The 144,179-nt window shown below is 34.4% G+C and overlaps 1 protein-coding gene across 3 annotated transcripts; it reads right to left on the bottom strand.

The window, feature by feature from the left end:
• Positions 1 to 39,522: 39,522 nt before the first annotated feature.
• On the bottom strand, positions 39,523 to 84,360 carry BMP2 (bone morphogenetic protein 2). Of its 3 annotated transcripts, none has more exons than XM_074287896.1 (3): positions 84,299 to 84,360; positions 53,109 to 53,455; positions 39,523 to 42,238 (listed from the first exon to the last, which is right to left on the bottom strand). In XM_074287896.1, exons 2-3 carry the CDS (start codon positions 53,446 to 53,448, stop codon positions 41,394 to 41,396), a joined length of 1,185 nt encoding a protein of 394 aa, XP_074143997.1. In that variant the 5' UTR covers positions 53,449 to 53,455; positions 84,299 to 84,360; the 3' UTR covers positions 39,523 to 41,393. The 3 variants fall into 3 exon arrangements, with proteins under 3 accessions (XP_074143997.1, XP_074143996.1, XP_074143998.1); XM_074287895.1 differs by lacking the exon at positions 84,299 to 84,360 and adding an exon at positions 55,264 to 56,695; XM_074287897.1 differs by lacking the exon at positions 84,299 to 84,360 and adding an exon at positions 55,041 to 55,180.
• Between the last annotated feature and the right edge of the window lie 59,819 nt (positions 84,361 to 144,179).

Genomic DNA, 144,179 nt, shown 5'->3' on the forward strand with positions numbered 1-144,179 from the left:
TAAAAGTATATGAGCAAACTATTTTTAGGAAAATTGTAAGGCAGTTACATGGTGAGGTGGATAGAGTACCAGCCCTGGAGTTAGGAGGACCTGAATTCAAATCTGGCCTCAGACAATTAATACTTTCTATCTGTGTAACCCTGGGCAAGTCATAACTCTAGTTGCCTCCAAAAAAAGAAGAAAAATAAAATTATAAATTATTGATAATCATATGAAAGAATGCTTTAAGTCACTAATAATTGGAGCTATAATTCAGTACAACTATTTCAGAAAAAAATTTGCAATTATATGAATAAAATAGCTAAAATGCTCATACCTTTTTTCCTAGAGATTCTACAAATAGGTTTATCCCAAGGAGATCGTTAATAGGAAGAAATTTCCTTTACACCCAAAAATATTTATGATATCACTTTGTTTTTGTCTTGAGCATATTATTTATTATATGGCATAGCTTTCTAGAAGAAAAGAAAGAAATATTGGAAGAAACAGGTGCAAACCAAGGATATAAAAATAGTCATTAAAAAAAAGAATATGTTCTTTTGAGATAATGAGCTATTTTGAATTTGCATCCCAGCATTTAATATAACAAACTTAGCACCTTGTAAAAGCTTAATAAATGTTTCATTTATCATCTCTGTGTCTGTCTTTTTTCTCTCTATCTTTTTCTCCGTGTTTCTGTCTCTGCCTATATGTCCCTGTCTCCTTCAATCTTTCAATAGCTGTCTGTCTCCATCTCTGTATTTAACACACACACACACACACACACACACACACACACACACACACACACACACACAAAGTTGTTCAGTCAATTGATGGGTATTCCTTAGGTTTCCAATTCTTTGTCATTACGAGTTATAATCTTCTTGTATGATCTTTAAAGGTGTTTGGCTTAGTTAGCACTAATCTCTACTGTAATCTACTGTCCTTATCATTGTTTACCTTTCTCTGTAGAAGGAAATGTATTTTATTTTATATCCAATTACATATACATATCTTCCCTCCTTTGACCTATTCAGATGAGATTGAGGTTCAAGTGTCAGCCATCCCTCTTATTCTTTTTGTGTTTTATAGACTTCTACTCACACACTCCAAATACATGAGGCATTGTTTTTCCTGACTCCAATGCATACACACATACAAGCTAGTATTCCTCTTCTCTCTCCCTCTTTAAAGATCATCAAGACTTACAATAACCACTCCAAGGCCTTATGTCTAACTAGACTTCCTAGTTGACCCTTCATGATAATAAAGTTTAATGAAGACATATGTATGACTTCCCCATATTAGAATGTAAATAGTTTATCTTTGTTTAGTCCTCATAGTTGTTCATTCATGTTTACCTTTTAATGTTTCTTTTGATGTGTATGTTTACATGTGAAATTTATGTATAGCTCTGGTCTTTTCACCAGGAATACTTGGAAGCCCTCTATTTAATCAAAGGTGTCCCAACCCCACCCCATTCCTTGTAGGATTAGACTTAGTTTTGCTGGATACATTATTTTTGGCTGTATGCCTATATGCATTCCCTTATTAAATGAAATATCCCATGCTCTCCACTCATTTATAGTGGTATTACTAAATTAAGCATGATCCTTTCTAGGGATTTTCAGTACTTGAAATATTCTTTCTGTCTTCTTGTAGCATTTTTATTTTATCTGTAGAAGCTCTCAATTTTAATTATAATATTCCTAGACATTTTCATTGTGGTATTTCTTTCAGGAGGTGACTGGAAGATGCATTCTATTTTTAACTTTGCCTTCTGGGTCTAGGTAGTTTTCTTTTCTGATTTTTTTTGAAATGTGAAATCTATGTTTTTCGGGGATGAGGGGATGAGGAGATTATGGTTTTCAAGTAATCTGATGATCTTAAATTTTCTTTCTTAATACATTTTACAGGTCAATTGTCTTGTCTTTACCTATGAAATACTTAATATTTCAATTTTTCCCAGTTCCTTGACTTTTAGTATTTCTAGTTATTTTATGAAGTCATTAGTTCCTATTTGGTCCATTCTAATTTTCAGAGAGTTTGTGGCATGGATGAGTTTTTGTACTTCTTGTGCCAAACTCTTAACTGCTTTTCAATTCTTTTTTCCCTAGCTCTCATTTCTTTTCTAGTTTTTTTAACCCTCTAGCACTCCTTTCACTTATTAAAACCTTTTAAAACTCTTAATGTCTTTTAGGAAATCTAGTTGAATTTGTGCCCAACTGTTTTCCTTTGAGTATTTTATTTTAGACATTTTTATATTTTCCTGTAACTTGAGCACCCCTGTCACAATAATAGTTTTGTTTTGTTTGTTTTTTTTTAATAGTGAGATTCATGTTTTTGCTTATTCTTCCTGTCTACATTCTGATTTTGGACTTTATATTAAAACCAGGCTCTGCACTCTTCTGGAAGGAAGGTCTGAACTGGTTCTATTTATACTTTGTTGAAGTATTAAGTATTATTTTCTCCCCAGAATTGAAGAGAGAGATTAGACTGAAGACTAAAAGCCTTCAGGGATCTCAAAGTGGTCTGACTCAGGACAAAATCTGATCATTAGTGTTCCTTCTCCATATCCAACATCTTGGTCTAAGCTCAACAAGTTTCTGATCTGGTTCTGAGTCTAACTGACACTTTTATAATCTTGTACATGATTAAAATGTATAGTACACTGCTACTGGACTTAGGCAACTAGAAAGCTCTGCTGCTTGAGAGTGATAGAACTGTAGCATTCCTTTTTTTGTAGATTTCTATCTTAGTTTCTCTGAATGATTTAGATTGCACTAAGAATTAAAACTGACATACTGTATACCCCTGGCATGTTAGTCACACAGCTCTTCTCAAAAACTGCCTTCTTTTGAACTTGTTCTTCAGTATTCAACATAAGGTCCAGGACTACTCCTTATCCATGAATATTACCTCTGAGACCATTGGATCCCTAAATTGAAACTGATTATTTAGTAACAAAGCTGCCACTTGCTATCTATTTCCATAAGCTGAATTAAGTGCCCTAAATGGGATTAGGATCTAATTTTGTCCACTACACAGATTGCATCTCTCTTTTTAAAAATATTTTATTTTCCCAAATACATACAAAGATAGTTTTCAACATTGGAACAAATTGTTCTCCCTCTTCTGTCCTCATCTCCAAGATAGCAAGCAATCTGATACAGACTAAACATGCACAATTCTTCTTAACATATTTTCACATTTGTCATTCTGCACAAAAAAAAAAAAATCTGATCAAAAGGGGCAAGTAGGGATAAAAGAAAACAAGCAAATAACAACAAAATAGCAAAAATACTATGCCTTGATCTGCATTCACATCTTCATAGTTCTCTTTCTGGATGTGGATTGGAATTGCCTTGAATCACCTAATTGTTGAAAATATCCAAGTCTATCATAGTTGATCATCACAGAATCTTGTTACTGTGTAGAATATTCTTTTGATTCTGCTAATTTCACTTAGCATCAGTTCATATAAATCTTTTCAAGCTTTTCTGAAATCAGCTTGCTCATCGTTTCTTATAAAACAGCAATATTTCATTACATTTATATAGTGTAGCTTATTCAACTATTCCCCGTTGATGGCCATGTATTCAGTTTCCAGTTCCTTGTTACTACAAAAAAGGTTGCTACAAATATCTTTGCACATGTGAGTCCTTTTCTTTTTTTATGATCTCTTTGGGATACAGACCCCAGTAAAGATACTGCTATATCAAAGGGTATGCACAGTTTGATAGCCCTTTGAGCATAGTTTCAAATTGCTCTCCAGAAACATTGAATCATTTCACAACTCTGCCAACAACTACATCCTCTTTCAGGCCCTATGTATTGGAATGCTTTCCACATAGGGGGCTTGGCCAGACTTAATCAATTAATCAACATTATGAAATGCTTACTATGTGCCAAGTGCTATGTTAAGTGATGAAGATATAAAAAGAGACAAAAGACAATTCCTGTCTTCAAGAGATTTACAAGCTAACAGGGAAGACAAAAAATAAGCATATATATATATATATATATATATATATATATATATATATATATATATATATATATATATATATATATATATACATACAAACAACTTATATACTGAAAGAATAGGAAATATTTATTAAGGAAAATGTTCTAATTAGTAAGAATTAGGAAAGCCTCCCTATTAAAAAATGATCATTTAGCTGGGACTTTAAAAAGTCAGGGAAATTGATAGGCAAAAAAAGAGGAGAAAGCTAGCCAGAAAAAAATACCTGGAGCTGGGAAATAAAGTATCTTGTTTGTGTAAAAGCAAAGTGGCTAATATTACAAAATTGGAGAGTACATAATGGGAAATAAGGTAAAAGGAGATCAGAAGTTAGATTGTATGGGGTTAAGAAGAGACTAAGAAGAGGAAAACTGGAAGCACCTATTATAGAATACCTTTTCAAGTAGCTTAGTTACAAGAATTACAATAGAGAATGTAAAAAAGTGAGGGTTCTTTTTTTTCCAGGATGGCTGAGACATGGGCATGTTTCTAGTGGCAGGGAATGAGCCAGTAGGTAGAGATTAAAAATAACTGAGGGAGAGCTGAGATAGGATGAAATAACTTGAAAAGATAGAGTACTTGATAAAGAGTAAGAGACTTGGAAAGGACTTAGAGAACACTTCATCAGATGAAACAAGAGTAAAGGAGATAATGAGAAAAAATATATGAGTGATATGAGATGGGAAAGAGAAGAGAGAGCTCATAGAAAATTGTCTTGATTTTTTTCAGTAAAATATCATATAAAACTCTCAACTAAGATGAGGGAATGAGAGGGGAGCTATGACAGGTTTGAGAAGAGATAAAAAGATTTGGAAGAATTGCTTAGGAGAATAGATAATGCTTTGATAAGGTGAAATAGGATTATCTAATATCAATGAGGGCCCAATTGAAATTGTTTCATTAGTGAAATTTCACTAATAGAAGGACAGTAATAGATGAGGGAAAAAATGTGATCCATATACTGAATTCATTGAAAAAAGAACTCATTGAGTTCTATAGCAAAAAACTTCTAGGATTTTGATTGTGGCATAGATATGAATAGCATGAACTTCAAAGAGAGAAGTTACTGAGTTAAAGTTCCCAGAGTCCATTGACTTCTCTCCATCTCCCTAATACAATCTGTGCTAGAAAAAAAATAAAACACAGGACCTTTCTTACATTGCCCTATTAGGAGTTGGTCTGATATATTCCCCACCCCTCTTTTCCCTATTTTTTTTTTCCTGAGGCTGGGATTAAGTGACTTTCCCAGAGTCACACAGCTATGAAGTGTTAAGTGTCTGAGATCACATTTGAACTTGGGTGCTCCTGAATTCAGGGCTGATGCTCTATCCACTGTGCCACCTAGCTGCCCCTGATGCATTTTCCAAATCTATTTAGAGGGGTTTCACTGGTAGTGGTAGGGAAGTTCACTGTACATTTTTGTGCTCTTCTGCCATATTGGTTCTAGTTCTTCCTTCTTTTCTTTTCTTTTAGGCCCCTCTTTGAAATTTACTCCCCTTCAGAGTTTGTTTTGTTTAAGCATAATTCCTCCTTTGATCTATACTTTCTTTTCACCTATACTTTTTAAATTTTTCCCTTGTGCCCTCTTCCTCCTTTCCCTGAGTAGAATGTATTTCTGTATCCAAATGTGTGTATATTCTTTCCCCCTTTGAACAATTTAAAGTTGAAGTTCAAGTATCACCCACTCCCCCCCTCCAACGTTATCTTCTTCATTTATATAGACTTCTACTTTTATACCTCTATTATGTGGGATAATTTTCCTTATCCTTCTTCTCATCTGAACCCTAGGTATATTGCTCTTTCCCTTCCTTTCCGTTTTCCTTTTAGGACCATCAAGTATAAAAGAACTACTCTCAGACCCTCTATTGAATGAGACTCTCTTTATATTTCCTAGAAATGAGAGAATTCTGAGGGACATGTATATTATCTCCACATGTTAGAAATTCAAAAATTCATCCTTGAGTCTCATGATTTGTTGCTCATGCTTATTTTTTTGTTTCTCTTAACTCTTATATTTGTATTTCATATTTTGATCTCTCCTTTTATCAGACATACTCAAAATCTTTTATAACTTTATTTAATTTTTTTAGAATTTCATTAAGAAATATTGTCTAGGGCAGAGCCAAGATGGCGGAGAAGATACACGCCACTGTGTAAGCTCCTTTCTTCCCTCACAACCAACTAGATTTAATCAGCCTCAGAAATAGCGTTGGACTGATAGAATCCACAAGGACTGGAAGCACAACTTACCAGCTGAAGAGAATCTGGAGTTTCAGCAGGAAAGGTCAGCTCCCAGGGAAGGAAGAAGAGGGGCCAGTGCATATGGTGGAGTAGTGGCACACTGTGCCAGTCGTGCTGGGGAGGGCTCGGGGATCAGAGAATCCACTGACATAAAAGAATCTGGCACAGGCTGTTAGTTCTTCTCTGCTTATAAAACAGCAGATCAGAGGAGAAATATAAGCCACTTTAAAATTTAAAACTAGATTGGATCTTCCCGGATCCCAGGGGTGACTCAGCAGATCTCGACACCAGGACATAGGCAATCCAGGCTTTCGCCTCAGGGTAGTTAAGAGATTGAAGAGTGGGCGGGGAGGTTACTCATAATGCCTGGCTCGGCTGGAGGCTGTGGAATGGAAGTCCCAGAGAAGCGGAACCTTTGAACTAGGGACCGAGGTTTCTGGCAGACACTTCCCAGTTTGAGCGCAGGGGCTTTTCACATCGCCTGCTGCAGACATCCACGCCGCACCGGGACACATAGTCTAGGCTTTGAGTCGCCTTTGATGTTCAGTCTCAACCTCAGGGAAGCCACTAAAACACAGCGCCCTCGGGGCACAGCAGTGCTAGTCACCTCTGAGGCACTTCCAGGGAGGGGGTGGGGGACTCTCTCCCAGAGCTCTCTCTTAGCTCAGGCGCGGGGCCGCTGCATCCATCCTGTCTGGGAGGAAGCTGATAAAGAAATAAATAAATAATTTCCTACCCCAGTGACAGACCCCAAAAGATTTTTTAAGTATGAGAAAGAAGCCCAAAAAAACCATAGATTCCTTCTACACAGAGAAAGAGCGGGTATCCAACCCCAAGGAAGTTAACAGCAGAGAGTCAGCAGATAACAACCTAAAGGGGAAGGATTCCTGCCCCCCATCACATAACTCTCTCCATGAAGAGACTATTAAAAAGTTAAGAGAGTTTGAAGAAAAATGGGGAAAGGAAAGGGAAGCTATGATAGAGAGTAACAACATCCTGAAATTGGAGTTGGAAAAAATAAAGACTTCACAGGAGATGCAGGGAAACAAAATTAGTGAATTAGAAAAGGTAAAAAAATCACAGGAAAATAGGATTTCTGAATTGGAGAAGATAAAAAAGTCCAAAGAAAATAAGATTTCTGAATTGGAAAAAGAAAATAATTCTCAAAAAAAAATTAGGGAAATGGAAAAAAATTCAATAGAGCAAAATAATTCATTTAAAAATGAAATTGGTCATTTACAAAAAGAACTAAAAACTGTGAAAGAAGAAAATAACTCCTTAAAAGTCAGGATGGAACAAATAGAAATGAATGATTCACAGAGAATCCAAGAATCAGTCAAACAAAACAAAAAAAATGAGAAGTTGGAGAACAATGTCAAATACTTACTGGGAAAATCTATAGACCTGGAAAATAGATCTAGGAGAGATAATCTGCGGATTATTGGACTTCCCGAAAACTATGACCAAAAAAAGAGCCTAGATTCTATTTTACAGGAAATTATCAAAGAGAACTGTCCAGAGATAATAGGAACAGAGGGTAAAGTAGATGTTGAAAGAATTCATTGAACTCCTTCTGAAATAGACCCTAAAAAAAGCACACCACAGAATATCGTGGCTAAGCTGCAGAATTACCACACAAAGGAGAAAATCCTGCAAGCAGCTAGAAAAAAACAATTTAAATACCAAGGTGCCACAATAAGGGTCACCCAAGATCTGGCTGCCTCCACATTAAAAGATAGAAGGGCCTGGAACCTGATATTCCGAAAGGCAAAAGATCAAGGATTGCAACCAAGAATAAACTACCCAGCTAAGTTTAGCATCTTTTTCCATGGAAGAAGATGGTCATTCAATGAAATAGAGGAATTCCATATGTTTCTAAGAAAAAAACCAGACTTAAACAAAAAATTTGATCAACATCCACAAGACTGAAGAGAAACAGAAAAAGGTACACAGAACCCTTGAGAACTGTAACTCTGTTGTGGGTATATAGAAAGTACGCATGGATAATTTGATTTTACTGATATAAAAGAAAAAAAAAGGAGGGGGTGTAGTAAAGGGAAGGGGGTAGTATCAGAAAAAGGGGAGGGTGTGATAAAAAGAGGGAAACTACATCCCAGGAAGAGGCATAGAAAATACACCATATCTGAGGGAATTTAGAGAGGGGGAGAATCATTGTGTAAATCTTACTCTCATCAGAAGAGGCTCAAAGAGTAAATAATTGTCATATTTGTTTTTCAGAGAATTCTCTCTCATCTCATTAAAAGAGGGGAGAGGAAAAGGGAAAAGGAAAAGGAGAATTAGGGAAGGGACGTGGAGGGAGGGGGGAGGGATACTAAAAAAAAAAGGGAGGGCTGCGTGTCACAAGGGGGGGTCTATAAATTAAATATTGGGGAAGGGGTTCAGGGGGGTCAAGGGAAAAAGCATAATCTGGGGATAATATGATGGCAGGAAATACAGAATTAGTAATTTTAACTGTAATGTGAATGGGATGAACGCTCCCATCAAATGGAGACGGATAGCAGACTGGATCAAAAATCAGAACCCTACAATATGCTGTTTACAGGAAACACACTTAAAGCAGGGAGATACATATAGAGTAAAGGTAAAAGGTTGGAGCAGAATCTATTATGCTTCAGGTAAAGCCAAAAAAGCAGGGGTAGCTATCCTTATCTCAGATCAAGCAAAAGCAGAAGTGGATCTAATTAAAAGAGATAAGGAAGGAAACTATATCCTGCTGAAAGGTAGCATAAATAATGAAGCCATATCGATACTAAACATATATGCACCAAGTGGTATAGCATCTAACTTTCTAAAGGAAAAGTTAAGAGAGTTGCAAGAAGAAATAGACAGTAAAACTATAATAGTGGGAGATCTCAACCTTGCACTCTCAGATTTAGACAAATCAAACCACAAAACAAACAAGAAAGAAATTAAAAAAGTAAATAGAACATTAGAAAAACTAGGTATGATAGACCTTTGGAGAAAAGTGAATGGCAATAGAAAGGAATATACTTTCTTCTCAGCAGTTCATGGATCCTATACAAAAATTGACCATATATTAGGACATAAAGATCTCAAAATTAAATGTAGGAAGGCAGAAAAAATAAATGCCTTCTTCTCAGACCACAATGCAATAAAAGCTACATTCAGTAAAAAGTTAGGGATAAATAGACCAAAAAGTAATTGGAAACTGAATAATCTCATCTTAAAGACTATTTTGAATATTGTATTACTCTTCCATTAATCTGCCCAGTTTATAATTATAAATATTCATCCCACTTTATTTTGATTGTTTTACTAGAATATAATTAATTTAATTTTCATTGATGCTATATTCACTCTTGATACTGGCATTTGGTTTTTCTTCTTTCTTTTGTTAAATTAAAGTAGCCAATAGTTTTTCTATTTTTTTTTTTCATAAAACCAGGTCCTAATTTTATTGTTAGCATGAAGTGCTTTTTTAAAATCTTTCGATTTCATTAATCTCTCCTTTAATTTTAGGGGTTTCCATTTTGGTGTTTAATTGGGGTTTTTCATTGTTCTCTTTTTAGTGTTTTTTTTTTAAAGTTGCATGCCCAATTCATTAATCTGCATTGTCTCAGTATAACTTATATTCATAGTTAGAAATATTCATTTCCTCCAAATGTTGTTTTGGCTGCATCCCACAAATTTTGCAATGTTGTTTCATTGCTGTCACACTAATGAAATTATTGATTGCTGCTATAATTTGTTCTTTGATCCACTTAATATTTAGAATTAGATTATTTATTTTAAAAAGATTATATTGTAGTCTGAAATGGGTACATTTGATATTTCTGTTCTTCTGCATTTAATTTTTGGTTGTGGGTTTCTTATGCCTTAATATATGATCTTTTTTTTTTCTTTTTTTTTCTGAAGGTGGCATGCATAGTTGTGACAAAAGTACACTCCTTTCTATTCATGTAGTTTTCCCAGAGGACTATCACATCTAACTTTTCTAAGATTCTATTTATGTTTTTAACTTCTTTCTTACTTATTTTATAGTTAGATTTTAACTAATTCTAAATAAAGAAAATCAAGGTCTCTTGCTAGTATAGTTTATTATCTATTTTCTCCTGTAATTAATTTAAACTTTCCCTTAAGAATTTAGATGCTAGGCCATTTAAAGTATATATGCTTAGTACTGATATTATTTCATTGTCTATGGTGTCTTTTAGCAAGATGTAATTTTCCTGATTATCTATTTTAATTAGATCTATTTTTGCTTTTACTTTATCTGATCATGACTACTATCCCTGCCTTTTTTATGTCAGCTGAACCATAATAGATTTTGCTACAATCCATTATTTAACTCTGTCTCTCTATTTAAAATATGTTCTTATAAACCACATATTGTTGGAGTCTAGTTTCTAAGCCATTCTGCTATTCACTTTCATTTTATGGGTGAGTTTATCTCATTTGCATTCAGTTATGATTAACTATGTATTTCCCTCCATCCAATTTTCTTCTGTTCATCTTTCTCTCTTTTTTCCCCCATCTCTCTTCTAAAGTCTATTTTGCTTATGGTTGTAACTTTATTTTATCAACTTTCCTTTTTATTGCCCTTCCCCCTTTTCTGTTATCTCCTTTCCCTCCTAAATTCCCTATTGGGTAAAACAAAATTTTATTGTCAATTGAGTATGTGTATGTATACATATAATTACATATAGATTCATGCAAATATGCACACATATATAAAATATATATGCCTAGATAAATAAATAGATACATATATTTTTTTCCTTTTTTGAACCAATTTAGATACAAAGTTCAAGTGCTGCTTGATGCCCCATTTCCCCTCAACTTTCTTGCATACCTCTTTTATGTGAGATAATTTCCACATTCTTCCTCTCCTTTCCCCTTTATCCCAGAGCATCCTTCTTTCTTGACTTTCCCTGTTGTTTTTTTTTTACATCATCCTAACATAAGCAACTCACTTTTGCACCCTCTTTCTACATATATGGACTGCATTTTAACTGCCCTAAGAATAATAAAGTTCTTAGAAGTTACATGTATCTTTTTCCCATAAGGAAAGGTAAATAGTTTAACTTTATTGAGTCCCTTATGTTTTTTCTTTCATATTTACCTTTATATTCTTCTCTTGAGTCTTGTATTTGTAAGGCAATTTTACTATTCATTTCTTGTCTTTTTAATCAAAAAAATTCTTGAGGGGCAGATAGGTGGCACAGTGGACAGAGCACCAGCCCTGAAGTCAGGAAGATCTGAGTTCAAATCTGATCTCAGACACTTAACACTTCCTAGCTGTGTGACCTTGAACAAGTCACTTAACCTCAATTGCCTCAGCCAAAAAAAAAAAAAATTCTTGAAGCTCCTCTATTTCATTAGTCATTTTCCCCCTTGAAGGATTATACTCAGTTTTGTTGGGTATATTATAATCTTAGTTCTTTTGCCTTCTGTAATATATTAAGTCTTCCACACTTTTAACATGGTAGCTGCTAAATCTTTTTTGATTCTGATGATATATACTATGATATATAGTCTGACTAAAATATGATATTTGATGGTTTATTTCTGGCTGATTCCTTGGAACTAAAAGTGATAGTATTCCTCAGGATCTCTTATATCTTATAACTAAAAGCAATACTCCTCAGGGCTCTTCATTCCTCTTTTTTTTTTTTTTTTTTTTTTTTTTTATAATTTTTTTTTTAATTTTTTTTATTATATATATATATATATATATATTTTATAATATTATCCCTTGTATTCATTTTTCCAAATTACCCCCCCTCCCTTATTCCCTCCCCCCGACGACAGGCAATACCATACATTTTACATGTGTTACAATATAGTCTAAGTACAATACATGTGTGTGAATATCATTTTCTTGTTGCACAATAAACATTAGAATCCGAAGGTACATGCAACCTGGGCAGACAGATATTAGTGCTAACAATTTACATTCCCCTCCCAGTGTTTCTTCTCTGGGTGTAGCTACCTCTGTCCATCATTGATCAACTGGAAGTGAGTTGGATCTTCTTTATGTTGAAGATTTCCACTTCCATCAGAATACATCCTCATACAGTATCGTTGTTGAAGTATACAGTGATCTTCTGGTTCTGCTCATTTCACTCAGCATCAGTTGATTTAAGTCTCTCCAACCCTCTCTGTATTCCTCCTGCTGGTCATTTCTTACTGAGCAATAATATTCCATAACTTTCATATACCACAATTTACCCAACCATTCTCCAACTGATGGACATCCATTCATCTTCCAGTTTCTAGCTACAACAAAAAGAGCTGCCACAAACATTTTGGCACATATATGTCTCTTTCCGCTCTTTAGTATTTCTTTGGGATATAATCCCAGTAGTAGCGCTGCTGGGTCAAAGGGTATGCACTGTTTGATAACTTTTTGGGCATAATTCCAGATTGCTCTGCAGAATGGCTGGATTCTTTCACAACTCCACCAGCAATGTATTAGTGTCCCAATTTCCCCACATCCCCTCCAACATTCGTCATTATTTGTTCCTGTCATCTTAGCCAATCTGACAGGTGTGTAGTGGTATCTCAGAGTGGTCTTAATTTGCATTTCTCTGATCAGTAGTGATTTGGAACACTCTTTCATGTGAGTGGATATAGTTTCAATTTCTTCCTCTGAGAATTGTCTGTTCATATCCTTTGACCATTTATCAATTGGAGAATGGTTTGGTTTCTTATAAATTATGGTCAGTTCTCTATATATTTTGGAAATGAGACCTTTGTCAGAACCTTTGTTTTTAAAAATATTTTCCCAATTTGTTACTTCCCTTCTAATCTTGTTTGCATTAGTATTATTTGTACAGAAACTTTTTAGTTTGATGTAATCAAAATCTTCTATTTTGTGATCAATAATGATCTCTAGTTCTCCTCTGGTCATAAATTCCTTCCTCCTCCACAAATCTGAGAGGTAGATTATCCTCTGTTCCTCTAATCTATTTATTATCTCCCTCTTTATGCCTAAATCATGGACCCATTTTGATCTTATCTTGGTATATGGTGTTAAGTGTGGATCCATATCTAATTTCTGCCATACTAATTTCCAGTTTTCCCAACAGTTTTTTCCGAATAATGAATTTTTATCCCTAATGTTGGAATCTTTGGGTTTGTCAAAGATTCTCTTCCTTCCTCTTGACCAAAAGTATTCCTCTCCACCATTAAACCATGGTTCAGAAATTAATATAGTCAATAAAACTGTCGTATAACATCAGACACTGCACGCAGTGCTAATATAAAAGATTCCCATAATCTCTGGCCAGTTTCTTTTTTATTCTTATTTTATTTTATTTTTCCTTAATAATAGCATTTTATTTTCAAAATATATGCAAAGATAGTTTTCAACATTCACCCTGCAAAACCCTATGGTCCAAATTTTTCTTCCTCCCTTTCCCTGGCCCTTTGCCCCAGACAACAAAAAAATTCAATATATATTAAATATGTGCACTTCCATACATATTTCCACATGTATCATGCTGCACAAGAAAAATCAGATCAAAAAGGGGGAAAGATGAGGGGAAAAAGCAAGCAAACAAGAAAAGGTAAAAAATAAACTATTATGTTCTGCTGTATATTCAGTCCCTACAATCCTTTCTGGATGTAGATGGCTCTTTTTATCACAAGTCTATTGGAATTGGCCTGAATCATGTTATTGTTAAAAAAAAAAAAAAGAGCCACATCTGACTAGTTTCTAAGTCCTCTTATGATCTCGGGCATGAAGCTACTGTTGTTTCTGCTACTACAAACTAGTTCCACCACAGGTTTCATTGACATGGACTACATGTCAGTTTCTATCCCTGCATCACAATTCTTTCTTTCTGATCTCAGATTTGGGGTGCTGGAAGAATGTCTTACTCTAATCTTCTATTGGCTCTGCCACTCAAAAACTAGATTTGAAGAATTATTTTAAAGTTATTTGGAGGGGAATGTTGAAACAGTTCAGCTGAATGTTTTCTCTACTCTGTCATCTTGTCTCTGACTCTAGAATTTGTGTACTTTTGAAAGAAATAGATGGATTAATCTTTTGTCCTCTTGAGTCCTTCTGCTTCTTTCATGGAACATTATATACTATTCTAGTGTTTCAGGGGCAGTCCAGATTTTTCAGTGCTTTCAAAGTTATCTGATAAAGAGCAAAAACTGGGCTATGTTTTTTTTTTCCTCCCTGAGTTTTTCAATTTCTTAACCTGGGTTTGTCAACATTACTATGGCTTGTTCCAGGTTGAAAGTACCAGTAAATTTCTCCTTGACTCAGCCACTACCAGCCACTTAGAATTCTCTTCAGGTTCAGTGACAAAACTGCAATTTCCCTTTTGGTCTAAAATAAAATTCTGGTTATTCTGTTATAGAGGCTTCCAATTAGGGTGGAAGTTGTAAATTGGACCCCCTCAGTTCTTTGGATCAGTGCCACATAGCTATTGAACATAATCTAAGACTTGTTTATGAATATAATTCAAGATTAATACATATTCTAGGGCCCAGGAAGCACTCCTCATCCTGGAATAAACCGACTAAGCACTAGTCCCATCCTTAACCCACCCTGGATCTGTTCATAAATAACAGAACTACCAATAGGCATTTATTACTTCTAACCTTCAAATTTTTATTGTGCTCATATATATGAATCTAGGACCCCATCTCATTCTGATGGGCAGTCTTAGCTCTCTTTCAGTTCTTGTAATAAATTGTTTCATGTGATTCATCCCTGGTCAGATGAATTCTTAGCAATTACCCACTTTTCTGTCAGTTTGCCTATGTTCATTTGGGTATAGTAATATGATGCAATGTGATTTCTCCTTTAGTTTCCTAATCAGGACTTGGCTTGGTACATTTTCTACATCTTAATAAAACAATTGTTTTGAGTAATTTAACTGTATTCTTTCCTATTGCTCTGACATCTTTGCCAAATCTTGTTGTCCTAAAAAGAGATTTTGGTGGTTTTAGCAAACAATATTTGAATATAAGAAATCATAATCAAATCTTTATCTACATATTAGACCTATTCAATTGAAATTAAACATTATTATATGAAAGATCTCTGAACTAATCAAAAGTCAGGATGTTTAGCAATCCACTGACCAACCACTTCACCAAGAACTTTATCACTCTCAGTCCCAATTATCCTACCTATAAAATTAGAGAATTCAACTAGATGATTTTTGAATTTGCTCCCAGATCTAAAATATTGTGAATGATGGAATCATAGAATTACAAAATTATCTGGGACCTAAAAAATCATGTCCTTAAATCTTTACCCCAAACAGCAAGAGTGCTGGTGTTTGATAATTTTTTGTTTAAGATGATCGTGCACTCAATGCAGTCTTTGAAGCTGAGATACAACAAATATGGATTGATTCTCTACTGATTGTGTTAATTTTAGCTCAACAATCAACACCAAGGAAAAACGGGTATTTCATTAACTAACATCACATCATTTATATATGGAACCATCATTTACAGCAAATTAAGAAATTTTGAATATTGTGGAAAAGTTCATTTACTTTGGTTGTATGCTTTCCAAAACTATACACATTAATAATGAGGTTAACATATACTTTGCCAGTGTTTGGTAGCTTCTGAATGAAAGTGTAAAAGAAAAGAGGTATTAGACTGATGACTAAAGTGAAGGTCTACAGAGCCATTGTGGTGATATCACTGTTGTATGTCTATAAAATCTGTACAGTATACCACTGCCATGCCAGGAAACTGATTTGCCTCAAATTAAATTGTCTAAGGGAGAATCTGAGGATCCCCTGATAGGATAAGGTACCAGACATCGAGGTTCTTTCTCAAGTTAACTGCCAAGCATCCAAAGCCTACTGCAAAGTGCAACTTCAATGGGATGGCCATATTGCTTGAAGACCAAGCATCTGCTTGCCTAAAAAAAAAAAAAAAAAAAAAAAAAAAAAAAAAAAAAAAACTACTTTATAGAGAACTCATGCAAGGCAAGCAAAGTTGGTCAGAAGAAGTGATACAAGGACACTCTTAAAGTTTCTCTTAAGAACTTTGGAATTGATTGCGTGTCATGGAAGACACTAGCACAGGACTTCCTAATATAGCATGCCCTCATCGGAAAAAGTATTGTTCTCTATAAGCAAAGCAAAATTAAAGTAGCTAAAAAGAAACATTAAGATACACAAATTTATAGATATCTCCATTTCAAATATTCATATGAACTATTTGATTCTATAGCAAAGCATTCTGAGATAATATTGGTCTGATCAGCCACATATATCTATACACTGTAGCTTGAATCCAATATAATGATATAATTATGGTCCTCTGAGAATAAAGGACAACAAGCAACCAACACAAAACAAAAGTAATTTTTATGATCTCCAGTGACATGAGAGGGGATATATTATTTCATGAAGTAATTCATTACATTTTTGAAAAATTCTGTAAGATTACTGTATTGTATAGTAGTGGTGGTGCTGGTACTGGTGATGTTGATAGTGATGGTGGTTGTGGTGATAATAGCATCAGCAGCAGTAATAGTAATAGAATTAGAACATAATTGATGTTGTTATTTTGAGTAAAAATCTGTTTCCCAGTAATTTCTACCCATTTATTCTAGTCCTACTATCTTGTCTAAACAGAACAGACTACCCCTTTTTGTATTTGAAAATTAAAGAATTTGAAGATTTAAGGCTAAAGTTTTCTGAGATTAACCATACTTTTGGTCCATCATGATCCTAGAATCAGAGATTTATAAGGAAGAAACCCCAAAGGATTTCCAATTGAATTTCTTAATTTTCTGAGTGAAGAAATAGGCATAGAAATTTTAAGTGTCTCACCTAGGGCCAAACAAGGAGTGGAAGTGTAAGAAGCCTAAATAAATGAAATAAAACTTTAAAAGAAACAAAACTTATAATGTGAAATTTTTATTTTATTTTTCCTCTTTATTATTTTAAATAAAAACATATTTGGTAAGTATGATGCTCTGCTGTTAGAATCCATTATTACCCTTCCTTCAAGTTCCAAATTTCCCCATAATATTCTAGTATACAGTGATTTCTGCTATCACTTCCAACATTTAGAATCATACATTTGGCACTTTAGCAAAAGTACCTGCATTGTTCTCTTACATTTCATGTACATGTATGTCTTGTCTCCCTACTACTTAACTCTCTGAGGACAATGACTGAGTTTTTCCTTGAGCCAAGTACAAAGTAGAAATTTGTATGCATATGTTGATTAATTGATCTATGTTGTATAAGTAAGCTTAATCTGGGCAAAAGTTTATTGGTCATAATAATAAATGAAATAAATTTAAGCCACAAGGTGCTAGCACTATAGAAGTGATAACCCCTATATTATATACTTTGGCCAAACTGTAGTAGTATGTGTAGTAGTATAAGGTAAGTGGACTCCATAAGATCTGGAGTCAGAAAGATCCAAATTCAAATCTTACCTTTGATCCTTAGAGTTTATGACCTAGTGAAGTTATTTGATTGCCCTAAACTTCACTTTTACTGTTTATAAAATATAGATAAGAATATTGTAATACTTATTTCTTAGGGTTATTTTAAGGATCAGGTGAGATGATATTGAATTAATTTTACTAATTAATTCAATAGTTTTTTTACTTTCAATTTTATTAATCTCACCTTTTATTTTTTTAATTTTGAGTTTTGTGTTTGTCTGGGGGTTTTTAATTTGTTCCTTTCTAGCAATTTTAGTTGTAAGCCCAATTCGTTGGCCCTCTCTTTCTCTATTTTATGCAAGTAGGCCTGTAGAGATATAAAACTTCCCCTTATTACTGCTTTGACTGTATCCCGCACATTTTGGTATGATGTCTCATTATTGTCATTTTCTTGGGTGAAGTTATTAATTATGTCTATGATTTGCTGTTTTACCCAATCATTCTTTAGTATAAGATTATTTAGTTTCCAATTATTTTTTGGTCTATTTTCCCCTGGCTTTTTATTAAATGTAATTTTGATTGCATTATTATATAAAAGGATAGAGAACAGATTTATGATTTAATTATTATAGGGAACTTCTAAATGAAGAAATTCCCTTTATCAAAGCATCCTTTCTGCACAACTTCTTATCTTATCTAGAGAACTAAGGGGTTAAATGACTTGTTCAGACTCACAAAGTCATTATAGATCAAAGATGGGACTTGAACTCAGGTCTGCCTGATTCTGACTAGTTTTGTATTCACTATGCTATGCTGCCTCTTAAACTTTTACCTAAATATTAATTGTTATTAGTTTGGATGACTACATTTTAGGTTGAACATTGGTATGTCAGAGAACATCTAAATGAGATGAGGCAAGATGGTGAAGGACCTAAAGATTATATTTTATTATGATTACTTAAAGGAAATTAGTATGTTTAGTCTAGAAGGAAAGATCTTGTGGACTAAGGGCTGGATATAAGAGTTATGTTAAAATATCTGAAGATTTTGGCCCCAGAGGTTAGGATAGAAATAGTAAGAATTATTGTAGAAAGGCAAATTGATATTTGATGTAAAGAAAATCCTTTCTAATAATCCCCAGATAAAATTCTTATAAACTGCCTTGAAAATGAATGAGTTTCCTCTGACTAAGCCAAAAACCAGTGGACTCTCTTTGGGCATGTGATAGAGTAGATTATTGTTCAGGTGGGGTTGAACTATATTATTGGTTTCCAATTGTTTTTTGTTTGGTAAATTCCTTTGGAAACAATGACAAAAGTGGCAAAATGTATTATGAGCCCTTAATGCAATTTAATATACTATTATAATACAGTATTCTTTTAGATTTATTCAATAAGTGCTAACAGTAACCACAATGATAATTTTGCCACAAAAGCTCCAAATTAAAAATTATATAATTCTAACTATAAAATAAATATGCCATTTTAGCTATAATTATGAAAAAATTTAAATTAGAAAACCAACTATCAAATATTGATTAATATTCTATAAGTAGTTAAAGTAATATTATAAGACTGATTATATTTATAATTATCTATAAGTTTGTATTAAATTTCTTCAGTTTGTAATTTTTGAAAAAAAAAGTAATACTAAATGAAGTAGGACTTAAAAGATGTTTAACATAATATAATTTTTATGTTGGGCTCCTTTCTTTGAAGAAACATTTGCAGTATTTGACTTAGCACCAAACAGGCCTAAATCTTGTTCCACATTAAATTTATTTCTATATTTTGATTGAAAACAAATAGTGAAAAAGCTTTTTTATTCAACTACATGGTGGAATATGATAAAATAATTTTACAAGTTCTCTTACTGAGAAATAGAAATACATTGTTAAGAAAATTATTGATTTAGATATTTAGCCAATAGATGAAAATGAATAGCTAGTTATAGTATAAAATGCTTTTCTACTGAAGTAATTAAAGTGCTTTGTTAAATGAAAATAAAAACTTGAACACTGTACTTCATAGTAACACATTACAAAATTGTCTAGAAATATCTAAAACAGATGCCAAAGTATTCCTAAAGAAAATCTACAAAGCATCATCAGAAAGAAATTCCAACATTAACTCATTTATAATATACTATAGTCTCAGACAATGAGTTTGACTCAATGGAAGGGGGGTGGGGTGGGAATGAGGCTTCCCAGCCAATGTGAAAAAATGGTGAGATAAGAAGAGATAGAAATTAAACTGAAAAATATCAGAAGAGAAGAAAAGAAAGAAGGTGAAAAGTGGAGACAGGACTGCTAATGTCTAAAAATCTTTACAAAAAAATTTGTATTTGTATTGATGTGCAAAGCATCCCCCCAAATGATAAAAAAAAACACCCACCTAAATTTTCTATTTTTTGAGGATATTACCAAGTTTTATTCACCCAAGTTTAATATTTGTGATCTTGTTTGATTCTTTATTCTTACTCAGTCTACTCCCCATATCCATTTAAATAGCAAGTCTTATAGATTCTACCTCTTCAACATCTCTAGTATCTATGTCTTGCTCTCAGCTTATACCACCAGAATATTTCATTTTTGACAGTTTTAGTACTATAGGAATTCACTTGAATGACATGAAAAATAAACTATCTCATAGTCTTTCCAATATGGAAAAGCCTACCCTGGATGCCTAAATTTTGAAGATTTAAAGTATTAGAACCCACATATCCTGATAATAGTGTCATTCTCACTTATCTGTATCTCCCAGTTTCAGAGCTCTGAATTTATGAGAATTTATGAGATCATAATAAGAATAAGGGGGAGAGGACAGAAGGAAAGGAAGAGAGAGAGAGAGAGAGAGAGAGAGAGAGAGAGAAAGAGAGAGAGAGAGAGAGAAAGAGAAAGAGAGAGAGAGAAAGAGAGAGAGAGGCAGAGACAGAGAGAGAGGCAGAGACAGAGAGAGAGGGAGAGAGAGAGAGAGAGACAGAGAGACAGAGAGAGGCAGAGACAGAGAGAGAGACAGAGACAGAGAGAGACAGAGACAGAGAGAGAGAGAGAGAGAGAGAGAGAGAGAGAGAGAGAGAGAGAGAGAGAGAATAGATGAACAGATCTGAAAGGGGCTCTGCAACCCTCCCTCACACTAGAAATGCTTCTCCTCCTTGAACATCTTTTGTACCCCTTTAACTATTACTTTCCTTTTAGTGATAGTGACAGTACCATCAGAATTTGTTGCAGGATTTCTGTCTCATCCCCATTGGGGTGCAATCACTTCAGGAAAGCTTTAGAGCACTCTCATGCTGCTAATGAGACCCAATTGCTTGAGTGGCCCTAGAGACATTTCTTTTCTTTGTCTTATAACAAACTGAAAGCTTAATTTTCTCCTGTTTGGTCAGTGTGCTTGTTAAATACCTTGCCATTTTGGGTGCTTTAGAGGGAATGACTCAAATTCTTCCTCTTTCTTAAATATCCTATTATTTTCTTTCATGTTTAGTAGACATGGCATTGCAAGATATGTATTTTAAGGAAATCAACAGTTCTTTGCTTTTCTGAATGTCATATTTTCCCCTTTGATTTCTTGGAAACAAAGGAGAATTCTGTGTTATTTTGATTACTTCTGTAAAATGTGTTGTTTGAAGACTGGTTATTTCTAATAATATTCTATACATTTTTAAGCTCTATTTTGTCATATGCTTCAAATATTTTTGTACAATTATCCAGTGTGATTTCTTGAAGAAAAATGTTAAAATTTTATTTTTTTCTGGATTTACAATCCTTGGATTATAACAATGTATTTTCTTTGAATTTGATGAAAGTATCTTTCTAATCTAGCTCCTCTGCTATTTTGTATTCTAATTATTCCATTCTCAGAGGAGCTATTGGTTTTGGATTTCACCTCAGTCTTTTGTTTTTACTCTTTAACCTCTCAATGATAGACATAAACATTTCTCCATTAATAACTATTAATTAAGTCCTTATTTTTTCATATTTTCACTTAATTCTTTGATTGCTCTTCTGAATTACTATAAAGGTTCTTTTAATGCCTACATGATCATTTGAGGATATCTTGCAAAATACGTTCATCTTTATGAAGGGATTTTGATTCAGTTTTCTTTGATATGTAGCACTTATTTATTGAAATTTATTTTTATTTTTGGTCTGTTCATTTTTCTTCCTCAATCATCTTTTACTTTTTTTTTTTTTTTTTAATATCCACTGATTTCTCTGTTGTGTCCTTGTTAAAAATGTGCTTCCTGTTGTCATTTTCTACTGCTGTATTCTTTGCCCATATCTTGTGGCCTGTTCTTTGTTCTTCAGATTATTGCAATTGGAAAAGATCTGTGGCCCTCAAGAGGGAAGGGGTGATAGCCACAGAGAGACTGAGAAGTTAATGTAATTGAAAATGCTCTGCAAATTTCCAGTTAGAGCTTGTAACTTATTCAGTACCCAGATCCTTGAGGTTTGACTTCTAAAGAGTTAGGTAAACGAATGCCAGAATATTGTTGAAGGGAAAATATAAAAAACCTTTTACAATTGGATTTTTCTAAACTGTCTCATATTTGTTGCTACTTTCCTATTTCCCTCTATTTGGAATTAAATAGACTTAATTAAATAAGCAGACTCATAGGACTCTTCATTTTCCTATAATTTTCTTCTTGGTGTGCTACATTCGAGCATCTTACCTCTTTGCTGCTTCCTAAGTATTGGGGCAGTTCTGATCCATAATTCTCATCAAGATGTCCACAGAGCAGGATCTGCACATGGGAGACTCTGATGAGGTATGCTCCAAAGAACTGTGCCTAAAATTTCAGCACAGCACTTATTTTTTGTTTGTTCACTTATTTGTTTATGTATTTGTTTTGGATTTTTTATATTTAATTAATTTTTTTCTCCAATTACATGTAAAATAATTTTTACATTTATTTTTGACTTAATTCCAGATTCTCTCCCTTCCTCCCCACCCTGTCTGTCCTCTTTTAAGTTATGCAAAACCTTTTCTGTAAAAGTAATGTGAAAGAAAATATAGATCTCCCCTCTCCCCCCCCCCAAAAAAAAAACCCACAAAAAAAAATAAAGTGTAAAACAAGGTTGCCTCAAGCTATATTTTCAGACACAATCAATTATTTCTCTGTGTATGGATGGCATTTTTAATTATAAATCCTTCAGAGTTGTCTTGGATCATTGTATTGCTGAGACTAGTGAAGTTATTCACAGCTGATCATCCCACAACATTGCTATTACTTTGTACACAGTAAATTTGAGATCAGGAGGCCTTTTTTTTTCTGAAAGCAACCTTCAGCACAGCATTTAAATAGAGAAGGAGTACTAGAAATGATCATATTGGTTGCTTTTCTTTTCTATAAGAATCACCTTGAGGAAGTTTCTTTAATATTACTCTTGTCATTGTTGTATTTGCTCAATTTGAAGACATTTGTTTTTCTATTTTTTTTCTGAGGTGGTAGAGGAGGATCTGTATTCTAACTTTCTAGGATTTGAATATCTAAGAACTACTTCTTAAGCATTTAAAGTTATTTTTCATTGTTTTCTCATGATAGAATTACTCAAAGCTACCTGTCTGTATTTAATATGATGGGCAGAGAAAATTAGTAAGAGAACAGCTCATTCTTTCTTTCTCTTTTCATAGTGATTAGTGTATAGGAAGTCTTTTTCATAACATATATGGTTTTTAAATTATTTCTTCTACCTTGGATTCTACACTTCATTATAGTTACCCCCTTAGCTTTCTCTTAGACTTAGAGCTATTCGGATTCAAATTTCTCAATCTGTCCAAGGAGCAGAGTTCCTACGAGAACAAAGTGTTAACTCCTAATGCTAGTGTCTACAATTTTGGGCTTGTTAATTAATTAGTGATTAATTTTAAATGATTTCTAGGATTACTATTCATTTATAATTTTCATAATTTTATGCTTCATTACTTGCTAGTTATATGACATTGAACAATTCATTGTCTCTGGGCCTCAATTATAATTTGTTTAAATGGTGATATTAATATATGACTTCCATTATATTTTTGATGTCAAGATTGTCATATAATGCAAATAAAGATTCCTTATTCTATAAAATGTTACAAAATAGAATTTATCATTATTCCTATATATTTTGGAAAGAAGTGTTATCACTGAATGAAAAAGTGTTGACAGTAAGGATTTTAAAATATTGATGGCATCCCACCAATTTGGTTTTAAGGTTACTGGTACTAGTCACCCTAATGCAACCTGACAAGAGCCAGAAACAATAGCTACCCCCAGAAGGCTGACCTAGATGATTATTCACTGCTAGTACATACTCACAGATCTAATTCCCTATCTAATGTATCTGCTGACTACCTAAACTTCAGAAGCTTTGCCAGAGACCCACTCACTACCTGTGAAAAGGCTAATCCCCAGTGTAACTGGCCCACTATCAATTTCCCTCAGGCTCATTCCCTTATCAGGGGAAAAATGCACTTATTCCTTGCTTCCTGATTTCCATAGGTGACAATTAAGCTCAGGGAAATGATTGGAAGACATACTCTGAGCATTCTCAACTTGTCACTACCCTTCCTAAGCTTCCTTATGGATAATTTCCTACTCAACTGATAGTAAACTAGGAGAGGTTTTTTTGTTTTTTGTTTTTTGTTTTTGCAGGTCACATATTTGACCTTTTGAATTGTTATTGTATTTACTAATTATTGAAGGCCCATAGTATGGAGAGGCTTACTGTTCCAGAAAAAGTAGACAAGGGAAAGTCATTATTCTTTGCAATGCACAAATACTGAGAATGTGGACTTCAGCATAATATCTTTTTAAGTATTTTCTTCCTCAATGGGAAAAGTACAATGTGCAGAGAAGGGATTTTCATTTATGTCTATATCTATCTCTATATATGCATGTGTATATATACATATACATACATAAATATATACGTTTTTACCCCGTCCCACCACACTTACCACACTATGCCTCAACTCCTAGTAGCAGGAGCAGATTTAGGGAAAGGATGGAACAGTTTCCAGGCCTACATCAAAATTACAGCTGCATATAGCTTGGAGTCACTTGGGATTCAGGATGACTTTGTATCCTTAGGTTCTCCCTGGAAACAAAACTCGCTACAGAAATGATGACACCCACACTCCATCCTAAAATATAATTTACTTGATGGAACAGATTTCATTGTTTCCTTTGTTACAATATTGCTATTGTTACAATATTCCTTGTTGTTATAATATTGCTATTGTTGTGGTTATTGTTCATTAGACACAATATGCCATCTGACACAAATGTCCATGAAGTCTTTGAAGACCAGAGTCCTAAATTTAGAGCTATAAGGGATCTCAGAAGTGATTGGACTAGATGGCCTCTAAGATTCTTTCTAGCTCTAGATATAAAATCCCACACTCTTAATTTTATAATCTTTGCCCCTCATACTCTTATAGCTGCAGAATACTAGACTCAAACAAGTTAAATGACTTGCCTATTTAATATAGTGAACTTTATCCTTATACTCCCAGTACAAAACCTAGTATTTTGCATATTATTTCTGGTGGGTTGGGGTGAGAGTTGAGGAACCTGTGACTTTTTTTGAAAAATTCCCAGAAGGTTACTTCCTCTATGCTGACAGGCAAATCATCTTATTAATTCAATTATAGTCTTAAACAGTTGTGGCAGCTCTAAAGGAGTGATTGGTTTATGATCACAAAACCATTATGTTTTTATGTGCTGAATGCAAAATTTGAATCTAGATCTTCCTGATTCTAAGACTAATTCTTAGAGCCCCAATGTCCTTCCCTTTGTAGATGTACACAATCCCTGTTTGCATACTTAACATGGTGAAATCTAGGCCCACCCTTAAAATCCAGACCTGGGACACAGGGATTGGACAGAATGTGATTGAACCTAGAAATGTAGGAAACAGATGGCCAATTGACTAGTGTTTCACAAAGTGCTCTGCAAGGGACTCTAAAATTCTCCAAAGTTCTGTGAGTGTGCCATTAAAAATAGTTATTTCAGAGAATACCAGGATTCTGCTAAAATTGTTTGTAAACTGAAATGTTTTACTACTGGGGAAAAGTTTGAAAACCATGGACTAAATATATTCCACTTTCTCTGATACATATTCTTTAACATTGTCAAAACCAGTCCCTTTTTGGTTGGTTTTTTTTTTTTTTTTTTCTGAGGTGGACTAAGAACTACTGCTTTTTTTAATACAAGGCAAAAAGAAAACCTAGTTTCCAGTTTATCATAAAAGCCATTTATCATTCTTCAGAAAATGTTCTAATCAAAATGCTCCTGCAGATTAATTTTCTAAAGCTTATATGACCTTTGTAAATGTGGGCTCCTTCTCAGGGACTACAGAAAACCATGCAGCCTTTTTATATGATCAGAGAATTGCTTTGCAGACCAAGTTAAGAAAAAAAAGAAAAAGACTATGAAAAGTATGGAATTAGTAGGCTGAAATGAAGTTACCAGAAGACAGATACAACCCTCAAAATGATGAAACAATTTTTTTTGAACCTGAAAATGTCTACTTAAAGTCCTTTGAGATGAAGCCTTTAATCAAGAGAGTGACATCTTTACCACAGTGATTGTTAAAACATACACCCTGCCATTTTAGCTTATTCAGGACACAGTATAAAAAAATTAAGCCATTTTGATACAGGGTGATATATAAACAAGTCTCTTTGAAGATCATATAATCTCTTCAGCTGCATTCTATAAATCAACTTGTGGAAAGTACAGAATTGCAAAGTTTAGTAAAGTCCACTGAAAAATCCCAGTTTGATAGTCATAGGATGAGAGTCAGAATTGGAGGGAAACTGAGATCAGATATTCTGGCCCTGGCACTTTTTCCTTTATTGATTAGGAAGCTGAGTCTCAGGTTCTAGCTACATCTTATAGTTGGATATCTTTTTCAAATTTAATTTTTTCTTTTGGGAGAGGGGGTCAGTAAGAGAAAGAAGACTAGGAGACTAAGTTTCAGAATATAATTTTCAAACATTTTAACACAGCCCCATGTTCTAAGTGCCTCCCTCCATTTCTTGGTCTAAGAAAAGCAGTTCTCAATTTTTTTTTTTTTTTTGTCTTAGCATCTCTTTATACCATAAAAATTATTGAGAGCTTTTGCTTACATGGGCTATATCTACTAATATTTACTATACAAGGAATTAAAACTAATAAAATTAATTCATTTAAGTAAAAATAACAAACCCATTACATGTTACTGTAAATAACATATTTTTATGAAAATAATTATATTTCCTCTCACACTCCCCAAAAATGAAGAATAGCATTGTTTCAAATAATGTGTTGTGATAGTTTTGGTTGAAAAAAATTCAGATAGTTAGCAAAAGAATTTTAATAGTCAAAAACATAGTAAGTTTATGTTTTGACCTTAGGAGCTCCCTTTAAAAGCCTGAGGGAGTGGGGGCAACTAGGTGTACAGTGGATAGGGCACCAGCCCTGAAGTCAGAAGGATCTGAGTTCAAATCCTATCTCAGACACTTAACAAGTCATAGCTGTGTGATCCTGGACAAGTCATTTGACCCCAATTGCCTCAACAAAAAAGAAAAGAAAAAAAAAAAAAAAGAGTCTTTGTCTGCAGGTTTTTGAGAACTGTTTTTCTAGAAAATGATAATAACTTTTTATCTTTGATGAAGCATGAACCATATGATGGCACTTCTTAAAAACAAAGTTACTAATAGGATGATAATTTGGATTATAATTTAGATGAAAACCTTGGTTTTCTGGCATAACATAACTTTCAACCCAAACTTTCCTTAATTTATGTTTCCTTCCTTTATTATATATGTATTCATGTGTGGGTTTCAATGTCTCAGACTTGACTTGAATTTCAAACTTTGCTGATTTGTGATTCTTATTAATATTTAACTCTCACAAAGAAATATTCTTTTCAGAGTATATTTCTGGTGAATAGGAAAGGTTCTGTGTTCTAGAGGAAAAAAGCTATAATGCTATCTTTTGTTTTACATTATTTTTCTAGAAGAGAACTATAGAACTCAAATTTTTGGAAATGAGATGGAACAAGAAGTTTGTATCTGGGTGGCATAGAACAAGTAAGAATGCCAGGCTTGGAGTCAGGGAGATTCATCTTCTTGAGATCTAATATGGTTTCAAATATTTACTAGCTATTGTTTGTTTATAATTTTCAAAGACCACTAATGTCATTACTGGTGGTATCTTAACTTGAATGAAAGTGAGGCAGTTTTACAAAGTTGCCAGTCTCACTCTTCTTAAGTCCAGTGACTAGACTTAGATGGCTCTGGAAGAAAAAGGGAGTGAGAACAAAGGACAAACAACAAGCTATACATTCTACAGCTGAGAGCCACAAGTAAGAGTTCAGTGAATTAGAAGGATGCCATAGGTAGACAAGTACTTGACAAGTCTTCATATCAGAGCTGAAAGTCCTTTTGAACACTCCATTTACTAGGTATATGACCCTGAGCAAACCACTTAACCTTGTTTGCCTTGGTTTCCTAATCTGTAAAGTGATCAGGAGAAGAAATGGCAAACTCCAGTATCTTTGCCAGGAAAACTCTAAATGGGGTCACAGTCAGACTTGACTGAAAATGACTGAATTACAATAAGAAAAATAAGCAAAGATGTGAGAAAGGATTAAGTGGGGAGGAAATATTGGAAATCAATCAGGGAGAGCACATTGATTCAGGTTGTCAGTTTTACTGTAAGTAGACTCTCCATTATTTAAGGGCCAAAAGAACAATTTATGGGCCTCTTCTTCTTGATTTTCTTTCTTGCTCACTATTTTTTTGTCTTACTACCTTAAGACAGAGAAAGTACTGGAGTATGGAATTCACACCCCTTCATCACCTTGTTGTTTTTTTTTTGTTTGTTTGTTTGTTTGTTTTTGTTTTTTTGTTTGTTCTGTTTTGGTTTGGTTTGGTTTGGTTTGGTTTTAGTTAATCTAAAGTGGCTATGCAGCTCTTAGTGTATATATAAATTCTGGTATGGTTAGCCTTTACTAAATAGACTAAATAAACCTTTACTAAACAAGCAAATGAAAGGAAATTGATCTAAACTATCTCAGAGCTGAGTTTGGATTTGGACACAAATATTTAATCTCCTGAATAAGGCCTATTCTTCACTGATTCCCTATAAGCTTCTTAGATACAATAAAGCTATTAACTTAGACTCTGTTAATAGAATCTTAGTCTTTTAGAGAATCATATGCTTTAGAGAACTTTAACATACATTTAAATGATATTAAAATTTTTAAAAATTACTATCTTCAAGGGAGTATATTTAGCCACTGTCACATTTCCTGTCCTTAAGGAGTTTACAATCTATAACAGGTAAACAGAAGGAAAAAAATATATGATTATAATACAAATTAGATTATGATAACGTACAAATATACAATATGGTATGACAGATTCAATGGAAATTAGAGAAAAAAGAAAGAATTCATTTTAAAAAATGGTTTTTGAGCTGGTAACAAAGGAAGTAGGAGTAAATATAGGGGACAGGGGGAGAGAAATTTGTGCAAAAGCATAAAAATGGAAAAATATAGGGCAAGATCAGAGAACTAGTTTAGTCTAAGTGGAACATATACTGCAGGAAAGGGTGAAGTTTAGGGAAAAACAAAACAATACAATAACAACCTGGAAAGGTAAGTTCAAGCCACTTTGCAGAAGGTCTTGAATGTCAATTAAGCATATCTAGTGATCACTGAAATTGATAGTAGGCAAGAATGGAAAGATTATAGAGGGAGCAAAGAAGAGAACTGAGAAGGGAGCCTTGAGGGAATCTCATATTTAGAAGAAGAAAAGAAAAAAGAAGAACCAGGAAAAGAGATTCATAAGATTCAAACAGAGGGGTAGGAAGAAAACCAGGATAAAGTAGTGTCACCAAAGCCTAAAGAGAAGAAAGACTCTACCAAATTAGGATGATAGCAGTAGGGATTAGGGTTTACAGGATAAGAGTCTCTAAAGTAAGTCCAATTTTCTTTTAAATTCTGATAAAAGAGATATTTAGCTTACTTTGAACTGTTTTCAAGCTTATATATAAAAAGCATTCAATTACAATAACATGAATTGTTGTAGTTAATTTTTATTTAAAAAAAAAAACCTTTAATGAAAATTAATCATGCTTATGAAAGCATTTTTCAAAGTCCCTTTGATAGCCCAGTTCTAACTACTATAACTACTCAGGAATAACAAAACTGAATTTCTTTTATTAAAAAAACATCATAATTCAGTTTTATTTTATTCAAGCTATTCCTCCTCTCTCACCCTACCAGTCTGGTTTAAAAAGGTTCTTTGGATCATTGATTGAGAGAAATTATAACATACAACACACTCATTTTTAAAAGATCTAGAAACTGACAACAATAACAACAACACAAGAGAGAGAAGAGAGAGAGAGAGAGAGAGAGAGAGAGAGAGAGAGAGAGAGAGAGAGAGAGAGAGAGAGAGAGAGAGAGAGAGAGAAGAGAATTTGCCCTATACTTTCTAGTAGCTTGAGTAATTACTGGGTTTGGATTTGATCCCAGGTCCTTTGTCTACTGAATCAGCCCTACACTATACTTCATTGAATCCTGTAGCAACATCAAATATAGAGAGATTTATTTTTAAATTCTGTGGTTCAGGAAATTTGAGATAAGATTGGAAATAAACCCTGCAAACTCTTGGATCTGGCAGGCTTTTTAGGTCACTGGGGAAGCTGGGGATGGGAGAGTAGATGGATTGGGGGACATGAATAAGGAGAACTTTATTTTATTTTTGCCTTTTAAAAATAAAGCCTAGTTTATCTCTCTTTTATTAGGAATAATGTGTTTTCTTCCTGGCAAATGATTTTGCGTTCCTAAAAAGTCAATAACTGTTTCAGTCCTTTTAAGTTCCATATGGAATTATCAATGAGTCATGAGAAAAATGCTAAAGTCAAGATTATAATGAAATGAATCATTGTTTCTGGCTGAAAAACAGAAGCACTTTGCTCTGTGTTCATACTCTGCTGTAAGTAACTGGGGAATGGGTCTCCTCCCCACCACTGGAACTGTGATTCCTCCTCAATATTCCTGTGTTTATATTATTGATGGGAAGATAACTATTTCAACCCTACCACAGGCATTTTTTGTGAATGCATTCTGTGGAGAAACTCCAGCCCATCACTGTGGCAGGCTTAGATGCCACAATATGTTTTTGTTCCTTTTCCAAGCAATGATCACTGTTTCAACAGTTACTTTAGGGACACAACCTCATTCTCCAATTCAGCTGGCTTTCAACATAGTTTTAAGCTTATAATTATAAATGAGACATAAACCAAGACCCTTGAGCTCCTTCTTCCCCAACATAATCTTCCAAAAGGTTCTGAAACCAAAAAGAGAGGGAGGGAAGAGATACCCCAAACAGGAATCCTGTTAAGTTCAACTGGATTCAAAACCTGGAAATAGGCAGGGCTGAGTGTGTGTGTGTGTGTGTGTGTGTGTGTGTGTGTGTGTGTGTGTATGTAAAAGTATGTGCATACCTACATGAATGCATACTGCAGAAGGTATTAAGGTTAATTATGCCAATTAAAGATATGTTTTTCTATCTATCTCCTAAACCAAAACTTTTTAAACTGTGGGTCAAGTGACCCTATATGTGGTCACTTAACTGAATGTGAGGATTGTAAAATTATGATATAATATCAGTAAACATTTGATTTATATAACAATTTTATATATCTATAAATCCAGGGTCACATAAAATTTCTGGGGAAAGGGGTTCTGAGGGAGAAAAGTTTAAGAAGCCCTTATCAAAGATACCAGTTTATGATTTCTATTATAACTAAAACTATGTCTATGATGATATTATTTTTCTGAATCAAAATACAGAAGATTGCCTAACCAAGCTATTTCTTTTACCTTGGGAAAAGTATATCTTTTTTCATGAAGTAAGAACTGTCCCAGAAAAATAATCAGAGATGTATGGTGTAACTATGTCCTCCATAGAAGTGCTCAGATGCACTTGAAAAGGGCTTTCTAGAGTTTTGTTTTGACAATACCTGCCCCAGTGAGTGGCTCTTCAATTCACAGGATACTGGGGCTGAAACATTATCCTATATTTCAAGAAATCCATGTCAGCCTCGCCTCTGAACTAGACCAAAGACAGAGAACACAATACACAGACTTCATGGTGATCTCCCATGAAGAGTTTCTTAATTTAATCTCTAATGGGATTAACAGCTTCATTACATTCACAATCTACCATCTTCTAAACATTGTGGGAACATGAGCTTTTGGGACTTCTTTCTGCTTCTGTGAGAACTTTAGAAACTTCTGACATTACCTTCTCTGTTCACCATGCCACACCCTAAAATATACTACAATTAACTCTCAATTATCCATGCTAATGGGAGAGGTCAGTAGCATAGATAATTTAAAAAAAAATAAACAAGTTCTTCAAAGCATATTTTTGTGTTTCCTCTGTCCCTCTCCATGTAGAATAGGTGCTTCTGAGAACACAGTAAGTAGGGGGAAAACAATGGTTTGCCCATAGCAGAAGAAATCATTGTAATATGGAAGGGCATAATAGCAAGGAAAAAAATCCTTTGTATGATGATATTTCTTCCATGAATTAATGCAGAGTTAGACCAGAAGAAAGCATCTGAGCTTATAAAGTTAGAGGTGATGCTCAGAAAACAATCAGAAAACCTTTCTGAAATCCATGTGTTGTGCAAAGTTATTTGTACTCTAATCATAAAGGTGGCTTTGGAAGTGCATTGTTGTATTATAAAATGGCTCATAAATATTTTTCCCACAGGGCAAAGATTTGTTAACTTTTCTTCTGTCCTGGGTCCCTTTTAGAGGGAGGTTGGAGCATCCTATTCACTGGAGATATGTCTCTTTAAGCCTTAGTTCTAACTAGAAATTACTATTTTTTCATTTCTGAATCCTTTTTTTCCAGGTTATTATATGGTATATACAGTATCAAAGAATCAACAAAAATTTAACCCTCAAAAATATCACTAATCACATGAGAAAAAAAAATAATTTCCCCAAACCTCAGGCTACTATCAATAATAGTAATAATCTATAGCCCACTCTATAAGCTTTAATGAAATTTTTCTTCTCATTATTATTAACATTTATAACACTTTAATATTCACAAAATAGTTTTACACACATCCCACTTTATCCTTACAATAACTCTGTGAATTATACAAAACCTCTATAATTTTAAGCTCAGGAAATCTGTACTGATTTATTTTTATCAGGACCACCCTCTCCTTCTTACCCAATTTTATATCCCTCAAGCATCCTTTCTAAGAGACATCAGTGGATATAGAACTAGACTACAAGTCCAAAACAGCTAAATTCAAATCTGACCTCAGATACATTCTAGGTGTGTGGCTCTGGACAAGTTAACATTTGTCTGCCTCAGTTTCCTCACATGTAAAATGGGGATGACAATAAAAATCTCTCAGGGTTGTTGTGAAATCCAATGAGATAATATTTATGAAATGCTTAGTATTGTGTCTAGCATATAGTAGATACTATATAGCTGTTAGCTGCTGTTGTTAAGCAGCAAATTCTCTCAGAATCCTCTTAAAACCAAATTACAAGACTAGAAATAGCATTAGGATATATTCATTTAGGGAAGCAATAATAAGACAGAGGAGTGCATCCTTTCTTAATTTCTTTTTTTTTTTTTTTGGTCACTTTTTAGCTAATTTATTTCCCTAAGGATCCATGCACATAGATTGGTATTTTGACAGTTTATCTTGTAAGGTAGTTATTTTGTGAAAAGAGCAATGAATTTGAAGTCAGATGAGGCATTGAACAAGTTACCCAACTTATCTAGACCTCATCATTATTTTAACAGAAGGGAGTTGTACTAGATGAAACCTTTATGATTTTCCCGGGGGAGGTTAGTTAGTATAGAATATCTTTTAGAGGTTAAATTGCTGTCAATTTACATATGCCAATCAAGCATTTCCCAGAAGACTATTTTTAAGGCATTCTGCAGTGATGAAAAATTTAGAACATCTTTATCTTAGCACTAGCTTGTGTATCCAAAAGCTAAAGTTTTTAAAAATGTGTGATTGAATTCCAGAATTGAAAAGCCCTTAAAACCCAGAGGATAAACAATTTTAAGACAGAAAAAAAGTGGGGTGAAGAGTGTCAGCAACAAATTGTGTATATGTTCTGTGTCAACTTGTGAGTACAAGTCCAACTTGGCAGATGTAGAAAGATTATGTATTTATAATATATCCTTGAAACACCTTACTAAAATGAATAATTAGAGTTTTTTTGAAAATTTATCTTTAAGGAGCTATTTTTACATTTTATATCTACAAGATAACAAACAGAAGCAATTTCCTAGGACAGAGAGTCCCACAAAATATAAGCCCCATGTTTCCAAATATTGCCTTTTGAAAACAATCTTTTTTCTAATCCCATAATGAAAAATAATCAAAGTGACTGGTGTCTCTAGCAGAACTTGATTACTCATTTAAATTATACCCTAGGAATCCTGGTTCCAAACTTCCCATCCCCCTCAATCCAGGTGGGAAACATGGTCTAGCCAAATGGTAAAAATATTTAAGTGTTCTTCCACAGATAGTGCTTAGGAGCACAACATAAAAGTCCCTCTTAAGAAATGGTCAGAAAAGGTAAACTGGAAAGAAAACTAAGCTTTTCATATATAGACAAAGATAAAATCATTCTACTGCCAGGAAGATTCGGCATCTTTAAAAATGCCTTTTCAACCTTGAACTTTTGTCTGCTTGTTACTACAGAAACCATCTAGCAACCAAAATCAAAAAGAGACTCCACCCAAAACAAAGTGAAACAAAGCAGATACCTCACTGTGTATGTATGTATGTATGTGTTAAGAAAAGATTCTTACCATTCAAAGAAAGAAACAAATTTTTTTTTTTTGGGGGGGGGGTTTGAAACAGAAAAAGCTCCGATTACAGATGGCAAAAAGGAAAGTAGTGTGTGAGTAATGAGCAATGAGAAATGCGTAATGCGGGATGAGAGTATAGTTTCCACACGCCAGCTAAAGCAAGGTTTACACTCTTAAGCAATAAAAACAAACCATTAAGCCAGTCCAGCACTGTCAGGAAGTATAAAACAGTTCTTGAAACTTTGCAGTTACTATACAAAAGCTTTTCATAAACTTCGTTTCCTGATCTTCATTAAATGCTAACATCAAGCTACCATATGGCAATTAGCTGCCTCCTGAAATCAATAAAAAATCAACAATTTAGAAATAGTTGTACAGTAAAATAGTTCAATAATTATTTTCTCCTAGTGGTGTGGCAAAGTGGTTCCAGTGTAAATATAGTCCAGATGAAGTCCTGGTACTTAATGCCCCAAGTAAATCAGTAGCTTTCATACAGACTTCATCAAAACTAATGAAGAATAAAAGACCATCCGCAAGCAATGAATAAGTATGGAATTCAAAGGTGAGTTTGTACCAGACCTGATATTTTCAATGACATGTCATTGATGCTAATAGCTAACACAATACAAAGTACATAGATAGATGTTCCAGGAGATGTTTGTGGACCTCAATTAAATACTAAATCTGAATATTAAAAATAAAATCATTCTATCAAACACTTAAGATGTTTGATACCCACACATGATCAAATGAACACATTATTCAATTACCAGTAAAGGATGTGAGTCCTTTGGCTTTTATTTAAATAAGAGAATTCTGTGGATAAGGATTTTGTTTCCTTCCAGATGAAAAATATTTTTAAAAGATATTTCCCAAAAAACATACAATAGTTTCAAGGAAGTCATGAGGAATAAATAGGAATAGAAAATTATGTCTCTAAATCTTCATTATTAGGAAATCAGAGAATTTCTTCTTTTCCTGGAATCGACCTTAGACATCAATTAGTCCCTTCTCCTTATTCTACAGAGGAGGTAACTTAAACACAGAGGGGTTAAGTGATTTGCTCCAGAGTTATACAATTAGTGATAGAACTAAAACTCCAGTCTTTTGAATCCTGCTCCCATCCCCCTCACCCCTATTCTCATTCCACTCTAACAGAGAAATCCAATTCTACTGCTACTTCTGAAGAGAGTTAATATATTCTTAAGTACTTGCCCATGTTTTCTAAGCCAATGTGGCATCAAGCCCTGGAAAGAAAGACTTTTGAAACATCTATTACCTGTGTTAGAAGTTTCATATCAACCCTTAGGCTTTCATTGATGCTTCTCTCCAGTGAGCAGTCCCAGAATGTTGTTACTAAATTTTAGCCTCAATTTTAGGATAAACAAATGCTTCAAAGTATGACTTCTATTTGCCTCCTTCAAAAGAAAAAAAAAATCTTTTCACTCAAATGTCTGGCATCAGGATCACATAGAATCAGTTCAATGAGGCTAACTTGAGTGTTCAATTTTTTAAAATGTATACAGTAAAGACTTGCACCTGCTCCTCTCTCCACAGAGATGTACTGACATGTATTTTGCGAAACAGGCTGAAGTACAAGCCCAAGCAAGCAACAAAGCTGATTTTACAAGATAAGCAACTGAGTGTTTTCATGTCTGAGGGTGGGTGGCTAGAACACAAAATTGCCAGTCATCCTCTAGGGGGAATAATGCCTTTGAAAATATTTGAGGGCATCACTTAAATAGATGGCAAAATACATTCAGATTAGGTAAAGAAAAAGAGTTCTGGGATATCAAGTGCTCTTAAGTTCTAAACTATACAAATCCATTTCAATCAGAATTGAAAAAAAAAAGTTGTTTTTTTGTTTTGTTTTGTTTTGTTTTTTGTGCCAAAAATGTGGAACAAAGATTCCAAAATATTTTGAAATGAAGTTTAAGGATAGGAATTGGAGGAGGGGGAGAATAAGAGAAAGGAGGAAGAAGAATAAAGTAGTTCAACAATGTTATGAGAAAAGAATTCTAGTTTAGAGAGTAAGGAAGTATCTTTACTGTTAAGACTTAGTCTAAGGCCTCACCCTGACAACAAGTAACATACGTTATACATATGGGATGCAATCTCTAAGAGATCCTACCAAAGAAAAAAATTTTCAAGCCTGAGCCTGAAGATGGATTATATTTTTATCATATGAGAACCGGGATTTTTAAATACAGAGAACCACTTCATTTAGTTGGTGATTAATCTTTCCACTGTAGGAACTTTCCAAAACCATTGTAGGATTGTACTTTGCATCACTAAAGAATTACCTTTACCCAGAACGCTGAATCCTTGAAGTAAGGTTATAAGGGAAGAAGATGAGACAATTATCTAGTACAATTATTTGTGATCAATTTTCTATTTTAAAATTATAATATGAATGTGTATAAAACTGTCTACATTCAGAATATTCATGGCATTCAAAATATGTATACCAATTTATGAATACATACATTTGTGTTTGTATTTCTGTATATATATATATATATATATATGTATATATATATATGCCTATACTGCATGTGTTCAGACTAATATTTTAAAATCACTGACATTCTGCCAAACAAGAAAAGTAAATCTAATGCAAAAATTATCACAATACATCATAAAGCAATATTAAATTATCTGGGATAATCTACTACTTTGATTTATACCAATTAGTATAGCAAATAAGGTCAGGTTTCTCCAAAGGGACATTCAATTTAATATAGTGCTGGCTTGCATATAGTAAGTACTCAGTAACCTATGTTATTATTCTCCCTCTCTAATAAAGGAGTGTGGGGAAGGATGTTGTATAGGTCTAAATTATCCCAATAGAGTCTTTATATTGACTTACCCATACTGACAATTGTTTGACTTTATTTTTTCTACTGAGACACAACCTAAAGTAGAAGCTGGAGTAGATATTATGCTGAAACAGAAGCTGGGATTGGTAGTTCTTCTCAAGGGAGGCAGGGGAGGAAAGGAATAAAGATCTGGAGATGCCATAATAGTCAAGATACAGGGACTGTGGGACTCAAGGGAAAGGAGAAAAGTAATAAACCAGAAAAGGAATCCACAAAATTCAATCAGTAATGAAAGGAGATCCATGGCAGAAAAGTTGGGAAACTACTACTATTTAGGCTTCACATATTAGCAAAAGACACATATTGCAATTGCTGGCAGAATTCAGTGTTTGAAGAATTCAAAATATCTTACAGCTTTATGATTGATATGTAAAGCCACATCTATGGCCATGAGTTACATACAGCTTCTAGAATGTAGGAGGTCATTTCATTCTCTATGCCTAAGGATTCAGTATGTGAAGCAAAAGAAAAAGACTACCCCTCTGAGGTAGGGAAGGGGGGGGGAAGGACCTATAAATTTTACAAAGAAAAAAGATTCTGCCTTTCAAATTTTTATATCATCATTTCAGTAGGACTTCTTTGTTCAGGCACTTCTAAAAACACAAGAAAGTACCAAAAGTTGACAAACATTTTTACATAAATCCCTTGATTTTAAAAGTGAAAGGACTCAATGCTATTAAAGATCTCAGTCTCACCACATAATCTTATTCTTCACATTTTTAGTCCATGGTTTCCCAAAATTCACCATACAGTATCTATTCAATATGAATGTATGTATACACATATGCAAAGCTATGCTTATATAAAGAATATAAACATCTAAATATGTAGACAGACTTTTTTCTTATCATGATTTTGAGTTATATTCTAGCCAATCCTATGGTATATACATGTTGAATTCACCATAAACAAACAAACAAACAAACAAACAAATAAATAAATAAATAAATAAATAAATAAATAAATAAATAGATAGATAGATAGATAGATAGATAGATAGATAGATAGATAGATAGATAAATAGATAAATAAATAAATAAATAAAAAGATAAGATTATTTTATAAGATTCTAGAAATTTAGCAAATATTTCTTTCTCTTGAAGCCTCATGCCCTTTACCACAGACTTTGTGAACAGATGAAACAATTATGAAGAAAGATTTGAGAGTCATAAAGACTATTTACCTATCCACAATGTACAGTAGGAATTCTTGTTTGGTAATATCACAGAAAGAGAGAGAGAGGGGCAGTGGATAGAGCACCAGCTCAGGAGGACCCGAGTTCAAAGCTGGTCTCAGACACTTAACACTTCCTAGCTTTCCTAGCTGTGTGACCCTGGGCAAATAATTTAACCCCAGCCTGAGAGAGAGAGAGAGAGAGGAAGAGAGAGAGAGGGGGGGGAGAGAGACAGAGAGAGAGAGAGAGAGAGAGAAAGAGAGAGAGAGAGAGAGAGAGAGAGAGAGAGAGAGAAGAGAGAGAGAGAGAGAGAGAGAGAGAGAGAGAGAGAGAGAGAGAGAGAGAGAGAGAGAGAGAGAGAGCGCACATTTATAGAATCAAAGGCTTTCAGAGGTGAAAAAAGATCTTAGGTGCCAGTCAGGTAAGAGAAACCCTACCTGGACAAGAATTTCCCCCATCACATGTTCAACAAATAGCCATTCAAACCTTGCTAAAAGATTTCCAGTGATAAACACACTACTTTCAGAGGTAGCCTATTTTACTTATAGATGACTCTACTTGTCGGGAAACATTTCAAGTCCACATTACCTTTTGAAACCTTCACTTAGGACTGTTAGTTCTGCTCTCTGAGGGCAAGAATTAGTATAATCCTTCTTCCATGTGATAACTTGTCAAATACTTAAAGACAGTTATATTCTAAATCTTCTCTTTGCTAGACTAAATATACCCATTTCCTTCAAGTGCTTTTCATATGACATGGCCTTTTATTCTGTTTACAATTATATCTAATTCATCAAAGTCTTTTCCAAAGAATAAATTGACCAATAATGATGATAATGATGATGATGTAATGAATTGACTAGTAATAATCAAATGGCTTTATCCAAAGGGAATTAAATTGTAAGGTGGAAAATGACCAGTATTGAATTTAAAACTGCTCACTTTCATGACCTTACAGATAGGATTAGAAATGTTCTAAGTACATTAAATTTCTTTTAATTCATTTATTTAATTAATTAAATAACACTAGAGACCTTGAATCCAGATCCTTGAAAAGAATCTAAATATAACTGTCAATTGCACCACAGAACATTTTTTTTAATCAATTTCAGGGCTAGAGTAAAACAGAAAATCTAAGGATAGATTTCTCAGCTTTATCAGAATCAAATATTACCAGAGTTCAGAGAATTTTACATGCTAGAGCTCTTGAAAACTTCCATATAAATATCAGGGTAATTTCCAGGTTTTTTGCCTGGAGCAACGAAACCCACCAAATCTTTTCTTTAGTATGATATTAGTGATGTGCACATGGAGATGCTCTAGTCCAATCAGCAGGTATTACCGAAGAAGCAGTATTCAGAATTTTTCACTTTCTAAATTCCCATTAGTTCTATCAATTTTGATGAAATATAATTTTAGAATTCTCATTCCATATTGTCCAGAGTTTTAGTTTGTTTTGATAGGTCATTAAATCTTAAAACTTTTATTTTAAAAATCTGTTAATGAACAACATGTTAAATAAAAAAATAATATCTTTGGTGCAAGTATAAGTTTCATTAGCATCTTACTAGTGAATTTTAAGTCATCCCTTGTACTTTTTTTACTCCCTTTTAGATAAAGGATTTCAGAAGCAGTAATGCAAACACAAGGTAGCATTGTGAATGCTGTATAAATGCACCATTTTCTTTCACAGATTGGACTTTGTAGAATGAAATGTCAAAGTTCCAATATTTATTATCTGAAATAGGTTTAACATTTGGAAAATACGTTCAAACACAGAACCTTAGAAAGAAAAACAAGTGAAATTGACAGATAGCACTGGGGTAGACAGAAACCATGGATGATAATATTTTGTTTTACTCGGGGCAAAATTTGAAGACAAGGATCATTTTAATTTAACAAACTCCCATTTGAGGTTTTTTTGTTTTTTGGGTTTTTTTTTTAAGACTCATTCCCATCTGTTAAGGCAAGGGCCAGCAGAAATCAGTTTTAAATATACGTGACCACAATATTATTAATGAAGAATTCTTATATTTTATTTAATGCTTTGGCCAGGACAGCTATTTAAAGGGGTTACTAGTTAAGGAAAGAAGAACAAACAGCCATCATTCACTTTCCTATAAGTTCAAACATTTTACTAAAGTATTTGATTGGCCCTGCTGTAATCGCTCTGCAAATTAGTTGGGAATTTTAGTATTTCTATTAAATCAGCAATGTCTGGTTCTTATCCAAAGATTCCGTCTAACGAAGATGCCAGTTCTCATGGATTGGACAGCCCACCCTGCAGCATTCCTGAGAATTGTACAATATAATAATCTTGAAAGTCAGCAGAGTGGATTATCCACTTTTTTTTTTTTTCTGGACTTGAACTTGTGACCTTAACAGTAGCACTGCAAAAAGCAAATGTGCTATGCACTTTGCCATAGTAACCTTCCATGTATACTTTTCAACTTAAATACACACAACTGAAACAGCTACAATTTTGGAAAATTATGTACAAACCCTATATTTCTTTTGATTATATATAAATACAAATTAGCTATTTTTTCTAAAAAGTGGTTATAATAGTAAATAAATACAAAATAAGAATCTGACCATTATACTTCATGTGCTGGGGTTGAACCCATATAAAATGTACAACTAAAATACATTTAAAATCTTTAAGGAATAATTCTCTGATTAAAATATTTGTTTTCCCAACTTTTTGTAGACATAAATATATTTCAAAATAGCTGTGTTTTTTTTTTTTCATTTCATTACATAAATAAAGTCTTCATTGGGAAATATTAAAGTGTCAACTTGTGTTTTTTTTTTTTTTTTTGCTTTTGTCTAATATATATTTTTAAAAATTTTTGCTGTGCTAACGACACCCACATCCCTCCACAACCATATCTTGATAATTCTTTAACACGACTTTTTCATTTTCATCAAGGTAGAGCATGGAGATAGCACTAAGTTCTGTTGGTACACAGCATGCCTTGGGGATTTTGGAGTTAACTGAATTGACCAAAGTCTGAACAATGGCATGATTTGTTGAGTTCAGATGATCAGCCAATGGAAAGGGACATTCCCCATGGCAGTAAAAGGCATGATACCCTGGTGGGGCAACAATCCAGTCATTCCACCCCACATCACTGAAGTCTACATATAAAGGATGTCGCTTGCAACTGGACTTGAGGCGTTTCCGCTGTTTGTGTTTTGCTTGACGCTTTTCTCTCTTGTGGAGAGGATGTCCTTTGCCATCATGGCCAAAAGTTACTAGTAATGGTCTTATCTGTGACCAGCTATGATCGTCCTGATGCAAAGACCTACTAATCCTTACATGTCTCTTGGAGACTGCTCTGTCATCATCCAAGTGAACTACTTCTATCACAAACCCGTGATTTGCCTGTCCCTGTGCAATCCACCTCATCACAGCGGGTGTGACATCAAAGTTTTCCCATTTGCTTGCATTATGATTTACCAACCTTGTGTCCAACAGTCTTGTGATGGGGTATTCAGAGATGGATGTTGCTGGCTTTATGATTTCATAAATATTAATACGATGATGGTGACTGGTATTATTTTTAAAAGCTTCCTGAACCTGCTCCCGAAAAACCTTAAGTTCAGCTGAGGTGATAAATTCCTCATTGGGGATGGAAGTTAAATTAAAGAAGAAACGCCGGACTGTTTTCCCATTTGTTTCTGGCAGCTCTTCCAAAGATTCTGATTTGGTTGCAAAAAGGAAAAACAAAACCGAAAAGTCAATCAGTAATTGAAACAAACAGTGACAATTGGAATAGAAACATTTTCAATTCAAACTTAGAAATTCAGCAACTACAAGAGATAAGATTTTTTTAAGAGAAAAATTTCCCTTGTCTACATGTTTGTTTATATGAGCATATACAGTATGAACCAAAAATACAATTCACTATCATGCTTTTGATCCAATACTGGAGTACTACATTCCAGGTGGTTATAATAACGGGGAAAGAACTATGAAGCATTACTTTGGAATTCAAGGACTTTAGCAAAAATCTTTAGCACTGTAGTTAGCAGAGATTTAATGAGAATGATTAAAACTGACTGAGGATTTACGGAAATTATTGCATTTCTTTTTTTAAAAAGTACGTCTTTAATGTCAATCCCTTAAGCTCTATTCCAAAACATTACTCTACAATTTAGATGATTTACAAATCTTGATATACAGATTTCAGTGTCCTAATTAAAGACCATGAACTTAACATCTGTGATGATATTTTACAAAGCACACCCTACTATTTCATTCAATAGTCCATAGACAAGGGCATTTATATGAATCTCCTTCTGCAGGGGAAACACATGGGTGGTACTAGGATACTGTGGTAATTAGGTCCAAACAATATCCAGAGAAATAGCTTCCCATCTGTAGTCTTTCCTATGACCTCCACATGACCCCCAAAAGCCAGGTAACTTTTCAGATATTTTTAAGAATAGTTTGTATTTGTGTGAGTGTGTGTGTGTGTGTGTGTGTGTGTGTGTGTGTGTGAGAGAGAGAGAGAGAGAGAGAGAGAGAGAGAGAGAGAGAGAGAGAGAGAGAGAGAGAGAGAGAGACAGAGAGACAGAGAGAGAGAGAGAGAGAACAGGCTTGTTTGTATATACATGCTACATTTGTTTCTGGAAAGTATATTAAACTTTACAGAATCCTACTACAGATGAGATTCAAAAACATGACTTTTTCCTTTCAAATTTTCAGTAATATAATATTCATAAGAAAGGAACTCAGTGAAATTTAGATGGTCAAGAAAAGGACCATGGCTCTTTAAGAAAACATGGTAGAAAAGAATTTATTGGTTGCATTCTACAGAACACCCCAATGTCCTGATCCCTATTCTGATCAATTAGGCACACAAATTCATTTGCTTTGTTGTTTTCCCCCCATTTTTACTAAATACTGTGTAAGTCACTTTGAGAGCTTGCTGTCTCACAAAGAACAAACACACACATATATTTTCTATTTAATTAAGCTTCCTTCTTCATTTTAAAGCTAAAAAAAAGATAAAATGACCACTGATCTTAAATTTTTGCCACTTAATTAAGGGTACCAACTAAATTAAAACTCTAGGAAAAAGTTATGTCATAATACCACGTCATAATAAGCAGAGATCATTTCATTCTTTCTTTTTTCCTTCATTTTTCATCTTCCTTCCTTTCTTCTCTCCATCCCTTTTTTCTTTTTTCTTTCTTTCCTTTTCTTTTTTCTTCCTTTCCTTTCCTTTCCCTTTTCCTTTTCCTTTTCCTTTCCCTTTCTCTCTGTCTCTCACCCTTTCTTCCTTCCTTTTGATAATCATTGAGGACTAAAATCCAGATGTCTTTGTAAAGAGACCTGATGACACAGAATACTGGCCAGGACTATTCCAAAGGTAATATTTGTGTATCAGCAAATGAGAGAAATTTCTTCTCACTATTTTGCTTCTGTTTTTAAAGACTAAAATTAAAGGGGGGAAGGAGGAGGAACCAGTAATTTTTCCATTTATGTGAATATTTTAGCTAAGGAGCAATTCAGTTTGAATTTTTCACAAAGTCAAAGCAAATTTTAATTTTCAAGAAACCAAATTAATTGAACAACAATGTAAATGACATCTTGGCAAACATGCAAGCATTTCAAACCATGGTCAGCAGATGAGGAAACACATGCCAGAGGATAGTACAGAAAACTTCTTTACTTGCATTGGGGAAATTCAATCCACGAAAATATATCCTGGGCTTTCTACAATCTGTATAGCTCAATCCACCTAAATCTACTCTTTGGAAACCAATCAGCATTCTCTATGCTTATGGCAACACACTCCCACTGCCAAATGCTATTAACATTAGGATGGCTGTGCTACAAATTAACTAAAACTTTCATGAGTGACAAATTTTTAGACTCTTCTTTCTCCATCTTCTATATTTAAACCTTAAAGCCTTGGTTCAGCTAACTCCTAGACATACCAGTATACCAGGAACTTCTGGAGAAAGATGGGAGAAAAATGACTAGTCATTTCTATGTACATTACTACCTATTTCGATGTATATTTATTACCACCTACTTCTCCCTTCATACTCAGTTCCCTAACATAACTACATATGAAGTATGATTATCATACTTCCCTTTTGACTTGAGAAGGTTGGGAGAATCTGATCTAAGAAGGAAAAAGCATACTACTCTTAAAACAGTTCATTTTATTATGGTACAGAAGGAAACAACAGAAAAGAAAACAAGAATAAACAGAAAGAGGAGTGGGATGAAGGGAAAAGAGGAACATCTCTATCTGGTAGCCAAGAAAAAGAAAGTAGCTAAAATGTAAGATAAGGAAAAGAATAAAAACTCCTCAATAAACAAAGGAGAGAAATGAAGGGGGAAAGACTGGGATAAAATACATAAGAGAAGATATTATTCACAAAGAGGGAATAATACCTAGGAAAAGAAGTGTCAACAGATCAAACAGAGAATAACTTTAATAAAAAGAAATAAAAATCTGAGAGTGAGCAAAAAACCTTGATTTTCTACCCTGTACCTTCAAGGTACTTAAGACAATTTTCTATCATTCTTTCAAAGTAGAAGTGGCATGAAGGCACCCCTTATTATAGTTGTGTCACTTAAACATAAGTCATAGGGATAACAGCATGCTGTTGGGAACCCCAAAATCTTGGGGAACAGCTATTGCTGCCACCTCCCCACACTTACTTTAATTTTTTTGCCTATCCTCACCAAATGAGAGTGGAAAGGAAGGCAATAAATCACTTTTTATGGATCAGAAAAAACAAAACATGGTCCAAAAAGTAAGGTTCATAGAAGCAACAAGAAAAACAAAATTAAAGGGAAGGTGGGGTAGCACAGGAACATCAGAGGTTACTAGAGGAAATGTGAAAATAAAGAATGAGAAAGAGAAATCCCAAATTTGTAAGAGGAAAGAACACATGAATGAAAAATACAAGGAAAGAAGAAAGGAGGGGAGGAAGAGAGGAAGAAAAAAAAGGAAGGGAAAGGAAAGAAGCTAAAGAAGGAAAATGGAAGGGAAGAATACAATTATAAGATAATCAGAAATAAGTTGAATATTGCTTCAAACATTTTTTTAAATCTTGAGTTTCATTGATATGAGTACCCCATACATTGATGTAGATCACTATATGGAAGTGGGGGTGAGAGTAAATCCTTTCCAATGCTTACACATGTTTATGAGTTACTGTGGGCAAAAGAAAATCTCCTGTTGGAATAGCCTCAAATAACTCAGGGTCATCTTCAGACATAATACATCTTCAGAATTAATACAAGCACAAAGAGGAAAAAATGTATAGTAGGATACAAGAAATCTAAAAAGTCACTCTTTTTTTTTTAAATTGTAAAACAAACAAAAATGAACCTATTTTTTTGTCTGCCTACTGGCTATACCAGAATATAGTTTTACCCATAAAAAATAAGTTTCCAAAACTTTCTTTTCATTGTTTGCCATGCAGAACAGAAAACAAAAGTTTAGAAGTTTCAGCTGAAGTAGATAGAGGGAGGAGACCTGTGGTGTCATCAATATAGGGAATTCCCAGATGAGGAAACTCACTTTACCAAGGCTGGTCAGAACTTTCTTTGAACCATAATAGTTTTAGGGAGACACTTGGAATACTAAGAGATTGTGATATGCCCTTAAGTAACACAACCAGAATGTCTCTAATGAAGGATGTGAGCCACCACATTTTCTGGGACTCTGAGGTTAGTGCTGTACTAATGGATATATCTCAGTGGGTATTATGCACAAATATGAATTGCTGACAGTATTGTAAGCTGTCTTTGTTGAGGTAGCAGAATTTTAGGGTAATTGAACTTTATACCACTTGCTTGGGCAATAATCCTTACTTGTGGAAAAGTGAAGAAAGTAAAGAGAAAAATAGTAATATTTTATAATTGTGCCACTCAGCATCTAAAATAAAATGAAAAATTCAATTAATCTAAAATGGCCAGTATTCCTTTATCTGAATACATTAAGTGATCTGACTAGATTTCTGAATGTCTACTGAGATTTTGGAGTAATATATATTTAATCTATTTTGTCATTCCCTTTTCTTGACAGGAAGAAAAAATAAAACAAGAAAATAAAGATAAAATAAAAGGCAAGAAATCTAAGATGGGAATTGATAACAAGAGTTCATAAACCAAGGATCAGAAACAGAAAATTTTGTCAGTATGAAATAAATAGTTATGGGAACAAATAAATGAGGACACAGAATGGCATGTAGACAGTATAGCAATATAATCATCACAACACAAGTGCAGTCCCAATTTTATTTTATTTGCTTCAACTGGATTTCCTCAGTATAGAAAATTCCTGTCACCAATACTGATTAGCAAATGCTCTGTAATGTAATATATAGAGCTTCCTGAAACCTTGAGAGGCTAAATGACTTTTCTAGTGTCATACAAATAGGATATGTAAGAAAGTAGAACATAAACCTAAGTCATTCTAATTCTAAAACTGACCCTCTAGCTAGTAAACCTTGCTGCCTCTTTCCCAACATTAGAAAAATAGTAAAAACTTTTCATTCAAAAACAGCTCAATAATTCCAAAAAAATCTTTATTAAATATCACTACATAGGATCATAAATGTAGATCTGACAGTGACCTCAGAGAACATATATAACCATGGTCCTTAATCTGGCCTATGGAATAAATAAATGCATATGTATTTCATGTATGCAGGGCAGTTAGATAGTATAGTTGATAGACCAACAACCGTGGAGTCAGTTCAAATCCAACCTCAGGTACTTAGTAGTATATAACCCTGGCCAAGTCACTTAACCCTATTTGTATTAGTTTTCTCATCTGTAAAATAAGCTAGAAAAGGAAATGACAAACCACTCCAATATCTTTGTCAAATAAACACTAAATGGGGTTACAAAGATTCAGACATGACAAACTTCTAAAAAAATAATAAAATTTATAAATACAATATAAACAAATAAATATGCACATACATATACATATGCATGCATATATATGTGTGTGTTGTGTATATATATATGTACATATACATGCATATATAATTACTACATTTCCTTTGTAATCCCATACATCTTATTTTAGACATTTAAAACATGATTCTGAGAAAGGGTCCATTGGCTTCATCAGACTGCCAAAGAGGTCCACCAGACACTTAAAAAGATTAAGAATCCCTATTCTAAATTTTGCAAATAAAGATGGAGGTCCAAAGAGGTTAATGGCTTGCTAAAGGTCACAAAATTAGTAAAAAGAATAGCACAGCACAGGTGACCTGTAGCTCTAAAGTAGTAATTCCAAAGCATCCTTTATTTGATTCAGTAGCTCTCCCTCCTAAAAGTGCTGACAAAATTTGAAAAGATATTTCTCAAGCGAAAGTACATTTAATTTTCTTTTGATAATTTCATAAAACTTCAGGAGAAAACTCCAGATAGTATGAATTACAACTTAAACTAAAGTTAGAATCAAATGCTTTGATAATTCTGACAATGTCACACAAGGTGAAAATAAAAATAGGGAAGAATCTAAGAACTCTTCTCCAAAAAAGACAAAAAAGGTAATATGCCAGAATTTTTTAAATGGAGAAAACTCAAGGAAAAACAAGAAAAAAGGCAAATAAAGTAAAGGTAACAGAGAAATTCTATTTCCTCCCTCAACAAGATAATGCCATTATTACAAAGAGAAAAAAATTTACTCTTATTAATAATACTAAGTACACTTTCCTATCCTCCTGAAATAAACCAATGCATCATATTGCCACTTGAACTAGATTAGGGTCAAAAAGACAGAATTTAGGTAAAAAAACTTACCATTGTAAGAAAAAGACTAAAAAAATCAGTTTCATAGTGATTATCCTCTTATTTGTTTATGTAAATTGCTTATGTAAACATAAACAATTCAATCACTCATACAGAGAAGTCAAAAGACTTAGATTCTGGAGCCTGGTTCTGTCACTAAGTAGTTGGATAAAACTTCAGAACTTGGAGCTTCCATTTCCTTGTCTTTAAAATGAAACACTTGAACTAAATCAAAAGTTTTTAACCTTTTTGTGTCATGGAACCCTTTGAAAGTCTAATAAGGTCCTTGGCCTCTTCATAAAACAAAATACAAAGAGAACCCATTATATTGAAATATCAAAATATTCTTCTCATCAGATTTCTAAATTCCTTAAAATCTGTGTTAAGAACTGCTGGATAAAATGAGCTCTAAAATCTTTTTTAGACTAAATCTTCAATGATCCTACTGTGTGAAAGATAGGATCACAGATATTTCAGGGGATACAAAGAAACATGTGTCCCTACTCTCAAAGTGCTCACAAAATAGGAGAAACTTTTGCTTGAGAGCTCACTTTTATATCTGAAACATGTATGATTTTGTTGGTGTAGTGACCAATTCAGATGACTCTCTATTAAAAGATGAAAACTGTGGCTAAAAAAAAAAAATCTATCACTTTGTATACAAGCTGGTGATAACTCTGTGAACTTTAAACCAGATTGGTCTTTAGATAATTGACTTCCATTGCTTGTACCAAATTTTTTATAAAGCTTGATTGACCTTGCTTTCCTTAAAAAGGAAAGAACTTGGGGCAACCTTCATGCTATGGTGACACCTCAAAACAGAACTTGCTTTGGGACCAGTCATATATCTTGAAGAACACTCATTCAAAATAGAATATATAGGTTAATGGCAGTTCATCAATTCTTTTGGATAAAATATGACCTGATTGTGTGAATAACATTAGGCCATTTGTTGGGTTTTGAGATTTGGCAGAGTATGGAGGGAGAGGGCATAATACAGAGAATTCCATAATTCAATAATATTTTACCTGCATTTTGAAGTTTCTGTTATTAAAGGGATTAGGGAGGGGAAATGATTCTGAGGAAAAGATGGGTCATGGTCCTTGAAGTTTATTTTTCTTATCTAGCCAATATTTCACAATTAACCATACAGCCAAACCTTGTAGGTTCAAAAGAACTGACAAATCTGGGGTCATCTGAAACTTTGCTTATAATAAGTGGCTTATCTATATAAGTAGTTTTAAATGGTCTTCTCATCCAGAGGAGCTAATATCCCAAATTCAAAGGAGAACTTTAACCATAAGTGTGGCACTTTCTTTCCTTTGAAATCAGATCACAAATACTTGTACAACATTAAAAAAAAATTAACACAGACAGGACTTCACTGAGTTAAACAGGACACATGATAACTGATAAAAATAATTTAAGATTTACTAACACATGATGTAGATTAGCTTTACAATGAATGAGCTACAATAATGACATTTTCTGTCTTACTAAAATTATTCTGTAGTTATATACAATATTATCCTTAGAATTTCAGGGTATAAACTAAGAAAATCAATGATTTCTCTTCATCCTGAGAAACGTTTGTTCCTTCAGTAAATAAACAACCTTTAGTTGTATCCAAACATTGAATTTTGTCCTCTAGTAAAGCATGTAATGGCAGAGTTCCAATATATTTTCATTTATTTCTGTGTACAGTGCAAAGGCCACTGACATATTTGTAACAGTAAGTATCAAGTATCATTTCAAAGAATGATGACTCAGCCTTAACAAAGTTATAATAAATAAAATGACCAGATTTGCAAAATACTGAAATATTCATGAGTTTCTGTCACATTACATATGGAAACTACCTGTGTATAAGTATTTTAATTACTTATTTAAATTAAATCATGATAAAAAGATAATTTTTTCACTGCCCCATTCTTTTTGACACAGTCTATGAATTTGATAGGAAAGATTCAATTCTACACATGCAAAGCAATCTGCCTTATTTAGGTAAAAGTAAATTATAGGCAACTGGGTGGTATAGTAGATAGAGCGCCTGGGCTGCAGGCAGGAAGAACTGGGTACAAATATGGCCTCAGACACTTATTAGCTAGGTGACCCTGGGCAATTCACTTGACCCTATTTTCCTTAGTTTACTCCTCTGTAAAAGAATCTGGAGAAGGAAATTGAAAATCTTTCCAGTATTTTTGTCAAGAAAGCCCCAAACGGGTTCATCAAGAGTCAGATTGGACTGATATAACTAAAAAATGGTTTAAAGTTTAACTGAAATTGATCATGTTTTCTTGGAAATAAGATGATAGGGAAAAACAAAAACAAAAAAATGTCAAACCCACCTAAGTTTACATGTATTCATGGAAGGCTGCTTGGTTCAACTAGAAAAGAACTGGTTCTTAAGTCAGAGAAACTGTGTTCAAATGTTTCCCTAAATGCTTACTCTCTGTGTGAATTTAGAGAAGCCATTTCATCTTTTCCTAAGCCTCTATTTCCTAATCTGTAAAATGAAGGGGATAGACTAGATTGCCTAGAAGGAACTGAGGTTCCTTCAACTTTAGAACTCTGATGGTAAATGTGTACCTAGATGGCATCTCCTTTAAGATATTATGTAAAATTTAAATGATCTCAACATTAAATAAGATATATAACTTTTCTATTTTAAGTTGAAGTAAGGTTTCCATATTAAAATGCCTATTTCCAGAGGAGATATCAAAATATCCATTGTTGTTATTTCTTTGCTCTTAAAATCCATTTCAGTCAGTATCAGGTGAGCAGGAAAAGGGGGCATGGAATTTCAATGATCTCAAGAATTTGGTGACAAGGGTCATAGCTATAATAACAGTGACATTACTACAAAAATCAACAGAGCCTCTCAGAATTTTCAGTTGCTAAAGAATTTGAATTAGATCTTATTGTGCTGGGTACCAAAGTTCAAATGCCTGAGAAGTGAGATTGAAAATGAAAGTGACTAGCAAGATTTTTCCTTCTTGATGTGGATATTTTGAATGTCAGAAACTCTTTTTCTTCTTTTGCTTGCTTTGGGACTCAATAATCACTAAGAGCAAGTGTTTTAAATAATAAAAGTCATCCTCAGTGCTGTGAGAAAATGTTTGATAGGAGAAATTTTGATTTATGTTTATAATTAGGACCAGGCTATTACTATTATATTTTTCAAAAGCACTCAGCAGCAGAAAAAAAACCAGCTCCCAAAAGAAGCTACATAGGTCACTATCCTATTCTTCTACCATCTGTGCCCTAATCCTTTCACTCCAATTCCTTACCAATTGATGTCTTGAAATATGTGACAAATATATTCTAGTACTTTATTCATTTAAAATTAAGGAAGATATCTCTTAACTGATATGAAAATATCTCTAAAATGTGGACAAAATGACACAGCACTATGAAGATAAAATGAGTTCTTTATAAAGTATTTTGAAAACTTTAAAGCTCTCTATAAATTCTAGCTACATTAATGATTTAACATCTTCCAAACGAATTGCATTCTAATAAGATTTTTACTATTTGGCTTAAAAACTTAAATACAATGTAAATGCTGTATTTCTTAAAAAAAAAAAACAACTATAGATTCAGACACTGTAATCAATATACTGACATTTTTGGTGCTTTTAACTAAAAAGATTTATACCCATTATTATACAAATCACATTACCTGCAAGTTTAGGTTCATATAAAGTTAAGGGACGGTTGGCACAAAGCTTTCCTCTGCAGAATTGTTAAGTATTACCTTATTTTTACACTAAAAGTATCTCAGATTTAAGCAAAAGACAAAAATGCCACTGTGGAAATAATACAATTGATTGTTAAATTGATCTGTCACAGGGATTAGACAGGGATTAGAAGCTTTCCAAACCATCCTAGAACAACTGTAATTTAGGAGTTTCTCAGAGTATACAGCATTAAAAAATAATACCTATATGTAGGGATTTTTTAGGTGAACTTGGACTAAAAATCTATTATACTGGATTTCAGAAAGGAAACTGAAAAATGAGATGGAAAGATTTAGAGTGAATATGTCAATACAAGCCCTCTTTGTAATCTTTTAATTTGTCCAAAAAAAATTTAAGGATGTAATACCTGCAAACTTTTCAAATTTGCTTTATTAAAAGGTGATCTTGGTAAAAGGATGCAGCTTTACTTTTGTTGTTCCTATTCCCCCAGTATTTGCATGTACTACTTCTCACATTATTTCTCCTGTATGTCCATTAAAAAGGAGTCAGGAGACAGAGGGGAGAGCACCTTAACTAACTGTTAACTCCAAAAATTCAGAGTTTAAATGTTGGATTATGTGTGTGTGTGTGTGTGTGTGTGTGTGTGTGTGTGTGTGTGTGTGTGTGTGTGTGTGTTTGGGGGAGTGGGGAGGAGGAATCCCTTTTCCTTCTACTAGCACAAGGTATAAAAAACTGAACAGGCAAGTTTCCCTGGCTCTTGTCTTACTGCCATCAACAAATGTTTACTGAATGTCTCAAGATCACAATGTGATCTTGAGAAGCATCTTAGCAATCATCTAGTCTTCCCACACCCCCACCCCCATTTTACAGATAAGGAAACTGAGATGGGGAAGTGATTTGTCTCATGCTATACTACTAATAACTTGTGGCAGAGAAATTCAAAGACCCAAACCCACGTTTCACGGCTTCAAACCTCTAAGCTGCCTCCCACATCTGGAAGGCTCTGTAACTAGGTACTGTTGAGGACACAAGAGATGATCCGTGCTCATACCCTTCACCCGCCCAATTAGTTACCTCCCCAGTACCTCACCTTCATGGTGGAAGCTCCGGACGGTATTAGCCCGGCTGGTTGCTCTTTCCAGCTGGTAGTCCATGGTGGGATCCCCCAGTTGGCCCGAATGCAGGCGGTAGAGATCTAGCATGTAGGGGGGGATGATCGCGTTTTTGCTGGGGCTTGGTCTCTGCTTCAGCCCGAACATACTGAGTAGCCTCAGCTCAAACTCGCTCAAGATTTCTTCTGACTGCTGCGGCGTGGAGCGGCCGGATTCAGCGAACTTCCTCCGGCCCACCTCCGGGATGAGGCCGGCCGAACTACCCAGCAAAACTTGGTAAAGCAGCAGCGCTAGAAGAGAGCGGATCCCGGCAACCATGGTCAACCTGCAGAGAGGATTTGGGGAGTGGGGTGGGGTGAGGGAAAGGATAGGGACGGACAGCAAAAAAGCAAGGATGGAGATGAGTCTAAGAGATCCGTGACAGATGTACCACGCCAGCGGGCCAGGACCCTTGCGGGTGGCACACTTGTCCCAGGCGTGCCAGCTTGCCCAGCAAGTCCGCATCTGGTCCCAGCCACAGCCCGTGCCACTGCACCGGGAAAATTGTCCTGGCGGCCGCCTCCCCAAGATCTCTGGACTCCGGAGACCTTTCTTCCACCTACCCCCGCCTCTAGGGGGCAGGGGAGCCATGGCTGTAATGGGGAGTGGGCGCTAGCAGGGGCTGCCATCCCTGGCCGCGCCCCGCCCACTCTCTAGATTACCACCACTACCTTCCCTCCCCCCGCCCCCCACCTTTCAACAATCTCCCGGAAACTCCGGTGGTTGCTGAGACCTCAGCTTAAGAGTTTAAAACCGTCTGCGAGGAAGCAGATCGAATTTGGGGGGTCCGGAAAGGAAACACCATTGTTTTAGATAGAGGGGCTTCCCATTCCTTTCGCACGCGAAACTAGGACATCTGAGGTGCGGAGAGGGCCATTTGGTAAAAGTATAAGCTACATTTCTCGCGGCTCATGTTAACACACAAGATACTCATTTCAGCGATACAAAGCTACACAAGCACAAAACTTTTAGAAACTTTACGCCTGCCCTGCACAATTTCTTAAAGCATACACATTAACGTAAACACACAGCATATCGCTTTGCATTATAAAACACACAGAACGTATATTACTTCCTGATACATATACACCGTATTTTACTTCCAGACATCCTACAGTCACAATATACGACTTCCGAACATACGTGATTCAGGTCACAACCACTTACACACAAACATATACATACATATATACATATCCACATATATACACACAAACATAAATATGAAGTATATTTTGTTGGTATGTTGTAACACTTCTTTTCACTCATACATAGCACAAGGAAAAATAACTTATATACACAAACACATTTGGAGGGTTATAGCAACGTATAACGTCGGAATGTGGGGGGGGGAGTGGAGGATTGAGTCTGTAATATTTCAGATGTCAGGATATTGGGGAAAAAAAAGGAGAGAATCAAATTCTTTGCCTTTCTGATATCTCTAGAAACCAGATCTTCTTATCTCTTCTCAAAATTAGGAGTAGGAGGGGACCAGCAGAGAGGGAGATAGAGAAAAGTTCTCAAGAAAGATGTGTAACAGAGAGACGGGTACCTGGTTGGAAATGGGAAAGATTCCTGAGTCTAACGGGTGAAACAGAGGGGCAACCCTCTTTAAGAAGTTTTTTTTTTTTTTTTTTTTTTTTTTTTTTTTTTTTTAATCATCAGCGAAGTGTTAACAGCCATAATAAAATATCTTGGAAGGAGGAGGGAAGGAGCGAAGGAAGGAGGGGCAAAAAGGGAGTGCACTTCAAGTTGTCTTGGAGTGAAGCCGCCAGGGAAGGGGGGGGGGGGGGAACGGTGTAAAAGGGTGGGGGAGCGGGAGCCAGCTGCAGCTGGGACCGCGCTGCACGTGGGCACTGTAGGGTGTTTACCTTCGGCCGAGCTGCGCCCGCCGGGCGGGGAAGGGAGGGACGGAGGGAGTTTGTGTCGGTCGAGCTCGGGTAGTAGAAGGCAAGTGGAGGTGGGCCCAGAGCCTCCGTCACCGACTGGGAAGCGGGTCAGTATAGGTGCGAAAAGCTCTAGCATCACAGGACCCCACCCGCCCCCTCTTTGCTGTGCAAGCCCTCCCCAACCCCCAGAGAATAACTCCTCTACCTTTAGGAGACTGCCGATTGACTAAGAAGCACACGGGGGCACGTCCATTGAAACAGCCTCCACATGGAAAAATCTCTGGCGGTGGAGATTGAAGCTGTAATTTTTGTATCCGTTCCTCCTCCCTGGTGCCTGTCGAGGCGGCCCCCCCCCCTTTCCCGGGTGGCAGCAGAGATGATCGGAGTCTCCAGGAAGAGAAGCTGGGAGTCCGGGACGGGGAGAGAGTAAAAGGAAAATAAAATTTCCCCGCGGTTGAAAAGCCACCAGTTTTGAAAGGGGATTGGGGGTAGTTATTTTCTCTGCAAGTTCAAGAAGTCCTCAGCCAAGTGCTGACACATAACAACAGCGAGAAGGAGGGGGAGGGAGGGGGAGAAGGGGAAAAAAAAGTTCTGAAGTCGTCCTTAGGAAAAACCACCCGCTGGCTGCCTTCTCCTCCGAGACGGATAAAAGAGGGGGGTTGTGTCTCTCCGACTCTTCTCTAGCTCCTCTGCCGCCCATCGTTTTGGGAACACATCCTGAGAAAAAGGTGCCCAGAGATAGATCCCTGTGGCGGAAGGTGGGCTGCAATTGCCTGGGTTATACCTGTAAGGGAGTCCTGGGAGGTTAGTCTGAGTAGGGGTGGCAGCGGCAGAGGCAACAGCGGCGGTAAGGCTGGCGTTTGCAGGAGAGTTTTCTGCTCTCGGTGTGTTTTTTTTTTCCGCATCACTTGGTGTTACTCCAAACTTGCCTTACAGCTGTTAAGCAGAAAATAGAAAATCTCCAAAGTCCAGCCCGCCTCTGAAGCATACTTTCAGCAGATGGTTAGTCAGCAGGCAGTCCCAGTCAAACCAGGCTGGTGGTTTTCCTTTTCTTAAAAAATTTCCCCCCTTTGCTTATACACACGGCAATCAACAAGTTGTCTTGTCCTTTGTGTCAGTAGGTAGAGATGAATTATGTATCTATGTAGAAAAAATAAGTCTTCTTCTTTTCAAGTTAAAAACTGGGCGCTTTGCACCCCTACATGGAGAGATGGGCACTTGGCCGCTTCAGACTGGTGTGTGATACTGCAGTTCTGAGGCATTAAATTTCGACTTTTTCCCCCCAGTTACTTCTTTCGCCCTTCCCGTTTCTCTTTAGTCTTCCTGAATGGCGAAGCAGTTTGGGATGGGTAAAAGAAGACACTTTACTCTCGAATTTCTCTCGAGTGCACGCACAATTTTCCAGCCTCCTTCTCTACTCGCGCGCGCGCGCGCGCGTGTGTGTGTGTGTGTGTGTTGTCTTCTCGCTGTAAATTGATTGAGGCGGTTTGATGCCTCCTTATGCTTTTTGTTTCTTGGCTGCTGCTGATGTCACGACCTCGGGGGCTTGAGACTTCTCTGCCAATCACAGGAGGCCTGTGGGAACTGGGACTCGCCGGAGGGAGTGAGCAGGGAGAGAAGAAAACTCCTGCTGTGGCAAAAGCAGCGGCAGCAGCGTCAGAGGCAGAGGCAGAGGCAGAGGCAGAGGCAGAGGCAGAGGCAGAGGCAGAGGCAGAGGCAGAGGCAGAGGCAGAGGCAGAGGCAGAGGCAGAGGCAGAGGCAGAGGCAGAGGCAGCGGCAGCGGCAGAGGCAGCGGCAGCGGCAGCGGCAGCGGCAGCGGCAGAGGCAGCGGCAGAGGCAGAGGCAGACGCAGCGGCAGAGGCAGAGGCAGACGCAGAGGCAGAGGCAGCGGCAGAGGCAGACGCAGAGGCATTGGCAGAGGCAGAGGCAGAGGCAGAGGCAGAGGCAGAGGCAGAGGCAGAGGCAGAGGCAGAGGCAGAGGCAGAGGCAGAGGCAGAGGGAGGCGGCGGCGGCGGCAGCGGCGCTGTGGCAGCGCAGTCCCTGCTTTTAAAGGGGACGCCGCCTCCTTTTCCCTCCCAGGCCCTCACAGCAAACCACCCCAGTCTTTCCCTTTCTCAGTCATTTCTGATCTCGAGATCTGTAAGGTAGAAAAGGAACCAAAAGATATAGCCCAGAGGAATGGAACCTTTTGATAGGGGTGGGGTCTAGAGAGAGAGAGAGGGAGGGAAAAGCTAGGTTAAGGGGTGGGCTGACCGGCACCAATACTCAATCCTTAAAGGAGAAAAGAAAGTTTATTAAAAATGATGATGATGATTAAAAAAATAAGCTTTTAAAATCTGTAGCTTCCTCCAGGCGATTTCGGAAGTGAATACGCTAACTCGTTTGTTCCCCACCTGGCACAGGCCCGTTATTTCCCTTTCAGTTTTCCAGTTTCACAATACAGATGCGTTTAGGAAAACCGAACAAAGTTGTAAAATACGACTTCCTTGAGGAGTGGCGAGTCAGACAGAATTGCCCTTCCAGTAGACACAATCTGTCACATCTGTCTTCTGAGTTAAACATATACACAAGAACCAATAAGGTCCTGGATGCGCTTTAAATCTTTTACATTTTACACACACACACACACACACACACACACACACACACACACACACACACACACACAGGTTTTATACACTCATATATGTATATATACTTATGTATGTGTATAGTGAGTATATGAGTATATTCCAGCTTTCACTTCTCCTTTGATGGGGGTGAGGGGAGGGAAGAAGACTTAGGTGGCGGTGATGGGGGAGGGGATGCATTATTAATCTTTATGACTGCAATCACTGCTAGCTAAAGAAACTTATCTCATACAGCCCTTCGGCACGAGATTAGCTGCTCAGATGACAGTAAAATAATGCACAGCATGATCCAGGCAAACAAGACGATTCCGGTTTGAGATTTAGAAAAATCCCCTCCCCCGTCCCGCTTCTCTCGCCCCCAATCGGGAAAGATGTGAATGTAGTTTCTTTCTTCTCTCCTCCCCTTCTTCCCGGCCCCCCTTTCCCCCCCAAGCCTGGCCTTCTCTTCTCAAGTATTTTAGAAGCCCGAGGAGTTGCTGTGGCTGATGTTGGAGAAAGACCATCCCAAGATTCCTGGATCTCCGTAGAAAAATGACTTTTTTTTTTTTCTGTAGTACATGGGGAGCTAGAAATGCATAGTTCAGGCATTCACTAAAGTTGTCAGGAAAAAACTAAAGCTGGGGAAGGCTAAATCCATGAAAACTGTATTCACTTAATAAACCCCTGCGCCTACAAGCGGAGAGGTAGAGCAAAGTCAGATCAGATAGAAAGTTGAACAATGATCTATTATATATGTGTGTATTATTTTTTTCGGCAGGGAAGCTAAAATAATTCGAGGTTACCCTTACATAAATCGGATTAGATTCCCACTGAGGGGGAATTAAGCATTTGCTGCTTCCAAAGGTGTGAAGGTTAAAAAAGGCATTTGGGGGAGGGCTGCTCATTAGGAATAAGGAAGAAATAAGGATAAATTCTATAAAGGGGGGAAAATCTCTACCTAGTTTTACTATGTTACAGTACATAAGAAAAATTATTAAGCGAATTTAAATAACTTCATTCAAATTATTTTACTAGAAAGAAATAACATGTTCTATTCAGAGATATGAGTCAAAATCTTTTTTTAAGTTGCACTTATCTTTCAATCAACACATAGCTTTCAAATGGGGGGTAAAGATTATTATTAGTAAACTCCTTTTAAGAAATGTGATAATTATTTTTTTTGATGGAACAAACCACTTCAAAGACTATAAGGAAAGCTATGAAAGCTCATTTTCTATCCTGTATTTAAAAAATATGGAATATCTTCATTATCAATCTATTGCAATTCAATTTCTTATATGGCTCTGTATAAATCCTTTTGCTAAGTGTGCCAATGCAAGAATAGTATAGAAATCTGAAAGTGAAACACTTTTGGTTGGCTTTCTCATTGTTTTCAGACAAACGACATTTACTCCCCATACCTGTAACCATGCCTACCTTTGGAGAATAGAAATTTACTTGTGAAAGAATTTGTAATGGCAAACTTTGAGTGGCTAAAATACTATGTTTCTGTTTCTTTTTCTTTTTCCTTAAAATAGAGAAGGAAAAAAGAAAAGGTAACTAAAATCCCACTGAAGTTATTTACCTTGTTCTTGATTCAGTTTATAAATAGCCACTTAAGAATGTGAAGGTGGAGGGGGAGAAAGCACTCTTTAATGCTGCTGTCACCAGGAGTCAACAGATTTCTGCGATACTCTATAATCTGCCTTAGAAAACACTACACTATTCTAAATAGTCTGTTTTTTAGAGATGGCTGCCCTCCTGTGGTGAAAATATGTCAGGACATTTTTGTAAAAGTAGAAATTTCTTCTGAGGCTGTCATAGAGACTGATTATCTTGTCAACTTTGTAATTTTGTTCAGTAAAAACAAAAAAAAAAAGTACTAATCTTTAAGTATAGGGAATATGCCACATTTGCATGAATTCTGATATTTTGTGAGACAGCAATTTTTCTGCCTAAAAAATCAATTTCTCATTATCTAATACTTAGAAAGATTGAAAATCATTAATATTGGTAGAGTGAGACCACTTTCTTACTGAATTTAGTAAGTTTATTTCTCTGCCAGCTCATGCTAAAAGGTTATAGGGAGTCAATGGCAGTATGAGAGTCCCTTAACTGCTCTAGTTAGGAATGGAAAGCCAAATATGTTGCTTCTCCCTTTTGAAGTTCCACCCAATGATTCTTTTTTTTGGGGGGGGAACTAATCTGATCAGGTAGAGTGACTGCCACAGTTTTCAGAGAATAAACAATATGAGTTCTCTGAGTTTAGATGAATCAGTTTGATTCCTCTGATTTTCACATGGATAGATAACCCAGATTGAAATTTAAATGTCAAAAACTATGATAATTTGGCAATTATTCCTTTAGCGATTTAGTTCAGACAAAATCAAATTTTATTGTTTCCTGCAGCTATTATGGTGTGTCTGCACTTTTACTGTAGTCCCTACCAATGATTCAAATTAATACTAAAATAATGATAATATGTTTTAAAGGTCACTAGCACTAGATGATCTTGTAAGTGGTTAAATTTGAAGTAAATATCAGGAGAAAAGCATAAATCACTGCAGACCCTTCTCTTGATACTAATCAGGATTCTTTCCCAGATCAAATAGATTAAAGTAGAGTATTCCATCTAGTCTGTGTAAAACTATTACCTAAGTATGAGATAGAATAGCAAGCTAGATTAGTAGAAACAGGCACAATGATTTTTATGCAAATCCTAGTATACTGAGTCATATATAAGCTATTGTAGGAACCTACAAGAGTTATCTAAGTAATAAGTGAAACTTCCATCATTAAACTACTTAACCTACCTATCAACATTACATAAGATCATATATAAAAGATTAGCATATGTGAATATGGTCCTTCCACTTCTCATCATAATATTGACAAGTTGCTTGACTTTAAGCAATTCAAAATCTTATTGTGTTTTATCTATCAAATGAATATAATGCTTGATCTAGATACCTCAGAGAAATGTTATAAAGATCAAAAGAAATAACATAGTCTGAAGAACAAAAGAACTATGTAATACATTCATATTCACTTAATGTGCTTTTTGTGTATTGAAAATGTTATGAGCTTTGAAAGAGGGACAGCAAGACAAAGTAGATAAAGTGCTGGATCTAGATTGAGCTCTGGATTGAATTTTTAGATCCTGCATTTGACAGGAGCAAGCTGTGTGACCCTGAGCAGGTCACCTAATCTATTCAAGCCTCAGGCAGATTTCTAAAATGAGATGTTTTAGATGAGTTCCCATGTCAAGGAAATCACAGGTCTTTAAACCATATTGATGTGTTCTTAATGTCTATGCCTATAATGTTATGGATTAACATGAAACTACAGAGCTATGTAGACTTATATATTACTTCTCCTCATTTCATCTGTGTCTGTTTGGTCTTCTCACCAAAACCTTCAGTTTGTTGTATGCAGACACTATGTCTTAAAAACATCCTTAGAACATAATTAGTATTCAATGATCATTTATTGAATTATATTAATATGTATTGCTGACTAGTTTAAATCATCTAAATAGTCATTAGTAAATATTAATATATGATAATTTATAGGCATATGTTCTTTTTATCTGTATCCCTTATTTGTCTTTAATTAGTTTAAATTTAAGAAGTTTACTATGTCCAGGGAACTTTGCAAGGTGCTTAAGAAATAAAATTAAAAATTAAGCCATCTTTGATATCAATTTGCTGTTGAGAAGAAATATCACATATATAGGAAATTAAATAAAAAATGTGTACAAAGGGATTTTAGGGAGAAGGGCACAGGGTCTTTTATGAAAGACAGTCTGTTAATCATAGAAAAGCAGTTTCAGAGAGGACAATGGCAGGGTAGATTACAGTGTGATAGGGACCTTGGGGGATGGAACTGACATAGAAAGTGAATTAGAAGCTTTGGAATGGAACTTCAACATAGGAAGTCTATTACATGGAATTTAAGAAGAACCATATCCTTTATACTGCAGTGATAATATTGATTTAATTATCAATCCCTGATCCAGAATTGGAAAGGGTGAGGGTGGTATTTATATGACTAGTGGATTGAGCTCTAAGCCTAAAGCTAGGAAGAACTGAGTTCATATTTGGCCCCAAATACTTACTAGCAATGTGGTCTTCAGCAAGTCTCAACCCTATTTGCTTCAGTTATTTCAACTATAAAATGGGAATAATAATATCACCTACTTATGAGCAACAAATGAAATAATATTTATAAAAAGCACTTAGCACAGTACCTGGCCCATGTTGGTGCTATTTATTCCCTTCTCTTACTCTCCTCCCTGTTATGTATATACTGCCAAGTTAAGAAAAGAGGGACCTGACTAGTTATAAAATGATGAGGATATTTGAGATGTTCACTCTTAAAATCCTTAACCAAGTCATCTATGGCTCAGAGTTCATTCCAGTGGGGTGGTTCAGGAAGGCCCTTGGCCCTAGGTTGATTGCCTGTGTGGAAGAGAAAAGGAAAAAGCACTAGGGAAAATGATATCTGGTCATACATCTTGGTAAAAGCCATAATAACATGAGTTCTAAGACCTGGAGGCTTGTAAAAGGATGAGAAAATTTGAGGCCTCAACTTTGGATTATAAATAGCCTCAGATGTATGCCTATTTTCCTACTATCTTTGCAAACAAGTAATACTAGTTACATTTCAAAGATAAGCTTTATTCATTTCTCTCCATAAATGTTTCTTCTTTTATTTGACAAATAAATATTTGGAGCCTTAAAAAGTTTTTTCTAACTTGTGTTTTAGTAAAAATTGATCTGATAATCAAGTCAGTCAGTAAGTATCTATTACTTGCAGATGGGGCAATTAGGTAGATGGCACAGTGGATAGAATATTGGGCCTGAAATCAGAAAGATTAATCTATTTTGAGTTCAAATCTGGCCTCATATACTTACTAGATATGTGACTCTGGGCAAATCTGCCTCAGTTTTTCACCTGTAAAATGAACATGAGAAGGAATGCCAAACTACTGAAGTATCTCTACTAAGAAAACCCCAAATGAAGTCATGAAGTCAAACACACTTAAAAAACAACTGAACACACACACATACATTATCAAAATATTCCCATTGATTTAGCCAATATTGCTATTCAGCTGACTCTCTAATCTACACAACCATTTTTCATCTGTCTCTTGAGGTCCATTCAACAAGAATGACATTTCTAATTCTTTCTTGGACATCTCTACCCATTGTAAGTGTAGAAGATATCCCAAAGATAATTTAATCTAATTCCTTCATTTTATAAATAAGGAAGCTGAAGTGCAGGTTGTAGCCTATCTAAAATGACAAACAGTTAATAAGCACCAAGGTGGGACTAGAACTCAAGTTCTCTACCTCAAGAGCTAATATTCTTGCTATTATACTATTCAGCTTCTCTCTTTCCCCCTAAATTCATCTGGATTCTCTATTTTTTTAAAGCCTCCTAGGTTACAGTGGCTAAAGTACTATACTCTAGTATAAGGAACACATTCAAATCTGTCCTCAGATATTTAATTGGTTATGTAATTAGTTATTTACAAGATATAAGCATGGGTAATTTTTCAGCATTGACAATTGCAAAAATTTTTGTTTCAATTTTTCCCCTCCTTCCCCCCATCCCCTCCCCCAGATGGCAGGTAGACCAATAAATGTTAAATATGTTAAAGTATATGTTAAATACAATATATGTATACATATCCAAACAGTTATTTTTCCACACAAGAAAGTCAACCTCTTACTACCTTACTTTATTCATTATGAAACTGAATAATAATTGCACATACCCATGAGGTTTTTATGAGAATAAAATAAACTGATATTTATAAACACTTGGTAAACCTTAAATATATATATATATATATGAATTATAGCTGCTACTTCTCCTCTTCTTCTTCCTTTTTCCTCCTCTTCCTCCTCCTCCTTTTCTTCATCTTCTGTTCCTGCTGCATAATTCTAGTGAGACCATCACCACTCTTTCAGTCAATTTCAAACCAAGATTGCTGTTATAGTTATTCAGTTATGTCTGACTCTTTGTGACCACATTTGGAATTTTCTTGACAAAGACACTGGAATGATTTACCATTTTCTTCTCCAGTTCATCTTATAGATGAAGAAACTGAGACAAATAGGATTAAATGACTTTTTCTGGTCACATAGCTAGTAAGTATCTGAGACCAGATTTAAACTCAGGAAACCCAGCATTCTATCCACTATGCCACTTAAGTGTCCTCTTGAAGCTAAGGAGTCATCCTCAAATTTTTAAATAATTCCCTTCCCTTTTTCAGTGAATGTCCTGATCTTGTTAAATTTACTTCAACAGTTCTCTTTAACCCTCCTTTTATCCACAGCTATCTTAATCACTTTCCACCTAAATCATTGCCATAACTTCCTAATTTGTCTCCCTGCATCCAATTTCTCTCCTTTTCATTATATACAGCTGCTAAATTGATACTGCAAAGAATAGTTCCAACCATGTTACTCTTTTGTTCAAGGAGTTTCAATGTTTTCCTCTTGCCTCTAGGATAACATACAAACTCCTTTGTTTGACATTCCAAGCCCTTCATAAGCTGGCTCCAGTCTATCTTTCCAGGCTGATTACATTACTCCACCTCATGTACTCTCTGCTCCAGCCAAATTGGACTACTTGCTTTTCCCTGTAAATTCCACTTCCTGTCTGTATTTTTTTAAACATTATTTTATAGATTTCTTTTGATTTTTAAATTTTTACATCATATTCATTTTAATATATCCCTCCCTCTCCTATCTGACATTCTATTTCTTTCTCTCTCCTACCTTTCTCTTTAAAAAGGGGAAGAATTAAAGAATTTTATTTCATATAGCCACAGACAAGCAAAACTTATTCCATATTAGTCACATATACATATATATATATGTCCATATATATATATATATATACTTCTACAAATTAGTCCATCATATTTCTATCATGGAATAAATATTTTTCTTCTTTATAAGCCCTCTGGAATCATGGTTGATTGTTTTGTTTACCAGAATTCTAAAATATTTTAGAATTGTTCATTTTTACTATATTGTATATAGAGAATTTTTACTATGTTGATGTTAAAGGATATTAAAGGTTTTACTCATTTCATTCTGCATCAGTTCATCCAAAACTTTCCACATCTTTTTAAAACCATTTTTTTCTCACTTCTTATAGTCTTATAATACTCCATTGCATTATTAATTTATTCAGCCATTCCCCAATGGATGGGCATCCCCTTAGTCTTCAGTTTTTTTGTTTTTTGTTTTTTGCCAATACACACACACACACACACACACACACACACACACCTGTTATAAACGTTTGGCATATATAGAAGCTTTTCTTTCTTTGATCTCTTTAGTGTACAGACATAATGGTGGTATAGCTAAGTTAAATGGCATACACTATTTAGTAGCTTTTTTGTGCATAATTCCAAATTATAAAAGCTTTTCAAAGTAGTTGGATCCATTCATAGATCCACTAACAATATTAATGTGCTTGTTTTCCTACAACCTCTCAAATATTTTTTTCTTTTCTTTCTTTTCTTTCTTTCCTTTTTTTCTCACTTTCCTCCCCTCTCCTCTTTTCTTATCTCTTCTGTTCCTCTATTTCCCCTACTTTTCCCTCCCCTCTTCTGCCTTTCATCAATCTGATTGGTATAGAAGCTAAGATTTGCTCTAATCTATACATTAGTAATGATTTGGAGCATTTTAAAAATAGATTCTATCTCTATAAATCCCTATCCACATCCTTAGCCCATTTATCAGTTGGGAAATGACTTTGTTTAAAAAATTTTACAGCTTTTACCAGTATCTGGAATTTTCTTTTATTCCTTTTTCACCTCTTCCTCTTAGAACTTTTGCCCTTCAAGGCTCAGTACTCTTCATTTGCCTCAAGAAGCCTTTAGAATTTTCTCACCCTTTTAAATCTCTTTACATTTATTTATTTGCTTATCTCCCATATTTATTTCTCTTTCAACATGTTATATTCCATACACCCCATTAGAGCAAAATCAATTAATCATTTAACATTTAATCACCTACTTTATGCCAAGTACTCTCTTAAACTCTGGGGATGAAAGTACAAAGAATGAAACTATTCTTATTTATAAAGAGTTGATATTCTAATGTAAAGGAGAAGGACTGTCCCACTTTTTTTCATATTCCACAGGACCTACCCTAGATCTTGTCAAATAATGGACAATTAATAAATGCATAATTTGATAAATGGTCAAAGAATATAAACAGACAATTTTCAGATGAAGAAATTAAAACTACTTATAGTCATAGGAAAAAATGCTCTAAATCATTATTGATAAGAAAAATGCAAATTAAGTCTCTGAAATACTAATACACACCTCTCAGATTGGCTAAGATGATAGGAAAAGATAATGATGAATGTTGGAGAGGATGGGGGAAAACTGGAACACTAATACACTGTTGGGAGAACTGTGAACTGATCCAACCATTCTGGAGAGCAATTCGGGAACTATATGCAAAGAGCTATCAAACTGCATACCCTTTGATCCAGTAGTGTCTCTCCTGGAGCTATGTCCAAAGAGATCATAAAAGAGGGAAAAGATCTATGTGTGCAAAAATGTTTGTAGTGACCCTTTTTTAATTATAGCTTTTTATTTACAAAATATATGCATGGGTAATTTTTCAGAATTGACAATTGCAAAATCTTTTGTTCCAATTTTTCCCCTCCTTCCCCCCACCCTCTCCCCCAGATGGCAGGTAGACCAATACATGTTAAATATGTTAAAGTATATGTTAAATGCAATATATGTATACATGTCCATACAGTTATTTTGTTGCACAAGAAGAATCAGACTTTGAAATAATGTATAATTAACCTGTGAAGGAAATAAAAAATACAGGTGGACAAAAATAGAGGGACTGGGAATTCTATGTAGTGGTTCACACTCATTTCTCAGAATTTCTTTCACTCGATGTATCTGGTTCTATTCATTATTGAACAAATAGAACTGGTTTGGTTCATCTCATTGTTGAAGAGAGCCACATCCATCAGAATTGATCATCATATAATATTGTTGTTGAAGTATAATGATCTCTTGGTCCTGTTCATTTCACTCAGCATCCGTTCATGTAAGTCTCTCCAGGCCTTTCTGAAATCCTCCTGCTGGTCATTTCTTACAGAACAATAATATTTCATAACATTCATATACCCCAATTTATTCAGCCATTCTCCAACAGATGGGCATCCACTCAGTTTCCACTGGAATGTGTATCACAACATAACATTTGCACTCTTTTTTGTTGTTGTTTGTTTGCTTTTTGTTTTCTTTCTCATTTTTTGCTTTTTGATCTGATTTTTCTTGTGCAGCATGGTAATTGTGAAAATATGTATAGAACTGTACATGTTTAACATCTATTGGATTATTTGCCATCTAAAGGCAAGTGAGGGGAAAGGAGGAATAAAAATATTTGCAGCACAAGGTTTTGCAAGAGTGAATGTTGAAAATTATTTATGCATATGTTTTGAAAATAAAAAGCTTTAATAAAAAAGTTTAAAAATAAAAATAAATAAATGCATAATTTTTTATGAGTTATTATAGACTTAGACCTGGTAAGATTTTATATGATGTAGGGACTGAGAGAGAATCACATCTAAAGATGGTTCCATGGTTTTGAGTCTGGGTCATTTTGGGAATAAGAAAATTATGGATCCAAAAACAGAAATAGGGATATCTAGAAGAGAAGCTGATGTGGGGTCAGGGGTAGAGAGATAAGCCACATTTATAAGAATTCCTCCTTATAATGATATCTGACATCTATATAGAACTTTAAGAATTGCTATGTGACTTCTGGCCAAGATGGCGGCGTGGAGGTAGACAGCTGCTTGAGCTCCGCGTTTTCTCTCAGAACTTACTTCATGACAAACCTTGGAATTAATGCTTGACCAGAAAAGAAATCCATAAATAATCACCAACAGAAGACATCCTTGAAATTCGCCAGAAAAAGTATGTTTGCTCGGGGTACAAATCCCCAAATGTAACTTTGGAAATCTGCTTATGTAGGTATGGATGGGGGCAATTTATTGGAAATATTAATATTAATTCTTCCTAAAGTCCCCAGTAGGATAAATGAAATGAAATACTTACAAAATACAGCCAAAATGAAAAAGTATGCCTTCCACTAGACAGCTAGATCAGAGAAAGGAGCACCATTGTATTTAGGGGATTGGAGAACAGTATATAGAGCTAGAATGTAGAACAATAGAATGAATGAAAGAAAGAAGATGAAAAGATTGTTATAGATGATCTGGTCTGAGCCTTTTATTTTACACATGAGCAAACTCAAGTCAAGAGAGGAAAAGTGAATTGCTCAAAGTCACATAAATGAGATTTATTGAAGCCTGGATTTGAACCCTAGTCTGCTGACTCTGAACCAGTGCACTTTCTATTATATACCACATGACTGCCTCAAAGAATCAAGTTTTCAGTTGATTCTAGGGCATGGTCATTGAGAGACAATCATTTCAAGATCACATTACAAGATCTGAACACATCTGGCTTAGCTTAGAATTTGAAAGGCATAGCTTCATTCCCAAGCCTCTGGAATGGAAGTTAATTCTCTGTCTCTCAAGAGCTAATCCAATTCCAATGGATCAATGATGGACAGAATCAGCTACATCCAGAAAAGGAATACTGGGAAATGAGTGTAAACTGTGAGCATTTTTTTTTGTTTTTCTTCCCAGATTATTTTTACCTTCCAAATACAATCCTTCCTTTGCAACAACAACAACAACAAAATTCGGTTCTGCACATATATATTGTACCTAAGATATACTATAACACATTTAATATGTATGGGAATGCCTGCCATTTAGGTGAGGGGGTGAAGGGAAGGAGGGGAAAAACTCGGAACAGAAGGGAGTACAAGGGATAATGTTGTAAAAAAAAATTACCTATGCATATGTACCTGTCAAAGAAGATGTTATAATTATAAAAATTAATAATAAAAAAAGAAGCTTAGCTTTGAATGATGGAACAGGAAAAAAAATTCTCTGTCTCTCTGTCTGAGTCTATCTGTCTGTCTTTCTCTCTGTCTCCCTGCCTCTTTCTCATCCTCCCTCCCTTCCTTCCTATCCCATCAAGAGAGAAAACATATATGTCAATAATTATATAAAAAATATATAAATGCAGGGTAATTTTGGAGGTAGAAATAAATAGCTGAAGGTATCTAAAAAGATCTAATATAGAGGACATCTTTTAAGCTAAACATACCCTTTTTTAAAAAAATTTCTTTTATATTTTATCTTTTTCTACTGTCTCAATGGAATTACTTTTAGAGTTTTTACTTTATTTGGCTTTATGCCTACCTACACTAGGACCTAAGAAAAGTATCTATTTATAATCTGTGTTGTAATCATTGCTATTTGTATTTGTAGTTACAGCTTTACACTATAGGTTTGAAAAGTGTGTACTCTAGTTATTTGAAGGTATAAGATGTATCTGTTTAAATTAAAGGGATAGGCTCAAAAATGGGCTTGTGATGCCATTAGCATTGCATGCTATTGAATGGGAGGATTTCTTTTATCACTGCAAGTCAGTATATTCTTAGAAACTTGTAGTCTTAGAGATTTGTCTGGGCTTCTGAGAAGCTAAGTGACTTGCCCAGAAGCCTAACATGGGACTGGACTCTAGATCTTCCTGCCCCGCAAGGCAATATCTGTATTTACTAGGAAATACTGTCTTATATTAAGCTAAAAGGTCTCTATATTATCCATGTTCATTTTAGTCCTGTATAATCTATAAATAGTCCCTATCCTTTAAAAGTGACTATGCGTGTATTTGTAAGTTCTCAATGACATAGAACCTTACAGTTTGAAGAGACCATAAAGATCATCTAGTGCAATTCATAGCTGAAAAGAAATACCCATCACCTGAATTCTAATGAGTGGTCATTTAGCCTCTTCTTGATAATCTCCAGTGATAGGAAATTCACTATCTGTTAACAGTATCACATTTTTCTTTTGGATAGCTCCATAGTTAGTCAGTTTTCTATTCTGATACCACATCCCCATGTTTGAGGTGACTTTGGTTTCTCAAAGGCTACACACTACTATGAATTGTGGAAGTTTTCATCACTAGAAAGGACTTGAGTTTGATGCAATGGTGGACTATGTCCTTGTCTTCTAGGGACTACATTAGCTCTGTCCAGAAAGATGCATTACTATAAGATTGACTTCCAGGGGACATATTTTCAGAGAAAGACACAATCTGTCATAATCTCATGATAATTTCGAAGAACAAATAATGAAACATATAACCCTCCCTATGATAGCAAACTACTTGGACAAAGTGCTATATATGTTGTCATAAAGAAGTTTTTACTTAATTGTTATTCTTAGTAAGAAGAGAAGGTTCAGTTTACAAGGAAAAATAATTCCTTTCACCTCCCACCCCCAGAAATGACTGCAATATAAAAATAGCATCTAATAAAACATAGAAAAGCTGACACCTATGCTGTGTCTTGAATTTTCATAGGGAGCTCAGGAAGTGGAAAAAAAGAGAAATACATACAGGTATAGGAAGATAAGTTTTGATAGAAAATGGGATTGATAGAAAGAATGTTGACTTTTTCTGACAACTAATAGTCCAAATAAGTAAGTTGGAGCTAAGTCATGGAGAGAATTGTATACTAGTCCTAGAAGAAATAGGGGAACCTTTGAAGGTTTTTTAGTAAAGTTACATAGCTAAAACTTTACCTTAGAAAGATTGTGGTGACAGGTATGTATGTTAAAAAGAGGCTGACAGGGGCAACTAAGTGATGCAGTGGATAGAGCACCAGCCCTGAAATCAGGAGGACCTAAATTCAAATTTGGCCTCAGACACTTAAGACTTTCTAATTGTATGGCCCTGGGCAAGTCACTTAACCCCAATTGCCTCAGCACAAAAAAAAAAAAAAAAAAAAAAAAAAAAAAGGCTGACAGAATAGAAAGACCAATGAAAAGGCTATTTTAATAGCTGCAATAGTTTTCAACAAGCCTCCATAAAAAGTGTAGGATGTAGACACCATGTGAATGGAAGGAGAGGGTTCTACAAGGAATTCTGTGGAAGCAGAAAAGGATTTGGCAAGAGATTACAAGTGAAAGATGATGAAGTAAGGAGAAGAATCAAAGATGATTTCTGGGTTATAAACTTGGGTTGCTGAGATGATGATGATTTCCTAAATAGAACCAGAAGAGTTTCAAGAAAGGAAGATATAGGGGAAGAGGTGTAGGAATAAGTAAGAAATACAATGAATTTTATTTTAGAAATATTGAATATGAATTGCAAACTGGACATACATGTCCAGATGTTCAGGAGACATAAGATAAGATTTCAAGAAGGAGGTTAGGGCAAGATACATAATTTGGGAAATTTCTTGAGTAGAGTGATATTTGAAATTAAAGGAATGGGGGAGACCACCAAAGCAGAGGGTATAGGAAATACATCTTAGTATAACCTAATGATTGGTTAACAGTGCAGCAGTCATTTCAAAATTAGCTTTCTGACTTCAATCTGGATTGTTCAGATAGATTAAAGTGGAAAAATAAATATGTTATCCTTCATTCTTGAAGAGGATCAAAATGACATCACTATGTTAGAGTCAAGTTACAGGGTAATCGACTATGGCTGATCAGACCAATATGAGCCTGGAATACCCTCTCACAGGTTGGGGACAAACAATCTATGTGGATATTTGGGGCAGATTCTCTAAATTTGTGTATCTTGCATTTCTTTTAAGCTTCTTCAATTCTATTTTGCTCATAAAGCACAGCACCTTCTCCAATGAGGGCACAATATACTGAATGATCCTGTTCCAGTATCTCCCAAAGTTCTTAAGAGAAACTTGATCACTCTTGAGAGTGTCCTGTATCACTTTTTCTGACTGCCATGTGAGCACTTGCCCTGGGTGAGTTCTCTTTTTGGCAAATGTACATTTGGCATTTGAACAATGTGGCCCACCCAATAGAGTTGTGCTCTCTTAATAGACTTTGAATGCTTATCAGTTAAGTTTCAGAAAGGACCTCAGTGCCTGGAACCTTAAGCTGTCAGGTGATTTTCAGAAAATTCTTAAGACAATTTAAATGGAAGCATTTCAGTTGTCTGGCATGGCACTGATTTACTGTCCAGGTTTCACAGGTGTATAATAATGAGGTCATCACAATGGCTCTGGCTCTGTAGACTTTGGTAGTCTAGTATTTGGGAGTCTAATGTCTCTTCTCTGTCATACTTTCCTTTGGAAATTTCCCAAACACTGAGATAGCTTTGGCAATGTATGTATCAATGCTATTAGCAATGTGTACATACTTGGAAAGTAAAAGGCAAGTGAACTTCTGTACAGCATTCAAAACTAACCCATTTGATCATATAATCATCTTAATAGTTACAGAAAAATCATTTGATAAAATCCAACATCCATTTCTATTAAAAACACGTAAGAGTATAGGAATAAGTGGACTTTTCCTTAAAATAATCAGTAGCATCTATTTAAAACCATCAATATGCATCATATGTAATGGGGAAAGATTGCAACCATTCCCATTAAGATCAGGGGTGAAACAAGGTTGTCCACTATCACCATTACTATTCAATATTATATTAGAAATGCTAGTTTTGGCAATAAAAGTGGAGAAAGAGATTAAAGGAATTAGAGTAGGTAATGAGGAAACCACATTATCACTCTTTGCTGATGATATGATGGTATATGTATAGAATCCCAAAGATTCAACTAAAAAGCTATTAGAAATAATCCACACCTTAGCAAAGTTGCAGGATACCAAATAAACTCACACAAATCATCAGCATTCTTATATGTCACTAACAAAATCCAACAGTTAGAGTTACAAAGAGAAATTCCATTTAAAGTAACTATCAATAGTATAAAATATTTAGGAATCTATCTTCCAAGGGAAAATCAGAAACTATATGAGAAAAACTACAAAACACTTTCCACACAAATTAAGTCTGATTTAACCAATTGGAAAAATATTAAATGCTCTTGTATGCTGGAACTCTATCTTCCCAGGAATCAGCCGGAGTCAGGATCACTAAACATCTTTATTTTTTTTTTTTTTTAAATGTTTTTTTTTTATTTTATTTAGAATTTTTTTTCACAGTATATATGCATGAGTAATTTTTTTTTATATTATCCCTTGTATTCATTTTTCCAAATTATCCCCCCCTCTACTCCCTCCCCTTGATGACAGGCAATCCCATATATTTTACATATGTTACAATATAACCTAGATACAATATATGTGTGTAAATACCATTTTCTTGTTGCACATTAAGTATTAGATTCTGAAGGTATAAGTAACCTGGGTAGATAGACAGTAGTGCTAACAATTTATATTCACTTCCCAGTGTTCCTTCTCTGGGTGTAGTTATTTCTGTCCATCATTGATCAACTGGAAGTGAGTTGGATCTTCTTTATGTTGAAGATATCCACTTCCATCAGAATACATCTTCATACAACATTGAAGTGTACAGAGATCTTCTGGTTCTATTCATTTCACTCAGCATCAGTTGATGTAAGTCTCTCCAAGCCTCTCTGTATTCCTCCTGCTGGTCATTTCTTACAGAGTAATAATATTCCATAACCTTCATATACCATAATTTACCCAACCATTCTCCAATTGATGGACATCCATTCATCTTCCAGTTTCTAGCTACAACAAAAAGAGCTGCCACAAACATTTTGGCACATACAGGTCCCTTTCCGCTCTTTAGTATTTCTTTGAGATATAAGCCCAATAACAGCAATGCTGGGTCAAAGGGTATGCACAGTTTGATAACTTTTTGGGCATAGTTCCAAATTGCTCTTCAGAATGTCTGGATTCTTTCACAATTCCACCAACAATAAACATCTTTATTCTTGATCTTTTATGGTCAAGGTCAGGGGATTAGGTCTAGCAATCTTACACACACCTTCCTCCCTCAAACGCCAGGAGAGACTGACCAAGCATCAGTGTCACAATTTCCTCTTCCTCCTCCTACTCCTCCCACACACGTCACTTCCCCCTCTTTGTCCCACCAATCAAGTCAGCACAGAATAGATGGGAAGGGTCAACCTTCAAACAAGTTAATATGGAACCATCCAATTGGCAATTAGTCTCACGTGCTCCATTATCCAAGTGCATTTGCTCAGTTCTAGCCCTTTAAACTCTTGGATAAGGTGAGCAAATATAATAAAGATGACAATACTACCTAAACTAATCTATTTATTTAGCGCTATACCAATCAGACTCCCAAAAAAACTATTTTAATGACCTAGAAAAAATAACAACAAAGTTCATATGGAAAAACAAAAGGTCAAGAATTTCAAGGGAATTAATGAAAAAAAAAATCAAATGAAGGTGGCCTAGCTGTACCAGATCTAAAATTATATTATAAAGCAGTAGTTACCAAAACCATTTGGTATTGGCTAAGAAATAGACTAGTTGATCAGTGAAACAGGTTAGGTCCAAAGGACAAAATAATTGATAACTCTAATAACCTAGTGTTTGACAAACACAAGGACCCCAGCCTTTGAGATAAGAACTCAATGTTTGACAAAAATTGCTGGGAAAATTGGAAATTAATATGGCAGAAACTAGGTATTGACCCACACTTAGTACCATACAAGAAGGTCAGGTCAAAATGGGTTCAGGACCTAGGAATAAAGAATGAGATTATAAATAAATTAGAGGACCAGAGGATAGTTTACCTCTCAGACCTGTGGAAGAGGAATGAATTTATGTCCAAAGAAGAATTAGAGATCATTATTGATCACAAAGTAGAAAACGTTGATTATATCAAATTGAAAAAGTTTTTGTACAAACAAAACTAATGCAGATAAGATTAGCAGGGAAACAATAAACTGGGAAAACATTTTTACAATGAAAGGTTCCGATAAAGGCCTCATTTCCAAACATATATAGAGAATTTACTCTAATTTATAAGAAATCAAGCCAATCTCCAATTGATAAATGGTCAAAGGATATGAACAGACAATTCTTGGATAAAGAAATTGAAACTATTTCTAATCATATGAAAAGATGCTCCAAGTCATTATTAATCAGAGAAATGCAAATTAAAACAACTCTGAGATACCACTATATACCTGTCAGATTGGCTAGAATGACAGGGAAAGGTAATGTAGAATGTTGGAGGGGATGTGGGAAAACAGGGACACTGATACATTGTTGGTGGAACTGTGAATACATCCAGACATTCTGGAGAACAATTTGGAACTATGTTCAAAAAGTTATCAAACTGTGCATACCCTTCGACCCAGCAGTGTTGCTACTGGGTTTGTATTCCAAAGAGATCTTAAAGAAGGGCAAGGGACCTGTATGTGCAAGAATGTTATGGCAGCCCTCTTAGTAGTGGCCAGAAACTGGAAGCTGCGTGGATGCCCATCAATTGGAGATTAGCTGAATAAATTGTGGCATATGAATATTATGGAATGTTATTGTTTTGTAAGAAATAACCAGCAGGATGAATACAGAGAGGTTTGGAGAGATTTACATGAACTGATGCTGAGTGAAATGAGCAGAACCAGGAGATCACTATATACTTCAGCAATGATGCTGTATGAAGATATATTCTGATTGAAGTGGATATCTTCAACATAAAGATCTAATTCACTTCCAGTTGATCAATGATGGACAGAAACAGCTACAGCCAGAGAAGGAACACTGGGAATTGAATGTAAACTGCACTATTGTCTTTCTACCCAGGTTACTTATACCTTTGGAATCCAATTCTTACTGTGCAACAAGAAATTTGGTTTTACACACATATATTTTATCTAGGTTATACTGTATACATTTAATATGTATGGGATTGCCTGACATATAGGGGAGGGAGGAGAGAGAGGAAGGGGAAAATTTGGAAAAGTGAATACAAAGGATAATGTTGTAAAAAAAAAATTACTCATACATATGTACTGTCAAAAAAATATAATTGTAAAATTAAAAAAAAAAAAAAAGAAATGACCAACAGGATGATTTCAGAAAGGCCTGGAGAGACTTACATGAATTGATGCTGAGTGAAATGAGCAGGACCAGGAAATCGTTGTATACTTCAACAACAATACTATATGATTCTCAATTCTGATGGATGTGTACCTCTTCAACAATGAGATGAACCAAATCGGTTTCAATAGAGAAGTAATGAACTGAACCAGCTATACCCAGCAAAAGAACTCTAGGAGATGATTATGAACCACTGCATAGAATTCCCAATTCCTCTAATTTTGTCCATCTGAATTCTGGATTTCTTTCACAGGCTAATTGTACACTATTTCAAAGTCTGATTTTTTTTGTACAGCAAAACTGTTTGGACATGTATACATATATTGTATTTAATTTATACTCTATCATATTTAACATGTATTGATCAACTTGCCATCTGTGGAGGGGGGGAAGGAGGGGAAAAATTAGAACAAAAGGTTTGGCAATTGTCAATGTTGTAAAATTACCCATGCATATATCTGGTAAATAAAAACTATTAAAGAATTAAAAAACAAATAAAACAAAACAAAACAAAAACTTCTCCATTTGGTGTAACTGATGGTTCCACATATGGATGGTGAGGTGCTAGTTGATGGAACACTTGTGTTTTCTTATTGTTCATTGTTAGGTTAAAATTAGCACAAGCAGCAGAGAATCAAACTGTATTTTGTTGCATCTAAACTTCAGAAATTGCATTGATTTCACAATCATCTGGAAACAAACAAACAAACAAACAAAAAAACAAACACCAATATTCCCTTCACTTTAAAGTATTCATTTGCAGCCTTTTCAAATTGAAGAATTTACTATCTGTTTTAGCTGACATTGATGCCCTGTTTATCCTCAATGAAGGTATATGACAACGTTGCTGAAAACATCATGTTCAAAAGCACAGGAACAAATACACAGCCTTGTTTTATTCCATTGATGATTGGGAAATGATGAGGACATCATCCATTATCCAGAACTCAGGGACTCTCATCAGATTTGGCTCAAAGAGGGAACAACATACACACTCAATTGAGTATAGAAATCTATCTTACCCTGCTGGGTAGGAAGGGAAAGGGAGATGGAAAGAGGAAGGGTAATAGGAGAAAGGGCATATTGGAGGAGGGGATAGTCAAAAGCAAAACACTTTTGAGGAGTGACAAGGTGAAAGGAAGGAGAATGTAGAATAAATAGGGAAATAAGTTAGCAATGATTATTGTGAAAAGAATTCTGAAGTAAATTTCTCTGATAAAAGTCTCATTTCTCAAACATATGCATAACTGAGTCAAATTTATAAAAAATAAGAGCCATTCCCCAATTGATGAAGTATCAAAAGTTATGAACCATTTTCAGATAAAGTAATCAAAGCTATTTATAGCTACATGCAAAAAAATGATCTCACTATTGATTGGAGAAAAAAGGAAAATGACAAGTGTTGAAGGGACAATAGAGGAAATGAAATATTAATGCATTGTTGGTGGAATGCAAATTAATCCAACCATTCTATAGAGTAATTTGGAAAAATACCAGTAATAAGCATGCATCCCCAAAAAATATTAAAAAAAAAAAAAGGAAAAGCACCTATATGTACAAATTTTTTTTGTTTTTCTCAGCTCTTTTTTTCAGGGGAAAGAATTACAAATTGAGGGGTTGCCTAACAACTGGGGAATGGTTGAACAATTTGTAATATGTGGTTATAATAGGATATTATAGTGCTATAAGAAATGATGATCAGTATGCTCTCAGAAAAATTTTTTAAAAAGACTTCCATGAGCTTATGAAAAGTGAATTGTACTGTGTACAAAGTAACAGCAATATTGTAAGATGATCAGTTGTGAATGATTGCTATTCTCAGCAATACAATGCTCTAAGACAACTTTAAATGACTTATGGTACAAAATTCTACCCATATCCAGAGAAAGAACTGATTGTGTCTGGAAGCAGACTGAAGCATAGTTTTTTCTTTTTACTTTATTTTTCTTAAGATTTTTTTTGGGGGGAAGGGAGAATATGTTTTCTTTCACAACCATGACTTTTATGGACTATTTTGCATGACTTTCCGTTTGTCTTATAAATGAAGGAATTGGAGAGAAAGGAAAGGAGAGAATCTGGAATTCAAAGTTTTAAAAGCAAATGTTAAACATTATTTTACATATGACCATGAAAATAGAATATTAAATAATAATTTTTTAAAAAGAATTTCCTTCTTAGTCAATATGCCTGGTAATTCTTGATTTTTCTTTAATATGTCACTTTCAGTTTCAAGGTACTTTATTGCTAATACCTAGCAGATAAAGTATATTATCACTCAGAGAGATTTGGGGTGGTCAACACAATAAGAAAAGGCAGAAGAGGGGGAAGATGTAGACATGTTAATAAAGAAATCTCTATGCCCCTCTCTAGATAACAACTGGCCAAGAATTCAGGCAGTGTCTATTTGTCTTTAGTACTATATAACAAATAACAAAGGGTCACTGAAAACCTTAATTATCAGTCACTAAAGTGATTTTTGTCACAGCAACTTCAATCACACATGTATTCTAATCACAAATAACAAGATGGATTTGAAATGAATTTGGCTCCTAATGCCCCTTTGATGGTCAGTGGCCTCAGAAAATGGAAGTATCATTTATAGGATATGTGCTAAATCAATGTAGCCTTTTTATAAATATATGAAAGGACAAAATTAACATTTCACTAAAACAAATTGCCTCAACAAAATCTTTTTTCCTGAACTAATTGTTAAAAATGTCTGAAAGAATAAGATTTAAACTTGATGGCAACAGAATTCTCTATGACAGGGGAAGTCATAGCAAATGTAAAAAAAAAAAAAAAAATTAAAAAATATTAAAGATTAAAAAAAGCTTACCAATGTGCTTTGAATATACATCAGAACATATATTTTCTGTTTAACTATTAAGAAATTAATTAAGGATGATTCACTTAAGGCCCTATCTAGTATCACTTGAAAAAATTTGGTTGCGAATACAAAAATGTCAGAACAAAGAACTTCCTTAAGGAAATAGCTTTTCCAATTTCCCTACCTCTAATTTCCCCCTTAGAAAAAATAAGAAAGCTAACTGACAAAAACAACTTAAAGTCATATCATTAAATGACATTAATCTACACATTGATCATGAATTGTACCTACTTCTTGACAGAAAGGTTATGGATTCAAAATACAGAATGACACATATTTGGATATGGATAGAGTTGTTATATTTGTCTATGAATATGTGTTGAGTATAGAAAATAAATGTATGTTAATTGAACAATAAACATAAAACCACCTTGTGTCAATTTCATTAAACTTTTTATCAGAGAAGATCAGAGAAGAAGATCAGAAGCTATGAAATATCTGTATTTAGTCAGGCTGGAGGAAGACAACATAATAGAGTGAACAGCATGTTGTGTCAAAAAAACCTAGCTGGATAACCATAGGAAAATTAACTAACAACTCAACCTCAATTTCATCTTCTGTGAAACAGGAATAACAGTATCAGTAACATCAATCTTATTGGGTTGCTATGAAACCCAAATAAAAGAAATATACTTAAATGAAATATATTTAAAATGTTTTGCAATATTTATTGTACTTTATATAACTATCAATTATTATTACACAGAAAATAATCAACAGAGATATGGTAGAGTTGCTTAGACTCCAGGCTTTAGCAACTCAGACAATTACAATTAGTTGAATACCTTGTATGCCAAAAACTTTCTACATCTTGTGAGGAGAAGAAATAAAAAACTCAACAATACCTTGGATGAATGGAAAATACACCTACACAGAGGATATCTATATCATCTATATCTACATGTAGATATAGATATATTAAAAATAACTAATTTGTAAATGTCATAAGGAAGTGATTCACTAACTAGTTAAATGCTTCAGAAAACAGAATAGGAAAGAGAAATTCTGGTGTGACTAGGAAAAGAAAATTGCCTGAGACAATATTTGGCCTTGGCTTTGAAGAATGGGTCATAGTTAATAGTCACAGAATCTAAATAGATTTTAAGTTCTAAGAGAGTAAGAAGTATTTATTTAAATTTTGCATTTTACCCAGCACAACAATCATCTTCATAAATGCTTACTGAATTGAATGAACTCAAAGCTTCTCAATGGTCACCTAGTACAGGAGTGTCAAATATTCTCTGCCCACTTATAACACTCTCAAATATATTCTAAATCAGATTAAAATGTAGTGCTTTTATGATTTTAATAAGTTGGTGTATGAATAAAAAAAGACCCTTTAAACATGTACAATTTTTAAGTCATTATTCTGCTCATAGGAATTCTTATATATGATTTAGTAGACCCATTTGTATTTTGAGTTTGACACCACTTATCTAATTCAATTTATGTCTGGAACAGTAATCCTCCACTACATCATAAAACAGGGATTCTCAAATTATGGTACACTGGCCAGATGCGGCCCGCTGAGGACGTTTATGTGGCCCTCCTGGTTATGGCAAATGGGCTGAGGGGCAGAGACAGAGTGTGAGTTTTTGTTTTAACTATAGTCCGGCCCTCTAACAGTCTGAGGGACAGTGAACTGACCCCTATTTAAAAGTTTGAGGATCACTGTCATAAAGGAATTAATCAAGCTTCCTCTAGAAGTGCTTCAGAGTTGAGGAGCTCATCATTTCCTGAGGTAATTCATTGGGACATCTCTAAGTATGGGGAAATTTTTCCTTGTATTGAGCTGAATTACGTCTTTATAATTTCTTTCTCTTGTTCCTAGTTCTGTCATCTGGAATTCAACAATCCCTCTTCTCATAGGATGAAACTAGACTTAGAAGAGTGCTTTGTGATCATTAATTTCTAATTCCTTAGTTTACAGAAAAGAAAACAGATCTAGAGATGCTAGACTTGTTTAGAGTTATATCATATAACTACTAAATTTATGAAAGAGGATCCAAATAATAATAATAATTAGCATTTATATCGAATTTTAGGCTTGTATACATGCATGTGTGTATATGTATAAAATACATATAATATATTTATATATCATATATATATGTAGTGGTATATGGAGGGGAAAGAGAAAGAGAAAGAAAGAAAAGAAACAAAAAGAAAAGAAAAGAAAGAGATTAAATGAATTACCAAGGTCAGACCACATGTAAAATAAGATTTTAATTCAGCTCTTCTTGACCTTCCTGCTACCTCATGGCATGATAGCCCTTCATATTTTGAGGTTTGATGAGATGTTACACCAATATCTTATTCTCTTTGGGGATTAAACATCTCTAGTTTCTTTGAATACACCTTGTATCACTTAGTCTTGAGAACCCTTATCAGCCTTATCTTCTTGAAGATACATTCCAACCTGCCAAAGATCTTACTACAAAATGCCTAAAACTGAACATAATAAAACATTTGTAGTCTAACCAGGAATATGGTAACACCAATACTTCCTTTGACATAAACTCTATTAATGCAACAAAAGATCTCTTTAGCTTTTTTCATTGTCATATCATACTGATAATTTTTGATCTTTTTAAAGAAAATCTTTTTGTATTTTTATACTCTTAATGACTCTTAATGAGTTTTCAGTTAACTAAAACTTTCAGCTCTTATCAAATGAATAATTTTCTGGCCATATCTTTAATTTATATTATATGCTTGATTTTTTTTGACTGTGTATAGTATTTTACATTAATTTCCATTAAGTAGCCCAGGAGAGTGATAGTCTCTTCAGAGTGTGAAAAGTAATCCGGGTTCTTAAAATCTATTACAGTAAGTTCTAGTTGTTTCTCTCAAAATAGAAAGACATTAAGTAATGGACCAGTAATGTTCCAGTTATCCAAAGTGCAACCCAGTCATTTCATTAGGATTTTAGTCATGCGGTAATAATTTTTTTCTTTGTGGGAAAAGGGAACATAGCAACTCATAAGGACCTTTTATTAAGATATAGAGGATTTGGCATATATGTTAATGGAAAAAGCATACATATGGTACTTGTGGATCATGGATTCTTAGAGTTTTGAAGTATATGAATTTCAATTAATTAGATTTATGCAATGGCAATAGCTTATTATCAGGTTTTTTGATTGATAGGAAGGGTAAGGGAAGTATTCTAGTTGATTACATTCATAAGAAAACATATGATAAAGTTGGGAATGTGTAAAGAGATCAACTTGATTTGGCAAATGGGTAGCATGAAGTAATTTTTAAAAAATAAAGTTAGATACAAAATCAAGTGAAAATTATGTGCTACTTGCTATTTAAGTCCTATAAAATTTTAGAGGAAGAACAGTCAGGCCAGACTGGAGTTATCATTAGCAAGCCATTTGAAGGACATCAGATTAGAGCAAAGCCAACAATACAACCTTCCCTTCTTCACACACCTCTTCTTCACAGTCACTTGGGTAGTTACAGAATTCAAGGTGTCACAGAGTCAAAGAACATTCTATGCTAGTCTGTCTGATGTTTCTTTATTATGTTCCCATAGTTTATGATAAATGATAATTAATATTTATATAACATTTTCAGGTGTATAAAGTCCTTTCTCCACAGTTATCTTATGCTATAGATATTGTAAATGTTATAACTTCGGATCTAGAAAAACAGTAAATTGAACCTGAGAGGGGTTAAATGACTTGCCCAATATTGCATAATTAAATGTTAGAACTGAGATTAAAATCCAAGTGTCTCAACCCCAATTTCTGGTATTTTCCTCCTAAACAAAGTAAAACCTATTTCTTAAAGATGTTGATGTCATTAAAGTGCCAAAGTAAAACACAGTGCTAGAGAAACTGATGGGTATGAGAATCCTTATTGTTTGTCTTCTGTCAGATTTACCTTTAAGTTTAAAAAAAAAAATCTAGCTACTACTAAAAACAATTGCGTCAAATCATTTTACTCTGCATTTCAGAAGTCAAGTTTGCCTAACACATATGAAATGAAGAACTATATCAAATATTTGGTCAGTGTAGACAGCCAAATCAGTTCAGCAAAAATTTTCTATTGCTTAAGAGTTAGAGCAGAACATCTTAAGCTGGGATCCATAATCATTATCCAAAAATATTTTAATACCTATGTATGTCCAGTAATTTTTTAGTTGTGTTTGGCTTCATGACCCTATTTAGGGGTTTTCTTAGCAATTACTGGAGTGTTGACCATTTCCTTTTCCAAATCCTTTTCCAGATGAACAAACTGAAGTCAAAAGGGTTGTTATTTCCCCAGGGTCACACAATTAGCAAGTGACTGATGAAAGATCAGGAAGATGAGTCTTCTTGACTCTTAACTGCTAAGTAGCACTTTATCTACTGTACTCCTTCACTGCCCTTTGATAACTATATTCCAAACTAAGTGGTTTCTTTTGTAATCTTATGCAATTGATTTTATTCATTTAAAATATTATTCTGAGGCTTCATCAGATTGTCATAAATAAGATTAAGTAGTTAAGTGTTCCTACTCTAAAGGTCCTCACTAAGTATCCTACCACTAAGTCTAACAGCCCAATAAATAAGGTTAAGAAAATGATCCAGTTACTCACATTTGACTAGTCTCCTATTAGGGAACCCTGTCAATAACATGACTGATAACAAATATTCTTTTATCTTGACTTTGTCTAAGTTCTAAGCTCTCTTTCTCTTGAATCTGTTAACTACCCCTATGAAGTTAAGCAATCTACTTAGCCTTTGTAGACCTCAGTATTCCTCACCTGTGAAATAAGGATTTAGAACCAGATAATCTCTAAGATCTTTTCCAGCTCTAAATCTTTCATTCTATGACCCAAAATGGAAATAAAAATGAAAAAAGTTGGGTCAGTCTGACAATTAAAAGTATTTTGATGTAAATTTAATTTATTTAAATCTAAATGTACTAAACCTATTTACAGAACATATCAGAAAACTAGTAACAGTCCTAGGTCTTTGACAGGTCTGTTGGTCCTTTGAAAACAAAACATTTCTATAAGATGTATCTTCTATGTTCCCCATAAATACATACCACCATAACTTATCACCCAGGTAACCAGGGCCTTCAATCAGCCTTACCCATGGCCAACACTGTGATAATTCTAACCTGTTTCCACAGAGATATTTAAGATCCTAAAGTTTCTTTTTCTTCCTAATGTTTTTGTAAGAATAAGAAAGTAAGCTAGAACACTGTAGTCAATGCCCATTTAGAATATGCCATTGCTATTAACTAATGCAAAGATACCAAGATCAGAGCTTCTAAGACTTCTAGGGACATTTGCTATTTATTGTGGTTGTGGATTTTCTTATCTAGACTTCCATGTAAAAAAATTATAATTTTCCCCATAGAGTAGAAAACAGTATTTCAAATTTCTCTCCAGTTATCTTTTACCTTTGTCTTAGGAGTCTCACCCATTTAGAACAATATGCAGAATAATAACCAAAAAAAGGTGAAATCTCTATTGTCCATTCTGCTGGTAAATGGACTAAGTAAGCAAAACAGGTAAATAATTCAGCACTACAATCCATTTCTATCTCTCCTCCTAAAGATTCTGAACTTTCCATTCTAAGTTATTGTCTGACTACACATTGATTCAAAATCCTGCCTATTAAATAAATGAACTAAAGATCAGGGCATGACAACTTAAAGAGGTAACCATTATCCCTGTTCTAGATTGTAGAATTAATACTTACTTTTCTTTTTCTTAGAGGAAATTCCCATTCACTAATGGAGAAGCAGATAGCTTCACCCCAGGAAGGCAAGGATAGGGAAGGGGTTTTTTCCCTCCAATCTTTTATTTGCTTATGTTTCGTCATTACAGACGTACTGATGCAGAAAATGGGCACTATCAGAAAGCTATGAGAAACACCTTAAGATTTGAATTATCTCAGCAGAGAAGCTGGAAAACGAGGGCCTAGCAGGCAGGCCTGACGTCCTGCTTAAGCAGATTGTCTGTGTGGAGGCTTTATTACTGCTGCAGATTTAGAACCTATGAAAAGGGTTTCTGTGCCCTGCTTCTGGATGGAGACTATTGCATCACCAGGAATTCCTCTTCTCTAACACATATTAACCAATGCTCCTTAATTAGCACTTGCTATTTTATTTTGGGTCAGTAACGTCATGTTTTCTGTTCATTGTGTGTGTGTGTGTGTTTTTTTTTTTTTTAATCTCTTAAAACTAGAAAGAATGACATAAAATAATAATTCCAAGGTTGTGACTCTTTTGGTATGCACTGAGCATCCAGTGGTCAGTGAGCGTGATTTGTTCACTTTAAGTTCTCAAGTGAACTCAGAAAGTCTCAGGTTTTGATTTGACCACATTTCCAAATCACAGTTCTGACTAGAAAGGGAAGGAGCTATGACAAAGAATTAACAGGATAGGGCTGGAAGGGGCCTTAGAAAGCATCTGGTTCTTTCTTATAATTTTACAGATGAGGAAACTAAGGCAAATTAACTTATTTACAGTCAAACAGAGAGCAGCTGAGTCTCAAACCTAGGTTGTCTGGGCTCAAATCTTGTGCCCTTTCTACAAGATGATACTTCTTAATCTTTTTGGGAAAGGGACTAGACTTGTGATTTCACTAGTATAGGGAATTCCTAGGGAGGAAACTCCCTCTAGCAATGCAGGTTAATACCTACTTTCCAATTTGCAGTCTTGGAGAGTTTCCTGGGACCACCTAGAGGTTAATTAATTTGTGAATCACAAAGCTAATGTGTCAGAGGCAGGATTTGAATACAGGTCTTCCATAGCATGCTAGCTCCCTATCCACTATGCCTTTCAGTTTCATCATTCTGTTGATCCACTGAGGTAGGGTTAAAATGGCTCAAAGAGCATCCTCAGTAGGTCTAGATTATCCAGCAATAGGACAACTCAGTAGCCAATCCACTTAACTAAACTAGGATTAGAAATATAGAGAGCAATATTTGTTTTTTTTTTTTTCACTATATCTTTTTTTTTTTTTTTTTTAGAATTTTTTCCCCACGGTATATATGCATGAGCAATTTTTTTTTATAACATTATCCCTTGTATTCATTTTTTCCAAATTATCCCCAGCCTCCCTCCACTCCCTCCCCTTGATGACAGGCAATCCCATACATTTTACATGTGTTACAATATAACCTAGATACAATATATGTGTGTAAGTACCATTTTCTTGTTGCACATTAAGTATTAGATTCTGAAGGTATAAGTAACCTGGGTAGATAGACAGTAGTGCTAACAATTTACATTCACTTCCCAGTGTTCCTTCTCTGGGTGTAGTTATTTCTGTCCATCATTGATCAACTGGAAGTGAGTTGGATCTTCTTTATGTTGAAAATATCCACTTCCATCAGAATACATCTTCATACAGCATTGAAGTGTACAGCGATCTTCTGGTTCTATTCATTTCACTCAGCATCAGTTGATGTAAGTCTCTCCAAGCCTTAGAGAGCAATATTTGTATGAGATACCTAAACAAACAGAAAACTAGTCCAGGAACTCAGGAGACCTGAGTCAAGTTGATAAATCAAAACAAGAAAACCATCATCCAGAACGGAAATAATCTAGTTTACTGGTAAGAACAGTGTAGGACCTCAAAAAGCAAATCCCCTCCTCCTTCCCCAAAAAGATAATTACTTGAGGACCTTAAATGTCTGTTATCATATTGATGGTATCTCTTTCTTTACCTGACCATGACTTGTCAGTTAACTTTGGTTACTTCTGGACAGATGTGATATACTACAGTATACATATAAGTATTCACCTTATCAGGTGAAATTTTAGAATTATTTTTCCTGAAAAACCAATCTGGAGTCAGTCATATCAACCTCTTGGCGAAGCAGGGTAATCCACAGTACCTCAATATTTGAATACATAAAAAATGAGGGAACCTTTCAAATACAGTGAGTCTAGAATGCTCTTCTTATATCTGTTGAGCTTTTTAAAAGAACTTTAAGCTACATCACTGTAATGCTGAAATAAAAATCAAATTCCTATCAAACTGGTTTAATTATTTTAGTGTGAAGAAAAAATGATAATACTAATCTTGATGCCTTGGCAGGTATCAAGAAATTTATCATTTATGAAGTATTTTCACATTTGTATATATTTGTAAAGATTATCTTGTCTTAATTGATACAATAATCCTTATTTTATTATCCTTGTTTTATAAATGAGAGGACAGAAAGGTTTTATGACTTTTTAAAAATTTGACCATAGTCAGTATATGACTGAATTGTACACTTTTGTAATACTAATATATTAGTGGAATTTTTTGTGTTGTGATTAAAATATTAAAATCATGTCAATTTTAAATACAAGCAACAATATGGGAAGGAAGGGAGCCAAGAATCAAGTGCATCATAGAATGTGTTAGCCCAAAGAAAACCAAGATGTTCATTCTATGAGATCTTAATTATAATGAAAAAAAGATATAAATGAGAAGAGATGTGGTACCTGCTACTTTTTGAAGAAGAAGGAAAATGTCCACTTTAGAAATCCCTTTGGGCTGATTCCACTAAGGTGTGGGGAAAAGAAGAGGGAATAAGTGGCTGGAATAACCTGACTCATAGTCAAAAGGAAGCCAGGTGAATTCATGTGCTATTTTAAAGTAACCTGTCTACTTCCCTATGTCCACCTCAGCCTTAGGTACTCCTGATTGGTTCTCCAGTCTCATTCTTCACTTGTACATTCCTAGTTGCTTTGCTTTTTCCACACTGACCCAACTGATGACTCAATATCTTTTTCTGTCTCCTCCCCTGGTTTTGGTGTCCTAGGTGTCCATTTGCATTTCTTTTAGCTTTACTCATCTTGCTTCTTGTACCTGATTCAGATACAGATACCTTCTCTCTTTATCTTCATTGACCTCAACCACAGCCCCAGGTCATTGCAGTTGAATATTAACCCCTTAACTCCTGCTGCTCATCAGTAGGACATGAGGATAACCAGGATTGCATTTCTCAAATCAATACTCACTAAGAATCTGCAAGACAGGGAGAGGCAGCCAGGAAGATATGAGTTTAAATCCCAACTCTGACACATACTAGCTTCATGACTCTAGGCATATTACTTAACCTCTCATTGACCCTAGCAGATTTTCTGAGACCATAAGTCATAGAACAGTTACTAATCTGCCTTAATAAAGAGCCTTTCCTCAGAGGAAGTTGCCTATACCATTAAAAATACATAATCACTCTGTCCATAGAATTTTGTCTTAAAGGATAAAAAAATTAAATTTAGGAAGGCTCAAGAGGGATAACTTTTCATCAATTTCTAGATGAAAAAATTAAAGCTTATTGATATCAATAGTTACTCAATGCTGTGGAGGTAATAAGTTACAGAATTTCTAGAAAATTCATGTCGAAGCACACTTCCTACCTCCTGATCGAGATATAATGGGTTCAAGTTCTAGAAAGGAAAATGCACTTTTAGATACAGTCAATATGGGAATTTGTTTTGGTTGGTTATGCATGTTCAATACAAAGGCTTTGTTATTATTTTTATTCACATTAGTAGTGAAGGGAATAAGAAGGAAAAAGACAACTAGGATAAAGTTATCCAAAAAAAGGAAGACAAAGAAATAAAAGAGAGTTCTTATATTAGAAGTGCATAGAAGAGAATAGAATGAAGACCAGAAAGAATCACAGACTAGCAGGACAGCTTTGAAACTGTCATGTTGAATTTATTACATATGTTAAAAGAAAAACAATGTGCATATGATAGATTTCCTATCTTCCTATCCTACTGTACATATGAGAATATTTGCTTTAGTTGAGGTTGAGGTTAAATTCAGAGTCAACAGGAATGGCAAAACTGTAGTAGTTCCTGATTGTAGATACAAGGTTTTGATTCCAGTTCAGCATTTGTTCTAAGACATCACATTGTCTCCCCCACATATTTCTACCTTCTCCTTGAACATCTTTTCCATTATATTTGAGAAATATAAATATTGGGAGATTATGTCACCAAGAGGTGACTTCCTCTAAAATAACTGTTTGCCTTGATGTGGCAAACAGTGAAAACATTGTGATTATATTGAATTGCTAAAACCAACACTAATCAATTCAATTCAACATTTTTTGGTTAATTTCATGTTCAAGGCATTAAAAGACTGAGATAGTTAAGAGTGAGAACAAAAAGAGAAAGTGTGTGGTGGACTTGCCTATGACACAAGTGTCTGAGGTCACATTTGAACTTAGATCTTGCTGATTCTAAGTTTTGGTGTTCTATTCATCAAACCATTTAACTATCTCTTTAAATTAACCAGTATTTTGTGGTCTCTACCAGAAATATAGATTTTATATTCACCTAAAAAGAGGTGATAGTAAAGTGATGGGGACAGTTCTCAAACTTTCAAAGATAGAGAGCCTAACCAAAGGGCACATTCACATTTAGAAGGGAGGAAGAAGATGAAGACTCAATGTAAGAGACATCAAAGAAACAATCAGAGAGATAAGAGAACCATAAGGTTATAGTGTCATGAAGAGGAAGCCATGGGAGGAGGAAGTAAAAAGGAGAAGATGGACAATGAGGTCAATTGGTGCAGAGATATCAGTAGGATGAGAAGAGACTATTGACTTTTATGATAAGGTAGCCATTGGTGACATGGAAATACATGGATTGAAATGCGACCTTTGAAATTTACAATGTAACCTCACATAAGTCACAACTTTTCTGAAACTTCCTGTAGTACCTATCACATAGGGTTTTTAAGATAAACTAAAATAATGTGTCATACAGTCTTCTGTCAACCTTAAAGCATTACTAGATAAATATTACTTAATATTCAACTATTATAGAGTGGTAGGGGACAGTAATCAAATTACAAGGGAGAAGGAAGTGGAGGCCATCAGTTAAGATAGCTATTTCTTGACATTTGGCCACAAAGTGAAAGGTCTCTGACTTGATAGTATTTTGAGTTAGAGGATATTTGTTATTGCTCTTAGGATAGTAAGAACCTGAACCTATTCACAGGTAGAGGTGAAAGAGTCAAAGGATGATATGAGACAAATACAAGAAGTTAATTAATACCAAAGACAATATTAAAATGAAAGAGAGAACTGGATTTTGAGTCAAAAGGCTTTTATTTAAATCTTTCTTCTGTCACTTATGACCTAAGTGACTTTGGTCACTAAATTAACTTTTCTGGGACCTAATATCCTCATATGTAAAATATGTAGATTGGATTAAATGGCTTCTAAAATCCCTTCCAGTTCTTCATTTTACAATCTTGGAATGACTTGTTGTCATGGGAATTTTTTAAGACAGTAAAGTGATGAAAGGTCATGTGATAAAGCACTTGAGAATAACTGTGAGAGAACCTATAAATGTTAATCATAGGAAATTCTTTTGATATCACTGTTTCTAATCCTATGTTAGGAGTTGTATACTATGTGACATCTGGTCCACAAACTCCATCTTTCTTGACAGCCAAAAATTATTCTTCAAATATCTCTTTCCTTTCCAATAGAAAATGAAACCTGTTGTGAGGATAGATTAGTAATGTTTGAAGACTATAAGCCATTTTGAAACAATAGATCATAATTGCTTTAATTAGATATCATTTAGCTACAGAAATTTTAAATGGTTCTCTCTGTCTTTGTCTCTTTCCCCCTTCCTTTCTTCTTTCCTCTCTTCTCCTTCTCTTCCTCCTCCTTCTCCCTCCCTCCCTCCCTCTCTCTCTCTCTATTATGACCTTAGTAGATCACTCAATAAAAGTGGCATGTGCTGCAAGTATAGAATTCCTATCCTCATTTTTTGGATAGTTCTATCGAAGCTATAAAAATGCTTTCCCTACTGTCCCTCTTACCACTCTCAAATAGAAACATTGAATTCAATAATTATGAATGTTTTAATATGATTTAGGTCTACATATAGTTCCTCTACAATAGTTGAGAGTAAGAGGACATTGAAAGTTATTTTTATAGCACAAACAAAATCCCAGAAAATAGTACAAAAACAATATGTAGATGGGAAGTATGCATCAGTAGGAAAATTACTTAAATTACCTAAAAATGTACTCTCAATCAATGAACATTTATGAAGTACCTATTGTGTGTAGAATGTTTTGCCAGGTAAGGAGATATAGATGAGAGACCTTTTATCCTGAAGAAGCTTATATTTCAAAAAAAAAAATTAGGCAAAGCTAGCATAAGATAAGTCAGATATATGCCAATCACCTAGTCAATAAATATTCTTTAAATATCTTCCATGTGCTAAATAATATGAACCATTATATTCAACTGAAGTATGTGGTCCATCTTGAGTTCTTTATATGTAAAGGTAGCTGGGTTTCCACTTATAATTCACTGAAGTCCTAATAGAGGGAAAAAAATGGTAATATCCTGCAAGCTGGCTTTTGGAAACATCAACTCTGGCCTTGAATAGTAGTTTTTGGAGGAAGAAATAAAGAGACCACAATGTCATGTTCCAGAGTAATTTTAAGTAGCAAGATCAGGACATAATAAGCACATTTGCTCATTATTAGACTGAAATTATCCAAATCCCTAGAGAGGAGATAATATGGCTAAAATTGGACTTCCTTAATTTGTTTAAAAGCATTGAGATAAAAACCAAGTACCTTTTCAAGTGTTAGGATGTATTTTTTTTTTAATCATGCCTTTGCCCATAACCCTTTGAGAAGATCAAGTGATATATAGAGTTAACAGTACCAGCAAATAATTGCTGCTGAGTTCTTTTTTCTAAAATATCCCACAGTTTCCCAGGTATGTGATGGGGTAGTGGTAATGGTTGAGGAATGGGAGAAGAAGGAAGACATTCAACCATATGGGCTATTTCCTCATTTCTATTGTAGAAATAGGCACTTTAGTGTTTATTCCAGATGTATCATTTAGGTTTTAAGTCAATTGTAAGACTGTTTGTGACTCTGTGGATCATACTGTATGTGGAATTTTCTTGGCAAAGATACTGGCATGGTCTGCTATTTACTTCTCTTGTAGATTAAAGATTAAGTGATTTGCCCAGAGTGACCCAGTCAGTAAGCATCTGAGACCAGATTTGAATTTAGATCTTCCTAACTCCAGGCTTAGTTTTCTATCCACTGAATCATCTAGCCTTTCCTAGGAACACTCAAATCTACTTTTCCTGCAACAGAGATTTAACAATCACATATAGTATTGAGAAGACATAGCATCTAATTTGGGGATCTTGCTTTTAAAAAATTTAGTAAATGAAATTTAAGTATAAAATACAAGGCTGATTTGTTTTTCTTTCCTTTACAAAATTATTTACTATAGGATGTTGAACTTAAAAATATTATCTCCATTATTTTCATTAGTAAAATACAGATCCCATCATATTTCAACCTTCCATACTCCTTTTATTTTTATTGATTATTTTACTTGGAATGGACTCCCTTTTAACCTCTATTTTTTGACATCCTTTTTTTCTTTAAGATTTAAAACAATTGATAAGTCAATCAGGCACAATTCATCAAGTGCCTACTATGTTCTCGATATGTGGTAAGAACTAGAAAACAAGTAATACCTCCTGCACAGTGACCTTCCTCATACCCAGTTAAATCTAGCTTCCCTCTTCTATGAATTTCTTTTTGAGTTGCTATTAAAGCTCTAAGTTCCACTTTAAGCTTTGCCAGTAATTAATTATTTAACATTAGGTAAGTAATTTTACATTTCTAAGCCAATATTTCCTCATTTGAAAACTAATTATGAATTTTCTTTCAACTGTATATTCACTGATGGAATTGCTTCACAGAAAAAGTAGGATTTACTAGATCTTGAAGAATGGGTAGGTGTTGGTTAGATCAGGATGCAAAAATAAGCCAATCCAAATAGGAAAAGTAGAGAAGCACCAAGTAACATATGTGTGTCTCAGAGCAGGAGGAAGCATTCAAGACCAGCTTCTCTATAAGAATGGGAAGTTCTCATGTTCAATGAATGAATGAATAAAGAAGCATTTATTCAGTATGATGTGCCATTATGGTGCTAAGCACTGGGATTACAAATGTAGATCCTGATCATTGTGAATGAGGAATTCCCTACAGTGGTTTCAGCTATTCAAATTTGTACTTTTTAAAGTTATAAATCTATAAATATGGTAATAGGTTAAAATTCATTAGGGAAATGTAGGGCAAATTCTAAGAATGCAATCAATTGAGGGAATTCAATATTTACATTAATCAGAACCTAGTTTACAAATAATCAAGCTACAGATAATCCCTGCCAGCAATGGACTTCATCTTCCAAATTGAAAAATAAGAATAGATGTTTTTAATTAGCCTTTCAGAGTATACTAAGCTTAGTGATTGTTATGATATTGAAAAGAATGGAATAATATCATAATATCAATTTGGCAATTCTCTATTAGCATGTATATGGGGGAAAAAGAAAAATCACTTCTCTAAAAGAAAAAAAAAATAGTCTACTGGTATTAGTTAGCCTCCTAAATCAATACATTTTGATCTCAAATTTAATAGGAGCCAATGTTTGCTTTTGTCTCATTGTTCAAAGTCCAGACTACAGTAGTTGGCTTTTAAGTTTGTTAGAAGCTTAATTCTTTTGCTCAAAATGAAATGAGGAATACATTAAACCCATGAGAGGAAAAACATGATTTATGAACTGGCTTATATGACTACAGTTCCTTTAACAAAAAAAAAAAATGGTAGGTTCACTTATTATTGAGATCAAGCAATGAGTCTGTTTCTAAATGATGCAGAAATGGTTTGAGTTAAAGTCTGATAATTGCTATTTGCAGTGAACATAAATTTTTTTCGATGGAAGGAGAGGCATGAATAAAAAATAACCAATAAAATCTGAAGTAAAGATCACATCTGAGAGTTAAATGAGAGAGAGAGAGAGAGAGAGAGAGAGAGAGAGAGAGAGAGAGAGAGAGAGAGAGAGAGAGAGAGAGAGAGAGAGAGAAAGAAAGGAGGGGGAGAGGAGGGAAAAAGATTCATGAAGCAGGAGGAGTGGTTTTCCCAAGCTGATTTTTCTTACTGGGTGACCCAGTCTCGGTAGGAATGTTACCCATGTGATCGACACAAACCATATCAGCAGCACAAAACAGCACAAAAGTGTGGACTTTTTGCAGCATCATTAAAATATTTGGCAAAAAACAAGTTAAGCTCCCCAAGCTCTTCAGAGAGGTTAATAAACTTGTTGGAACTCTACTCCTCTAGTCATTTCCTCTCTTCTCTCTGCTCTCCCCTACCCCCAAACTCCTGTATCTTACAGATAGACAGAGTATTCCCTCAGTAAAAAGAGGAATCAGGCTGGAAAGACAAAGAATAAACCCTTTGTTTCAAGCAACTGAACGGTACAGATCGTACCACTTAAATTTTAGGGCCACTGTTTATCACAATCACTATTGGTCCAAGGGAAAGAATCTACATTCTCCTGAAGGTTGAAAACTTTCTCTCCTAACCCAACAAATAAACCCATTTTTAGTGCTCTTAGATATTCTAGCAGTGATAGAAAAGTAGGTGCATGTTGGATGGGGGTTAGGGGTTGGTCTATTAATTTAAGGCAAGTCATGTAGAGCTAGAGAAGGAAAAAGGCATCTTCTTTATCAGAGAAGCGGCAGTGGCAGATGCTCTGATAGAAAGTGAGCATGAAGTAAATTATATAGCCTTCATATCTATGCCACTTAGGTCACAATAGCAATTTGATTTGCTGTCAGAAAAGAGAGGGAGAGAGGAATGGAAAGAGACAGAGACAGAGAAACAGAGACAAAAAGACACAGAAAAAGACAGAAACAGAAGCAGACACAGAGACTGAGACAGAAGGAGAGAAGGAGAGAGAAAATATGAGGTAACGGGCCTCCTTGGAGCTCACTGACATTTATTTCTGAAATTTCAGACAAGAGAGTACTTCCTTTAACATCAAACTCTTTGTCCCTTTACCTATAGTTTTCCTCCCAAAGTTATCAATACAAACCAGCACTGAGATGTGTTTGGTACCAGAGGAGTTTATGGCTACCCTCACTCTTGAAGAAGATATATACAGCCACTCTAATATAAGATACAATTACATATTTCCACTGAGAGTCATTCTTTCAAATAGTTTAATTTTCACAGTGGTTATTTGGAGATGAAAAACCCCCTAAACATGAAAGACATGGAAAAGATGCAGAGCAACAGAGGAAATCACAAAATTCTTGTATTTTTTAAAAGGTTGCTTGGTCAGCATAACCAATTGTTTGGATTCAGAACTCATCCCTGGGCAAAGTATAAAGAATAAATTATATTAACCCCTTGGCAATGATAATTTTCTCAGCAAAATCAGTGAAATCACACACATGGATACCAGGTAGCTTCATTCTGTTCTATACATGTAAATATTATTTTAACTTTTAGCTGGCCATTTGATAATTTAAAATGCATCAGTGTGATAAGTATGGCTGGATCAGTACAAACACTAAAAGTAGCTCATACTTATGTAATACATTAGAATTAACAAAAATCTTTATTCAAAATGACCCTGTGATATTCCATTTATACCATTTCTATTCAAGAAGAAATGAAGGTTTTGAAAAAGGAAATGACTTTTCATCATACAGGTATATAGTAGTGTGCTTCAAACCATAGTCTTCTGATTTTAAGTGCAATTTTCTTTTAGTTGAATCATAATGTTTTCTCCTATTGGAAACACATTTTAAGGTCAATCGGCCTGAAAATAGAGACTTCTTTTACTGTGTCTGTGATTTCTCGGTTTAGGGAGCTCCCAGTATGAAAACTCCCCTCCCCCAGATGGACAGCTCATTCATAAAGTATAATCTCAGAGTATTATTTGGTACTGAGAGGATTAGTGATCAACCCATGGTCATATAACAAATTTGCCTCAGAAACAGTATTTGAACGTAAAACTTCTTTATTTCAAGGCAAATCTTCTGTTTTCCATTATGGAGAGTTAGTTTTTATTAAGAAAATAATGAGTTAGACTTGAATTTGGTAAATCAAAATTCATTTTTGGTTATAAGGGATGTCTTTATTATGGTGATTACTGGATTGCTTTTATAATTGTTTTATAATCAGTGTAAAAAAAAAATCTTCAACTAACATTCTGTGGTTCTATGACCAGGACTAATCTATATTTAGTAACTAGTTATTCTATCAGTTTTAATGGGACAAACAACACATCTCTATGAGTGAGGATAGTATAGAGTCCTTGTACATTTTAAATGAATGGATATTAACCTTAACCTCTTGTTAAGTATCACTGGCAAGGGGATACATTTTTTTCCTTTCCTATTTAAAGTCAGATGCAACCTAGTTTCAGGTATTTCTACCATGGGAAGAATAGTCAGGTAAATATGGAATGCCTATGTTCTAGAATTAATTAAGGGTAAAGGGAGAGACACATTTACTGGAAAGATGAGATGAGGTTCAGAAAAAAAGCCAAATAAATATATGAGTAATTTGTTTTGTTTTTTTTTCTTAAGAGTCAGTAAGCTATAGGGGCAGCTAGGTGGCACAATGCATAGAGCACCAGCCCTGAATTCAGAAGGACCCGAGTTCAAATTTGGTCTCAGACACTTAACACTTCCTAGCTGCGTGACCCTGGGCAAGTCACTTAACCCCAGCCTCAGAAAAAGAAAAAAAAAAAAAAAAAGAATCAGTAAGCTATGCTGAAAAAGTTATCAAACTGTGCATACCCTTTGATCCAGCAGTGTTTTTCCTGGGATTATATCCCAAAGAGATCTTAAAAGAGGGAAAGGGACCCATGTGTACAAAAATGTTTGTGGCAGATCTTTTTGTAGTGGCTAGAAACTGGAAACTGAGTAGATGCCCATCAATTGGCGAATGGCTGAATAAATTATGGTATATGAATGCTATGGAATACTGTTGTTCTGAAGAAAGGACCAGTAAGATGATTTCAGAGAGGCTTGGAGAGACCTTCATGAACTGATACAAAGTGAAATGAACAGAACTAGGAGATCATTATACACGGCAACAACAACACTATATGATGATCAGTTCTGACAGACATGAATCTCTTCAACACTGAGATGATTCAAACTAGTGTGCAGTGATGAAGAGAGCCATCTACATCCAGAGAGAGAACGGGGAACAGAGGGTGGAACACAACATAGCATTCTCACTCTCTCTGTTGCTATTTGCTTTTGAACTTTGGGGTTTTTTTCTGTTTTCCTTTTTCTTCTTTCTTGATCTGATTTTTCTTGTGCAACCAGATAATTGTATAAATATGTATATACCTTTTGGATCTAACATGTATTTCAATATATTTAACATGTATTGGACTACCTGCCAGATGGGGGAGGTGGTGGGAGGAGGAAGGAGAAATTTTGCAACAGAAGGTTGCACAAGAGTCAATGTTGGAAAATTTACCCATGCATATACTTTGTAAATAAAAAGCTTTAATAAGAAAAAAAAAGTCAGTAAGCTTTTGAAGACTTCAATAATAAGAATAAGAAGGAGAGGAAGAAGAAGAAAAAAGACAATGATAGCTTTTTTTCTACTACATCACATTAATTCTACTGTTTTCTCAGATTGAACTGCACACATTCTTATCTTATCATTTATCTTATCTTATCTTATCATTTTATCATTTAGCAAGGAGAGTGGAAAGGTATCTAATGGATGCAATCAGGCTGTAGCAAGTATAAATGAAGAATTGCACACAGAAGTGGTATAAAGATCTTCATTGCGGAAAAAATAATGGAGTGGGGAAAAGGTGAATCAGTTACCCATAAAAGCAAAGCATTAACAATGGACAGCTTTTACATTGTATTGACATCCACACAATATCATAAGAAATAGAAGATCCCTTTCCCCTCTATCCCCAACATGCAGATATAACATGTTAGATAAACCTCAATACAAGGACTTGGGTGAAGACTTGAATGAGAGTTGCGCAGAATGGGAAGGAATGGATAAGTTGCAATCAGCATCAATTGTTGAAGAAAGGATCCACATCCATGAACAAGGGGAATTAGTGAATCATGTAACTTCTCTGTATCTCAGTGAGCTGAACTGAATAATCTCTAAGATTTCTTCTTCATCTAACATTCAGTGGTTCTATGACCAGGGCCAGTCTATATTTGGTAATAAGTTATTCTATCAGTTTTGATGGGACAGACAACATATCTCTATGAGTGGAGATAGTATAGAGCTCTTAGACATTTTTAAGCTTTAAAAAACCCATAGGCTTAAGGTATGATAGAAATGATCTCTAAATAGCACCTTTTTTAAAATTTACATGATATATGCATGGGTAATTTTGCAGCATTGATAGTTGCAAAACCTTTTGTTCCAATTTTTCCCCTCTTTCCCCCCCACCTCCTCCCCCAGATGGCACATAGACCAATATAATATATTTAATATGTATTAAATACAATATATGTATACATGTCCATACAGTTATTTTGCTGCACAAGAAGAATTGGACTTTGAAATAGTGTACAATTAACCTTGTGAAGGAAATCAAAAATGTAAGTGGACAAAAATAGAGGGATTGGGAATTCTATGTAGTGGTTCACATCATTTCCCAAAATTCTTTCTCTGGGTATAGCTGGTTCTATTCATTATTGAACAAATAAACTGATTTTTTTTCATCTCATTGTTAAAAAGGGCCAGAATTGGTCATCATATAGAATTGTTGTTGAAGTATATAATGATCTCCTGGTCCTGCTCATTTCACTCAGCATCAGTTCATGTAAGTTTCTCCAGGTCTTTCTGAAATCATCCTGCTGGTCATTTATTACAGAACAATAATATTCCATAACATCTAAATAGCATCTTAAAGCTACTAAGGAATATTTATGAAATTTCATTTCACAATGCTATAAAAATTGTACCTATGTCAGGTTCTGAGACATTTGGCAAGTAGTCACCATAGACAAGAAGATAAGCTATATTTGATTGTAATCTGAATGGAGGCCATATGGATCCTGAGAAGAAAACTAATCACTCATTGACAGAAATATTATATCTATGGAACTTTTAATTTTTCTCAACCAGGAAGAAGTATTAAAGGATAGTGAGAGGCCAATCTATTAGGAAGGAAAGCTGGGGACTTTGAACCCCAGGAGTATAGATATACTCCAGGATAGGTGATTATAATAAAAAAAAAGTGATGTTACTCTGAAATAATATGATCATAAGATTTTTGGAGCCTTTTCTGTCTCACTAACCTCCTTAAGAAATGATATTGCCAGCTCAGAATAAAGAATGGCTGAATAAATTATGGGACCTGGTGAATTTATCCCATCTCCATTTCCTCCCCATTCTTTACCTTACCATTGCCTGGTGAATGAACAGACATCAGTTACCCTTGGGACTGTTTTGTTCTCTTTAAATCTTCAGTATTTACTGTCTGTGCCTTCACAATGGTTTCTGTCTCTAAGCAAAGATATGGTTGATTTTCACTGCAATCTGAAAGACTAAGCTATGGTGAAGGACAAAGGAAAACTCAGTGGATAAATAACTTAAGATTTAACCAAAAGCCTATATGGAAGGTTTCTCTTTTTATCTTGAGATAAAGAGAGGCTTTTCACCTATTAAAATTTCAAAGTTAAAAACTTTCCAATCACTTTAGACCAAATAAGACCCAATATTTCTGGGAATCTATAGGGACCATTTCCTGATTCCTCTTCATCTTGCTTGGTCAGTAAAACAAAGCTAAACTAAAAACCTATCCCTCCCCTCTCAAAACACACACACATACACATACACACATATACACACAGAACAAAACAAATAATTTTTCAATACTGAGTGGAGAAAAATATCTTTGTCCAATTTTTGCCTGGTTTCTGGGCGAACTAAGAGAAACAAATCAATTTTTTCCCTTTCTTTTGTTTTTTTTGTTTTAAAAGAAGAATAGTATTTAAATTTCAGCCTCTCTTTCCTTTAGCATAAGCAACAAAGCCTTTTTCAGGAATCAAAGAGAAACATGGATCTAACAAAGAATATTATAGAAAGGCAAGAAGATACCTTAAAAACAATGTATTAATTACAGGGAGTTTCAAAGTTTCTCCCATTTCAACTGAAAGAAGTTAGACAATCTCTACCTTCTTCAACTGGGTATTCTGCATTATTCCCAGTGTTTATACAGTACTTATTATAGAGTAGGTGTTTCATTAATGTTTATTGAGTGACTTTAGTTATTGTTCTTCACTATATTCTCTTCTTTACATATTTACTCTATATTCTTTTCCTATTCAGTCACTTAAAAACAACAACAATAACAACAACACATTTTAAAAGTTAGAATTGCAGAATCTTGGTCAAAAGGGACCTGTGACAGACAACCTTATTCTTGTGGAAATAATGAGACATAGAAAATACTTAGTCCATCAGTTATTATAAAACTTGGGTACATAGTTTCTCTATTTAAATAAAGATAAGAAAAGATAATCCTTTTCTGTTTGGCCATCTAACTATCATTCTGCTTGCTTCCTATCTAATCTATAATTTTCTAAAGGGAAAAAAAAAAGTCATCAGTGGTAGTAAAGATGACACTGATATCTAGTACTCAAATAAATGTCATCTCAAAATTTTGGACAATACATATTGAAACTCAAAACTATAACTGTCATTCATATCCTCCCATAAGTTTATGTTGGGGGTTTACGCAAACAGCATAGTGGAGATTTGATTTTTCTAGACATCATGAGAATACCAGTAAGATGTTGGTAATGGTAAGCTTTATATACATACAGTAATTTTCAGACTTATGATTTCATATAATATCCTAGAGCAACTTGATGGCAACAGAGGCCTAGAAATGCTGTGTGATTTGTGAAACACACACACACACACACACACACACACACACACACACACACACACACACCCACAGTTAGAGTAGGACAACTAATAAAACTATGGTTCTGATAACTACAGTTATTTAGATCAATTTTAAATAAACACTGAGCAAGAAAGGAACATTTTACTAAAGTGGAATTCAAGTCAGATACTGTTAGAAGCTAGATAACATTAAACATTAACAAATTTTAGCTAAAATGTTAGTATAATGTGTAACACTATAAGTTCAGATTGACATGGATACCTAATTCCCATTTTATCTCTTTCAGGCTTCATTCTATCCCTATGTAGTTTCCCCCACAAGTTCTTCCTTCCTCCCTATCCCAATCCTGCCTCCGCCAATGGTCCTTTTTCTCCTATTTTGAATGCAGCAGTGTCCCAGAGATTCTGGCAGTTTTCCTAGTCCAGCTGCTGCCTTTCCAGCTGCTTGCCTCTGACCTGTACGTTCCAAGACTTCTTCAAGGTCATGGGATGAAGTGTATTCTCGGATGTCTCTAAATTATAGAAACTATAGAGGTTGAAATTATAGCTTAACCATTCTTCATAATCTATAGAGCTGCCTGAAAAAAAAAATTGTTGATTGTTTTATTATTTAAAATGACTATTTTTACCCTTATCTATTTTACCCTATCTATTTTTACCCTTGGACATTAAGAGACTAATGAACTTACTTAGCAACTGGTGACAATCATCAATTTCTTCATCCAAATAATTCCTTAGGATCAATATAATAATCACCCATTTCTAATTAGGAAACCTCTACAAACTGAAAAGACTTAAACATAGCATCATCAGTTTAGAACTAGAAAGGAACTTGGGATAATTTTGTCTAATCCTCTCATTTTTTAGATGAGGGATACTGAGGTCTGTAGAGGTTAAGTACTCAGATAAAGGTAATATAGATCATAAGTGTCAGAGGTGGGATTTAAACTCAAGTCCTATAACTCCAGTACTCTTTCTACCATACCAGGTTTGTGGCCTTAATTAGTGATATGACTAGGATATAGGAAGAAGGGCTAAAAATTTGAGGTCAAAGATTTTGAATCCTAATTTCACGCTTTTTTGATGAGGTCCTGAGTAACTAGGTGGGGTGGAAAGAGAAAACCCGTAAGTGCTGATAAGATTACTCCTTGAGGGAAGCAGGGAAGGGCACAGATGTAGATCAGCTTAACCCTAACCTTTACTATCCTTTTTGGGTTAGTCTGCCAAGGCATTCTGTTTCATGTTGTCTTTTTTTCCATTCCTTCACCAATGCTTCATGGTGGTTTTCTTCCCATCCCATGTCATTCTCCTTCCCCCATCCTTCCACCATACCTTATCTTTTTCCTTACTATGGCTAACTCTTTTTTTTTTTTTTTTTTTTTTTAATTCCTCTGTGGATTTAGCCTCTTAGTCAATGGCATATTCCTCATGGTACATTCCCTTTCTTCTGGTTAGTTGTGAGTTCCACTGGGAAACATCTTTTCTGTGAAATGTTAAAAACACTTTCCTTGGTAACTATATGCTTTCCTAAATTTATTTCACATTTACCACTCCTGGTGCCTATTTTACCTCTTCATTTTATCTGAAACATCTTATAAATAAATATATCTTTTGGAAAGGAGAAAATCATTGAGTTTTTCATATATGAATTGCTACTGCATTGCAGCATTTAGTGTCAAACCTCATCATTTGCTACACAACCCCAACCTCATCATTTGGTGTGCCAATTGCCTATACCAATCTTATCATTCTACAATACTATGCTACCTCTTCCTTAAACAGATTAACAATGGTAAATTCATGTGATTGTGGAATATTAGGGCTAGGACAGACCTTGAAGATAAGTTAATCTAAATCCTTTGATTTATTGATTAGGATACGGAGACATTTTGGATGTGACCTAGAGTAGCCAAAACTTATGAGGGTAGAAAGAAGGGGAGGACAAGAAGCCATACCATAAGAAGATTAATACAAGGAACTGAGAATGCTTAGCCTGAAGAACATTAAAAAAAAAAAAAAAAAAACATAAACATAACTTGGGAGGGGTGGTGAAGAGGATATGACAATTATCTTCAAGTATTTGAAAAGTAGTAATGTAAGAGAGGCTGCTATGGATTGTGTTCTGCTCAGCCCAAGAGGGCATAACTAGGAATAATGAAATTCTCCTTCAGGTGGAAGTTAACCTAGATAATTTTTGAAGTGCTTTCTGTGAAGGGATTTGTTCAAGTTCTAACAGGAAGTGGCCAAATTCTACTTTGAATCTAGGTTGTCTAACTCCAAGCACAATGTTATTTTCACTATACCAGTTTCTTCAATCAGAAAATCCAAGATGTCTTCAAAGAATACCAACTCTTCTAGTCTTCAGTTATTCCATTCATACATAGCTTTTCATGTCCCATTCTTCACTATTTCTCTCATCTCTGTTTGCTTAGCCTTTTGGAGCATATCAGCAGAAATGACTATTAAACTGCTTCTATATCATTTGTTTGTAGACACCAATGTTTATTTGTCCTTGCTCCTTACTTATAATGTAAGCTTCCAAGGCTTCCAGTTCACTCAGGACAGCCAATAAACTGCATACATTGAGCACTCATTCACCAAGGGCTAAAAAAGACAATGGATCCCTGATTACAATTACATTTCATATTTAACTTTTCAGCTCCTTTTCATTCATTAGAAGGAAGCTCTTTGAGGTGAGGGATTGTCTTTCTGCTTCTATTTGTATTTCCATCACTTAACATGATTTCCCACACATAGTAAATACTTAATAAATGTTTGTTAATTGATTGACAGAGAAGAAAAATATCCTAACTAGGAAGCTCAATGCTCTGTGCTCCATTTTCATCCCCTCCCTCTGAATATAGTCAAGCATTAAAGAGATAAGGGGGGAGGGGTTAAGTAAAGATTGATTGATAAAGGAAGGAGGGGGGAGATAGAAGAGGCTGAGATTTTATTAACTAAAATGAGGAACTCTATTCTTGGCACTGTATCAGACCTGCAAACCCAGTGAAGTTTGCCCATTACTAATTATCACATAATAATATGTTCACAAGGTGGGGGCAGGGGGTAGGAGAAGGCTAATAAAATACTACAGTACTTGTGCTGTATGGGAGAAGAGGTTTCTGAGATGTATTCCCAACTAGTTTTCCCTTGAGGATTAAAATGTTGCAGACTCTTTCCCCTAAGTTAATGTGCTTCAAAGGGAGATCTAGCTCTCCTTAGGACAGTGTTTGGAAATGCCTGAAGTTAAGCTGTATATTTTAAACATGTTGACGGGCCAGCTTGTTAAGTTTGCTGGTTGGCTGGCTGCCTCCAGAGAACGGAAACTGAGTGAGCCATTTGTGAAATGTGTAGAATCTAATGTAGCTAGCACTCAAGCTTTTGTAGATTCTTCTGTCAGAACAGTCTGTTTTTAAACTGTTGGCTTTTGTGTATTTCCTTTAAAGGATCTATGACCTTCATGTGAGGTAGATGAAGGTTTTTAAAGATTCTAGTTCTATAAACACCTAAGCTGGATTTAGAGGAAATGGCTTAGTAGCTAGGGCACTGCAGTCAAGAAAACCTGAGTCCAAATCTGGCCTCAGAGACTTACAATTTGTGTGACCCTGGACATGTCACTTAAATTCTGTTTGCATTAATCTATTGAATAAAGAAATGACAAACCACTCCAGCATCTTTGGCAAGAAAATACAATATAGGTTCCAGAAAAGTTAGGCTGAATGACTGAACAACAAGCTGGAATTGGAGTCAGAAAAACTTAGGTTTGAATATTGCTTTTGACACTTATCTAAGTCACTTCAACTTCTACAGACCTCAATAATACAGAAAATAAGGTTAGACTAATTTACCTCCAAAATCCCTCCTAGATCTAAATTATGATTTTCTGATAGCTCTTTATTAACTTTTGTATAGTTTCACTAAAAATTAAATAAGAAAAACTATGATTCTATAAAGTCAATTCAATAAAGGAAATATGAGGAGAGAGGGGAAAAATCTAAAGAAGATACTTTTGGTTTTCATGTGGTCTTATTATTGGGCTGAGTATAAGTCAGGATTATCAGTGATATATGTTCCTGGCTGGTAGATGTTGTTTATTTTTGTTGCTGCCCTGGGTTGCTGAGGGCATAGTTTAATTTGTTGACAGGGTTTGAGAATAAGTTGTTTGTGAGAAAAAAAGGATGGTGGCAGGAACTGGCTTAGAAATTTACCAAGTCAGTCTTTGAGAGTTACTATCAAGATATTGAGGAATGTTGAGTTAAATAATTATCCATTGAGGAGAAGAATCAAGGCTTCACTACAAAAACATATATCTCCAGAGTCTCAAGAGGATCCAGCTTATGGAATAATAGACTTAGGGTTGAAAGGATAATTTTGTAATCAGAAAATTTGGGCTCTAGTTTGAGGTCTGTCATTAAATCTTGTGTGACTTTAGTTGTGTCTCTTATTGTTGCTGCTAGCTCTCAGTTTCTTTATATATAAAATGAAGCAGTTGGATTGAATTCTAAGTTTGTTCATTTCCCTACACTCTATACTTAAATGACTAGCTGTCACATCCAACAATGCTCACGCAGGAACACTCCACTGCAGCTATTAGGCACACCCTACTCATCCATTCAACTGCCTATGCTCCAGGCCTAGATGAAGTTCTAATGTCAATTGCTTTATAATCCTACATCAATAGATACAAAATCTTGCCAAGATCTACCCAAGAAAATGTCAATAAAGAAATCCAAAATTCCTAACTGCAGCTATAAAGATAACAAGAAATAATATTCTTTGGTATTAGGGAGTGTTAAGTGGAAAGTTTCTTATTTTCTTTGTTCTTAATTTAAAACCCATCATGATTTCTTAATAGCTAGAAGGGATTTTCCAGACTTCTCAGAAATATTTATAAGGGATGTGAGATTAAAAATAGTGAAATTTTGGACAAAATAAGGGAAAATGCTCATTAAGTGATGAGCAATTATAAATAGAGAAGATAAATTTCCTAACATTCATTCCTTGGGGTATATGCCAATAATACACAAATTTACATGTAGATCAGCATGTAAGAGAGAGGTCAATGTAATAATAGAATATATATTTCTTGCCCCCATGACAGACACTCTTATTTAGCTAGCATTTATTTAACTCCTATTTTCCATATTGACTTTTGACAAGGTTGCCCATCATTCAGAAAAACAAAACAATAAAAATGTGTATCATCTAAATAAAAATGATTTTTAAAAGCACTGATTAAGGGAGAATAGTACTTCTAATGTAAATGTACTAAAAAGAGGTGATATTCAAAGCCTGTTTGGCACTGGTTAAAAAAATAAATAAATAAAATGTAGATCAGTAGGCCAAGTAAGATTAGGAGTAATTAGAAACAATGAAACTCTATTACTCAGTGTTCATTAAATTCAATATTATATATTGTTTTAGGAATAATGTCTAACTTGGTACACTGGAAATGTATTTGGCAAAAAAAAAAAAAGTTTTAAAATATTTTTCACTGTATGCCACATCATAACTGATTTATGATCTGAATTAAATCTGAATTAAAAACAAACGGGAAAGTATATAAAATAACTTTAAAAGTTAAAGCTAGAGTAAGAGTTCTTTAATTAGTGATTTAATTTTTTTTGTTTTTATATCACATTAGTTTCCAAACATATTCCTCTTCTTCTACTCTTCCAGAAATTTCTCCCTTGTAACAATGAAGAAAAAGGAAAAAGAAAAAAAAAAGAAACAATTCAACAAAATTAACCATATCAAACAAATCTGACAATATGTGCAGTATTTGACGTCTATAATCTTCTATTTTTGCAAAGAAGGGAATTTTTGGGGAGTTAACCATGATCATCATAATTATACACCATTCCATTTAATTTTGTTCATGGATAGAATGTGAATGAGAGTGTATAAAACAGTGGACCTAGAATCAGGAAGATTAAATTCAAATGCAGCCTTAGATACTTACTAGTTAGTTGTGGGACCCTAGGCAAGTCATTTAGTGTCTGCTTTACTTTTCTTTATTGTGAAATGGGGATAATAATAATGCTTACCTTGCAAATTTTTTTTTTATTTTTAATTTTCAATAATATTTTTTTTCCAAATACTTGTACTGATAGTTTTCATCATTCATTGTTGTAAGACTTTGTGTTCCAAAATTTTTCCCTCTCTCCCCTATTTCTCCCTTCCCCAAGATAGCAAGTAATCTGATATAGGTTAAATATGTGTAATTCTTTTAAACATATTTTCATATTTGTCATGTTGTATAAGAAAAATCAGAACAAAAAGGGGGGAAAGCATGATAAAGAAAACAACCAAATAAAAAAAGTGAAAATACTATGTTTCAATCCATATTCAGTCTCAGTACTTTCTCTCTGTGTATGCAGATGGCATTTTCCACCTCAAGCCTAATGAAATTGTCTTTAATCACCAAATTGCTGAGAAGAGCCAAATCCACCACAGTTAATCACCAAATAATTTTGTTGTTACTGTGTACTATGTTCTCTTGTTCACTTCACTTAATATTGGTTCTTATAAGTCTTTCCAGGCTTTCTGAAGTCAATCTGCCAATACTCCTTATAGAACAATAATATTCCATTACATTAATATACCATAACTTATTCAACTGTTCCCCAATTGATGGACATTCACTCAATTTCCACTTCCTTGCCACTGCAAAAAGGACTGCAACAAACATTTTCTCAAAAAGTTATTGGAAGGATCAAATGAGATAATATTAATAAAGCATTTTGCACACGTTAGAGTGTTATATAAATGTTTTCTATTACGATGACTTTGAAATTTACTCATTTACTCCTATAAATTAACAGAGGATAGATAAAAACCCTTCTGAAATTCCTAGCAGGATAAGGGTTTCAGAAAGTGATTAGAATCTAATTGCAAAACTTCTCATAGGGAAGAAAATACTCAATAGAGTTTAAATAAATGTTAATTAAGGATAAAGTACCTGGATAAATTATGAGAATTGAAAAGAGGCATTTGGAACACTAGAAACAGTTATAGATATTAATAAGTTTCCTCAAACCACAAAGTATATAGTTAACAATATAGTGAAATCACAGACCTAAGTCTGACATATCTTCGTGGGGAGTAAAATTGGGCTGGCTGGGTTAAAAATATTACTAAAGCTATATAACAATAGTAAAGTGGAAAAAGGAGGCAGATTTTTAGATAGCCTAAAAGGCACAGTATAGTACATATTATAAAAGGTAAAACACATGAAATCACATGGTAAGAATATCTGAGAAAACTAGAAAAGGATTTGATATTGGTAGAACACTTCAACAAGTACATGCCAATTTCATTCAATATACTATCCAGCAAAAAGAAGAAAGGCAATATGACTTTAAAAAGTTAGTGGACAGTCAGCTTTAAAGACTGATGAGAGGAGCAGATGCAATTAGAATGGAATATATATGCCAGGCCTTGATATATTTTCAAGAGCTAAAGGCAAATCTAGTTATTTTGGATTATGAATGAAAGTTCTGATAAGTTGTTAATCAGTAAAACATTCAAAAACAAATTCAAATTCAGAAGACTGAATTAATTTAAGAAAATTCAAATTGATATAGCTTCAAGACATCAGCTTGTGTGTCGGATAGGAAAATCAAATCAGAAACCTCTCTTGATCATTCAGAATTAAAAGAAACAACTTATCAATATCTTAATAAAAGAATGAACAATAGAAAAGACTTTCCTTGTTGAGTAATCTGAAATCCTGGCCATATGATGCTAAATCAATACCAACCCAGTATATACAAAGGAATAATAGCTTTTTCTCTAACTAGCTTAGATGGGTATAGGAAAAAGGAATGCCAAATAGTTGTAAGAGAAAGTGAATCAAGACATAAGTTTCAGCAGACAGATGGAACCAAAAAGAGAGAATTCACCAGGATATAAATATCATTTTAATATCTGCACTTATTTTATATGCACTTAGATGCTGAAGTGATAGTGACAAATGGAGAATCAAAATGTTTCACTATCTTAGACAGTGCTACTCAAGTAACCAGTGGGTTTCAGTCCTTAAAACATTTGAGGGAAATTTCTTTACATCTGATGAAGGCAAGTCATCTGATGATGAGTTGTAAAAGTCATTTTTACATAGGAAACATTAAAAATAAGCCTGTAATTCTATCTTTAAAAAAAAAATGATTGGAATTGACAAAAAAAAAAATAGAATTTGGTCTTAATATATTCTGGTTTTTGTTTTTTGTTTTGTTTTGTTTTTTTTTGTTTTTGTTTTTGTTTTTTTTGCATTTCAGCCTAGTTAGTAATTCCAGTTTATTTAAAATTCTATCTATTGCAAAGAAAATATCTGGTACTTTTAACCATGTGTGTGGCTTATATAGAAGAATATAAGAAAATAAATACAAATGGTAGCAGAGGATACCATTTGGGTATTAATTTATTTAAATGAAAGATATCTTTCAAACTTTTAATGATTTTCTGGCATCTAAGGAAGTTAAGGACCATTTAAGAGAGTAATTGAAGAACAAAGGAAAACTGCTCTCAAAATGAGAGTAGAATATATGATGTACCTAAATAAACTAAAGAATTCATCTCTCAGAATCTAGACCATTGTGAGAGTGATCATAGAAAATTCTTGTCTATGATAGATGATTTCAGGAGTTATCTAAGAGAATTACTAATTAATGCTATCATTGGAGAATTGAGCAATCCCTTTGTTTCATGTAGAGTAGTGACATTTAAAATTGTATATAATCAAAATTGTCTCTTTTGTCTTTTATGATCTCTTTTATCCCTTGTTTGATTAAGACTAATATGCCACCTATAATTTTGAAAGGAATTGCCTCCCCCCATCTTTTTCTTTTTACATTCTATGATGTATTCATATTTATTTTATATTTAATATCAATTTTGAGCATATTGTGATACATGATGCAATGTATTGGTCTTTGCCTAAGACTAATTTTTACTAAATTGCTTTCAATTTTTCTAGCAATTGTGACTAATAAACAAGTCCTTATCCAGTAAAATATATATATACTAGTTTCACAAAATATGCTCTTGGTGGTTTGACTGGAATAGAACTTAATTTGTAAATAGTCTGATAGTATCAACCTTTTTATTTTATTTGCATGAACTAAACTGAAAAGTGAATACCTCCCAAATTATTTATTTTTATTTTTTATAAAGAGCCATTGGAGCTCTAATATATATATATATATATTTCCATTCATATGTGTGTGTATCTCCTATTCATGACTTGGTAGTTTAGCTGAAAATGGTTTATGCATTTTGTACTTATTCTGAAGGAATTTCTTTTATTATCATTTATTCTTTTCTTTTATTAATGTTATGCAAAAAATATGGATTTAGTTTATATGTTGCTCTTTATTGGAGCTATTGGTTTCTTTACTCATTCTCTGAGATTTATAAGTACATATCATACTATCTACAAATAAGGATAATTTGGCCTGTTCTTTGACAGATACATTTTTCTTTTATTTTCTTATTGCTATAGATTGAATTACTGGAACAGTATCAAATGATAACTTGGGCAATATGCTCTTCAAAATTAACTTTAGTATTCATTAGTAAAGTTGATCTTTAATTCTCTTCTCTGATTTATCTTCCTAACTTTGGTGTATGACTATCATATACATCTTATAAAAGTTTGGTAGAGAATCATCTCTTTTTTTTTTGGCACCTATTTTTAAAAAATAATTTTGTGATGTATGTGTATGTGTGTGTGTACACATACATTCACATGCATTTATATTTATAATTCATCCCTGCTGGAAATGTAGCTGCCATGGGTTCAATTGCACCCATTATTGGTACAAGAGTTTTGAACTATTTCATTTCCAACTTAGTTTACTGTTGCTTAGGCAACATTGTGTCCCCTGACACAATTGCCATATTTTTGCCAGACTTTGTATTATTTTGGCCTACTTCATCTCAGAATTCTCAGAGTCAAATAATCTATCAGACTCAATCTACTCCATAGTTTAGATTAGAGGCGTAGACCATCAATTGAGCTTTTGGATTTTTCTAGGTGAATTTAAGCCATTTACATTGAAGGTTATAATTATATAATTGTTAAACTTTAATTTCTTTATTTGTTCCACTGCAAATGCATGAATATATGCAGTTTTCCTCTTTTGTCATCACTTACTATCATCAGGTTTGTGTTTTTTGTTTTTTTGTTTTGTTTTTTCCCCCTCAAAATGATATTAGTACAGGTTCTTTCCTTTAGTTATCTTCTTTTATTCTGCCTAAGTACACATTACTTGAGTTTCCTTTTATTTTTTTACATTCTCAAGTATTTTACCCTTATTTTCCTCATTTCAGATAGAGTGCAGTAGTCAATCTTTCTGTTTTTCCAATTCATCTATTTTCTTAACTTCAGTAACTTTAATTTGTAATGTTCTTTTTTTCAAGAAATGTTTATATTGATCTTCCCCCAACATTTTTAAACTTATGTCCCCTATAAAATACTCCAGAATCTATTTGTTGGAATGTTAAATATTGAAGGAGGCAATGGAATGCAGTTAGGACTGTTTTGTAACAGGAAAACAAAGATACTCATCCTTTCTTTGTATCCATCCCCCACTATTGCTTGTCACTTTTGGTGACATGCCATCTTCCCATTAAAATTATACTCTTCTGTTTAAACCTCTCTGAGAAATATGGATCCCTTCCCCTCTTCAGCCACAGGGTTCCTGGCAAGCACCTTATGACAAGGGGTTTTATTTTGGAAGAAGAAAGAGAAAGCAAAAAAAAATTATCTCACTTAAAATAGAAGAAGAAAATAATTTTAATCAGCTCCTATTTCTGTCAATTACTAACTTGTTGGTTGTCACAGACAAGTACCAGAACTCTCTAATTTTGATACTGGCCCAATAAATACACCTTGATTAAGAATTCAATGAAAATCAAATAAGATTATACATATGTATGTATATGCACATGTATATATATATATATTACATATGGAGTATATATATATATATATATATATATATATGTATACATATATATATATGTGTGTGTGTGTGTGTGTGTGTGTGTGTGTGTGTACTCAACGTATAAATATAAACTCACAAATACACGCATGTGTGACTATAAAGTGCAAAATTGATGAAACCAATCATTGTTATCTTTGTGTCACCTTAGGCTAACTATCATAGGAACTTCTTAATAGTATATTATCAATAAATATAGATTTAGTGAGTGAGTTAAGGAATGAATGAATATTTGTGATGGTGAAAAATAAGACTCTTGCCTTTTTTTTTTTTTGATCTCACTACCACAAGACCTTAATTTTTTTTCATCATTTTCTATCCATACTTTCAATTTTCAAGGAGATAGTTGTTCAATTTTGCAATTATCCAGGTCCTTCTTCCCTTTCTCAGGCTAAATGTAATACCTTTTGCAATATTTAACTTTTTGATTCCCCATTAGTATTTCTAAGAGGAAAAATGAAGAGTATAAAGTCAAGAGTCAGTTTGACTACTTGTTGGGATGAGAAAGTTAAAACTTTGAGCTGAAATATAGTCAGACATTAATATCTACATGTTATTTATCTAAATATGCCATTATCGTTCCCATCATTATGCTCTTGTCCACAACTGTTCAATTCAACAATAATTAAATAGTTATCATCAAGCACTGTGCTAAATACTGAGGATACAAAGTTGCACATGAGAAAACCCCTGACTTTTTGAAGTTTGTGATCTACTTTTTCCTCATATGGATGATTTATCTCAACTGTTCTGCCTATTCAATTTCTAATCAACTCAATCCCTATTCTTTCTAATTTCAACTCAATTCCAACCTCCTCTATAAAGCTCTTCTTGACTATTTCAACTTTTTGTTCATACTATATACTAAAATAAGTAGTTGCATATACAACTGTTTTTATTTTAGATAACCACAATTGATCTGACAAACTCTTCTATTGTTATTGTTTCACTTTTTTTTTACATGACATTCTACCTTATCTAGATTGTAATTTCATAAGAGCAGTTTATTTGTTAGACTTTGTATCTTAATAAAAGTCATTATTTTATTATACTTTGCAAAGAGCATTTCATAGTTGTCTGTTCCTCTCAACTGTTCTGTTAGGCAAATTTTCTCTGAGTATGATTTTCCTGTTTTTCTTTTCTTTTTTCTTTTTTCTTTTTTCTTGAATCAGGAAATAGGGCCTCTTAAATGATAAGGGATTTGTCTGTGTCTTAAAGGTAATAAATGTTAAAAAGAAGATTTGAACCTAGATGCCTTCTTATTCAAGACCCTGTTCTTCAAATATATTACTGTGTTTTTCTAACCCATCATTTCCTCTTTTCTAATAAATTGATAGAGCAGTATTATAAGCCAAAAAAAAAAAAAAGGGGGGGGGTATTTGGAAAGTATTTTAATAAATGTATATTTATTTTTATTTATATTTATTCACTCTTCACTGCTAATGATTAGGATGAATTGACATTTGACTATAAGAAGGGAAATAAACATTGATGAAATTATGCTGTGCACTAATTATCACCCTTAAACTTGAGGGATGATATCAATTTTCAGTTTAATATTAATCTTCAGTCAGGCAGATGGTTTTCAAGTGGTGTGTGTGCCAGAGAGGTGGGGGGGGGGGAAGGAGGAGGACAGAAGAGAAAAGCGAAAGAGAGGGGGAAAAGAGGGGAGATAGAAAAAGAGAGGGGGAAAGAGGGGAGTGGAGAGGAATTGGTTCAGGGGGTCAAATTTATAATACAGTCTCATTTTTTTCTAAGATGAAATGGAGTTCCACTGAAATTCATATGGTGACTTTTCCCTCCTGGATTTCCCACTCAAGTATTTCACAGCCCCCATTATCTATAGAACAGGGTAAAACAAGCATAGCCTGGTTAAATGGGATATTTTCTTTGGACAAAATACTCTTATTTATTTGAGTAAAATCAAGTGTCAGTATCCAAGTCCTAGCTCACAGTTAATGAAAGATCCTATCTAAATTATTTACTGAATGTCATACTTCAGGTTTTAATTTCAATATGCTGGGATACACAAGATACATAATTTAAGAGTCAGACAAATTACAATACTGTGCTTACCCATGCTTTTCATTTATATCATTTCTAATGCTTGAGTTAGTGACTGCCTCATGTCAATAATTTAGAATATATACTTAAATTCTTTCTTTTAATAAAAATAAAAGGTACAGAAAAAGATACTTTTTAAAAATAGGGTAAATCTCTCATGCTGAATCATTTAACAGCCCAATCCTATCTTTGATAGATCACTGAAACATGCCTTGGATAGTAGGATCAAATGTGCTTAAAGATGCTTTGCCCCATGAGCCTTTTGTTTCCCTCATCTGTCTTCTTCAGGTGGGTTAACTATCTTTTCTCTACTTAACCCATTTCTATTCTGCCATGAGAGGGAATCTATTCCACTTCACTTGCTGGCTATTTTGTTTTTTCTCTTTCCTCTGTTTTCTTTCCCATTAGTAATTATTTATTAGCCTCTGAGGTGCAGCCCAAGTTTTCTCACGGTATTTTTCCTATATCCTTCAGCCCTTTTGGTCACTGCTTAGCATTTGAATGAGCTTCTGAGTTTGACATTCATTGCTATGTGAATTTGGAGCCTTATGCTGGAAAACCTATACAATTACTAGTACACTGGCAGCATTTTTCTTTGGGTTTTTGGCAAAGATGGACTGCAAAAGGAGGAAGTATGTTTAGATGCTTAATATATAGAAAGAAGTAGGAGTCTGACTTCTGGCTCTCATTCCTGGCTCCCCTTCTGACTTTTTGTCTGACCCTGGAATGCTACTTAAGCTATCTCTCTTCAGTGCTGTATCTCTGAAATCAACTTCTTGGTCTTATTTGCCCTTATCTGAATTATCTGAATTAAAAATAATGAAACAATTCATACTCTAAAGTTTTAAAAGTTGATTTTCTCCTTCCTTCCTTCCTCCTTCCTCCCTCCCTCCCTTCCTCCCTCCTTCCCTCCCTCTCTCCCTTCCTTCCTTCCTTCTTTCCTTTCTCCCTCCCTCCCTTCCTTTCTTCCTCCCTTCCTTTCTTCCTCCCTCCCTCCTTTCCTTCCTTCCTTCCTCCCTCCCTCCCTCCCTTCCTTCCTTCCTCCCTTCCTTCCTTTCTTCTTTCCTTCTTTCCTTCCTTTCCCCTCTTTCTTTTTCTCTCCTCCCTCTCTTTTCCTTTGTTTCTTTTTCCTTTCCTATTCCCTTTCCCCATCCCTTCCCCTTTCTTTTCCTCTTCCTCACTGGACAATCAAACTTTTAATCAACCTAGAAGCTTTAATTGCATTTTGTTGTTGTTGTTTTTTGTTTTGTTTTGTTTTGTTTTTCCTGGGCCTTTTCATTCTTCCTTATAAAGCCTAGTGGTTCCTGACTTTTGAGGGTTCATCATATTGGTATTATTGGTATTAGTATAAATACTTCATTTAATTAAGCCTTAATGTAACTCAAGTTTTGAGCTGAAGTAATATACCTAGCTCAGCCTTCCTTAGTAGCAGGAATTACAGACTTGCACGGATATACCTGCTTTAAAATTGCATTTCTAAAACTTAAATTGAAAGCAACATTTCTATCATTCCTCCACAGAAGATATTCTTGTTGAATCTGAACTTTGATTGCCTCAAAACTTTTAGGAATAAAATGTTTAAAAGGTAGGAGAACACAGGCTAAATTCAAATGAAAGCAAAGTGGATTTCCTGTGCCTTTCCCCTCTTCCTACCTTATCTATCTCTAATTCCCCAAAGCTGTCCTGACCCTATCCTACTTGAAGATTAATTCATTTGTTGGATTTAGCCTTCCTCCACATTTCCCCCCCTTCCTTTCTTTCTCCCAAACTTTCCTGTATTAGATTCCCCTCAGAGTACTACTTTGATCTGACTCTTTTAGCTTCCTTAGTGATATATTACCCTTTTCAAAGAGTCATTAAATAGTGATAATGTCCTAGTATTCTCACTTAATGTGTTGGATTCAGTGGAGTTTTTTAGTTCATTATGGCATGTCTAATTTAATTTTTCTCCTGTCTTCCTTACCTTCTTACCCCATCATGCTACATATAGTTCTTCAGATGATAGAATTCTTTAAACTTAAGAACTGATTTTGTATTTCCAAAGACCATTATATTATATTATATATATATATGTATATATATATATATACATATATATTATATATCTAATAAATTGTGTTAATGAAAAATAACTCAATTTAACAATAATCTGTATCTTAGTAATTACCATAAGGAAATCTCATATTCTTTATATTAGTTATTCTTAATTATTCAATTGGCAATTGAGTCCTAGTTTCATTAACCTTCAAAAATTAAAGATATTAAATAAAACTGGTAATATATTATATATCTGTCATTGGAGGACCTGTCTGTTTTGGGCAGGCCTATGACTAGTTTAGCCACAGATTAATGAATATTTTGATCAAAAGTGATTTCTAACAACATCTACTAAGGCTTCAATTTTGCCAATTGAAGAGATACCCATATTGCTGATGTCAAAGATTATTAAAGGTCTGAATGATGATGCATAACAGCTTATATTATATGGTGCTTTAAAGTTTTAAAGCAATACTGCTGCATCATCTCAGATGATTCTGAAAATAACTTTGTATAGATGGCAAAATAGATATTTAAAAACCAAAGTACATGAAGTTAAATTCAATGAAATTTTACTGAGCATCTATTTTGTGCATGCTACATGTTTAAAAAACTTCTACTTTATCTTACCAAGATTCCATTTCCTTTTAAAGATATAGGAATAACATTCATAATCTCTGTGGGAAGAATAATTGCAGTTGGTATTTCACATATAATGTAATAATCATTGCTTATACTTTAAGGTTTGTAAAATGTTTGAGATACTCTAGCCTAATTTCTCCTCACAATGTTTGCATAATGGCTACATAATGATTCCTATGGGGAGTGGAGGAAATAGGGAGGATGTCTGAATTTGGTGAACTACTGCATTTAGTTTAAGTCAACAGTATGTCATGACAACCAGAAAAAATTACAATGATCTTAGATTATTCTAATAAAAGTAGGATTTTAAGACTGAGATAAGTGATATATCTTACACTCATTCCTACTCTGACCCTAACTTTTAATTTTGTTTATTGATTTGTTTATTTTTTTTTTTTTGTTTAGATTTGTTTATTGATACCACATTTTGGAAGGGTAGGAAACTGGAAAGCATGAAGAGGAAAATTGATTAGGATGGTAGGATTTGAGATTATGTGAGATGAGAATTGATTGAAGAAGCTTAGATTAAGAAGCCTGTAAAGAGAAGAGTTAGGGGAGGCATGAGAAGAGTTATTTGATATTGGAATAGGTCTCATTTGAAAGAATAATTAGACTAGTTCTGCTTGTTCACAGAATTCAGAGATAGAAGTAATGGGTGGAGATTGTAGATATGAAGATTTAGGTTTGATATGATGAAAAAAAATTCTAGCTGTATGAGTTCATGGTCTGATGGATCCAGCTGAGTCAGAAAGAGGCATAACAGACCCCACCCCTGAGCTTCCATGTACATTGATGCAAGATGGAGGCAGGAAATGACAACTATCACCATATTAAAAAAAAAAAAAAAAGATGGAAAAAGTAGGAGACTATACTCCACATCACTCCTAATATGTTGCTTTCTATGATCTTTAGGAGTTTGGGAGCTATTAAAGGTTTTTTGATTGTGGTTAGGCAATTGGGGTTAAGTGACTTATAAGTAGTGTTAAGTGTCTGAGGTCATATTTGAGTTCAGATCCTCCTGACTTCTGGGCTGGAATTTTATCTCCTGCACCATCTAGATGCTTTGCTATAAAAAGTTTTTAAATTGAGTTGTGATTTAAGAAGTTAACTGGCATCAATATGGAAGATGAATTGGAATGGGGAAAATTTGAAGAATATTAAGAAAAGTGTGGTAGACCAACTTAAAGTAATCCAAATATCAGGTGATAAGGTCCTAAATTACAGCAGTAGAAAGAATAAAAAAACAAGGGATGTATGCAAGAACTAAGGCTGAGGTAGAATCAACAAGGCAGTATTTTTATTAAATGGAGGTGGAAAAGCAGAAAAAGCTAAGGATATTTTACAGATCTGAATGACTTCCTGGGAAATAATAGTCATAGGAAAATTAGAAGGAGGAGCAGGTTTGGGAGAAAGATGAGCCATTTGGTTTCAGACATGCTGAGTCTGAGTATCAACAAGGCATCCAGATAAAGATGTCAAGTTGACAATTGGAAATGGGATATGGATCTCAAAAAGAAAAGATAGGGCTTGATATATCAATTTGGGAGTCTTCCAAATAGAAGTGATAGTTGAAGCTATGGGATCAAATGTAAAATCCTCTCTTTGGCTTTTAAAGCTCTTCAAACCTGCTGTCTTTGCTTTGGCAGTCTTCTTACACTTTACTCCTTCCCACTTACTCTGCTATCTAATGACAATGACCTCTTTGCTATTTCTCGAACAAGATGGTCATCTCCCAACTCTGTTCATTTGCACTAGCTATCACCCATGTCTTTAATTCTCTCTTGCTTCAACTACATTGGCTGACTTTTCTGGCTTATTTCAGGTCACCTCAGCTAAAATCAATCCAACATTCTACAAGAAGGCTTTCCTGAGCTCTCAATGCTGTTACTTCCCTCTAAATCAGTCCTTCATTATCCTTTATATCATATGTGTCAAACAGATACATCTCACTAATACAAATAGAACTATAGAAATATAGATGAGAAATATTTAATAAGAAATAAAAACACAATAGAACATAGATAATGTGACTTTATGGTTGTTAAAGTCAATACATAGCTTGTAAGGATCTTTATGTATGATTTCAAAGCTCTTTCTATTTGAGTTTGACACCATTGCTCTATATCCCTTCTTTGTATAGCATTGTCTGTGTATTCTCTTCCATAAGACTATGAACATCCTGAGAGCAGGGATTTTCATTCATTTATTTGTTCGTTGCTTTTATTTGCATACTTAGCACTATAATGCATGGCACACACCAGGCATATAATTAGTCTTATGGATTCATTGGCTTAAGTTGTCATTAAGAATATGTAATAAGGGATGTAAGTAGAACTTCTGGGAAAATGTACATTTCCAAGAAAGGGAATCGAGTGAAGAAGAATGAAAAATATCAATGGGACAGTTAAAAAAAAAAAGGAGATGGATCAGAAAGTATAGAAGTCAAAGGAAGAGAGAATTTTAAGAAGAGACATTATTATGAAATATTGTGGAAAGGTCAAGTTGGGAAAAAAAGACTTAAAAAGGACCATTGGATTTAGTGGTAAGGAGATCACAAGTAACCTTATGGAAGATATTTTTACTGAATGTTGAGAGTGAAAGATAGATTGCAAGGAACTCAACAGTAAAGTTAGTAGTGAGGAAGTAGAGGCAATGAATAAATTCTACTTTTTTCCTCAAATAATTCAATAGTAAAGGGAAGGAGGGAAATGGGATAGTAACCTAAGGTGATAGCAAAGTCAATAAATATTGATGTCAACTAGTCAACAAGTATAAGCACTGTACTAACCTTTGAAGAAACAAACCCATGTGAAAGATGGTCTGCTCTCAAGGAGCTCATAGTCTCAAGGGAAAGAATGTGAAAACAATTATGAACAAGAGATAAGTTGAATATAATCATCAGAGGGGAGGTGCTAACATAATGGATGATAGGGAAAGTCATTTTGCTGAAGATGGGAGTTTAGTTGAGACTTCAAGGATGCCAGGGAAATTAAGAGGCAGAGATAAGGAGGAAGGAAATTCCAGGTATGAAGGAATAGCCAATGAGAATAAAGAGAATGAGGAGATACAGTACCTAGTTTGAGGAATAATAAGGCCAGTGTCACTGGCTTGAAGCAAACATGCAAGAGAGTTAAGTGTAAGAAGCCTGAAAAGTAGGAAGATAATGAGCATTAAATATAAAATAGGATATTTTATATTTTATCTTGATGTTAATATGGAGCCAAAAAAGGAAAGGGAATGTGGAATATAGCAAGATCTTTGCTTGGGAAAATTCATTTGACAACTGAGTGGAGGATGAACAAAAATGAGAAAAGACTTAAGGAAGGGGGATCAACAAGGATGCTATTGCAATGATCCAGACATGTGATAATGGAGTTCTGCACCAAGATGGTGGTAATGACAAAGGAAATAGGGAGACATAAATGAGAGATGTTATAAAATTAACATCAAAACCATTTGGCAACAGATTGGATATGGGTGACAGAGAGGGAGCAATTAACAATGTTATCTAGTTTGTGAACTTAGGTGATTGAAAGGATGTGGCACTGTGGTTAAGAGGCATGTATGAATACTTATAGGTTGAAATAAAACAAAAATAACCAAAACTGTAAATGAATAACTCTCTCTATCAGTATAGATCAACACATAGGCTTAGAGAGCTGTCTCAAGAAACTGAGAAGTTAAGTGACTTGCCCTGAATCACTTGATCAGTGTAAGATCTGAACTGATAAGATCTCTCAGTATGAGAGAATCTCTAAGTAAGAAAAAATACTTAATGGAATAAAGCCTCAAAAGAGGGAAGAAAAGAGGATCAGTAGTTAGAAGTAGAAGAATTGCTTTCTAATGTCTGCCTCAAAGACTAGAGGGAAGGAGCAAATAGGTAAATGTACAAGGGATGTAGAAATAAAGTTTATGTCTGATAGTTTTCCAATAAATTAGGAGATAAGATCACCTGCTTAAGGGTGGGAGGTGTTGTTGAGTTGTGTCTGACTCTTTATGACTTGCACACGTCCATGGAGTTTTCTTGGCAAAGATATTGGAATGGCATGCCATTTCTTTCTTCAAATGATTAAGGCAAACATAGGTTAAATGACTTGCCAGAGTCACACAACTAATAAATGTCTGAGGCTGGGTTTTTGAATATGGGAAGATGAGTCTTCCTGACTCTAAGCCCTGCACTCTATCTACTGAATCACCTAGGAGGTAATATAAGAAAAATTGTGAGCTTGAGAAGTGAAGATATAATTTGATAAGTTAACTTTTTTTTACTCATAACTGCTTTTCATCTGAGAAATAAGAAATCCTAGATCTATAGGTATGCAAAATAAATATACAAATCAAAAATTTACTGATAATAAATTATAATTTTGTGATTCCTCCATATTCAGTTATGAGATCCCATATGGGGAACTACAGTTTAAGAAGCTGGGGATTAAAATGAAGTCAGCAAAAGATGAATAAGGTAACAGATAAATAAAAACATTATTGAGGAGTATCATAATTCACCTGAGCTTATATGATATGCATTTATAAAATTCACCTGGCTTTCTGATATTCTGTAGCTATTCTTAATATTTCAGAAATAGGGAGCAGAAAGCACATTGGTCAGCTGAACTCAGAGCTAAGTGTATTGGCAAGATAATTATGGCTTAAGATCAAGGGACAGTATAATGCTGTCAAAAGTATAGTTGATATGGCTGACTGTGGGATTTTAGGATACACAAGGATGTGATGTGGCCTTGAAGAATAAGGAGGGCTCACAGATATTCCACATGATGAGGTGAATTCCCTCCCTCACTAAAGGGAAATTTGAGGAGACAAGGTATGATAAAATTATCTAATTTTGTTCTTTTATCATTTGCAACACTTATGTTTGATCCCAACTCCCTATGTTCCTTCATGAATCCTTAACATTGCTGAAAAAAATATATATAGTATCAAAGGTGGACAGAAATAAGGCAATTTTCTAACCTCTAGATGAGGGGCCTGGACATTCTAAAACACATCAAAATCCCTCTGCTCATTTATGAGGGTTAGGGGAATTTAGTAACTTCCCCCATCTCCTTACATAAGAGAGAAAAATATTTCTTCCTGCTCTGAATCAGAAGAAATTTTTCTTGTTTTAGCCTTGGGGCCTGAAGGAATAAACTAGGCTGAAGAAACTTTATTCAAGGAGTTAAGCCATAAAGCAAACCTAATGGATCTTACTATATACCTGGGTCAGGGTGTATTTGCTTGATCCACAAAGTTGGCATTTATGACAATTAATTAATGACTAAATTCTCACTAATTATGGGGTACCTGAGAGTTCTATTTTAGTGCCCTCACTATTTCTATTTTCTGCCTTGCTTCCTACAGTATTTATTCTTTAAGATGTCATTGTGTCTACTGTGACATCAGAAATACAATTTATGTTGCTAATACTTAGGCCTAAGGTTTAATTCTCATAACTCATCTGTGCAGCCTGACTACTTTTCAAGTAAAAGGAAGTATCACATGCAATTCAGTCTGAGGAACAGTTAAGTCTAATTAAAATGTAGCTTTGGCCTTGCAAAGCATGTAGGATTTTTTTTAAGTAAGCAGATTTGTAAGTAGTTGGTGGAATTTGGATTGCCACATGATATCCGACGTCCATCAATAAGCATTAATTGAGTCTGAACTGAATGAGTTTCCAGCTCCTTTCAGTACTATTCATTTTGATCTATAACTAATACAGGACAAATGCAGCTTTTTTCCATCAATTCAGTATATTGATCAAGCCACAGTCCTTATGTTTTATCTTATCATATATTTCCCCTCTTCTGGAATGACTCCATCAAAATTTGGACTCACTTGATGAACTACCTCTATCAACTGTTTGGCTCAACTAAAAGCTCTAACATGAGATGGAAATATGACAAAACATATGTGTGTGTGTGTATATACTTTTATATTTTTTTCTGTCAAGCTCTACTCACTGAGAGCAGGAGTCATAGACAATGTGTTGATACCCCAGAGTCTACAGCTATCTAGGGATAAAATCTTAGGCAAGTCACTTTTTTCTCAGGGCACCAGATCCTTCATCTATAAATGATGGTGTTGGCCTACATAGTACTTATTTACAGTATTCTCAATCTCTCTCTGCGACTCTATCTTGGGTCCTTCAGATTGTCTGTCTTTTCATTAGTAAAACGTGAAGTTTAATGTGGACATTGTTAAGTTTGTCTCAATTCCTATATATATATATATATGTTTAATTCCTATTTAGATATTTTGATTGGAATTAAAATTATCCCACTCTTTTTAGTATATGCATCTCTTCTGGACCTAAGATTTTCTTTAAATGAGACAGAAAATTGAGTGCAAATGCCTAAAGACAGGAACTGGGCAAGATGGTATCTCAAAGTTCTCTTTAAATCTGTTTCTATAAGCTGTTGGTCTAGTGTTCTGAAGCCATTCAGTGCCCTAGTTGAAAAAAGAATTTAACATGCTCTGCTCTTTGCCCTCTTTTTTCCCCTTTAAACTCTACATCCTAAATAAACAGGATCTTTGAGGGCAGTCTGCTGGTGTCTTTTCTGTAGCTAAAATCAGAATACTCCATTTGTGACATCATCATTTGTTGTTGTGGAAAGGATTAGGTTATCATAAATAAAGGATTATGACCCTGGATTCTAACTATGGAGCAAATGAACTCACAAGCAAGGAAGATCCTGTTTTCATGCAAACATGCTTAGGCATAAATAGTGAGTGCAATAAAGATGACCTAACCAGAAGCAAAGCTCAGTTCAAGTTCCCTGGGAGAGGTTAGAAATGTAGCACATTAACCTGTCTGATACCTTATCACTTGGTTCTGGGAAAACAACTAATAGAATTCTTGCCTTTCAGAAATCATTAGGATCATATGGTTATAGACTTGAATCACCTAGTTCCCTTGATGTGTAAAGTGTGAGATAATGATGAGGAAGTTCCAGATGAGGCTATAAATAGAACTCACAAAGGAGAACAGCCATTTGTTGTCCTTTGGAATTTTAACAGTTTTTAACCTGGGCAGTCCAAGTCCTTCATAGGTATGCCAGGAAAACAAATCCCTCCCTGCTCATAATGTGCTTTGATGAGGTAAACTGGTCTCAAATGTTATATTATTAATAGTCATAAAAGTAAGAGCATTATTGAAAAAAATTAAAGGTTATTCTGCTTGTTTTCAGTTTTCATGTTTTTTTGGTAAAAATTGCAGCTGGAGTTACTGGCTTGTAGTCAATTGTGTATTATTATTATTATTATTATTATTATTATTATTATTATCATTATTATTGTTTTCCAGAGATATTGCTATCCTAGAGTGAATACTGCTGTTAAAGGAATAAAGAAGAGGAAAACTGAAGTTTTTGTCTTGACTTCTCTTTCATTACTAATACAAAAAAATCCATTTCAAATCAATAAACATTTATTAAGTTCCTAGTTTAGAGCCTTTGGAGAAGAGGAGCAAAAAATAAAAACTTAAATTTAAAAAAAAAACTCTTGATCAAAATTTCTAGACTCTGCTGGGGCACAAATTTCATGAGGGAGGGCCCTCATCATCTTTCCTTACCCTTCATTGGATTAAAAATTACTATAGGGAAGGAAGTGTTGACTCTTTTTCTTCCCAGTTTCATCCTTCTATGGAAAGGAATTGGAACCCATTCTTTTTTTGTGAAGTAAAAGTGGGTATCAGAATTAGAGCAAATATCACAAGATTCTATCTTTGCTAGTGTTTCCTCATAAGGCTATTTAGAAAAGATAGTGGTTATTTATGTGTGTGCTCTTCTCACTGTCCTGAAAAAGTTTATAAAATGACATAAGGTGAAAAGAAAATAAGGAATAGCTCTAGAAGGAAAATAAGTCACTAATGAGCCACACATAGCCTGAAGGGTATATGTGGAAGTGGAAGAAGGAAGGAGTAATCTCACCTATTCCTCCTATTTGGATAATAATAATGATAACAACAACAGGAACAATAATAATAGCAAACATTTATATAGTGCCTACTATCTTCAAGGCATTGTACCAAGTACTTTACAAGTATTATCTCATTTGATCCTAACACTCCTGGGAGATAAATGCTACTGTTATCCTCATTTAACAAATGAGGAAAAAAACCAACAGAGTCTAAGTGACTTGTCAGTGTCACACAGCTATTAGATATCTTGGCTGAATTTGAACTCTAGTCTTTCTGATTTCAAATTTAGCTCCATCCACTACACCACTTAGAGATTTGTGAGCTACTGTTCAATGAGAGGCAGCTTTGTGTGGTGGATAGGATGCTGAACAAGTCAATCAAGAAGTTCTATGTTCAGATCTTAATTCTGATATTTATTAGTTGTGTCATCTTAGGCAAATCATTTAATTCGTCTGAAGGATGAACTTGAAATCAGGAAGATTTGAATTCAAATCCTTATTCAGATAATTAATAGTTATGTGAGCTTTCAGCCTCATTTTTTTTCTATCTGTAAAATGGGGGTGATATTGCCACCTACTTCAGAGGGCATCTGTAAGGATTAAATTGAGTTAACATATAATAATTTTCAAATCTGCATAAATGTTTGCTATTATTAGCCAAGACATAGATTGTTTTGATCCATAAAGATTCTTATTTTTTTCATTATATATGAAACACAAAAGCTTCCATTAATTGGTAATTATCATTCAGGATTCTGAAACAGGGAGTTTGGATCTGGTACCTTAGGAATAACTACTTGTATAAGAAAAGATTTGGGAGGGGAAAATAGAAACTAAGTATTTGAAAACTAACAGGGAGAAGAAATAATATAAGGGGTTCTGCATGGCTACAAAAGATAGGAGAAATAATGGATAAAAGTGACAAAAAGATAAATTTGTTGGGGAAAAAAACCCAAATAAACCATTAGAGCCATCCAATATTAGAATGGTCTGCCTTGAGATGTAGTGAGTTCTTAGTATGTATCTTCAAACAATAATTAGATGATCACTCACTGGGCATGTTGTAGAGAGGGTTCTTGAACAAATGTAAGTTGAAGTTCCAACTCTGAGATTTTGTAGTGTGTTTTTTTCTTTGGGCACAAGGGAAAATGCTTCTGCTGAGTAGCTCTTTAGGCACTTAGACTAGTCATATGACAGAAGCAGATAAAGCATATTTCTTTCCTCAACAAATGGATTCCTCATTGTTGAAAGTGAAGTCAAAGGAGATATACATCCTATCAAAGTGTCTACTGAGTACTGACTCCTCTGTAGGGAGTGGTACTTTTTTCATTCCTCCCCAGTATTCTCTAAAGTTCTGATGGTGCAGTAAATATGTTTGTAGATAAGGTTTTGTTATTGTTAATCTTGGTCCCATTTAAGAATTGCTCACTCATTGTGAGGAGACCAAGCATTTCATTGAAGAGACTGAGCATTCTATTCATTCAATACAAGTATTTTCATCCAATTATATCATAGCAAACTTAAACAGTTAAATGTCACCATTTGTCTAGTGTTGAACAGTTGCATCATTCCTTTTACAATGACTTTGGATGAATAATTTACCCCAGTACAAGACAAGGTATCTTCATAGAGTATAGCCCCACCTCCCAGCAATCTCAAAGCTAGTTCCTGTTGGTTTTATAGGTTTTAGTGCAAGACTTGGACCTTACTATCCAAGAAGAGGTACACTGAGGCATGCACACACCCTAATGATGCTTAAGGATGAGTAGTAAGCTACACAGTCTTTTTTAATAATAAGTTTTCATGAGGCCTTTTGTTTTTATATCATAGTCATTTCCGGGTTACTCCCCTTCTCCCCCAATCAGGCCTCCCTTGAAACAAGAAAAAATAGTTAAGTAAAATTAACCAACACAGTGATCATAACTGGCAATGTGTGCAATATTCTACATCCATAGCCTGCCACTGTACTACTAAAATGAAAAAGGTCCAGGACACATTTATTTTTTGTTTTTTTTAGTGTTTTGTTTTTTGTTTTTGTTTTTGTTTTCAAATCTGGTTAAGTAATACTATGTGGATAAAAAATATTAGAGAAGAACAACATAAAAGGAATAGCAATAGCAATATTGTTAAATACTGACAACACCATAATCCCTGTAGCCACAATTATATTGTATACAAACTTGTACTCAGTGGCCTCAAAACTAGTTCACACAACAGGATGTGGCCCTTGGGAAGATCCAAGTAGACACCATGATCAATTTGGAGTGATTTTTATTGGGCATGACTTGGGCAGGACATACACATCCTCCTCAAGCATTCCATCTTAATTAATATCTCACATGGTTCTTATTACATAGATGACCTCTTGCCCTTCAGCTATCTCCACCTTTCTTTCGAAAGATCTGATGGGAGAATTCTCTAATAATCATGGCAGCTTTTAGTCTTGAGCCCCTGTCTTGAAAAAAATGCTTAGTGTCTACGCCTTTCATGCATCATAGGTCCTGGTTTTGTAAGAGGAAGATTCTTCCCTGAAGGGTTTTGGTGACAATCCAATTTTCACATGAGTGTAATAAACTGAAATTACCAGTTGCTATACATCCTGTCTATTGTCCAAAGAGATGCATAATCTTCTAAGAAAACAGAAACAATTCTGCAAAAGGTCATGGGTGGTTTGGATGTTTCTGAAGCCAAAGATCAAGTCCATTTTGATAGGAAGAGCACTTAGCTAGATGGCAAACTCTTAGACTTTCTTGGAAAAAGTCAATCATTAAGTAGAGTTTGCAATAGCTAATGGGAAAAATGTAATGATTATTGAATCAGAAAGCATATGAGAGATTTTTCCCAGACAAAAGAGTAATAGACATCTAAATTTATAATCTACCTTAAATATGAGGACAATTTTTAGCAGAAATGAAATCAGTAGGGATAACATTTCCTTAACAAAAGCCATAGCTGAGTTTTCACAACTCCTATTTTCTAAATCATCACCAGCTTGAACTTGATCATGAACAGGAAATAAAATAATGTAATAACACCTTACATATATAGAGTGCCTTTTATCCGTGATCTCTAAACACCTCATAAACATTAATTAATTCTCAAAATACGCTGTGAGGTAGATATCATTATCCCCATTGGACTTATAAGGAAATAGACCTATGGACAAGGATTAGTAACACACTAAAGGCTGTATGACAAGCTTAATTAAGCCTAAATGAAGACTAAAAATGGTCAACTCAGTGGTTTTTGGTTCAAGCTGCTAGACCAAGCTTTAAAATAGTGTTCAGGAGTTATCTTGCTACAGGGCTTATACTTTGAAAGAGCTATATTGGTCCCACCAACATTTATCACTTTCTTCCATTGTCATTTTCATTTTGGTTTATGGCTCTCATGGCTACAGAGAAATCTTGAAAGGGCATAGGCACCATCAAAAGGGAATAAAGATGGAGAAGCATATGAGCTAAAGAATAAGTTATATCTTATTAAGAAAAACTAGGGCTAATGCTGATTTTTCCCCCAGGATGTGACCACCAAAAGGCTTCAGAGTCATTTCTATCTTTCTTTCAAAAGATTTGATGATACTTAAATTTACAATAACTCCTAGGTCTTAAAACAGTCTATAGGCTCTCTTTTATGTTTTTTCTAGATGACAATTTTTATTTATTTTTACCTTCCTGCATTTGTTCATGGTATAGTATGTAGTATATAGTAGGTAGTATTTTGTCAAAATGATTCTTCCCAGTGCATTTAGTTAAGCAAAGCTAATATTCAATTCTCTAGCTTTGTTTCCCCTGTGGCAAACTGACACTATGTTTAAGAAGTCCCTTCTGAGCACACTCAGTAGTTTCTAAGATTGTCTTTTCCCCTTCGCCCCCATCCTTACTAATGTTCCATCAGCCAAACTCTCATAGTGGACACTTATGACCTAAATCCAATGCAACAATGTTGTGACATCAGAGCTAGAACAAATCAAAGTCCATAAAGAACACTTCAGCAAATTTTATTACAGTAGTTTTCCACAAAAGGTCAGGCCACCTTGTGAAAACAAACAAACAAACAAACAAACAAACAAAAAAAAAAAAAAAAAAAAAAAAACACCCTCCTTGGGATTGCTGGGATTTTTGAAAAAATGAGAAAATACGTTCTCAACAGTACATTTTTTCATCTCCTCCTTTACCTGCTTTCAAAGAGTCAGCTATCAAAAGATTAAGACCAGTAAATCTTAAACAAGAACAGATTGATTTAGACTTTTTTAGATTGATATTCAGAATGAAAAAAATATGGTCATAATGTATTAGTTCCATTTCACATCACTAAAGAAAGATGCTGCACATAACCAGGGGAAAATTTTTTTATTTTTTTCCCAATGACTTACTCCAAATAAACGATGACTTCATCATTACTGAATATCTGGTAAGTTCCACCAGAATATCAAACTGAGGAATTTAGGAATTAGGGGAAGGGGCCAGCGGAAATTTAAAAATAGACTGAGAGAGTATTCAACACCAATTCATAGATCTAAGCTGTTTAACCTAGAGTCTTTCTTGAGCCACAGAAGTGATCTGTTTTACTTTTCTATTTCAAGCCTATGACTCACATTACAAATATTGACTTCTATTTTTCTATTAGCATCAGATTTTTTCTCCAATCCTCCATATTGACTTTGACTATAACTTTGGTTAATATTAAACCTCTCAGGTCAACACATTTTTATAGCTGTTAGCTGCTCCAACCACACTGAGTGGGCACTGGCACGGATAAGTTACCACCAGGAGCAATATACTAAGAGGGATTCTTCTGGCTCAGGGAGTCACTTTAGTCACATGACTAACACAGTCATATTAAAAGCCTAGAATAACTATGGAGCAAGGTGGTATAGTGAGGTGTCATGATTAAAAAGGCCAGCCTTTTCTCTACTACCTATAAAAATGAACACATATTACCAAATTAAATATATATATATATATATATATATATATATATATATATATATATATATATATACATATATATATACAAAATATACATGTATATTAAGTGTATATATGCATATGTATACATTAATAGAGAAATATATACATGCACATATACTACATGTATGTATGTATGTATAGAAAGGAATAGAGTGATTAACATCCCTAGTTAATAATGTGTTAACAGTGGGAAAAGCTATAGGTGTGGAGTCACAGGATATAAGATAAGATCTTCACTTAGAACTTACTGGCTAAGACCTCAGAAAAGTTATCTTCTGAGCTTCCATTTCTTCACATAAAATAAGAAGGCTAAACTATCTAGTGCTAAATATATGAATTTCATTTTAGCCAAGTTTCAAGCTCCTTTTTATTAAAACTTTGAATAGAATTACAAATAAGCCAAAATGTGATTGGAGTTATATATCTTTTTTTTTTTCCTTGACCAGTCATACTTTCTAGTGAGGAAATAGAAAAAGAAAGAGGGAGAGAGGAAGAAAAAGAAAGAAGAGAGGGCCAGAAAAGTAGAGGGAGGAAAACCCCAGAAAATTATCCCTTAAGTAATCTGGAGTTGAAGCAAGTTCTTTGCTTATACAGCACAAAGCAAGCAGTCAATTCATTTGAATAACCAATAAACTTAGTGTAAAAATGAGGCAAGCAGAATAGCAATATTTCAGTGTTGTTATTACAAATGAGTTGACTTAAAATACGATAAACTCTTTGAGTGCAGAGATTTTTTTGTCTTTATATCCCTAGTGCCCAACAAATAGTAGGCACTTAATAAATATTTGTTGAATTTAGTCAAAATATTCCCCAAACCATGCATATAGTTTCTGTGGACTGTGACTTGAAAATAAGGTTAAAATCTTAAAAAAAAAAAAAAAAAAAAAAAGGTACATATAAAATGTTCTCACTAGTGAGGTTTGTGTGATCATTTTCCAAATGTTTTAAATGTTTAGGAAATAATTTCATTTTTAAAAAATACATTGTCGCAGGAAAGCAATTGATTTATACTAAAAGTAAACTAAGGTACTGATAGTTTCAGAAAAGTTCCAGACTAGAGATAATCCATTCAGTTTAGCCCCCAAGTACACTGATTCATCCCTCAAATATAGTCTAATGTTTTTGAAATGGAAACAGCTGAACCTAATGCAACTTTGGCCTTCAGTCAGCTGCTTTTTATCAACTTCTCCTACTTGAAACTTTAATACCCATTTGGTTTTAGAAGAGGGAAAAAAAAAAGAAAAGGGGGGAAAGGCTACTTGACAATAAACCTTTCTAGGAAGTCTCTGAGTGATTTGTGATTTTTCTCATGCCTTGTAGTAATGGAAAAACAAGAAGTGTGAGCTTCCATTTTATCAAATCCCTTTGGATAATGAAAATCTTTACATTCCTGTTGCCTAAACTTAATGGAACATAAATAAATAAATAAATGCTCAAATGAAAATTAACAACACATCTTTTGTAACCCATTTTCAGTATCACCAATTTTCCTTTCCTCCAAAGGTGCACTTAAAAGGAAAAAAAAACAAACAAACAAAAAAAAAAACAAGAATTTCAAAACAGTTATTAAAAAGAATGGGAAACTTGCTACCATCATGAATTCAACTTTTATTTTTATCTTAATGGAAACATCTGTAGTATGCTCATTCTTTCAACCTGGAGCTGTCAGATACAGCTGCAATAAAAGCTAGTTCAAAATTGTCTCAGGTTTGTCAGAAGTTTGGTCAGAGATCTGAAGAGGCACTCAGCACCAGAAGCTGAGGAAACCCACCCACACAGCACTCATATGGCAACAAGCACTCAAATAAACTCATATTAATTGTATCCCAGACCAGTGCAAATGTAGTCTTTGGTTCTGACATATAGAATATAGTTGGGTCATACTAGAGGACAAGTTCAGCTGTGAGAATCATAGTAATCCAAACTCTCCCCCCACACCCCCAAAAAGAGGCTAAAAAATTAAGTGGAAGATATAGCTAAATGTTTCATTATCCACATGAAGGAATTTAGTCCTCATTAATTGTTGTGGAAATGGGAAATCCTAAAAGTTTGGCAAACTCACACCTGACACGTGAATTCCATGAAGCATGGCCTATTTAATGGCTGGCTAAAAGGGATAGCAAGCTGCCAGTATTAGTGTTCCAAAAGAGCACTCTTCCCCATGTGTATCAGAAGGGAACTAAGTTGTTTAAGCAACTGCCATCACTTTCTAGGTAAGAACTATTCAGTTGCTATCTGCTTGCAGTGAAAGTAAAGAAAAATGTAGACTTTTGCTAAGCATGTATCTGTCCCTGGAGATCAGCACGAGTAAAAAATGTTCACAACTATAAGGGATTATCCAAATATTTCCAACATGGTCTTTTTTTTTTTTCTTTCTTTCTTTTTTTTTTTTTTTTGCTGAGGCAATTGGGGTTAAGTGACTTGCTCAAGGTCACACAACAAGGAAGTATTAAGTATCTGAGGCTAAATTTGATCTCAAGTCCTCCTGACTTCAGGGCTGGTGCTCTATCCACTGCACCATCTAGCTCAAGAAAAGAAGCATTAGTATTGTACATGTTGTATCCCACTAGAACAATATTGTTATTAATTTTTATTATTTTTTCCTAATTGTGTGAAAAATAATTTTTCACATTTTTTTTTAATTTTGAGTTCCAAATTCTTTCCCTTTCCCCTGCCCAGAGATGATAAGCAATTTAATATTGATTCTACATGTGCAATCATGTAAAACATTTCAATATTAATTATGTTATAAAAGAAAACACAGACAAAATTTATAAAAAAAAAAGTTTTTAAAAAAAAGTGTATGCTTTGATCTGTATTTAGATTTCATCAGTTTTTGTTTTTTTTTCTCTAAAGGTGGATTAATTTTTTCATGATCATTCTTTGGAATTATCTTGGATAATTGGACTGTTAAGAATATCCTAAGATATTCACAGTTCATCATCATACAATAATGTTGTTAACATGTACAATGTTCTGGTTCTGTTCACTTTACTTTGCTTCAATTTATGTATGTCTTTCCAAGTTGTTTTTTTTTCCCCTGAAATCATCTTAATTGTTATTTCTTATAGCATAATAATATTCCAATACAATCATATACAACAACTTGTTTAGCCCTTCTCCAATTGATAGTCATCCTCTCAATTTCCAGTGATTTGCCACCAAAACAGTTGCTATAAATATTTTTGTACAAATAGGTCCTTTTCCCCCACTCCCTTTAAATTTCTTTGTTCTAATAATGGTTTACCTAAGTCAAAGGAGAAGCAAAAATTTATAACCCTTTAGATATGTGCGACTGTGGGAATTGATTGTGGATTACAATATAATATTTTCACTGTTTTGGTGTCGTTTGCTTGCATTTTGTTTTCTTTCTCATTTTTTTTTTCTTTTTGATCTGATTTTTCTTGTGCAGCATAATAATTGTGGAAATATGTGTAGAAGAGTTGTATGTGTTTAACATATGTTGGATTACTTGTCATTTAGGAGAAAGGATGGGGAAGAGAGGGGAAAAATTTGGAACACAAATGCATATGTTTTGAAAATAAAAAAAACTTAAAAAAAAACAAGAAAAATATCATGTGTTCTAATACAATTTTTTACAGAAAGAGAAATTATGGCTCAGAGAAATAATGTGCCCAAGATCACACAGATAGGTAGAGGTGGAATTCAAACATAGATTCTCTGATTACAGATTTATTGCTTTTTCTACTGTTCTTTACTGCCTTTTGATCTTCCCATTATCAGAAATAATATGCACTTGTATCATTAGTTCCATACACCTCACTATTTATTCATATATTGTCCAATACTATTTACTAATTGCTTCACAACTTAATCTTGCTTCTCTAATTCCAGTGTGAATTGAGCTAAGGATCTATATACTATATTTCTTCTGTGCCATCAGAATGCCTGATGTAAGGATATGCTGGAGTTAGTTCATTCCAGTTTATGAGAGCTAATTGTTAAATTTTTTGTGCAAACAGTTATATCTCAGAAATCAGGAACTGTTTTATTGAATTGTTGATTGCCTAGACTTTTAAGTGAGGTAGAAAATGGTAATAATGAGAATGAAACTTTTGTTTTATGAATAACTTCCCTTCCCCACCCAAACCCAGAATGATAATTGTTAAAGACTTATCTGTATATTTCTGCTAATAATAGTTTATAGTGCTTTAAGATTTGCAAAATGATTTATTGACATTATTCTAGTTATAGTATTAAAGATTTGGAATCAGAAGGGAACTTATAGGTCATTAAGTCAAACTCCCTCATTTTACAGAGGCTAATTTCAAATCTATGGTTTTCCCACTAATTTTTAATGTTCTTTCCACTAATTATAGTTGAAATTTTATATGGTCCCATAGTTTGGTGTTATTCATACATTATTTGATTTCATTTCCCACCTGGCTTCATAATTCTGCATTTTGCTATCAAGCCCCAGAAACCTCATAATTCTGAAAGATCACTTCAACTCTGGAACTCAAACCTCATCAGTATCTGCTGTCTTTGAGGCCCCCTCCTCTGAATGAAGAGGGTAGAATTGGAGAACCAGAGCATCCATTAATTAAGGACACTCAGACCTCTTCATTTTTTACTCAGCTGCACACCTCTAGACTTAACATAATTTCTTAGTGCCAGATATTATTCCCACTCCTATTTTAAGATTCCTTTTATGTGTTGACATCTCCCATTAGATTTTAAACTCCTTGAGGATAGAGACTGTCTTTTTTTTTTATATATTTACATTCCCAGCACTTAACACAGTGTCCCACACATAGTAGGCACTTAATAAATTGTATGTAATGTAGATATTACAGATTGTTATTTACTTTTTTATATACATGTAAAAGATTCATAGAGATTAAATTAGTTACATTTTTCATAGTTACAAAATTAATATATACTCTAACATTCTAGTGTGTACTGCTGCTAACATTCAAGGGAATCAATCTAAATTGTTTACTATGAATCTTCATTCTATTTTTGTGATCTTTTTTCAGTAGGAATTCATAAAGATCATTATTGGCCTTCTATTGATATGCTCCACTCATTGGCTCTTCAAACCAATTTAATCAATCAAACACATTCATAAAAGAGACACTATGAAAGACTATAATCTTAAACCCTTTCCACTACTAAATCTTCCTCCATTCATTTTTCTTAAAAGAGAAAAATATAGGGCTAAGAATTAAAACTTTCTTACTGGTCTTGACCCTATGATCTTACTGAGATCGTTTCTCCAAGACTCAGTTTTCTTATCTGGATTAAATGACAATTCCAGTCTCTTGTGGTTCCAACGTTCTATGATTAGATGATGTATTTAAATATGTTTTCCTGAATTCCCTTGTTCATTTCCTTGATAGTGAATGTCTATTTTCTTTAATATTTATTTCCCCCAATTACATATAAATACATTTTTGACATTTGTATTTTTATTTAATTTTTGCATGTCAAATTCTTTTCTTTCCCTTTATTGAGAAAGCAAACAATTTGATGTTATATATGTGCAATAATGCAAAACATTTATTCATGTTAAAACAAATTGTGAAAGAAACCACACACCAAAAAAAAAAAAAAAAAAAAAAAAAAAGGAAAAGTAGTCTTCAATATGCATTCAGACTCCATCAGTTCTTTATCTAGAGATGGACAGCATCTTTTATTGTAAATCCTTCAAATTGTTTTATATTATTGAATTGTTGATAATAGCTGTTATTGACAATCCATCATCATATAAGATTGCTATTACCATACATAATTCTACTTGTCCTGCTCTTTTTGTTTTGCAACAGCTCATATGAGTCTTTCCAACTCTTTCTGAGTGTGTCCTGCTTATGTTTCTTATCGCATAATAGTATTCCTTCACAATCATATTCAGCATCTTGCTCATTGATTTCCCAAATAATGGACATCCCCTCAGTTTCTAATGCTTCTAACAATGCTTCCCCATCCACCTTCCTTTTCTATCAGTGTCCCCTGCTTTCTCTTACTCTTTTTCCTCTCCTATTTTCTTGAATAGTAAGATAGATTTATGTGCCCAGATGAGTTTGTATGGTATTTCCTCTTTGAGCCAATTTTGATGAAAGTAAGATTCATGAGCTCCCTCCTCCCAACCACAACCATCTTCCCCTTTATTGTAAAAGCTCATTTGTACCTCTTTGTGAGTCAGATAATTTACCCTATTCTCCCTTTTTTCTTTTCCCAGTGCATTCCTTTTTTTACCCCTTAATTTTATTTTATTTTTAAGCTAATTATCTTAAATATTTAACTTATAACTATGCCCTTTGTCTATCTATACTCCTTCTAGGTGCCCTAATAATGAAAATGTTTTAGGAGTTAAGGTATCATCTTCCTATGTAAGAATGTAAACAATTTAACCTCACTGAATCCTTTATGTTTGCTTTCCAGTTTATCTTTTTATTCTTCTTTTAAGTCTTGCATTTGAAAGTCAAATTTTCTCTTCAGCTCCAGCTATTGGTAATATTTAAAAGTCCTTTATTTCATTGAATATCCATCTCTCACTTCTCCCCTTCTCCCACCCCCTAGCAAAGAATTATACTCTGTTTTTCTGGATAGGTGATTTTTTAAAAATTAATTTTATAATTATATATATTGTTGACAATACATATGCATGGGTAATTTTTTTTTACAACATTATTCCTTGTATGCACTTTTCCAAATTTTCTCCTCCCTCCTTCTACTCCCTCCCCTAGATGACAGGCAATCCCATACATGTTAAATGTGTTACAGTATATCCTAGATACAATATATGTGTGTAAAATCAAATTTCTTGTTGCACGATAAGAATTGGATATAAGTATAAGTAACCTGGGTAGAAAGACAATAGTTCAAACAGCTTATATTCAATTCCCAGTGTTCTTTCTCTGGGTGTAGTGTTTCTGTCCATCATTGATCAACTGGAACTGAATTAGATCTTCTCTATGTTGAAGATATCCATTTCAATCAGAATATATCTTCATACAGTATCGTTGAAGTGTATCTCCTGGTTCTGTTCATTTCACTCAGCATCAGTTGATGTAAGTCTCTCCAAGCCTCTCTGTATTCATCCTGTTGGTCATTTCTTACAGAACAATAATATTCCAAAAATTCATTTACCATAGTTTACCCACCATTTTCCAATTGATGGGCATCCATTCATTTTCTAGTTTCTAGCCACTACAAAAAGAGCTGCCACAAACATTTTGACATATACAGGTCCCTTTCCCTTCTTTACTATTTCTTTGGGATATAAGCCCAGTAGTAGCTAGCACTGCTGGATCAAAGAGTAGGCACAGTTTGATAACTTTTGGGGCATAGTTCCAAATTGCTCTCCAGAATGGTTGGATTCTTTCACAACTCCACCAACAATGCATCAGTGTCCCAGTTTTCCCACATCCCCTCCAACATTCATCATTATTTTTTCCTGTCAGCTAATCTGACAGGTGTGTAGTGATATCTCAGAGTTGTCTTAATGTGCATTTCTCTGATCAATAGTGATTTGAAATAATCTTTCATATGGGTGGAAATAGTTTCAATTTCATCATCTGAAAATTATCTGTTCATATCCTTTGACCATTTATCAATTGGAGAATGGCTTGATTTCTTATAAATTAGAGTCAATTCTCTGTATATTTTGGAGATGAGGACTTTATCAGAACTTCTAACTTTAAAAATGTTTTCCCAATTTGTTACTTCCCTTCTAATCTTGTTTGCATTAGTTTTGTTTGTACAAAAGCTTTTTAATTTGATATATTTAAAATACTCTATTTTGTGATCAATAATGATCTCTAGTTCTGCTCTGGTCAGGAATTCCTTCTTCCTCCACAAGTCTGAGAGGTAAACTATCTTATGTTCCTCTAATCTATTTATGATCTCATTCTTTATGCCTAAATCATGGACCCATCTTGATCTTATCTTGGTATGTGGTGTTAAGTGTGGGTCCATATTTAATTTCTGCCATACTAATTTCCATTTTTACCAACAGTTTTTTTTCAAATAATGAATTCTTATCCCAAAAGTTGGTATCTTTGGGTTTGTCAAACACTAGATTACTATAGTTGTACACTATTTTGTACTGTGAACTGGATAGGTGATTTTTTTGTTGAAATCCTAGCTCTTTTGCCCTCCAGAATGTTACATATCTCATGCACTTTTATCCTTTAATAGAGAAACTGATAAGCACTATAATATCCTATTTGTGGCTCCATGATACTTGAATTGTTTCTTTCTGGATGCTTGCAAAAAGTTTTCTTTGACTCAGAAGCTCTAGAATTTAGCTAAAATAGTCTTGAGAGTTTTCATTTTACAATCTTTTCTAGCTGGTGATCAGAGGATTCCTTCAATTTCTGTTTTGCCCTACTGGGCAAATTGAGGGCACTATTCTATTGTAATTTCTTCAAAGATGATGTGTAGAGGACTTTTTTTTTTTAAATCATGGATTGAAGGTTTTCCAATAATTCTTAAGTTAATTCTCCTGGATATATTTTCCAGGTCAGTATTTTTTCCAATGAGATATTTCACATTTTCTTCTATTTCTAAAATGCTTTTGATTTTGTTTTATTGCTTCTTAAGGTTTCATAGAGTCATTACTTTACATGCTCCTAATTCTAACCTTTAAGGAATTATTTTTTTCAGTGAGTTTTTGACCTCATTTTGCATTTAGCTAATTCTACCTTTAAAGGAGTTCTTTTGTTCATTGAATTTTTGTGCCTCTTTTGTCATTTGACTTATTCTGTTTTTTATTTTCTTCAACTTTTTTTTAGTCTTCCTTTACCAATCTGTTGACTTTTTCCCATTATTTTCTTGAATTATTATTATATTTTTGTCATAATTTTTCTTCTATTTCTCTTACTTTATCTTAAAACTCCTTTTTGAACTCTTCCATAGCCTGAGACCAATTTATATATTTTTTGAAGCTTTGGATATAATAGTTTTAACTTTGTTGTCTTCTGTTTGTGTTTGGATTTCTTTTCTCACCATAGTAATTTTGTATAATTAGGATCTTTTTCTGCTATTTGTTCCATTTTGAAGTGGGGTTATACTTCTGGAATAGAGGGATCACTGTCCTAAGCTTCAGGTGATTTCTGTAGCTATTTTCAGAGATAATTCTTGAGACTTGTAAGTTTTTAGTCCTTCCATGCTGGTATGATTTAGGAAGAGGTATGCTTAGTACTCTGAGGGCCTGTGCTCTAGTCTGTGAGTGACTATAAGCATTTTTTCCATCCTGGATTTATGATCACGGTCCCAATTTTCCTTCAGCCACAAGAGTTGGTGTGCTGTTGCTCCTCCTAGCTTTGGGACTGAGAGCCAGGAAAATAACCGAGATCCAAGTAAGTACAGACAGTATAACAGAGTCCTGCCCACAGTACCAGCAAAGACAAAAGAAAAAAATATCTCTAATCTCCTTCTGACCAGTTGTCTGACCCCCTTTCCATTTGTGAACTGAGAGATCCAGAAACTACTATTGCTGCCACTGATTCATCTGCCCCCTATTGCCTATTGCCATTTTGCTAGAGGCAGAGTCTGCTCTGGAATGCACTCTGGTGCAACAGATCTTTCTTTCTGATTTTCTAAGTTGTCTTATACTATAATTTTACAGTCCTTTCATGGATTCCAGATTTTGTTTTAAGGTGTTATTTAAAGTTGTTGAGAAGGGTTTTGTGAAAAGCTTAGGTGAATTCCTGCTTTTTCTCTGCCATCTGGACCCTTCCCCCAAAACATTTCTATTTTCATTAAAAACAAATTACAGTCCAATTACATATTTGGAAAAATAAAGATTAGTTCTTGTAAGACATTTCTCACCTAGTTTTACATTTGTTTTTAAAATCAGAAACCACAGGTGATGTTCATCTGTTTTTCCATATCTCAGGAGAAATAAGATATATAAAATATGAGTTTGCCTGAACAGGATATGTTATATATGTGTAAAGTTCTATTGATTTGCCTATATCCTTTAGAGAGCTCATTTCAAAGTCACTTTGAGGACTCATGTACTGTTTGTTCTGAGAATTTCTGTGACTCCATATTCCCTTATACACACACACACACACACACACACACACACAATGTTCATTTATATATACATATATGTAATGGTGTGTGTGTGTACATATAGAGCCTTCCATTTAAAGAGTGATTGACATTATACCTATATGCTCAAAAACACAAGTACACTAACTCAGTCAACATGAATGGTAAAGATCTGTTTATTTGTGCTTCCTTACATTTTAGCTAAGGAGATGTTCTGGAAACAAAAAAAAAAAAAAAAAAAAAAAAACTTTCAATGAAATTCTATTTTCTATTTCAATTCTAGTTACCTCTCAGAAAGGGCAAGAAGAAAGAAGGAAAAGGGCTAGCCTAAATTAGAGGACCAAGGTGACTTAATTTGACATGAAACCTACTGCCTGAAACCTAAATTTGGCTCTTAAGGAGGATTAGCAACTTGGGAGAGATTTCAAGGTTGAGTCAGGAAGATAGATGTGTCTGGCTCACTTGCTGGATAGCCACAAGTTCTGTCCCTTTAGTGCTGCTCACTATTTATGCCTGTGGTTATAGCACAACTGAGGTCCTTGCCAGCTTCTCACTTATAACCTCTAAAAAAAGGTGAGATTGGCTGGTGATCTATGTGGGATTAAACATTCAGTTTCCCTTTCCTGAATTCTCTCTGCACGTGATGTACACTAGCCAGAAATAAACACTCCACCCCCTTAAAAGCATCAGAGGTCCCAGAGACCAGTTATATTTACTGTTTTCCCAAAGTTGACCCTTTTTGCTATCAGAGGTTGCTTTCCTGTTGTGCCTTCTAGTTCAAATCAGTGGAGGAAAAATGTCCATAAAGAGCTTGTGGGAACTACTGCTTGTCTCATACTTCCTGTACCTTTGCCTCCAGGCCAAACCAGCCCTCTGTAGAGTAGCCCCTTCCTCATTTTGCCCTGAAACTTCATGCCCTTGGGACACAATATGCTCTGATCTCTAAGGCCCTTCATTGTAGTACTCCACATTCCAAGCTTTTTTTAATCTCCCTTTTTCTTATCCATAGGTATTTTGTGCTGAATACCTTCATGATCATGGTCTTTACAAACTAACATCCAAATGAACTCCTGCTAATATAGTTCATTACTATTATCCAGTCACCATTTATGTATTTCATATGAGTTAATTGAATCATGGGAATTTTTAGATATATCACTGGCTAGGGAGGGAGTTTGTTTATTTTTGGAGTAGGACTTTTCAAAGTTCTTCAATTCATGCAATAAATATATGTAGTTATTTTATTTCCCCTAATAGATTTTAAATTCCAAATACAAAGTTCCTGTCTGATCTCAACACTATATTTTCTCCTAGAGCCTAGCAATGCTCAACACACAAGTAGGTCCTTAGAAAATGAGTCTAGAACTGAATTGAATTTGTTCCCTAGAGACATTCTTTATTCAATCCTCAAAATTTCCCAACTAGCCTAACCTTTATCCCTGCTAATTCTGGACTTCCAAAGTTGTCCCCTTCCTGGCCCTCTTCACAATGACTTGATAAACCATTGACCTCAATGATTAAGTGTCAAGCAGGGACAATATTAAACCCGACTCTCTTTTCCCTGTGGAGCTATCATGTGTCTCTCTATGACTTGGCAGAAAGCTCTTTTTCACCCCTTGCCCTTCCTATTACCCTTCATCATGCCCTGAAGGTTCTAGCTTATCAAAAATGAAAGCTAATTATTTAAACTCTCTGAGCTTCCATTTTATCTTCCATAAAACGAGGTATGGACAAAACAACCTGGCCAAATCCCTTCCAGCTTTAAATCTGTGATCCTATTATGCTCACTGATACTGGTATATGTAGCAAATTATATATTCATATCTGGCTGAGCAAATATTGAGAAATTATTACTAATACTCTCAACCCACCTTATCTTAAGGTTTGATAAGCTTTTCATAAAAATACATGAGAGGCAATATGATTTAATAGTAAGTAAACTAACTTCACATTCAGAAAGCCCTAAGTTCAAGTTCTGCCTCAGAAATAGAGTGATTGGTTGACCCTAGGCAAGTTACTTAAATTCTTTACATACTTTGTGGACATCAAAAACTAGAGGGCTAGTGCTAATCTCCACTGAAAGGGATATCAACCCATGAAATCATGGGTATGTCTCAACAAATCAACCCCCAAGACAAAATTTGATAATCATTATGCAAAAATAAATATTTTTATAAAAAAAATACACCTAGAAAAGTGAGCTCTTTTACCAGAAAATTCTGAATAATCTTGGTGATTTATTCTAATAATTTAAATAATAGAACAATCTTTTGATCTGAATTCTCAAGGATCCCTATCCACTCTCAAGTTCCAGAATATATTACATTGACACTTTGGTAGGATAGTCCTACCTAAAAGAGCATTACATATGGTTCTCAGGTATCAATCAACTTACAGGTAAATGTTAGGTGACTAAGTGGTACATTAATTAGATTACTGAACCTAGAATCAGAAAGACCTGAATTCAGATCTTTCCTCAGACACCTAATAGTTTGTTTGATTCTAGGTAAATCTCTGTCTGCCTCTGTTCCTTCCTCTGTAAAATGGGGTTTAATAAAGTACCCACTTTCAAGGGATATTGTAATGATCAAATGAAATAATATTTGTAAAGAACCTGAAGGTTTACAAAATGGCTTACATTTTTGCTCAATGAAATAATTAATTTAATTTAAAAGCAAAAAGAATACTGGATACATAATCTAGAAACCTGGATTCTATTTCTCTCTTTATTATTTTCTAGCTAAGTTACCTTGGTTATATTGATTCACTTCTACTTGGCTCAGTTTCTCTCTTCATAAAATTAGTGTTGATAGGCAGCATGCTGCAATGAAAATAATAATAGTCCTAGAGTCAGAAGATCTGTATTTAAATTTTTCTTATGCTCTCTACCCATGTAATATTTTTTTACTTAATAATTTATTATATATATATATATATTTTATAATATTATCCCTTGTATTCATTTTTCCAAATTATCCCCCCTCCCTCTATTCCCTCCCCCCGATGACAGGCAATCCCATACATTTTACATGTTTTACAATATAGTCTAGGTACAATACATGTGTGTGAATATCATTTTCTTGTTGTACAATAAACATTAGAATCCGAAGGTACATGCAACCTGGGCAGACAGATATTAGTGCTAACAATTTACATTCACTTCCCAGTGTTCCTTCTCTGGGTGTAGTTATTTCTGTCCATCATTGTTCAATTGGAAGTGAGTTGGATCTTCTTTATGTTGAAGATATCCACTTCCATCAGAATACATCTTCATACAGCATTGAAGTGTACAGTGATCTTCTGGTTCTATTCATTTCACTCAGCATCAGTTGATTTAAGTCTCTCCAGGCCTCTCTGTATTCCTCCTGCTGGTCATTTCTTACAGAGCAATAATATTCCATAACCTTCATATATCATAATTTACCCAACCATTCTCCAACTGATGGACATCCATTCATCTTCCAGTTTCTAGCTACAACAAAAAGAGCTGCCACAAACATTTTGGCACATATATGTCTCTTTCCGCTCTTTAGTATTTCTTTGGGATATAATCCCAGTAGTAGCGCTGCTGGGTCAAAGGGTATGCACAGTTTGATAACTTTTTGGGCATAATTCCAGATTGTTCTCCAGAATGGCTGGATTCTTTCGCAACTCCACCAGCAATGTATTAGTGTCCCAGTTTCCCCACATCCCCTCCAACATTCATCATTATTTGTTCCTGTCATCTTAGCCAATCTGACAGGTGTGTAGTTCTACCCATGTAATATTAAGGCCCAGGTGAGGATAATATCTGTAAAATAACTAGACTATCATTACTTATTATTAAGGATAGTCAGGCAACAAAGAAATGATTTTCTATTTTGCCAAAGTTCTCAAAATTGGACACCCTGAACTGAATTTAATATTCTCTCTTGAATAATTCCTCATTATTCATCTTTCAAACAGCACTTCTCTTAATATTCTTGAATCTAGGCCTCTGAGTGCCTCTCAATATTCCTGGATTTCAGGCTCCTCAGAGGCAAAATTACAAAAGGGGAAAAAGGCATATCCTATTGCTTCTCTTGTCTTTCCCCATGAGCTCATTCCTCCTCAATTCAATGTTGCAGAAGATGGCTACAAAGTTGTTATGATGTGGAAGATTTAATATTTCAAATTTTATTAATAGGATAATTATACAATTATGCATTATACACAATTATGCAGTTGAAGAGCATGCTGATTGCTTAGTCCTGCACTTTAAAATATCTGATAAGTATAAGGCATATTTGTTCAGATAAAATATAACAATATTAAGATTTCTCTGATTTGAGAAATGCAAATTAAGACAACTCTGAGATACCATGCACACCTGTCAGATTGGCTAAGATGACAGGAACAAATAATGATGAATGTTGGAGGGGATATGGGAAAACTGGGACACTGATGCATTGTTGGTGGAGTTGTGAAAGAATCCAACCATTCTGGAGAGCAATTTGGAACTATGCCCAAAAAGTTATCAAAATGTGCATACCCTTTGATCCAGAAGTGCTACTACTGGGCTTATATCCCAAGGAAATACTAAAGAAGGGAAAGGGACCTGTATGTGCCAAAATATTTGTGGCAGCCCTTTTTGTAGTGGCTAGAAACTGGAAGATGAATGGATGCCCATCAATTGGAGAATGGTTGGGTAAATTATGGTATATGAATGTTATGAAATATTATTGTTCTACCCAGCATTGCTGCTATTGGGCTTATATCCCAAAGAAATACTAAAGAGCGGAAAGGGACCTGTATGTGCCAAAATGTTTGTGGCAGCTCTTTTTGTTGTAGCTAGAAACTGGAAGACAAATGGATGTCCATCAATTGGAGAATGGTTGGGTAAATTATGGTATATGAAGGTTATGGAATATTATTGCTCTGTAAGAAATGACCAGCAGGAGGAATACAGAGAGGCTTGGAGAGACTTACATCAACTGATGCTGAGTGAAATGAATAGAACCAGAAGATCACTGTACACTTCAATGCTGTATGAAGATGTATTCTGATGGAAGTGGATATCTTCAACATAAAGAAGATCCAACTCACTTCCAATTGAACAATGATGGACAGAAATAACTACACCCAGAGAAGGAACACTGGGAAGTGAATGTAAATTGTTAGCACTACTGTCTATCTACCCAGGTTACTTATACCTTCAGAATCTAAT

The sequence above is a fragment of the Sminthopsis crassicaudata genome, chromosome 2 (genome assembly GCF_048593235.1).
Source record: "Sminthopsis crassicaudata isolate SCR6 chromosome 2, ASM4859323v1, whole genome shotgun sequence".
Classification (NCBI taxonomy): Eukaryota; Metazoa; Chordata; class Mammalia; order Dasyuromorphia; family Dasyuridae; genus Sminthopsis; species Sminthopsis crassicaudata.

Bases quoted from the DNA above. Each gene is read 5' to 3' on its own strand.
- BMP2 (XM_074287896.1), bottom strand. From the start codon at position 53,448: ATGGTTGCCGGGATCCGCTCTCTTCTAGCGCTGCTGCTTTACCAAGTT. The intron at 42,239-53,108 runs GTGAGGTACTGG...CAACCAAATCAG, and splicing joins CCGGAGCTTCCACCATGAAG to AATCTTTGGAAGAGCTGCCA.